Below are 134731 nucleotides of genomic sequence, written 5' to 3' on the forward strand. Positions count from 1 at the left end.
ACTGTTTCCTCCTCCAAAACGCAACTAATCATTATGAAATTTTGGAAATTGCAAGAGGAAGAAATAATCTATGCCGCTATGTTTTGATTTTTTGGATATTTTTTGTCATATTTGTATACTGTGCCTTTTTTTACAGCCAATTCAATTTAGCCGTTTTTGCGATTTTCGAGGCGCTGTATCTTTCTTCAAAATAAAATAATCCAAAAAAGCAAAACATAGCGGCACAGATATTGATGATATTGATCTTATTTGAAAAAATCACTGCTCTAGGTTAAAAATCCAGGGAGGAATCAGTCGAGAGCGTTTGTATGGAAAAATCGCAACTAGGAATTCCTCTTAAGAGCCCTTAATCCTTGGAGCGTTCTCCGATTTCACGAAATAACGCTCGATAGATGGCGTTGGCGCTCGGTACGCGAGCGCCGGCAACGCGACGCGCGTTTCAATGCAGACTAGAATAATCTTGATAGTTTTCAATATAATTTCAAGCAACATTCATTTTAGTGTCATATGATATCATATGGGCACTCTTTATTTTATTGTATATGCACAGTAGTTTTTTTTTTATGTACACTACTACTAAGTGTACAGACTACAGAGTGTACTATAACCCTTGCTCTTTATTCTGTCTCTTTCACACCAATGGAAAATGAAGAAGTTAGTAAATGACTGCAGGTATAAATAAAGTATATTAGTGCGATAGAGAGACAGATAGTGTTTCGTTGTCGTATCGTAAACGATTGGCATGTTGGCCACACACTTGCTTAGTGCCTAGCCAAAATACCAATCGTTTGCGTATATTAGTGCGATAGAGAGAGAGTAGTGTTTCGTTGTCGTATCGTAAACGATTGGCATGTTGGCTACGCACCCATGATACCTAGCCAAGAAGCCAATCGATTGCGCATATTAGTGCGATAGAGAGACAGATAGTGTTTCCTTGTCGTATCGTAAACGTTTGGCATGTTGGCTACGCACCCATGCTGCCCAGCCAAGATGCCACTCGTTTGTGCATATTAGTACGAGAGAGAGACAGATAGTGTTTCGTTGTCGTATCGATTGGCATGGTGGCTACGCACCCATGCTGCCTAGTCAAGATGCCAATCGTTTGCGCACATTAGTGCTATAGAGTTTCAGTGTTATTTGAAATCACGTTAGGGTTTGTATTATTATTTTTGACCCGAATGAAGTCCATCCAGGTTCTTATGATGGAGTCAGGAGTTGGTCACCAGAACTCCTAATCTACTCATTATAATTCCATCGTGCTTGGGCTCAAAAGATTTGCCCTGACGAACACCATCGATCTAGATGAGGTCCAGGGTCTCATGACGGAGTCAGGTGTTGGTCACCAGAACTCCCCAGAACTCCTAATTTACTCATCATAACTCCATCGAGTTTGGGCTCAATAGATTTACCCTGATGAGCACCATCAATCTAGATGAAGTCCAGGGTCTCATGATGGAGTCAGGAGTAGGTCACTAGAACTCCTAATCTACTCATTATAATTCCATCGTATTTGAGCTCAATAGATTTGCCCTGACGAGTACCATCGATCTAAATGAAGTCCAGGGTCTCATGATGGAGTCACGAGTTGGTCACCAGAACTCCTAATCTACTCATTATAATTCCATCGTGTTTGGGCTCAAAAGATTTGCCCTGACGAGTACCATCGATTTAGATGAAGTCCAGGGTCTCATGATGGAGTCAGGAGTTGGTCACCATAATTCCTAATCTACTCATCATAACTCCATCGTGTTTGGGCTCAATAGATTTGCCCTCACGAGCACCATCAATCTAGATGATGTTCAGGGTCTCATGATGGAGTCAGGAGTTGGTCACTAGAACTCCTAATCTACTCATTATAATTCCATCGTGTTTGGGCTCAAAAGATTTGCCCTGACGAGTACCATCGATCTAGATGAAGTCCAGGGTCTCATGATGGAGTCAGGAGTTGGTCACCAGAACTCCTAATCTACTCATTATAATTCCATCGTGTTTGGGCTCAAAAGATTTGCCCTGACGAGTATCATCGATCTAGATGAAGTCCAGGGTCTCATGATGGAGTCAGGAGTTGGTCACCATAATTCCTAATCTACTCATCATAACTCTATCGTGTTTGGGCTCAATAGATTTGCCCTCACGAGCACCATCAATCTAGATGATGTTCAGGGTCTCATGATAGAGTCAGGAGTTGGTCCCTAGAACTCCTAATCTACTCATTATAATTCCATCGTGTTTGGGCTCAAAAGATTTGCCCTGACGAGTACCATCGATCTAGATGAAGTCCAGGGTCTCATGATGGAGTCAGGAGCAGGGACCGGACCCGCTTACCCTAACCCGTTCAAAAACCCGGGTTATTGTAAAGCTGTGTTCCAAAAACCGCTTCATTTCGGTAAGCTTTTGATTGGCTTACCGGTTAAGAAACTAACCCTTTTATTTGAATTAATTCAGGTTAGCGCTTACCGATATTAAAAACCCGGGAAAGGGTTACCGCTTCAAGCGCTGATTAAATACGAACAAGCTGTTTTAACTTTTACGTGAACTGCATATGGTCTATTAACGTAGCGCCCGACGCGAAACACGGCGGTTCCATTCCCTACGTGCACGTGCGAGTGCGCGGCGCGGCGCGGCGGCAGTCGGTATTTGTCAAAGGCTTTGTAATTTGCCGACCTAATATTGCTAATTCATACAAAAGTGTACGTTAAGTCAAGTAGCGCACAACGTAGATTTCAAAACACATGCTAAAGTTTAAGGCAAATTACCTAATATGGTAAGGCGTTGCATTGATTTTGGTATATTTTTGTTTAGTACCTATTACTCCTATTATAGTCACTTTCTTTATCGTTAGCTGTCTGTGCACATCTCCTGTGTCAGTGGAACTCATCAATGGCTTCTAATAATTTTATCGAGTTCGGGCTCATTTTAAAGGTCTTGACGAGTTCTTTACGATACACATGGTGGAGAGGGTCTGATGGTGGAATCGGAAGGTGTCGATGGAACTCATCGATAACTACTAATAATGCTATCGAGTTAGGGCTCATTTTAAATATCTTGACGAGTTCTTTACGATACACATGGGGGAGAGGGTCTGATGGTGGAATCGGAAGGTGTAGATGGAACTCATCGATAACTACTAGTAATGCTATCGAGTTTGGGCTCATTTTAAATATCTTGACGAGTTCTTTACGATACACATGGTGGCGAGGGTCTGATGGTGGAATCGGAAGGTGTCAGTGGAACTCATCGATAACTACTAGTAATGCTATCTAGTTTGGGCTCATTTTAAAGGTCTTGACGAGTTCTTTACGATACACATGGTGGCGAGGGTCTGATGGTGGAATCGGAAGGTGTTGATGGAACTCATCGATAACTACTAGTAATGCTATCGAGTTTGGGCTCATTTTAAATATCTTGACGAGTTCTTTACGATACACATAGTGGCGAGGGTCTGATGGTGGAATCGGAAGGTGTTGATGGAACTCATCGATAACTACAAGTAATGCTATCGAGTTTGGGCTCATTTTAAAGGTCTTCATGAGTTCTTTACGATACACATGGTGGCGAGGGTCTGATGGTGGAATCGGAAGGTGTTGATGGAACTCATCGATAACTACTAATAATGCTATTGAGTTAGGGCTCATTTAAAATGTCTTGAAGAGTTCTTTACCATGTGTATGGTGACGAAGGTCTGACAGTGAAATCGGAAGTTGTCAATGGAACTCATCGATGACTTCCCATAATGCTATCGAGTTTAAGCTCATTTTAAATGTCATGACGAGTTCTTTACGATACACATGGTTGAGGTTCATCATTTTTGAAAACCACATTCCCTAAAACCTATAAAACGACATCCATAACAACTTTTATGACAAGTTGCATGGCCGCCATCTTGGATTCCAAAATAGTCATGACTTTCGAAATCCGCACTCCCTAAAACCTATAAAACGACATCCATGACGACTTGTATGACAAATTGCATGGTCGCCATCTTGGATTCCAAAATAGTCATGATTTTCGAAATCCGCACTCCGTAAAACCTATACAACGACATCCATGACTATTTTTCTGACACATTTCATGGTCGGCATCATGAATTCCAAAATGATCATCTTTTTCAAAATCCGCACTCTCTAAAACCTATAAAACGACATCCATGATGACTTTTATTAAATAGTACGTGGCCGTCATCTTGGAATTCCAAAATAGTCATCATTTTCAAAACCCGCACTCCCTAAAACCTATAAAACGATATCCATGACGACTATTATGACAAAAAACAAGGCCGCCATCTTGGATTCCAAAAAAGTCATGATTTTCGAAATCCGCACTCCCTAAAACCTAAAAAACGACTTCCATGATGACTTTTATGATAAAATGTGTGGCCGCCACCTTTGATTTCAAAATGGTCATCATTTTCGAAATCCGCACTCCCTTAAATCTATTAAACGATATCTATGACGACTTTTATGACAAATTGCATGGCCTCCACCTTGGATTCGAAAATAGTCATCATTTTCGAAATCTGCACTCCCTAAAACCTATATAATGACATCCATGACGATTGTTATGACATTGTACATGGTCACCATTTTGGACTCCAAAATGGTAATCTTTTTCGAAATCTGCACTTCCTAAAACGTATAAAACTACATCCATGACAAATTTTATGACAAATTGCATGGCCGCCATCTTGGATTCCAAAATAGTCATGATTTTCGAAATCCGCATTCCCTAAAACCTATAAAACGACATCAATAAAGACTTTTATGACAAATTGCATGGCCGCCATCTTGGACTTCAAAATGGTCATCATTTTCGAAATCCGCACTCCATAAAACGTATAAAACGACATCCATGACGACTTTTATGACAAATTGCATGGCCGCCATCTTGGATTCCAAAATAGTCATGATTTTCGAAATCCGCACTCCCTAAAACCTATAAAACGACATCCATGACGATTTTTATGACGTAGTACATGGTCACCATCTTAGACTCCATCCATGACGACTTTTATGACAAATTGCATGGCCGCCATCTTGGATTCCAAAATAGTCATGATTTTCGAAATCTGCACTCCCTAAAACCTATATAACGACATCCATGACGATTTTTATGACATAGTACATGGTCACCATCTTGGACTCCAAAATGGTCATCTTTTTCTAAATCTGCACTCCCATAAACCTACAAACCGATTTACATGACGACTTTTATGACTTACTGCATGGCCGCCATCTTGGATTCCAAAATCGTCATCATTTTCGAAATCGGAACTCCCTAAAACCTAATAATAATGATGATTTTTATGACAAAGTGTGTGGCCGCCATCTTACTAAAACCGGATACAAATAAGCATCTATATAGTAAGTCAACATTAACGAAAAGTACTTTTACGTCGGTAGTTATAATATAACTATCGAATCAATTACGTAATGCCCATCTCTGCCGCGGTGCCGCAGCGGTGGAGGAAAGGCGCGGGAGAGGGGTAAGGCTTACCCTAAACCGAAAGGTTACCGGTTAGTACACGCAAAACACAAACCGAATCAGCTCCTGTAAGCGGTAACCACTTGTTACGATTAGGTTAATCTGAATAATACGGGTTAATCATTATTGTTGGGTAACCGGTTGAACGGGTTACCCAAACGATTAGCTTATCATATGAAGGGGTTACCCATTCGAACGGGTAAGCCAAATGAACGGGTTTTCCGGTCCCTGGTCAGGAGTAGGTCACCATAATTCCTAATCTACTCATCATAACTCCATCGTGTTTGGGCTCAATAGATTTGCCCTCACGAGCACCATCAATCTAGATGATGTTCAGGGTCTCATGATGGAGTCAGGAGTTGGTCACTAGAACTCCTAATCTACTCATTATAATTCCATCGTGTTTGGGCTCAAAAGATTTGCCCTGACGAGTACCATCGATCTAGATGAAGTCCAGGGTCTCATGATGGAGTCAGGAGTAGGTCACCATAATTCCTAATCTACTCATCATAACTCCATCGTGTTTGGGCTCAATAGATTTGCCCTCACGAGCACCATCAATCTAGATGATGTTCAGGGTCTCATGATGGAGTCAGGAGTTGGTCACTAGAACTCCTAATCTACTCATTATAATTCCATCGTGTTTGGGCTCAAAAGATTTGCCCTGACGAGTACCATCGATCTAGATGAAGTCCAGGGTCTCATGATGGAGTTAGGAGTTGGTCACCAGAACTCGTAATCTATTTATCATAACTCCAACGTGTTTGGGCTCAATAGATTTACTCCGACAAGCACCATCAAATTACCATTATGGTGAATAGATTAGGAGTTCTGGTGACCAACTACTGAGTCCATCATGAGACCCTCGACTTAATCTAGATCGATGGTACTCGTCAGGGCAAATCTTTTGAGCCCAAACACGATGGAGTTATGATGAATAGACTAGGAGTTCTGGTGATCAACTCCTGAGTCCATCATGAGACCCTGGACCTGATCTAGATTGATGATGCTCGTCAGGGCAACTCTATTGAGCCCAAACACGATGGAGTTATGATGAGTAGATTAGGAGTTCTGGTGACCAACTCCTGACTCCATCATGAGACCCTGGACCTCATCTAGATCGATGGTGCTCGTCAGGGCAAATCTTTTGAGCCCAAACACGTTGGAATTATAATGAGTAGATTAGGAGTTCTAGTGACCAACTCCTGACTCCATCATGAGACCCTGGACTTTATCTAGATTGATGATACTCGTCAGGGCAAATCTATTGAGCCCAAACATGATGAGGTTATGATGAGTAGTTTAGGAGTTCTGGTGACCAACTCCTGACTCCATCATGAGACCCTGGACCTCATCTAGATCGATGTTGCTCATCAGGGCAAATCTTTTGAGCCCAAACACGTTGGAATTATAATGAGTAGATTAGGAGTTCTAGTGACCAACTCCTGACTCCATCATGAGACCCTGGACTTTATCTAGATTGATGATGCTCGTCAGGGCAAATCTATTGAGCCCGAACACGATGAGGTTATGATGAGTAGATTAGGAGTTCTGGTGACCAACTCCTGACTCCATCATGAGACCCTGGGCCTCATCTAGATCGATGGTGTTCATCAGGGCAAATCTATTGAGCCCAAACACGATGGAGTTATGATGAGTAGATTAGGAGTTCTGGTGACCAGCTCCTGAATCCATCATGAGACCCTGGACCTCATCTAGATTGATGGTGCTCGTCAGGGCAACTCTATTGAACCCAAACACGATGGAGTTATGATGAGTAGATTAGGAGTTCTGGTGACCAGCTCCTGATTCCATCATGAGACCCTGGACCTCATCTAGATTGAAGGTGCTCGTCAGGGCAACTCTATTGAGCCCAAACACGATGGAGTTATGATGAGTAGAGTAGGAGTTCTGGTGACCAACTCCTGACTCCATCATGAGATCCTGGACCTCATCTAGATCGATGGTGCTCATCAGGGCAAATCTTTTGAGCCCAAACACGTTGGAATTATAATGAGTAGATTAGGAGTTCTAGTGACCAACTCCTGACTCCATCATGAGACCCTGGACTTTATCTAGATTGATGATGCTCGTCAGGGCAAATCTATTGAGCCCGAACACGATGAGGTTATGATGAGTAGTTTAGGAGTTCTGGTGACCAACTCCTGACTCCATCATGAGACCCTGGGCCTCATCTAGATCGATGGTGTTCATCAGGGCAAATCTATTGAGCCCAAACACGATGGAGTTATGATGAGTAGATTAGGAGTTCTGGTGACCAGCTCCTGACTCCATCATGAGACCCTGGACCTCATCTAGATTGATGGTGCTCGTCAGGGCAACTCTATTGAACCCAAACACGATGGAGTTATGATGAGTAGATTAGGAGTTCTGGTGACCAGCTCCTGACTCCATCATGAGACCCTGGACCTCATCTAGATTGAAGGTGCTCGTCAGGGCAACTCTGTTGAGCCCAAACACGATGGAATTATAATGAGTAGATTAGGAGTTCTAGTGACCAACTCCTGACTCCATCATGAGACCCTGGACCTCATCTAGATCGATGGTGTTCGTCAGGGCAAATCTTTTGAGCCCAAACACGATGGGATTATAATTAGTAGATTAGGAGTTCTAGTGACCAACTCCTGACTCCATCATGAGAACTTGGACTTCATCCGGGTCAAAAATAATAATGCAAACCCTAACGTAATTTCAAGTGAAAATGAGTTTTTCAGAAAATCGCAGCCAAATAACACTAGACCTTACTCATAGTGTTGTGTTCCTGCCGGTGAGTAAGGTTGCCAGAGCTCAACGAGGGGCGGGAGGGGGTTAGGGTCGGCAACGCGCATGTAACTCCTCTGGAGTTGCAGGCGTACATATGCGGGCCGTATGCTTGTTTGCCACCGACTTAGTATTAAAAAAAAGTAACACTGAAAATCCATCAATAAGCGAGTCTGTTAGGCATACTGTAAAAAATGAACTTTTATTAAGATTTTCTAATCGCAGTATATAGCACTTCTCGGAACTCCGTAGCTGATTACGATCGCAACGAATGCCTGACAATCGAGCACAGGTCCGTCCTCTAAGCGCGCTCCGCGCGGACTGAGAGCGGGGCGTCGCTGCTGCGTGATTTATACGTTTTAAAAAAATATAAATTTACGGCAATGTAGGTCCCATAGTTACGATTTTTTTTTATAGGTTAACATAAAGTTACAGTTTGCTATAATATTATTTTTAAAGCAAAATATGCGTACAATTTGCGGAAAAAAAATATAATAAAACCCTGTTTTCGTCAAAAAAATGAAGAAAACTCGGAAGGTATTTTATCAGTTTTTTCAAATGAATCTTCGATTGTTCATCATTCCAGCCCCTCGTACGAGATATGTTGAATCAAATTGTAGTCATTCATGTACCAAATGATTCTTGTTTACAGCAAAATTGAGAACCGAAACGCCACATCTCACTGGAAAATTTGGAAAAGACTCCCAAAAAAACTCATTAAAAAAGAGGTTTAAAAGAGAAAATGAAAATTTGAACTGTTGGAGCCGCTAGTTTAGGAAACGATTATTTAAGTACGTTACCAGTTTTTGAATAAATACTAATAGTTACGTCGTAATCTTGAATGAAAAAGGAAGAATTTTACAAAATACGCTCGTCTGTAGGAATAAGGACTCTTAACGTCTCGTCGCCTAATTATAATCAATAGTTCTTTGCAAACTACCAATATGAACCTAAAACATTGTTTCAGTTTTCAGTTGGACTGTCAAAAACCCTCAAATTAATTGTCATAACAAAATTAATTCCATCAAAAATGCAGGACGTAAAAAAATCTTTTCTCGTACTAAGTGGGAGCGAAACTCCCTACTAATACTGCTAAAGTAACTCAGTCTGTCTGTCTGTTACCTCTTAACGCTTAAACCGCAACTGATTTAAATGAAATTTGGTATGGAGATGGTTTGAAGCCCGGGGAAGAACATAGGATAGTTTTTCAATAAATCATCATCATCATTTCACGCAGAAGTTGCGAACAGAATCTTGTGTCAAATAACCGCCAGTCGTCTTTGAAGGAAAGTCATCTGTGGCCCCGCCATACTTCACGCATCACTGAGGATGAGAGGCCATTTATAATGCAGTAAAGGAAATTGAAATATTTATTTGATGGTAAATCTCTCACATCTAAATTTACTTTGCATTCCGCGAATATGATTTTTTATCAGTGGTTCTTAAATAATTAACGTTTTTCGGAAACGTTAACTTATTTCGAGTAGGTATATTAGGTACGAGTGTTTTAGTACTTAAGTGGAAGATTAAGAAGAGGAAACCCGAAATTATTGAAGGTACAAGATGGATAGAAAGGGTTTTCCTCTGAATAACGTATACCTTTTTGTGACGCCCATTTAGGGTGTTACCACACCAATCGATCGATAATCGATCGATTGGTGTGAACAATGAACAGTCGACGTCAATCGATCGATTGGTCTAGGTACAGAAACTATTCCATTCTACCATTTTTCTTCGTCCAAATTGTACCAATTTTCGGCATTTTATTATGACTTTAGTAACGACTCGCACTTGACGAACATTATGACCTACGGATATTTTTTTCGATTATTTCCCCTTTTTTATTTTTAAGTTAAGAGGGGGCTAACGCAAAATTGTAGTTTCTATATTGATTTTTACACGTTTTAATCAAGAGCAAATACCATGAAAAATTTCACACAGAAACTAAACTACCTAACTATATTTCAAGGGCAGACTTCAACCAAAACCCTAAATGTAAAAGTTGACTCGATAGAATAAAAACACGAAAATGTGTCCAGTTTTCATTCATTTACAGTTGTATATCATTACCCTGCATGCCATAGCAGTATATTTTTTGTATAAAATACCTAATAATACAGCAGAGGGATCTGACGAGTTATGCGAGAAGCTAGAAGAGGAAGAGGAAAGTCACGAGCAAGCTATATGATATATTATATATACCACAACTAAAAAAAAAGCAAATGCCTTACACGGACCAAAATAACTTGGCCGAGGAACGCGAAAAGTGGCGTCTACTCCACCGACAAAAGCCAGGCTAAAAAATAGACTTATATTATGCCAGGCTTAAATTATTTATTTATCTATTTAAACTTTATTGCACAAAATATATACAATAATGTACAAATGGCGGACTTAATTATGATGATGATGAGCCGTATTTCGCGATGTAAATATCTATATAAGGGGGCGTCCATTAATCGCGTCATACGTTTTTGGCTTGTTTTAGACCCCCCCCCTCCTCCATGGTGATCTTTGGTGATATTTTCAGGACCCCCCCCCCCCATCCAATATGACGTGTATTTTTTTCGATAACTAAAGAACAGTTTTCTAACAAATGAATCTAAGTACACGTGAAGGATAATAAGGGCGGAAAACTATTATTTTTATTTTATTGACTATAATACAGTATAGCACAGATGAAAAAAAAAATACACGTGATACGTGTCCATACCCCCCCGTCCCCTGTGGTGATCATTGGTGATTTTTTGCTGACCCCCTCCCCCCCCTATACAATATGACGCGATTAATGGACGCCCCCTAAGCTAATTACTGAGCAACTTTTACTAGGAACCAATGGGAAAACATTGACATTTCATTAGCCACAATGTGTGAAGTAGCCAATTTTATTTTCGCGATTTTGGTTGATCTCTTAGTAGCATAGTTGGAAAATAGCCACTTTTTATTTAAATACTCGCAGACCAATAAGCAAAACTGATTATTTTCGTGACCCAGCACATTATATGAATAATTGCTCTATTAATTCTGAACCCAAAACTATGCCCAAACCGACCACAACTTGTAGCGGTAATATTTCATTCAGCGCTGTTTACTTACGAACTCCGGGCTTTATCTAGTTCGTGCCTTTGTGCTGACTTGCCTTGCCTTTGGGATATTTCGAGAATATTTCCCGTTTCTTATTTTGACAATACAGAGATAGATAGGATAGATAGATAATAGTTGAAAAATATTTTTCGTTTACGAAATATTTCATTGGCAAGTCAATTTAGATACAACAAACAAAAAAATGGTTATAAATATTTGTCTCATGTTTTGTTTCTCTTTTTATTATTATAAGAACACTTTTACTATTGAGTTTTAACTTGACATTTATTTATGGAACATAATTATTTAAATATTACAAATAATTAGATAGGTACTATTTCAAGCATTTAATTTTTTTTACGGTCTTCTCCACATTGATTTCGCACAGTTTGTTAAAAAAGTTTTTAATACACATCATGACATCACTATCACAATAAAGAGTGATTCAAGAAATGTAACCATAACAATAAAACAAAAAAACTTAAGTCCACGGGTAAGGGAAACCTTTGAAAGCTATTATTTTAACGTTAGACAAAACAAAATTCCTGTATATTCCCTCGAGTAGAGAATATTTCCATCTGGGAAAACTGCCGATAACGGCACCACACTACTCTCCACGAGTTCAGACGAACTTTAGGGTCGGGGTAATGGTATAATGAAAACAACCGACAACTTATTTACATCATCAATGCATTAATTCATAGACAAAATCAATAGGTAAATATCGCTCCATTAGGCACTATTACATACGCAGTATATGGTCGCTTAGATGATGAAAATTTCACTTACCTGAAGGCGACAAAACTGCAAAATAAATATATCACATTTTCGGCACTTCTTATATGTATTCACGTTGAGTAAAGCTATCTGCGCTCCACTATTGTTTTAGTTTTAGTTAACTTCACGCACAACCCCCTAAAGACAGATCTTTTACTACATTTTCTCTTTTGCATCTAGATCTATGGGACTTCTAGGTATTTTATAAATTGTCTCGTAATGCCTGAGGAAATTGACTTCTACATATGTACCCACTCTTCATGTTAGCAGGCAAAGACTCTAAACGTCACACTATACTCCAAAACCTTAACAAATGATGCTTTGCTGTCTTCAGGTATGTACTCCGTATACGAGTTCATCGTGCATACCGTAAGGCGCTAAACTATCTGTAATAACTGAGCTGATGAGAATTGACTAGATATCAGTGACGATATGATGTTCATAGCTTAATTTCTTCCAATTTGCCCCAGGTATATCCACTCTTAACTTTAACAGGCAGCGGTACTCTTAACTTCACACTATGCTCCATAACTTCTTTCAAAACCTTCATAAAGGAAGATTTGCTAGCTTCAGGTACTTCGTATATAAGTTCGTCATGCATTTGAAGTATTAGACGTGGTTTGTGTGTTTGGGAGGATATTTTGGTGTCGATGGCACACATGGCGGCTTTTGCTATGTCGGCTGCTGAGCCTTGGATAGTGGTGTTGATCGCTTGACGCTCCGCCGCACCTGGTCACAAGAGATTTTTATTGTATTTGAAAATTGTGTCGAATGGCACAGAAGACCTGTAAAGGCGAAGCTATATGGTTCCCGGCCAGTTTACATCACTACAGTATTTAGAATAAAATTACGATCATATACCTACTTGTTACAAATATTTTATAATATAGCATATCATTTAACTGTTGAATAGCAAAGACATTATTATTCTCACAACCGTCATAATACTTTTTATCTCAACTTGGTAACATAACCGCAGAAAATGAAACATCCGGAAATTGATGTATATTTATATTTACTGTATGTGCTTGAAAAATGTTGAATAATTCAGAGCGGGATGAATGTATAATTGTGTGTTGGCATGATGGGAAAATGCAATGTGCATACTAGAACTTTTGGCTTTGCCGTAGTCGGGAAATCCCGACTTACCCTATAGATGACTGAACAATGAATAAGACTTACTTCTCTTAGAAGCCACACCGCAGTTTATATCGGGCAGGTATCTCCTTCGCTTCATGAGCGTCTCTATGTACCCATTCCTCCTACAGTCTTCTATAACTCTCTGTGTATAGACCTTTATGGCAGGATAAGTTTTGTGGAAGGAGTCCATGAACACGGCCGCTTCCATCTCTCCTACGTCTAGCGTTTGAGCCAGTGTTTTGTTCCCCATGCCGTAGATGATACCGTAGCAGAGCTGCTTGGCTTTTTGACGAAGGTCGTCGTCCACCTGAATAAAAATACAGGTTAGGCAACGTTCAAGTACGAAAATGGTAAACGAATGAATTGAGTGGCAAACCACTTTTTTTTACCACCATTGCCAGTTCGTAAAGGTGACCAATTTGAATTTTATCTAAGGGCAAAGTAAGTTGATGCATGAGTTATTTCTTAATGCTGACAAGTAGTATTGATTTTTTAATTATGATTTTGAATGATAAAAATGTAATACCTAATGTTTATTTGGATTTGTAACGTTTTACGTTAGGTGAAAATTTTGTGTTTCACTCGATAGCAAAGTTTGTTTAACCCGTGTGCCTGGAAACCCTCGCAATATCAAGTTTTCATTAAATACAATATACATCAAAATATGTGAAGTTTTTCCATAGTATAAATATCAAAGGAAAAGAAAGTAAAATGGGGACTACGTTTATATGGAGAAGCGGTCACCCACTTTCCTCTTAATCTCATAATGTTCGGAACACGGTTCGGCGTAATAAAACGGCCAATCAGCAAAACAAAAGAATTTCAATAGCTTTTTAATTAATTGGATCTGTAAGAGCCTCCTTTGATGTTAACACAAAGCCTAACCGTGGTTTCCGTTGTTTGCTGGGAAGTGAAATACAGTGAGTTGGCAATTAACCACATTTTTAGGGTTCGTAACCAAAATAGCAATAACGGAGCTCATAACCGTCCAGGATCCGCGTCAGTTTACTCAGAAATAATCAGCGTTCTAAATAAAGGAGGACACTGGCCTATGAACCAATAAGAATAAGCGACATACTATCGGAAAGGTATTTTTATATACTCCATTTTTTTGTATAGCGAGACTTGTCAAATCACTGTATAAAAAAAAATATGATAAAAAAAAAAACATAAGAAACTTAAATATTGTGACACAAAATCATCGACAATAACAAAACCTTCATGATCTGCGACACAGGAACTTAGTATCGAACGTTTTTTAAGTATATAGTCACGTTTCAACTCACACTGCTTTTTGCGGAAATAACTTTTTTCACACAAAGTTTAGGACTACCTGCCATAGTAAAAGTTTTACAACTTAGAATAACCTCTCCAGTGACATACCGCTTGCCCTTATGGCTCAAATAAGCCAATTAGCCCACCCTCGTTTGATTGATTGAGTACGCGGTCATGTTAATTTGTAAATGTATAATATTTAATTTCCATATTTTCGCAACAGAGAACAAGGTCCGTATTCCTATTGACCACAAAAGCGCGCGCGACGCGCTGCTCTAGTTCTTAGGGGAACCAAAGAAGCCTCACACATAACACAATTATGCATAAGCAGAAAGCGCTTATACTGGTTATCTTGAGTGATCGACACTCTCGCAATGGGCAAGCGATTTTATAGTAAACACCCCTATAACGGACGTGGCACCAACACCAATAAGGGGACATATAAATTCTGTAAAATAATATTTCATATCAGTTTTTAAACACTGGCATTACCATAGACAAGAATCATAGTGCTGCTTAAGTGTGACGTTTCATTTATGTTTTTTTTTTAAATAAATGGCGTCATACTGCCCATAACTGAAGAAAAAAAAACTGTTTTTATATGTTAATTATATTGAAACCAATTGCAGTACCTTTCAATAAACACGTCGAAAACATAAAAGACGACTAGGACATTTAACTCATAACGTGCAAAGCGGTAGAAAGACAGGAATCGGTGAAATATCAACAATACTCTAAATTTTCTCTTCAATGTCTCATGATTGGTGCCGTTACTATAATGGCGCCAAACTTGTACAGTAATCTACTTGGCAAAGAACTTGCAAAAGGCGGGCTTTAAAACTACAAGACCCATTTAAAATGCAAAACCAGAGCCGCAAAAACTTTAAAACCTTAATCTATAGACGCACATTTGCATGGCAACGTTGAGATAACTTTTAGTTTTCTTACATTCAATGTTTACTTATTTCGATAAACAGCGTGTTTTGCACATCGGAATCAAACTGCTTTCACGTTCCGAGGGAGGAAAGTAGGAAACAGCTGGCTAAGTTATTTATGACTGATGGTTGTAATAAGGTTCACTTTGACAAATTGTGGTTTTTGCATTTTACTAAATCAGAAAGACGTGTGATCTACGAGTTTAATAAGCGACTGGTAGGACAGACATAATACAAAGGGAAGGCGGGAATATACTTAAACATGTATGCATAAGATTAAAATTGAACACAACAGTGACAAACGCTTAGATTAGTGTAAAAAAACAAAATACTTCTATACATTTCACTTGTGAACCTTCTGCCCGCGACTTCGTCTGGACGTCTGCGTGAAATGATGATGATGATGAAAACTATCCGATGTCCCCGGGCCACAAATTATCTCCATCCATACCAAATTTAATAAAAATCGGTTCAGCGGTTTAAGCGTGAAGAGGTAACAGACAGACAGATTTACTTTCGTATTTCTAATAAGTAGGGATAAACATGAGTGTTGTACTGTGAATGAATATTACAGAAACAATAGATTAAGAAGTATCCCTAATGCACCTAGATTCATACTACCATCATATAATAATGTCCACGGAACGAGAACTAATAATTTCATACTTACGAAAATAATAAATAGCTTTCCGAAACACATACAAGATTTATACCTATCCAACTCTAAATCAATTAAAAAAGTTACTTATTTTACGACTATATTTTATAAACATATATTTGCTTTGTTATATACATTAGTTTAACAAGTCCGAACCCTTGCTTTAATTAAGCCATTTATGACTTTAGCAGTAAGTAAACATGGAACTTTGCGAATTTTTGAAAATTAATTGGAAATTTAATAAATAAATAAAAAAACTTACGTATATCCTTTTGACGTCAAAAGGCACCGTACAAAATTATCTTATTTTAATTTGAACCTTTTTGTATTAGTAACTTGGGATGAATTTCGTTAAAGATAAAGATTTTATTATTCAAGTATGTAGGCATATTACAATGCGCTTATGAACGTCAAATTAAGCTACACCGGCTCTAACCCTACACCTCTGACCCGAGAAGATTTAAATCCCTCCTCAATTGGAGGAGGGTATCCCAATATGGACCGGCAAGAAACTCGGCGGGGGCTAGTTTGAAAAAGCAATAAAACAAAGAAATCTTCGTTATTTGGTCAATGAAACGTTCTAATTACGTTGCAACGAATATGTACATGTGTATGTGCATATGTAAATTACACTGAGCATTACGAGATTAAATGTGCGGAAATAACTTGCCCGTTTTCAGGCCTACCAATAGCAACATCCGCTTGTTATTTATGTTTTGCGGCAGTCATTTTACAGTACAAACATATTAGGTAATTAGGCTAATCTGGGGTCATTAGTCGACAACTAACGACTGTGCAGTTCGGCTACGTATTATTTTGGATAATTAAGAGATACCGACGTCAACAATTAACTAGTCTGAATGGGAGGTTTTAAGCAATACTTATTTGTTTTACAAGAGGGCAACGTTGTTGATAATTCTCTTCGTGCTAATATTGATACCTAAAATAAAATCATTAAATACTATTTCCAATTATTCCAAAATTGAAAACACTTAAGGGGTGTTCTTGTATTAGTATGTTTATATAAATATGATTATTGTGCATTAATAAAAAGCGTTGTCTAGGGTTCCAGAAACGAGTGTTACCTACCTACAAGGCGTTAAGTCAACGCCTTTAAATTATGTTACTCGTAGCAAACCTAGCGAGGAAATCGATTGAAATAAGGAAATTGTTTGTTAAGTGCTTGGACGGATTGATAGTTGGGCGTTATACTTACTAAAAGCTATGAGGTACGGATTACTTTTCTGTAAAGTGCTCAGTAGCTAGAAATTTAAAACATTAAATACAGAGATCGGGGTAAATACCCATGAATAAACCGACATTTTTGATAAAAGCTTTCTCGCACATTGTATCTACTTTTCTTTAAATATTCATAATTCCAATGGCCACCTTTGGTCTCTATCATCACATCAGATCAACTCGATGTCATCAGAATATTACATCGTCATTGTTCTTCCTTAAGTATAACTACTATATTTGAGCAAATTCAAACGTGAGAAAGTGGTTCGAGTTAGTTTCCATGACCCAAACTACATATTACATACCTAATTAACAGGGCAGGTTAAATAAAAGCTTTACCACTTAATATACCTAGTGCTTAGAGGTAGTACAGACAGAATCACAGGAAAGCACTAACCCACAAACAAAGCTGGCAAGGTCCCAAATTAGCCCGCGAACTTTCTTTATCAAGCAGATACATTCGGAGCACGACGCCGACGCAAGACGAACAAAAGGCTATTTCAGTGATGGCAAGCCTTAATTGTTTAAAGTGCCATTTCTTTTCAAACACATATACTAAGTAGTGGCAACGATGCCGCCATGCCTTAGGCCTACGCTCTATTAGATGGCGCCACCTTTTGATATTTAACAAATTTAACACATACCAGTGAAAGAATAAGGATCAAAGCCAAATGGCGTTCTAAAAGATTTAATCATTTTTTTAATGAGTAAATTTACTGTGACTACAAAATTTTCCTTGACAATCCACCTCTATTTATAAATTATCTTTGGCTGTAGGTAGACCTTTCGAACTTCCAGCTCCGCCATATTAAAACATCTAAATAAGAATCCATAAAAAAATCAAAACTGCTCAAATATCATGAGAACGGTTGAGAAATGCGACAAGTAGATGAGAGCAAACGTGCAGCCGGACAGACATACGTATGCATTCTTGCCAAAGCTGAAACTAAGACGCTTCAGTCGCGCTTCGCGCTTCAGAATCAGAACATTTATTTGATTTCACGTATAAATACATGCAAATACAATTATAAAATATACTCTAAAATACTTATTTACATGCTAAAACTGATTATTCTAAGGTTAGGTATGTATGGGAGTTATGCATTTTAAAATAAAGGGGTACGTACATGTCATTCAATAGGACTAAGTAAAAATAATAATAAATCATGATAATGTCAGGAGTAATTAATTCGCGAAATATTCATAATTATAATATAATAAGGTTCAAATTATGATAGACATAGGATTTCATAGCCTAGCCGAAGCTGGTTTAAGAATGAAAACTCTTAAGCTGTTTATAGTATAGTCGTTAGATTTGTAGCTGGCCCCCAACGGCTTATCCTTTGTCTATTGTTAACTAAAACGGCGCGTGCCACTACCTGCAAAAAAAGGGTCGTATAATTTGAATTGGCACCTGAGCGCGGGCTAGTCTAACGCTCAAAAAACCAGTGTAGGTGTGCTCTCCGATAACGCGCCTTTGTTACGCATATCGAGGACACATGGAGGAGGCTGGTTCGGTAGCGTTCGACTCGCCGGCACTCAGTAACCATATAGGGACCATACAAGAACTCGCAAATTATTTTTCCATTTGTTCATTTTGAATCTTATTTCAATTACCATAGGAGTTGTGATTAAATAACCGGTTAAAGTGACCGGGTCCTTTTTTTGCAGGTATAGTAGCATGCGCCGTTTTATTTAACAATAGACAAAGGATAAGCCGTTGGGGGCCAGCTACAAATCTAACGACTATACTATAAACAGCTTAAGAGTTTTCATTCTTAAACCAGCTTCGGCTAGGCTATGAAATCCTATGTCTATCATAATTTGAACCTTACATTAACTGACGATAGTAAAGTGCTCACGTGATTGCAAGTAAAATACACTGCCCGTTAATCGTAAACTTACTCATACAGTAAAACCAGCTTAACAAATATTCTATAGGGGCCACAAAAAAGTTTCAATTTGAACTTTATGATATATGTGGTTTTGTATGCACTAGAGGCTTAAGCGGGCAAGAGTATTAAGGATGACTCACGCCTCACGCTAGACCGGGCCGGGGCCGGGACGGAGCGTCCGATACGTCATTCTATTCATTCGTAAAATTCTAACTTAAACATGGGAAAAAGGATACAGTGGGTCATTTTAGTTGACAATACTTCCTCACTTCGTTCAGTCGGAAAAATACACTATACCTAGTATGGTATGAAGTAAAAATAAGCGGAGCGACGCGCTCGTTGAGCTATGAGAATATAGCCATGAACGAGTGAAAGAGGCGATTATGAGGGAGTTAGCACGGCTGTGCAATAGCGATATAAAGCTTCGTTCAAATAGCGGCTTGGAATAGGCTGCCTTCTAACTGTGTACCTTTCCCCTAATGCAAGAAACCTTTTTATCAGAATGTATAAGTTGATGACTTAAGCAGTGGAATCAGCACATAATACACACAAGAGTAGGCAAACTTTTTTTTATTTAAATTCAAAGTAACCCCGCTTTTAACCCCCGACGCAAAAAAGGTGTTATAAGTTTGACGCCAATGTCTGTGGCATAGTAGCTTTCAAACGTATGGACGTTTTTTTTTACTTGAAAGCGAGTTACCTTGCAGTGGTTCTTGGCTATGTTTGACAAAAATCTGTCCAGCAGTTTAAAGAGTATCAGCCCTTTTCGAAAATAGTGAAAAATTTCATAATAATTAAATAAATATTTGGGGAAAATCTTACACAGATCGACCTAAACAACGCTTCTACTATGGGTACTAGGGTACATAAAAAATACCCATGACTCAGAAACAAATATCTGCCCTTACTGGGATGCGAACCCGGGGCCATTGGCTTCATAGGCAGGGTCACTACACTCACTAGTCACTACCCACTAGGCCAGACGATAGTTATCATGTCTTTGTAGATACATGTTTGTGGGAAAACTTAAGAAGTCGGTTGTTTTACGTTAAAGATTATGAATACTTACTTGTTCTTCAGACACTAGTCCCCAGCTGGCCGCGACGGCTTTCAACAAGTTCACGCCGGACCTCATGATGCCGATGAGCACCTCATCCTGGCAGAAGTGCGTCAGAATCCTGAGCTCGAGCTGGCAGTAATATACTACTTGAATGACTCTTGCTTGTTCCTCGGGAATTTGTCCCCAACTGGCCGCGACGGCCTTGAACACGTCCACGCTGGACCTCATGATAGTCATGATGCCGATGAGCATCTCATCCTGGCAGTAGTGCGTCAGAATCCTGAGCTCGAGCTGGCAGTAATATACTACTTGAATGACTCTTACTTGTTCCTCGGGAACTTGTCCCCAGCTGGCCGCGACGGCCTTGAACACGTCCACGCCGGACCTCATGATGCCGATGAGCACCTCATCCTGGCAGTAGTGCGTCAGAATCCTGAGCTCGAGCTGGCAGTAGTCCGCCGACACCAACACGTGGCCAGGCGAGGCGCGGAATATGTTGCGGCAGTTGAATTCCACTACCTACAATTCAAAAACTAGTATTGTTTCTTTTCCTCTGTATGCCATTGTACATTACCCACAGAAAATCGTTTTGTATGCAATATATAACTTTTATGTGCTAATAAATATTTATTATCTTATCTTATGTTGTATTTTATTTCGTGACGAAACATTCGGCATGGACAGCGTTTAGGATACAGGGCCAGTATATATATACTACATGACTATTATTAAAAGTACCTCTTCGGTCGCCTCCTCAGAAAGGTATGACATCGGAATCGTGAAGGTCCTCGGCACACTCTGGAGGTTTGGTTCGTGCATGCTAATTCGCCCCGAGCAAGTATGCATGGTATAAGATGGAGTTATCCTGCGTAGATAATTTAATATTAAGAATATATAAGATCAGCGTATACACAAATAAACAAGCTTCTATATAGGAGGGGTCAGTTTCTCTGCAACTTAGTCATTATGCCACCTCTTTCACTTTTGCCTGTTATTACTATTAGCACATGTAATTAGCTTTATAATATGACTTCGGCTGCCAATTTTATTGCAGCTTCTTAGAGTTCTTAGTAGTGATTTTATACTTAGATGTGATTAACATTGTTTTTGCTAAAATTATAAGCCAGGTGACATTTAGCTAAATCCTACAGCCATCTCACCTGTTCCCATCGCTGTAAATGCAAGCTCGCTCCGTCAGAGGATACAAGGTCTTGGTAAGGATACTATTTAGCTTTCTCCAATAAATGACGATACTCGAAATGGAGCTGTTATGCGAACATAACACGCCCTTTTTCGTACTGACTTTACGCCCTCTGTATATACCTAGAACCTGCAAAAAAGTTATCCTTTAACAGTTGGTGATGTTTCTCTTAAGCAAAATCATCATCTTAAACATAAGCAATAAGATGTACTAAACAAGTAACTAGCCATTTAGCTAAGGGAGTACCTCTGCCAACAAACTGTCCTGCAGTTTGGCAGAAGAGTTGTTTTGTAAAATGGGTTATATTTATTCTGAATAAATGTTTTTTTTTACTGCTTCTGATATAATGGTACTATTTGATATTTGGACGCATGTTATTAATTATGTTGCCAGTTTTTTTTTTTGTGCATATTCCTTTTAGGAATTCATCTATTATGGACTTTATGATACGTGGCATTTCGCTTGCACTCATTTATACATTGATGCCGGAAGGACTCACGGTGACTAATATATTTTACATAAACGCATCGTGGAGCTTACCACCACAACACGGAACAAATGAACCATGAACTAAACAAAAGGCTAAAACTTATTCGACTCGGAGAACAACGGACTACGGAGCTCGATCATTTTAGTTGAGTTATGCAATGAAAACATAAGTCGTTTGTTTAGTTTCTAAAACAGCTGCAGTATATAGTACCTATGTAGTAGTTTTTCATATCAAATTTGGAATCGATCTGGCCCGTGGCAGGTACTCATGTTAGATCAAACCTAGGAGAGACCTGAGGATCATCAAACATTTAAACCGACTTTCACAAATGGGTACTCTCGATCTAGCCACCTTTCAGACCAAAAACTACTATTTGAAAGATAGACAAATACTTTTAAACATTTGCCACTATTCGGTTTACGTTAAAAGATAAACATACACATACATACGAGTACAATAGTACCTACTTTTGCGACATCCTTCGACGAGTTAAAGTTGAAATGATATCCGCATAATTTATAAGCTTTCTTCTGCAGGGTATCTTGCGAATTTTTCACATCTATTAAAAGCCGTGAGGCGAGCTCCTTATCCACAGTCACCCCATAATACTCGCAGCTCGCCAGGATCTTAGCGATTTGAATTTCGATGTCTGCGGAATAATCCCATGTGATGAGAAAATGCACCTATACGTAGACATGCAACTATTCATATACAGATTTGAAGTAAATAAAAGCTTAGACTAGGTAGTCGTTCTGTGAGCTGTAAAGCTCTCGAGCATAGCTTAAGCTGAAACTGAAAAAAGTATAGCTCCGCTGTATTGAAAAAACCAAAAACAAATTGACAAGAAATCTATTTACTGAATGAATGACCCTGCTCACAAAATTTCTTGGAAATCGGTTTAGAATTGCGATCTGTAGATGAGAACATCTGGACATACGAAAGCTTTTTTGCCCAAGCTGAAGCGGAGACCTTCGCTAACGCTCGGTCAATTAAGACGGAGAAATCACTCTTAGTTCGCAGTGATCTTCAACAAAATTGATCATATAGCCTCATGGCAGGTATTTAAGGTGGTTCGCTTTCCATACAAAAAAACAATTGCGTTTTATGAAGTCATTGTCATTACCATTACACACTATTACTACCTACATAAATATGTGCGCATCTATCTACTTTCGAATATTCGTTTGTGCTAAATTGATAGAAAAACTTTGTTTCATACAAAAATCACGCAAAAAACGTTAATTTAGTGTCACATTGATAAAAAATATAACGCGCAATTATGCGCGAAAGCGAACCAGTGTTAAAAAGTTAGCTACGATCTGTTTCAGGTATTTTGGCTGAGGCGCTGTTAACAGGCTTAAGGATGCAATAATAATTACATTTAATACGTGATTTTAACCATTCACAGCATCAACCACGTACCGACAACGACATAAAATTAGATTGGTGTCAATTTAGACCAATAACTGCTGTTTTACATTAGGGGCGAGGCTGGATGTCGTAAAAATATATATATCTAATTTATTTCATTGCGATTGATGGAAATGAAAGATTTGAAATATCACACAGTATTTAAAACACTACTTACTTATAATATTTTGTATATTATTATATAATTTTAGCAAATGTGAACTTTGAATGCAGGCGATCTTCCGCACGCACCACGCTTTGACACACAACTCCTCGGTCGCATCCAAATTTTTGAATTTCTTCACTCGGTTGCCAATCCTAAAGGATGTCGTTGAGAAATCTAGTTCACAGTATTTTTTCATCTATAAAATAAACGAAAAACTTACAAATTGGTTGAGTTTTTATCTTTAGAATAGAATAGAAATCTTTATTGCGAAACCATGGTACACAATAGTTGTTACATTAGAGTGTGAAAACACATCTTGATGTATGCAAAGGAAATAGCGTCAGACATCTGCGAAAAGATGCCAGATCTTCAGATAGATTCTAAACAATAATGTAAGAAAACGTAAATATATAAAGATAAATAGGTTCTTACCAAAAATACGATGCTTGGGATCTTTTCGTCACTGTCAATCAACCATTCGGCTAAATAAATATCCGTACACGAGCCTGCGATATCCGCGTCGAAAAACTGCTTCACATATTTATAAGTGGTTTTCAAACATAATATCTTCAAATTTAACTCGGTATTGACAAACCAACTACGTAATTTATTCCTCAAAAGCAAATAATCGCCATTCAAAGAGTTTACATCTATGAATATACAATTGTCTTCATCCGTACATATGGCGATAGATTTCACTATTGGTATTTCTGCTTGTTTGTCTTCTGTGTGTTTGATTGTTAGTTTAGGCTGATTTCTTACTATATTGCTGCCTATTGGTTCATTTGATGGTAAGGTTCTGTTATTAATGTCGAAAAATATAGCTGCATTTTCAACTTTTTCAATAATATGAAGGTTTAAGTTGATATCTTTCCCCTTCAAGACAGCGCACTTTAAACTAGTGTCTTTGATTTGTATACTAAACTTACTTAGACAAATGCAGGACTGATTTTGCTTATGTTCTATTGTCGATGTTTTTTCTAATTGATGGCCTAGTTTCATTTTCTTAGCAGACTGACGACTACAATTCTTCTTGTTAGCGTTATCTGCACTGCGTTTCAAAGGGCTAATGAAATGAGTTTTAATACAAGTGTCTTCAATATTTAGAGTATTTCCAATTACGTCATCGTTCAAATCGTAACATATTTTATCTTCTTCGTATATTAATTTTATATTTTCGTCATCTTCAACGTCTATTATAGTAGACTTAAACGCGTTTAACATTGATTCTGTATTTATTTGAACATCATTTGAAGTTTTATCTTGGAAATCTGTTTTTGGTGATTGATCCAATATATCGCAGCCTTCAATTAATTTTGTTGGTATTGTATCTAGTGGTAAACTCTCTTCAAAGAGATTTGAATTATCTCCATCAGAAAACATGCTATTATTTTTAGAGGTAGGTTTATTTGATGTTAATTCGGCATTTACTTTCTCTATTTTATCATCAGCCTCTCCAAAACTTATGTCTGGAGAAAACATTTTCTCAGACGTACGTAATTTTGTTATATTTTCAATTGGGATATCAGTAAAATTCATTGTATCCCAAATAATATCATCATCTTGATTTATTTTATAACTATGGACTAGATCACTAATTATTGGACTAGATTTGACTATAGTATTTTCATTTATCGCAAGATTTATTTTATTACTTAGTTCATTTTGCGTATTGATTGTAGAATTTATATTAGTCTTCGATGTATACATACTAGTGTGATTGTTTTTATTTAATGAGATATCCGATTTACTTTTAGCTGACATGTATAAATTGCCACTTGCTGGGCTATCAAGTATACAATCACTATCAATATTGTCATCTGTTTTCTTAGTCGAGGTATCTGTTTTGTATTTATTCATTTCATATGCTTTTACATTTTCTACAGTGGCCTTATTTTTATTAACATTCGTATGCATGCTTCTCTCTGAATCATTTGATTTATTTTTTTCTAATTCTTTATTTACAACTTGATCCATTGTCGAACTTTTATTATGTTCCGTATTGGTATTAGCGTTTTTATTTTCCCATTTAATTTCTCCACCTATGTCAAGTTCTAAAAACCTTCTAGCTTCTGAAATAAGGTTTTCAGCTGCTTCCATAGTCGTCATACCACAACAGCCAGTTATCCATATATTCTTCATTTTATTGCGTTTTCTTGTATCATCGCTGTCATCGCCTTCCCTTTCCTTTTCACTTTGAAACGGCAGAGCTTTATAAAGTGCATTTTCGATAACATTTGGTTCTGCTGTAGCGATGCTGGATATGGTTTCAAAACCAACATCGAAAAGACTCCTAGCTCGCATGCCGTTTAGAGAAGGTAACTTCATTAGCTCCAGTAACTCTGAGTGGATTCCAAAATGTAAACGATCTTGAAATTGTGAAATGAGCATTTCCATGTTTTTCCACCCAAGTTGATGACAAAATGCTGTTACCATTCCTAAAGTACAAAAATAAACGAAGTAGCGTATCTAAGGCGGACTAAACGCAATTTATTACAAGATTCACATAAATAAACAAAATAAATGTACATAAATTTTAATATTATCATTCTGTATGATACTTTCATATGTATCGAGACAAACCATTGTGGTTTAACGATACTTTTTGATCAAATATTCTGTAATTGTGATTTATCTGTAATAAAAAAAAAATACTCGTTCTTAAATCTCGACTACTAGGTACCTTCCAAACAAGTTTGAAGATGACAGTTGTGGTAATTTTTACTAGATACCAAATAACCCAACATTTTGAATACTGAAAGACCAGCAACACTCTTAATAGACCACCAGTGCACCTTATGTCTTTGCAAAAAGGTCGAATTGCCAGTTAACAGTGTGGCCAAAGATACACTTTATCATATTTCTTAAAGTTCATTAGGTACCTGCAAACGTAGCGGCCGATTGCTGTAGACTCTGCAAGAATCCTCGCGCGCATTGAAACTTGCTGGCGACTTCAGATAGCGGCACTTCATTTACCAAGTCTTGCAATGCTAGAGCCGTGTAAAACCTTTTAAACAAATAAAACTAAATTACACCTTTAATAGGTATAAATACGAGTCAGAAAGTACAAAGTAAAACCCTATCAACTTGAAGTCAAGTTTAAGTAAAAACTTTTATACTAGACGGTCGGACGGAGGCCAGCCTGATGCGCGTACTTAACTAATACGAAGGAGTGAAGACTCATCCACATGATCACTTTGCGAGGTCTAAGTCAGTACCGATCATATGATAATTGATGCCAGTAGTTAGCCTGCCCAACACATTTAACAATAAAGTTAATCAATATTGTTTAATATCAGAAATATTGCATAAAAAACAGCAAAATAAACCCAAAAATTGGTTAATAGAGATTACATATAACACATACAGAATCATACCTTTTATGAATATTTAATTTATTGTAGGCACTGTTGAATTTATTTGCTCCTCTCAAGCATCTAATTATAAAGCTTTCCTGCACTCCCACCAGCTCTCCAACTCTCTTCATGGCTTTTGTCAAAGTTTCCCAGAGTGTTAGCAAATGCAACCAATCTATATCTGCCCATTGGCTGCTGACACTGTATGGAGTCACCAAGTAAATCAGGTGCAAGTCAGTTTCCAAAACAAGACATTGGCGGGCCTTCTGCAGCTCACAGAATAAAGATAAGCCATCATTAGGCGCCATTGATGATGATAGACAAGCTTTCCCCAACGGTGTAGCTACATACTTAATGTCATCTCCTTCATTTTGAAGTCTTACCAGTTCAAACTTCTTTAATTCCTCTAAAGTGTTCTGTAAAAGTATGTTTTGAGAGGGTGTTATTTTCTGTTGAGTATAGAGCAAAGTACACTGTGAATATAAATCTAGTTCAGCTTTCGTACAAGCGACTTGACTCGCTATCATTTCTAATATGGCTCTCATGTATTTGTCCTCACTTTCAATACAACTTTCCACAGGGTCTAAAGCTCCCATCATTAATTCAAAACCAATTTTTTTCTCATTGTCAGTGCACACCAATATACTCTCTCCTTTAGTGTCTCTACCCATTCTACCAGCTCTTCCAATCATTTGTTTATATGTTAATATATTAATTGGCTGCCTTTGGAATACTGGTGTCCTTATAATAACTTTTCTAGCAGGCAAATTGACTCCAGAACTTAAAGTAGAAGTAGCCACCAAGACCCGTATCGCCCCAGACTTGAATGCTCCTTCTATGATGTCTCGCTCATCAAAAGTTAGTCCTGCATGGTGATATGCAACACCAAATGATATTGTATTCTTAAGTACTTGATCTAATCCTACAGGGCAATTTTTCAGCTGTTCTAATACTTCAGCAATGTTTTCAGTTTTTAATTGTTGTCTCAATATAACACCAATTTCATTCCCTGAGCACCCAAGTTTGAAGAAGGATGATGCAATATTTTGAGCCACGTTCTCACATCTGTTCTTAGTCATGCAAAAAATTAGGATAGAACATCCTTCCCTAATTGTTTCTAGGCAAATTTTCAGGACATTGTCTGATTCAGCAATTGAGGTAGAATTTTTTATAGTGCTTACAAAATTCCCCTGTTTATCATAATACTTATTATTGACTAGACAAAATTCGTCTAAAGGAATTGGTCTGAATTGAGTAACAAATAATTCTGCATCAAGCCAGGTCGCCAACACTTCGAGGTTGGGCAATGTAGCGGACATGCCAACAATTTGAATCTGCGCACCTTCCATCTTAGATGTAACATATTTGATTTTGGTCAGGAGAAGCTCTAATATATAACCTCTGTGAGGATCTCCTAACAAATGCAGTTCATCAACAATGACAGCCCCCAGGTCTGAAATGTTGCCATCATCTAGCAACCTGTTGATCAAACTATTTGCTTTCTCTATAGTACAAATAGCAACATGGACGGCTTGGAGCCCACCTGGAGGCGACTGTGAGCCCATGAAACCTTCCACTCTTATCCCAGAGCTGGATAATATGTCTTGCAGATAAAACATTTTTTCTCTCACTATGGATACAAATGGTAAAATAATGATTACCTTCTTTTGTCTCTCCAGAACAGTTTTGATGGTCAGTATCTCCGCTACGAGAGTCTTCCCCGCCGACGTTGGCGCTGAATACACGAGGTTACAACAATCCAAAAGAACTTTAGCGTTACCTAAACATGTTACTTGCCATTCGAACATCTCAGTGATACCTTTTTGCTCATATTTCTTAGCAATTTCTGCCGGTAAACCCCAATCCTTAAGATTTCTGTTCATTAGTTGCTTTTGCGAACATTGTGTTATCTTAGTTTCATTGTATATACTAGTATCGATGATAACCGAAGAATTGCGCACAGTATTGTTTACCTTCTTGTTAAAATTATCTCGTATATGCGTTGGCTTCTTTTCCTCCTCTGAAACATACTCTTTGACCACTTCTACGGTGTTCTGAATTTGGAACGAGAAATCAAAGCAATTGGCCAAGAACCCTACATTTTCTACAATTATTTGGGAATCTGCAAATTCTGTCTCGGCCATAGTATACTCACGCTTTCATTGACGTGAACACTTTTAAACCAATACATTTAGGTTTCACAACTATGTAGATCATTTTTGTTTAATTTCAATCGAAACAAATTATTTTTTCTCAGTTATGTTTTACTAAATCAAAAACAACGGACACGCTGTAGCTAAAAACAGCTGACATGAATTGACGTTGATACAGCTATGTTCCAAAACGTAATGTTGTTGATCTATTGGTCAAACCTTTAACAGACGGGCATACTAGGGCGGCTACCGGGAAAATCGAAATTCGTCAATTGCGGGCATTTTTCTCTGTCACTCTAATTACGTGTTAGTGAGAGTAAAAGAGAAAGATCCCCACAATTTGCGAATTTCGGTTTTCGCGGTAGGCCCCCAGATCGGAGCCTTTCACCGAAACAAGGCTTGTTGGATCATGATAAAAATGGATCGCCGTACGTCAGTTAAGTAGGCAGCTAAGCGAGAAAGAGATATTTGACCAGACCGACATACATCACGTCCTCCATCCATCCAGTCATCCACATGTACGCCCGTCTGTTATGGAGATTACTGTTTGCAATAGGGTTGTTTCCATCTACAAATCTTAGGGCAGAATTGTATCCCAATAAATTCTTTTGGATTATAAGAACATGTTAAACTACTTTTAGGGAACCTGTAATGACCATAATTTTGTAAATATTGAACTTAAAATATCTTTTGGCACACGTCACGTGACCAAACCCGAAACGTCATTGAAGATTCTGATGACGTCACAACTCTCGGATTGACACTGTTGACAGTTAGGCGATAAACAACAAATGACAAATGTCAGTTGACAGTTCGTATCTTCTACGTGTGTATGTAGTTATGTGTCAAACCGTAAACTGTGACGTCACACAATTATCAAAGAGCGTTTTGGACGCGAAAGCATCTGTTAAAATATATTTTGTTAATTTAACATATTTAAAGCCGTTTTTAGTATAAAAGTTGATTTTTAGGGCAACTTTTAGTTAATATAGAACGTAATACAAGCGTTTCAAAAAATTGGAAACAACCCTATTTGCGACCTGTGGACTGTGGATGTCATATGTCAATCATTGTTATGTGTATTAATTATTAGCAATGTACTTATTTTCCTTTTGTATTTCATGTTTGAGCTGATGCCCTAGTTGCCAATGCTCATAATAAATTAAAAAAAAAATGACATATGTCAAACATTGAGGTAATCAGGAGGCCTACCGCGAAAATCGAAGTTCGTCAATTGCGGGCATTTTTCTCTGTCACGCTAATTACGTCTTAGTAAAAGAGAAAGATTCCCGCAATTTGCGAATTTCGATTTTCCCGGTAGGCCCCCAGGTTAAGTTTGTTTTGTTTACGTTGCTTACGATTACATATGGTGTTTATATTATTTATGTTCCTGGTGAGTTCTTTTTTCCTACATTTTTCTACAGTCTCAAACTTAAGTTGATCTAGGCATCTGTCATTTCAGGACATGTTATAGCCTTATAATATTTTACTTTCGTTTTTATTTTTATTTCATTCCTTATACATAATATGTACAGTCAAGTGCAAAAATATGTATCGTAAGAATCGTCTCATAAATATGGTACTACTATATGTACACCCATATTTTTACACTTGACTGTACTTACGATCTGGCTATACTTGCTAAAGAAAACAGCTAACATAAGTAATTACAAATAATGTTATGAGTTATGATTAGTGTAAAATCTGCTCGTGCTGATTACACACAAACGGAGCTTGATGCCAAAATTTATTTTAATTATTAGATGTCTCACTAAAATACTGAATTAGTTTACAATAGTTTATTTATCTTTGAGTTTTTACAATTAAAACAATACAAATCCTTCCTTCAATCGCTTGAGTTTTTGCTCTCTCAGTCGTAATCTAACTGTCAATGTCACATTTTACCAAAACCGCGGCAAAACTATCTGTCACTTGTCAAACACTTAGACAGAATAAAACTAAAACATCGTTCGAGATATCCTTAATATCTAATATTCGGCCAACCTGATAATCTAGACGTTTGTCCTCAAACTCAATCTAGCAGGTACTGAACAGTATAAAACCTTGTTTTTCAATGAACCACACGAGTATACATAAGTTCATACATTAGTCTCTAATGTGCCATCATGAATTTGTTTAATTAACCTTATTTACGCAAAATTTTGTAACATTTCACCCTTCAATACACTGGTCTCTAATATGCGGCCGTGTATATCCCCTTTGTCAATCCAAAACATTAACAATATCCACCTGAGATGGCATTTCACTCCACACCACACCAGTCACTAATGCGGCTGTATGAACCTGATCACTCAGTCTAAAACATCAACAATATTCATCTGAGGTGACATTTTCCATTTCACTCCGCACCACTCTAGTCACTAGAGTAGCCGTGTGAACCTGGTCACTCAGTCTAAAACATCAACAATATTCATCTGAGGTGATATTTCCATTTCACTCCGCACCACACTAGTCACTAGTGCAGCCGTGTGAACCTGATCACTCAATCTAAAACATCAACAATATTCATCTGAGGTGACATTTCCATTTCACTCCGCACAACACTAGTCGCTAGTGCAGTCGTGTGAACCTGGTCACTCAGTCTAAAACATCAACAATATTCACCTAATGTGACATTTCATTCTAAACCACATTAGTCTCTACCGTAACCATGAGCCTGGTTACCCAGTCTACAACATTAACAATATTCACCTGGTGTGACATTTCACTCTAAACCTCATTAGTCTCTAGTGTAGCCGTGGACTTGGTCACTCAGTCTGCAACATTAACAATATTCACCTGCTGCGACATTTTATTCTAAACCACAGTAATCTCTAGTGTAGCCGTGACCCTGGTCACTCAGTCTACAACATTCACAATATTCACCTGGTGCGACATTTTATTCTAAACCACAGTAATCTCTAGTGTAGCCGTGACCCTGGTCACTCAGTCTACAACATTAACAATATTCACCTGGTGCGACATTTTATTCTAAACCACAGTAATCTCTAGTGTAGCTGTGACCCTGGTCACTCAGTCTACAACATTAACAATATTCACCTGGTGCGACATTTTATTCTAAGCCACAGTAATCTCTAGAGTAGCCGTGAACCTGGTCACTCAGCCTACAACATTAACGATATTCTCTTGATGTGACATTTAACTCCAAACCGCACCAGTCTTTAGTGACGGGTGAACCGGTTCACTCAGTCTATCCATATTTACCAACAAATAACAGCAAAAAGGCAACACTAAATCTTTTCATACTTGAATGTCTTTTGACAACAATAAACATGACGTTTTCATAAACTAAAATCATTTTCTTTGACTTTCATTTTCTTAACTAAGTACATCAAGTTTCTTAGGTTAGGTGGAATGGCCTTCTTTTCAGGCATACAATTATTATATTTTCACTAACTATTCTCACTATCGGTTACTTTGTTCAGATCAATCAACATATCATATTGTATCATCTAAAAGTCAAAAAATATTTTGAATAATCTGCTAAACCTGAATCATCAACATATCAATCATCATAATGCTATACTTTAAATATGCATGACTGTATACAATCTATAACCTGGACATTTTTGCATTTTCCTTGTGTCGGTCTTATGCCCTATTATTTTGTTAACTGCCCTATTTCCACCTGTAATTCTATAAATATCTGAATTTTGTGTACCTACTTTATACATTTATTTATTTCATTTTCAATACAAACTTACAGTGTACACCAAATCGCTTATATGAGAACAATTACATAAAAAAAAATCAAAGTATGTTACAGGTTTAAACATATCTATAAACATAGCTATATACATTCTACATATATTTCCATAAGTCATGAGGTTCAGTAAATAGGGCAAATGCAGCATCTGCTTCAATAGTGCAGTCATCAATACATCATTAAGTTACGGATCGACCTAATATATATATAACAGGAAACAGGTCTACCTTAGGCACATAATCTACCATATCACGACGTTGGCAATGCTCATCTCACAGTTATGGTCACGCCAGTAGTGATCTGACCATCTGCGACATCGAACATAGGACTGCGCTCGAGCAATCCCCACAATCGGTTATCAGTTCAGCCTTCTGAAGAAAAGCCCTCGCCCCCGAATGTCAGCAAGCAGCACCGCAGAACCTCTGCGCCTCGTGCGCCTTCCAAAACGCATCAGGGGTCTCGTGACGTTGCCGATTTATGCTCAGCGGCTCCAATTGCTCCGACGGCCGTGCACCGCTCCGGCGTCCAGTCTCGCACAGCCGTTTAGCGGTACAGACTCGTACCGCCATTCAGACGTGTAGCCTCGCGTTAGAAGTCCAGACTCGCACTGTCGCTCAGACGTGCAGACTCTTGCCAGTACATTCTGCAATCATAACTCAGGACAATATCTGTGTTCGGCATAACATAGCATGTTTCATTCAACATTTGAAATTACGGTTGAACTATCTTTGCTTACTAAATATTTTCTAATAATTTATCAAAATACTTTTTACTAAATGTTTGATCAAAACGAATTACTTAAATATGAACTGAGGAGGCCTGTGCCCAGCAGTGGGACATTATCTTGTAAAAATGATAATGGCTTCAATTTCATTGACATGCATCAAAATGCAAACTTACAAAACAAGACACAAAGTCTCATATTAAAAATAGGTTTTATATTAGTTAAATTATGTCAATAAATATGTGATCAAAATATTGACTTAAATTGTAGATCCAATACTGTATGAGCTATAGCAAGCTATCTTAGTCACAATAGTAATTACCGGCAATGTAACCCATCTCTCCATTGTAAAAATGATAATGGCTTCAATTTCATTGACTGCATTAAAATGCAAACTTACAAGACAAGTCACAAACTCTCATATTAAAAATAGGTCTTGTATTAATTAAATAATGTCAATAAACATATGATCAAAATTTTGACTTAAGTTGTAGATCCAATACTGTATGAGCTATAGCAAGCTATCTTAGTTACAATAGTAATTATCGGCAATGTAACCCATTTCTCCATTAAGTCATTGTACTAGAGTCGGCATCTCTAACAAAATGTTTCCACACCTCAATGAAGTGTCGGCACTTCATTAGGTTTAGTACGACTCCGACTACAGGCGTGATGCACGCATGAGACAAAATAAAAGTTTTTTTTTTTTTTTTTAAATAAACTGAAAGTGCCTTTGTGCGTTATGAAAATGCATTCTAATAATATCAAGAAACGTAATTAAAGCAATATAATAAAGATTCAATGCGAAAAGCTCTTGTTTTAAGCTCATTTAGATTATTTTCAAACATCACTTTAAAGTTTAAACACTCACGGTGGTACGCCATTTTCTGTGGCGCATAAATTACATCTCGCAGATGTAATACTTCTTACCTTATTCTTTGCAAAATAATAATTATATACCTACACAATAATGATATATTACTCTTTATCTCGTAATTTTTTTTTTTGTAGTTTCTTCTCTTCTCATATTTAAAGAGTATATTATGCTATAAGTGCGATTTGATCAAAATTGCTACGAGTACGATAGTCAAATAGAAAGTTCAAAGCTTTATGACTATTTTTATAAATCTTAATGTCGTCCGTATCACATACGTAAAACAATTTCAATACACTTGTAAGGAAATACAATACATTCTATCTAGATTCTTTACAATGCATATGTAGACAGAAAATGAACAGTTGTCATAACAGTTTCGCCTCTGGCTAGCTACACAGCTATCCTTATTCTTTAGCTTAGTGACAGATGTCAAACGCCGAAAATGGCGGACACAATTTGTTCTCGATAGCCTGTCTAGTATATTTATGTCAATGCATTTCTCACAAACAAAAAAAAGATTATGATTATGATCTTTTAATGTTAATTCTCCATACAGAATGTTATATACCAATAATTTATTTTATTTTATCTCTTGTAATTAAAAATATGTCTTGTACCACTTATTATTATAAATATTTTATTTATACACTAGCAGTTTTTGAAGCGGATGCATGTATATCACAGCACTTGTGTTTATCTAGTGCCAATAATTTATTACCATTTCATGACATTGTCAGATTTCAACAAATTTGCTTGCATGAAACTTTCAAATACTTCAACTTGTTGAAACAAGGAACATGTGTGGAGTATACTTAACTTTTGTTATAGCAGCAAATACAGCATCCCCTTAACTTTTGACATAATACCTGCAGTCATCTCTCACCGCAGATTGCTTTTACTGTAAAGAATCCCTTGCACCATCCAGTTCGGGGAGGACACCCATCACGCACTTGCAGTACCCATTTGTGAAGACATTTGGAGATTCTAACAACACACAACATGCAACATGTTACATCTCACTCCACATTATCACTCGTCATGTAGATAAATACAGTGGAATCCATTTATTAGTCAACCGCTTACTATGACATAATTATTGTGTGAAAGTTTGAATATAAAATTCCTTGTAACAAAATCGCATAAGATGACTTGGCTTAAAGTGACAATTCGCTTAGTATGACCTATTTATCCTATTTTTATCAAATCATGGCTGACACATTCACTGGTTTTTATGGCAGTCCCCACACTTTCTACGCGAGGATGCTTGGTGCATGCTTGGCGTCTAAGTTGTTTAGTTTTGATTCTAATTGACAAATTGATAATTGGTACAAAATTAATAAAAGTCATCTCTCATAAAGGAATGTGAGATTAATTAAGACAACATAAACAAGAACTAGGTTTTATATGACATCCACTTAGTATGACATATTTGTCACGATCGATTGATGTCATTATATGCAGATTCTACTGTAAAATTATTGCACTGTAAGTTAACTCTGTAATATGAATCTTGAAATATTATTCTTCTTGTAGCAAGGCATTCAGTAACATTCTTTGGTTGCACTCAAGTAATTAGTATGAGTAAGTAGGTCTTCATGACTAACTAAGACTTAGTCAATATCTCTTAATATCAACACAATTTGCATTCCACAACAAAATATTATTATGAATAATAATTCTATATGCATAGATATATAAATATGTGTCCTGATTGACTGATTCATTAACACAGAGCCGAAACAACCAAAACTAATAATTAATAAATGGCCACTTTTACAAGTATCATAACTAAGAATTAGACAACAGGCCTAATTCTTATTTACTCATCACTGAATTAACTACCTCTGATAATACAGTCAACATCAAGAATTCATGTGTAAAAGAATTTCATACTTTTTTTCTTTTTCACTGCACATGTTACTACAACCATACCATTTGGACAACACAGGCCTTTAGTGGCTATGCTGGCTTGATATATTTCATTTGAAACATGTTAACAAATATTAATTATTCAGTTAACATAACAATTTTGATCTGTCGGAAACATACCTCAAAGCGACTAATCTTTTGTATTAAGTAGTCAATTTTATATCTGGCAGTAATACTCACATGTCATTATTTAAACCAATACTTACTTGTAAATTATGTGAATGCCAATAAAACATTCTATAATTTGACCTTACCTCACTTTATCTTGTGATTATATATTTTTATACCTCCAAACCTTTTACACACGGCCATAGTGCATATTTGAGTGCAATAATTCTTCAACAATTAGGCCTTTGTGGGTATGCCAACCCCCATCTTGTTCACCCTGCAATTTCATCTTAGAATTCTAACATGAAGCTTTACTCAATATTAAATAACCAAACTTTCGTATCTTTCTTTGCACGTTTTAAGGTTAGCATATGAGCATTGTTGTTCACATGGGTATATGCCATTATAGCTATGATTTCATGCTGTAAAATGTTTTCATATATGTAATACTCAGGATTCAAGATTTGTTAGACACTATAGCACTCAGTTTGCTCTGTCAACATGAACTCTGAACATGATGGCCTGTCCCAGTTTTCCTTTTTTTTGTTCTTTGATATTTCTTCAATGTTCTATCCCACTTCTGATATTAGATGTCTCACTAAAATACTGAATTAGTTTACAATAGTTTATTTATCTTTGAGTTTTTACAATTAAAACAATACAAATCCTTCCTTCAATCGCTTGAGTTTTTGCTCTCTCAGTCGTAATCTAACTGTCAATGTCACATTTTACCAAAACCGCGGCAAAACTATCTGTCACTTGTCAAACACTTAGACAGAATAAAACTAAAACATCGTTCGAGATATCCTTAATATCTAATATAATTAAATGCTGGTACTTGCAAGAAAACCTACTTCTATAAAATATATACCTGCAAGTTTAGCATTGTTCTATACTGCTCAAAAGAAACTGCCGCTAAGTGTATTTACAAATATATTACAGTATTATTTACATGGAATTATTTTCAAATATCGACAATTTTTGGTCACGAAACAAATATAATTTGTGAGATTTTTCCTCGACTGATTTGTTGTAGATATCGTTACTACCGCCACAGATATGTGACAAACGATTTGCAAGACGCGGACATTTAATAGAACACAAGCGCGGACACAAAGGTGACAACCCTTTAATCTGTGACATATGTAACAAGCAGTTTACACAAAAAAAGCGGCCAAGTGCGAGTCGGACTCGCGCATGAAGGGTTCCGTACAATTTAAGACTTATTAAAAAAAATCTTCTTATTAGATCTTGTTCAACATTTTCCCACTTTGGACACACATTTTACCACTTTGGAAGTGTCTCTCGCGCAAACTATTCAGTTTAGAAAAAAATTATATTAGGAACCTAAATATCATTTTTGAAGACCTATTCATAGATACCCCACACGTATATGTTTAATGAAAATTTTTTTTTTTAAATTTTATGACGTATTAAAAAAAAACTACTTACTAGATGTCGCTCAAACCAATTTTCGGTGGAAGTTTGCATGGTAATGTATATTATATATTTTTTTTAGATTTTTCATTCTGTTATTTTAGAAGTTACAGGGGGGGGGACACACTTTTTTTCACTTTGGAAGGTTCTCTCGCGCAAACTATTCAGTTTAGAAAAAAATGATATTAGAAACCTTAATATCATTTTTGAAGACCTATCCATAGATACCCCACATGTATGGGTATGATGAAATATATATATTTTTTTAATTTCATGACGTATTAAAAAAAAACTACTTACTAGATCTCGTTCAAACCAATTTTCGGTGGAAGTTTACATGGCAATGTATATCATATATTTTTTTTAGATTTTTCATTCTGTTATTTTAGAAGTTACAGGGGGGGGGACACACTTTTTTTCACTTTGGAAGGTTCTCTCGCGCAAACTATTTAGTTTAGAAAAAAATGATATTAGAAACCTTAATATCATTTTTGAAGACCTATCCATAGATACCCCACACGTATGGGTATGATGAAAAAAAAATTTTTTTTTTAATTTCATGACGTATTAAAAAAAAACTACTTACTAGATCTCGTTCAAGCCAATTTTCGGTGGAAGTTTACATGGCAATGTATATCATATATTTTTTTTAGATTTTTCATTCTGTTATTTTAGAAGTTACGGGGGGGGGGACACACATTTTACCACTTTGGAAGTGTCTCTCGCGCAAACTATTCATTTTAGAAAAAAATGATATTAGAAACCTCAATATCATTTTTGAAGACCTATCCATAGATACCCCACACGTATGGGTTTGATGAAAAAAGATTTTTTGAGTTTCAGTTCTAAGTATGGGGAACCCCCAAAATTTATTGTTTTTTTTCTATTTTTGTGTGAAAATCTTAATGCGGTTCGTAGAATACATCCACTTACTAAGTTTGAACAGTACAGCTCTTATAGTTTCGGAAAAAAGTGGCTGTGACAGAATCGGACAGACAGACGGACATGACGAATCTATAAGGGTTCCGTTTTTTGCCATTTGGCTACGGAACCCTAAAAAGAGGCTTAACAAACGCGTACATACCGGCGTCATACCTTTTAGCTGTGACATGTGTGACAATCAATATGCAAGTAGCGTAGTTAATAATAACCCAAACGCATACACACCGGCGTCAAACCTTTTAGCTGTGACATGTGTAACAAACAATATGCACGAAAAAAGACTTTATATCACAAACGCGTACACACCGACATTAAACCTTTAAGCTGTGACACGTGTGACAAGCAATTTGCAAGAAGCGGTAGTTTATCAGAACACAAACGCATACACACTGGCGACAAACCTTTTATCTGTGACATATGTAACAAACATTAGGCACCAAAAAAAGGCTCAGGAACGCTTCGGCCCCAGTTTCATTTCGTCATCTCCATAAATCGTCCGCAGTGTTATGTCGTCACCCTACAATTCCTAATTCGTAACCTTCCTAACTCGTCCACTTTCTTATATCGTCAATACCCCATTTTGTCTAAATTCCTATTTTGACCATAGTGCCAACTCGTCCAATATCTGATATCGTCAATATACCATTTTTGTCTACGTTCCTATTTCGACCAAAGTGCCAACTCGTCCGCGTTCTTTTATCGACCTAGGATAAACGGTAAGGTAAAGTCTAAAGGCAGTGTTTCATTGGAAATCTTATAGGCAAGTGCGAGTCGGACACAGCCATGAAGGGTATCGTAGTATAAAAAAAATACTTACTGGATTTAACAGTATAAAATACGACATCTAACATGTTTTATTTTCACACTTTCATTTTGACTTTGAAAAAAATATTTGACTGACTTTGACGACTCCGTCGATTCTAAAACCATAGCGAGCATCCAAAAGTCCCAAGCCTAACTATTACTATGCTATGTAGTTGACGAGTTGGCACTGTGGTCTAAATAGGAATGTTGACGAGTAAGCACTATGGACGAATTAGGAGTGTTGACGAATCGGCACTGTAGTCTAATTAGGAATATAACCAAGTTACTACAGTGGCCCACGTAAGAAAGCGGGCGAGATAAGAAAGTGACGATATAGGAATGCTGGCGAATCGGAACAGTAGACCAAATGCGAATGAGAACTACTTAAGAAGTTGACGAAATGAAACTGAGGCCGAAGCGGTCCTGAGCCCAAAAAAAGGCTTAACTGGTCAAACGCGGACACACCGGCGTCAAACCGTTTAGCTGTATTTCAAGCATTTCATTAAAGTGAGAGCTATAATAAGGTAATCTATGTTTCCAACACCGAGTTAAGTTGCGCCTGTCTGTGACAGCTGTGACAGACTGTTCTCGGATGTTTGGATGGGTACGGAGCCGAAGGCATAACGTAGAGAACCCGGCAAGCACCGAACCGACGCTGTTAATAAAAGACCGTTGAACCGAACTATAATAAAAAGTACTTAGGATGTCGAACACGAAAGAAAAAGTTATATGGGATCGGACAAACGTTCTCTGCATTCGCGGTAGATGCCACAACCACACGGCCACCCGAGTCACGGCGGTTTGCGTTTGGGTCGAATTTTCTTGAGAATATGCAATCTCTTAAGAGGCTCACGGCGCTATATACAGTACGTACATATTTACTGATTCACTCGAAAACTCGAGTGTTACATAATGAATCTGAGAGCACCCGCCAGAAAGTATGCTTCTTACTTCCTAGCGGTGACACATTAATCATTGTTTTCTCGTATAAGTACGCGTAATACATTTTTTTAATTAGCGAAATATTTGGCTTTTATAGAATTTATCAATAACCGGGATCATAACGTACGAGTAATAAAGTACACCCGCCTTTCTGACTGTCAGAATGGCGGGTGTACTGTTTTTTGATGATAACTTTAAGTACCGTGATGTACAATTTTTTTAAAGGAGGTACTAAATAGTACAAATTAGGTACAAAAATATGGTATGCTTTTCATTTATTTTTAATTAGGTACACCCGCCATTCTGACTCTCACGGACAATTACGTACATTTTTTGATGCGAGTTTGAATTCCGTACGATACCGTGTCACCGCTAGAACGTATGACACGATTTTACAGAACTAACTATAATAAATAAATGTATCAATTGTTTATAATTGATATTTATTTGATATACCGTAAAAGAAAAGTAAACGTCTCGAGAATATTTTTTTGTGTTTTGCTCATTTATGTTGTTCAAAGTGTAGTATTGATAGCTTATTATGCAGTGAACTATCGTGGAAGTGGGCAGTTAATGAAAAACTAATCTTGAAACGCGTTTAACCATATTTTAATCAACATCCGGCAATCCATCGTGGCTTTTAGTAAAGTCCAGCTATCTCTTTACTAAAAGCAACTACCGAACAACGTCATGCTCTATGAGCACACTTAAAACTTATTTTAAAAGAAGAAAATATTTCTGATTTTTGAATACCACACACTTATGAAAGGTTAAAGAATACACAAGAGTCTGCTAAAACCATTTAATATCAAAGATCATGAGGGTAACTTGGTAGCGGTCGGCTCCTTGCCTTCGGTCAGCGCTCGCGACTCGTGGATGAATGCTGCGTATGTCACACCCTGAAACACATTACAATATTGAAATAAATTTATTATGTATTTGAAATAAATCGAAGTAAGGCCTACGTAACGATATAAAGAAGGTATACATTCACGTCTAAACATTTTTAACCCCCGACGCAAAACCAGGGTGTTATATATTTATCTGTTTGACTCCAATGTCTGTCTGTGGCATCGTAGATCGTAGCGCTCCAACGGATAGATGCGGTTTTTTACGTGAAAGCGAGTTTTTTTGCGGTTGTTCTTAGCTGTTTCATAGAAATCGATCCAGCAGTTTGAGGAACATCAGCTCTTTTCCAAAATGATGTATGGTGTTTATTAATTTAATAACATGAATAAAATATTATCGTCACTGTCACGAACACGCCAATCAACGATGGGTTAAAAACTTTCTGGAACACGGGCGACTTTTCTATGGCCATTATGAAAGTCGACGATTTGGGTACATTTTACTAAGACTTCACTGAAAAAAAATAATAGCCGAACTGGTTTTGTAACTTTACTAAATAACTAAACCGTAGTTTAGTTATTTAGTTATTAAGAAAATAAACTTTGCATAAATTTACAAAACTTATTTTGTAGTGTATAATAAATACCTGAACACTGATAGCCAAACACGGTTTTGTAACATATAACACATAGTTCGCAAGTCCCAATTTTTGTGTAAACAGTAACCAAAATGTTTGTTACAATTATGCAAACATTTCTTTCAGTGTTTCAACCCGGGATATGGTAATGTGTAAAAATAAACTACCTGTTGATGCGCTGCCCTCACAAACCCTTCATTCGCTGACACGGTGATAGCTTTTATTCGATGCCCGAAGTTGAATATGATTCGAGATCTCAGACGGATGTGTCCGCGCACTTTTAGTTTCTGTCTCGGAAGGTCGTCCTCTCCTGTAACAAGTGAATCAAAATGAAAGTCGTGGCATTGTTAAAAACTCGTTCTCTTAGATTACTACTAGTAGATTAGTAGTTTGCGCCAGCAAAAAAGCTTGCGTTTTATTGATTCGCTATTTGCAATTGTATTTTATAATTTTTGGTTATTTTTATTTTTTTGTGCTTGTAAAAATTTGACATGTAAAAGTGTCCTGTGGACTATTTGCTATAAATGTTCGATTTTTGAAACCAATATGTTATTTGTAACCTGCATAATCGTCAGGGTACACCGTGACCCTCTCCTTGAGCTCGGCGGTCCGTCGCCTCTCCATCTCGCCGCCGAGCGTCTCCACTATCTTCGCGAAGTCGTCCCAGGCGGTTCTGCAGCAGACCAGTCTCTTCCCTGATTAAGGTCATTAGGGCATTCTTAAAATAATTATAACAGAAATAGTTGACAAATTGTCTTATCGTCAAGTGACAACCAAAACTTACAAATTACTTCCACAAGTTTAGAGCTATAGTGATCCGTAGTAGTACCAAAATAAAGTTGATTTTTGTTTAATTATTTTTTGTAATAGTAAGTTTTGGTTGTCATCTGACGATATACCAAGAGAGAACAAGCCCTCCAGTGCACAAGGTCGTACACCAACCGTAGTCTTCAGTTTTCATATTTTATAATGATCCCCACATCGAAACTAACATAGAAGCATGTGGTATATGTCACTCAATTTTTCAAGCGCGCTCATCTAACGATTACTCCTAGCAGATTTTAGAATTTAAACAACGTGATTTGTGACTTTTCGCTGTCATTTCGGCATTGTTTCACAGTGAGAATTGTGTACGTAGTACTATTATCTATTCTGTATTAATAGTCATGTTCCTTTTAATTTTATGTAAACATAACTAAATAATAATGGCGCATATAGTTTGGCCCAGGACTGTCTCGTTTCAAACATAGACAGAGAGAATCATAGGTACGGTCTTTGTCTTACGCTAGTATCCTAGTCTAGGGGAAAAAAGGGGCGAGTACCTATAGTTTTCCTGGTAGTAGTATATCTTTAGTATATCTTTATTTGCTAGAATTATGGTTAACACAGATGTTACATCAAAATTTTATCCAGCACAATTCTGTCGACTTACGGCGTGCAAATTTTACTATAAATACTTAATGACTAACATGCATTTACTCTATATTTACATTTCAGCGATTAATTATTACTTAATAATGTTTATATTTATAATTTGTTAGTTACAAAAAAAAAATTAAAAACAAAATGAGTATGATAATATTAACAAATGTCCTACAGAATACATTACATTAATTAAATTATAATTAGGTACAAACATTTTATAATACAAACATTTGGTTGTTACTGACTGATAAGTTGTGTTTGCCCTACTATAATTTACACCTTAAAATAAATGTATTTCCGATAAAAATGAAAACATTAATTCCAACAAAGGAGAAGACTCACCCTGAAATATTTTCTCCAGGATAGGTTTGACAGGTCTCTCCGCTTCCCAAGCGCACTGTTGAGTCAGCACTTCCTGATAAATTACGATAAAAGCGTCAGAATTGAATACTTCAACGCATCACTTGCGTTTTTTCCGCTTTGTAGCAAAAAAAAAATATATTAAGGCAATAAATTAAAAAAAAAAGTTGTTACAAATTAAAAAACCTTTTTAATGTGATGCTCCCTCGGGTAGTAAAAATGTTTTTAAACCTATCCGCATAAGAAAATGTAACTTTCTGAACAGGGATTTACCTGTTGAAACCGATAGTGGCAATGGCCATTTGTCATGTTGCTAACATAAGCCATCATAGCAGTGACATCCAGGTTCAGAGTGGTAACCTCGGGGTGCTCCTCTATGCATTGAGACATTCCTTGCAGTGATTTTGGTTTACTGAAAAAAGTTGGATAAATGGGTGGATTGGGGATATATTGTCCCGCCCTTTAAAGGGGTATATGGGTGTTAAAAAATACGCAAAATGATCATTATGTGAAATATATTTGATATTAGGTGGGTCCACACAGAGCGAGCATACGGGGGAGACAATTTCCTCGCGCACAAAACGGCCGAGGCACATCTACACTGGCCATGGTGCGTATGCTCGCTGGCTCTGCCTTATAAAGGCTTATCCTTTTAAGACCCGGGGCAAATGTTTTTTTTATTTTTATAAGAATTCAAGACTTGAATTGAATTTGTACTTGTACAAGTACACGGATACTTAAATCAGTTTAAGTGTGAAGAGGTAAGACAGATAGTTACTTTTACTTTTATAAATTAAGTAGGGAATTACCTGTCTTCAAGCGTTTCTTCTTCTTCATCACTAGACTGAGACGGGCAGGAGTTGTCATACTCTTCAGCATGAGTTGAATCTGGCAAAATATCCCCTTTAACTATCACACCTATTGCTTTTAATTTTTTTGCTAAACTCTCTTCAATGCCACTGACAAATTCGAATATCACCTGTAAAGACATGTTTTATTATAATTATCATAATTATATAAGTGTTCAAAAAGAAAAAGAATGATATGCATGTTTTTTTTTTTTTTTTTGCTTAATAAGTAGTACATATGGTGCTATGAAGAGAAGAATAGTGAATGGGTGGAAAAGGCACTGGTCCCTGAAAGAAGTCTTCAAAGATAAACAACTCCACTCTAAGACAAAGGGTAAACTATTCAACACATGTGTTTTTCCTGTGCTAATGTATAGTAGCCAGACCTGGGCCCTGACAAAAGCTACTACATCCCATCTAGCATGCTGCCAGCGCGCCATGGAAACGAGCATGCTAGGTGTACGTAAGACTGACCGGCTACGAAACACCCTAATTAGGAATAGGACGAAAGTCCAAGACATTGCCACAAAAATTAGAAGACTCAAATGGAAGTGGACTGGCCATGTCATCCGAGGCACAGACAAATGGAGCAAGCGAGTCACCCAATGGTACCCAAGAGAGGGAGAGAGAGGGGCGAAGAGACCTCTAATTAGATGGGACGATGACATCGCGCAGATAGCTGGCCGTACCTGGAGCAGAGTAGTAATAGATCGGAGAGAGTGGAGAAGGTTGGAGGAGGCCTTTGCCAAAGGGCAAGCAGACAAAGAATACAAAAGATGGGAGATAATAGAGAGATAATGTGCAATTGTTCTTTGTTCTGTAAATAAAGGCTATTTTAGCGTACTAGTGCGGTAATTAGCACTTTATGTGCCTATGTCGAAATACACTTCAGAAATCCTATGCACTTGGATCGTAATGTGCTATTAAAACATTTTGTATAAACACTTTCTACTTATAAATGTGATGTGAATACGATACATTTTATCCTCAACAGGATAAAAAAGCGGCCAAGTGCGAGTCGGAGTCGCCCATGAAGGCCAATTTTCGGTGTAAGTTTGCATGGTAATGTATGTCATATATTTTTTTTAGTTTTATCATTCTCTTATTTTAGAAGTTACAGGGGAGGGGAGTGAGGGGGGACACATTTTACCACTTTGGAAGTGGCTCTCGTGCAAACTATTCAGATTAGAGAAAAATGATATTAGAAACCTCAATATCATTTTTGAAGACCTATCCATAGATACCCCACACATATGGGTTTGATGAAAAAAAAAAATTGAGTTTCAGTTCTAAGTATGGGGAACCCCCAACATTTATTGTTTTTTTCCTATTTTTGTGTGAAAATCTTAATGCGGTTCACAGAATACATCTACTTACCAAGTTTCAACAGTATAGTTTTTATAGTCTCGGAGAAAAGTGGCTGTGATACGGACGGACAGACAGACAGACATGACGAATCCATAAGGGTTCCGTTTTTTGCCATTTGGTTACGGAACCCTAGATTGCGATCAAGAGGTGAAATTGAAAAAACAAATGAAAATTAGATAAAGATTAAGAGTTCCATACAAGGTGTAACAAAAATAGTGGGAATCCATTTAAGGGCATCTTTGTTATCATGTTTTGATTAGGAAAAAGTAGAGGAAAAAATTTGAATGGAGAATTGGCCAACTTGGACAACCTGACCCCATAGAACAAAAAGTTTTTCTTCACATTAAAAGTTTTTTTCTACTTTTTCCTAATGAGAATATGATACTGAATATGTCCTTAAATGAATCCCCACTATTATTATTTTTTTATTACATAGTAATTCATACCTTCGGAGGCTGGTACATACAAGGGTACAACTGAGCACACTCCAAGTAGTCCTCTGCTTGGTCTAGAATGGACCGAGCCCCGTATGATGCATTTCCGGAACTCAGAGCAGAAAGGGATTTGGGATTTCTTGCAATTACTGAAATTATAGAGTGACCAATAAATTAAATAGTATTATGTTTCTAGGACTTCTAACAGCATGTAGTAACATAACCCTTGGATTAGTAGGCTCCTGACTCTATAACGTAATTTAAATTTGTAATTTGATTAATTGAAACAAAATCTAAATTCCAACAACTGAAAAATAATGTATGCCACTAGAACAGATAAAACTCTGTAGTTAAACAACATCATCTGCATGGTTTTTATTTTGTTCAAAAACAAGAGAAAAAAAATTATCCAGTGAATTTTTAATACTTTATGTAGTTTGTACTGTAAACATGTTGACTAGCTCAATTCTAAGTTCTAGAATAACAGGTAATAATTACCTTTGGTCCACGTTTTTCCTTGTCCACTGATTACATCAATAACTAGTTTGCTTTCATCATCAATATGAAATATTTTACACACTGCCACCACACCAGGTCTTAGGGCACAGTCCACCATTGCACCCAAATGTCGTAAGTTTGAGCAGGATAGCTGCTCCAGTTTCACTTTTCTAGTTTTTTGTAGCTAAAACAAAAAAATTTTACTAAGAATTCTTATCCACACATACAAAATTCTGGCTGATATTAATATACCTTCTTTAGAAACTCCATCTCTTGACGAATCTTTCTTTGTAATTTCATGACCCCATCGACATTTTGTATAGGTTGCAACAATAACACAAGTTCTTTGCCATATTCGATTTTTTCATCAACTAGAAGCAGAAGCTCTTCGATGGAATTAAGCTTTTCCATCTTATATGGTTACCCAATTATTGTCATAACGTAAGACTATATTTTATACAGACTTTATTCCATTTTTTATATGATTACAACAATAGTAAATAAATAATTAACAGGTAATTTCAAGATATAAAATAAAAATCACAACTCTTTACTCTTCTATTGCTTACGAAATGAAATGTCACAGTCACATATGTCTGACAGAGCTGTCACTGTTACTACTGTTAGGAGGTATGTGGTTAATTTCTATTTGAAATTGTGAAATTTACAGCTATGTATACACAATCAAAAAAATACTTATATACGGACTAGATATTGCAGACAAAATTGATACTTCATAATTACATCGTCTACATAATTACTTTTAAGTTCATAAAATTGTTTCTTTTTTTTTCTTTTACTGAGAAAAGTAATGCTAATCTTTTATCTTGGTAAATATTGTCTAGTGTACTAATAACGTAATATGAACCTAATAAGATAAATCTATTTATTGACAATAACAATATACATAATGGATATATACAGATGAATACTATAACTAGCTTATATCTAAAAGAGGCCCTTGAGGCATTGTACCAAGGATGCTGGCGGCATTTCCTCGTTGTATCGCAATACTGATACGTTGTGCGAGGAAGCCGCCAGCTCTTCGGTCACCAGTTACGTCAACCAGACGTTTCGCGATTTCTCCAAAAAACTTGTGCGCGCTGGGACCCCATGGACCTAGAGTTTCAACGCCAAAAGGTACAAAATGGTACTCTCTACCGAGGCTCTTATATTTATTACGTTTCAAAATTTCGGCGCTTTCCGCCGCTGCGCCCGCTTTTACATTAGTCCGTTGGAGGTGGGACGGTGCCAGTGTGTCTACGCAGGTAGCATCCCACACTAACATCCGTCCCAAGCTCCAAGGAACCAAGGACACCCCATCAGGCCTCTTGCCATCATCCCTGATAATGCCAGTTGGCTCAAGAAGAGCAGGCACATTGATGGTGGCAAGAGATCGACGGATTATGTCATTAAGCGACGCATGTCTTGAAAAACGACCTGCACTTTTTTGACAAGATAATCCGTGGTGTCCCAGTCGGTCCACGTCCGTGCCACAAGAGCATATATGTGGCGTACATACCGAAACCCCGAGTCGCAAACCAGTCGCCAGTCTTAGGGAGGTCGGATCCAAGAAAGTACCAGTATTAGGTGAAGGATGGGCATGTAGCCAGTAGCCGGCTTCCCGGGCTCCGACCGCCAAAAGTCTCGCGTGATCTGGACCCGTACAGTTGTTTAGAAGAGTATTGTAAGTTAAATCACAGTAAATATTATCCCAGCTCCTTTGTGATTTTGGGTTGTCTGGAAATTGTTTGCCCGGGCAAGCAATTTTAAAAGCATTTTTAGCATCCTCAAAGCCCGTAATCTCATAGTTTGTGGGCAAAGCCCTTAAGATATTTCCTATGAGACCAGACGTGCTATTAATGGATGCCAAAAAGGCTGGGGAAGCCACACTGGAAATTTTGCGAATTCCTAAACCTCCGAACCGAATAGGGAGGGACGCTTGAGACCAGGAAGGCTCACTCAGCTGAATGTTTAGAATCGTCTCTATACTAATTTTGATCAAATCGTCTATAGGCGACAATAAATTTTGATGTTTCCAAAAAGGACAAACTAATAAAGTTGTCAGATCCAGGCTATAATTGTTTAAAAAAAAAATCCACTTGTCAGCTGTCAGTGTCACAGAACTCACAGACTGGTCAGATGTCATGTCACTGACTCCACTTTTCTGTTTGATGTATTTTGTTTTCTTGCATTCTTAATTATAATTGCATTCGTCAACTCATCTACATCATAAATGGATTCTCCTGAAATGATATCGTCCAGTAATTCAAACACAGCTGAAGATTCGAACGACTTAGGGTAAGAACTCCAAACATAACACAAAGCTATTTATGAAACCTGCTCACAAATCACTTGGACTCGTATAAAGCTTATGTTGTTATATTTCAGACATGCCGATAGTATCAATAAGTTCTCGAGCGATCATATTTCGGAATTGCAGCAGCAAGTAATTGCCAATTTTCAAAAACCAAACTTACCCAATGTAAATGTTCCGGAGAGGATCATTATATGCCTCGACGTTTGCTACGATGACAACAACTCCCTGTACCGGCTGGGTGATGGCACTACCTTCTCTCCGATCAACATGATGAAGCGGATTCTGGATTTCTTTTTACATTCTAAGCATGCCATCAACAGACAAACGGAATTTGCACTTTTGATCATGAAGGACACTGAACCACTTTGGGTGCAAAATTTTACAAACAATTTAAAAGACATTTTTAATGCGATTGATTACATAAACGCTGAAGGATGTACATCTGAAACATTTGATTTTAAGAAGGTATTTCAAATTGTTAAACAAAAAGTGGAAATACCCGAGTATAAGCAAGAAGAGTGCATTTTACCACCACCATTTGTGGTTCGTATGCTAGTTTTATATGGGAGATCCTACTGCATACCACTCATACCTCAAGACGATCCATATTTCATATTCCTCAGAAAACAAATTTATTTCTACATAGACATATTGCTAGCACATGAAGAAAATTGCAGGGAGAACAAATGTGAAGAAATATATGATGCACTTCAAGATTTGGACAATGGTTATTCATATGTGTATGAGGTATCGAGGAATGCAACCAAGATCCATGACTGCATAGCCAAGCTTCTGGCACACCCACTCCAGAGACCCCTGCAACGGCTGGCCAACTACACTTTTGGAGTTAGGCAATAAACTATAAGAAAGATGATTTCATTGTTTCTTTTTATCACCTTGTATCATTCAAAGCAGAAAACATTGATATTAATTAAGTAGTTTTAAATACTTTTCCATTTTGTGAGTCTTAATAAACTTTTTGACCGCAACAGTCGGCTGTGGCTGTCATCACTAAATCTGGTATCTGGGTCCAGTGGTAACTACTGGGAATTTTTTTCCGACCTTTTACCACTGGTAACTACTGGTAAAAGCTGGGATTTTTTTTCCAGTAGTTACCACGAAAATTTTTTGGCAACGGCAATAATGGCTGCAGTTTTCAGCTTCGCCAATAGAATATGGACCAATGCAGGACTCTAAGTTCAATTTCGTTTAAATAATCGCAATCGACTGGCGTCAGTGGCACGGCATATTCCTTCGCCATCTGGCGTTCAAAAGGTTAAACCCATGCATTGTCTATACTTAGATATATTAACACATTCACTGCCGGGAACCCACCTGGTGGGCGCTCGTAACTTTGTTCAGATGCTGGGCGGGTTGTTTTGTATGCAGCTATAGACCACCGGTTTCTGGGGTAGTGCGCCGTTTTTTGTCTGGCAGTGAATGTGTTAAGGGATCTGTTTAGCATGAATTACTCATGGATTTACCAGAGGCCTATTTCATTTTAATCATTTAATCACAAAAGTTGATTCATTCAAATCCATTTGCATAATAGCACCTATACATTGGCCATACTTTGAGATTGGCTGTGTACGAAATTTATGGGGCATTTCACCAGTCAACCTGACTAAATTACGTAGGTTGTTTCTGGAATCTCAGCCATGTTCAAATGCGTTCTTGATTTCGTTGCATTGTGTGTGTTCTGTCCCTCAAGGGCGCCCGAGTGGGGCAATCCTATGGTATACTTCAAAGAGTAAAGCAAGTAGGTATGTACTACCTATACTTGCTTTTAGTCGGACTCGGACGTCCGACATTATTACCATAGTTAAGCAGAGTTTCATTGTAATTATCATTTTATTTGTTCTCTTGTCACGTACCTACTTTTCACAGATAGCAAGCACGTATTAATTTTGGATTGTATCAACGGAAATAACAGACAATTATTCTTTTGACATATTTATTTCAGCTCTTCCAAGGGATTACGATGGTATAAAAAAAAATCTAAGGCTATTACACAACGGTTTCAACTTCCACACATACTTGCAAGTAGATACACTACTATGCTCGCCATAAGCACTACAATTTTGTTAACCCCAGTAGTTAGCACTGCCAGTAGCCGAGCGTAGCCCACGCTCCTTTATGATGCAATCGGGAAAGCATTCCAAGCCACTCCCGCTGTCACTGTATAATAATTGTAAATGTAATTGGGGCATTCCACAAAAAGGCCTACGTCGGGGACGTGACGCGTATGGCAGCTACCTTAACCTGCAGAAATTTGTATTAAGTATATACCGTTGAATTCAACATCATGTCAAATATCGGCTTCTCAGCTTTATACCGTCACATACCCAACGCTTTTCTGGAATTTTCAACCATTGACTATTTCCTCATAGGAAGTTAGTTAACTACTGGGAATATCTTGTCTTGAAATGCCAACTTATTGTTTACATCCCATAAATGTTGTAATTATATTAAACCTGTTTCCGTATCTTAATTTCTTACTTGATGAAAGTATTAAATTCTAATTTCCAGCACAGCCTGTTTAATTCCCTTCCATACTTACCAGATATACATACACTAACAGCTGTAGAACTAACATGTTCATTAATGACAAGTATAGTATGTTTGATACTGAATGTGTCTGGGAAATGCCCAAACTATCAACTCTACGGTACAAACAAGACTTGAGCAGAGATGACAAAAGAATTACAAAAAGAATATGAAAAATATCTCAATCTAAAATATTTCTAGAAAGAGCATTCCATTATAAATATATCTGAAAGGCAACTTCAGATGTTACTTTTATCTACAATCAGAATATTCAGTGATACTCATTAAAATCAATCAAACGCGGCGGCAAATCAGTTTCAACAAGCAAACTGCAAAAACGATTACATTTTATTTAAAAACAAACTTATTAAGACATACATTTGAGTTAATGATATAAAAATAAAAGTAGCATGTAAATGATTCGTATAAAATAAACTACATATTTACATTTTTAGATTCTTACAGATTTCAAACAGTAAAACGAGATGTTAATAAGCTTGAAATCTCACGCTGCATACGAGTAACAAAACTGTTAAAACACAATCATTATGTACAAACGAAAGTCACTAATATCACTTCACTATATGCTAATTTTAAAGCAACTAATTTACAAACATACGTAGAATTTAAGGAAAGTATACAATAAATAAAGCTTGTTTCATAATCATCGTTATTTTTAATCGCAAACTATACCGAAACATTCTAGAGCTACAATATTTTACATCTGAGATCCTAGGATATAACGATACTATCGATGCCTAAGATTTGACACTGCTTGATTTACAAACAAATAAATAACTTCACTTATCAGTCTCACCACGTTTAATCTATGTACAATGTCGTAATGAACCTGCTGTCGGCGCCAACTAAACATAAAATAATATAAAAGATATAGGGACCGTGCACGTTGGAGGGCCTGCCATCTTGTGGCCTACATCGGTATTTAAACTTAATATTGACACTTCACGCCAAAGCTCAAAGCAGGGGGCCCACCGCGAAAACCCAAATTCGCAAATTGCAGGGTGTTCAAATTTTCACTGCTACACTCTAACTGTGTCTGTACATCATCGTAAAGCTCATACAATGCCTCAATCTTACCTATACGCAACTGCAATTGACTAGCCTCAGCTTGAGTTAATGACGATTCCTTCACTGTGCCTAGGTATGTAGTAAACAAGGTTAGTTGACCTTTGTAACTGCCTCTTTTGCGAATTAAATCCTTTTCATCAACCATTTTTGGGAAGCTGGTGTACGTAGACCTTGAATGTAAACAATTAATAGATGTAAGCACGATTATTGAAACAATTTAATAATTAAAATTACACTTTGTGTTCAGTTTAGTCAATAAGCTAAAATAGTCTAGTTCGTAAGATTTTACAATGAAATTATAATAAATAATTCGAAATCACGAATAAAATGTAAATAATTGATTGATTCGTGTAAAATATACTAAACTATTATCTTATTGTACCTATTAACAAAGACCATACATTCGCAGATTATCATTCATATAAAATTATTCAATTTAAAATACAATTTTTATTTAAAATCCCTAGTAATAATTCCTGTTTAAAATAATCCACAATACAAATAAATTAAAGATTATGACTAGTCTCGAGTGAATAGAATAAGCGTACCTACACGAATAGCGGTAAATTAACGGTCAGAAGTTGCGTTGACAAAAGCAAGTTATTTAAACGAAAATCAATTCAATTTATTGTGAGTTTCAAATAAATAAAATAATTAAGAATTGACTAGACGAATACCACATTTAAATAAATACAACGAACTAAATTACAAATTGATCTGACCTTAATAAATACCAATACACTTTAAACAATAAAATATTCACTAACCTGGTATTTCCACCATAAATCCTACCTAATTATACCTTAATAACGAGTGCTGGACCCTAACAACTCCTAACACACTCAACACTGCTGGATTCCGATGTCCTGGTGAATTTCTTCATCACAGCCTCGGCTGTCGTAATATCCTCAGTGATAAGTTGGTAATTTATAGGTATTTCCCTTCGGTCCTCCTATAAATGCTGGTTCCTTCAATTATACCCGGTTCGTGTGGACCATTCAATTATACCCGGACTGCAATAATAAAAATAATTGAAGGAACCAGCATTTATAGGAGGACCGAAGGGAAATACCTATAAATTACCAACTTATCACTGAGGATATTACGACAGCCGAGGCTGTGATGAAGAAATTCACCAGGACATCGGAATCCAGCAGTGTTGAGTGTGTTAGGAGTTGTTAGGGTCCAGCACTCGTTATTAAGGTATAATTAGGTAGGATTTATGGTGGAAATACCAGGTTAGTGAATATTTTATTGTTTAAAGTGTATTGGTATTTATTAAGGTCAGATCAATTTGTAATTTAGTTCGTTGTATTTATTTAAATGTGGTATTCGTCTAGTCAATTCTTAATTATTTTATTTATTTGAAACTCACAATAAATTGAATTGATTTTCGTTTAAATAACTTGCTTTTGTCAACGCAACTTCTGACCGTTAATTTACCGCTATTCGTGTAGGTACGCTTATTCTATTCACTCGAGACTAGTCATAATCTTTAATTTATTTGTATTGTGGATTATTTTAAACAGGAATTATTACTAGGGATTTTAAATAAAAATTGTATTTTAAATTGAATAATTTTATATGCATGACAATCGCGAGATCATAGCCAGGGCAGTTTTGGATAATGGCAGTGCGACTTGTTTTATGACTGAGAAGATATGTCGGCAGTTAAATTTACATACTAATCGAGTAAATAAATCGATTACAGGCATAAACAAATTAAAGTCTCACGTAGGTAAAATGTGCCAGGTGCCAATTAAATCGTTAGATAACACCTACTCGACTTATTTAAATTGCTCTGTTTTGCCATCTATAACTGACGAGATGCCATATCAACAGATGGATATATCGCGAATGAATATTCCGTCTAACATCTGTTTAGCTGACCCTAACTTTTATAAGCCATCCGAGGTTGATTTTTTAATTGGGGCTGATCTCTTTTGGAACTTGTTAGGGTCACATAAAATTGAATTAAGTGATAGGCAGACGATACTATTTGAGACTAAATTAGGGTATATAGTCGCAGGCCCAACAAACAGCGGTCAGGTATCGGCTCCTTCGCGTATTAATTGTTATTTTACAAATGTCACCTCTTGCGCTAGTAATGAATTGCTTGACGATGAGACTCGAACCCAACTCACGCGGTTCCAGCAGCCTGCGAAGGTCTGCACTAAGCAATCTCATCATTCCTCGAACAGGAAATCAAATAGAAAGCATTTCACTAAGTTTTTCACTAGACAAGAAGGTAAATATTCTCATACTTAGGTATATGTCAACTTAACGTTAAAGGGAAATCTTAGTGTTTCGGTATTTATATTTATCACTATAAGCTAGCTTAGCTATTATTTGTTACGGTCCTAAATATATGAACTTATTAGTGTACATTGGCTGATAGATTGAGACTTGTGAAGGTGTCAGATAGCCATGTTTTGTATGTTTCAATACTAAGTACACTTGGTTACTGCTAGCAGCAGACTTAACCAGTGATACCTATTTGTTAGGGTTACTCATTACTTAATTTGTTCTGTGCATCATTTATGAGTGCATACAATGAGTCTTGGTTACCTAAGCTGTAATTTGCAAGCTAACGCTGCAGCTAACGATTACATTACTTTTCATGTCAGCTCCGCGTGTCTGACATTAAGGAGGTTTTGGGAAGCTGAGGTAAAGTCGAGCACATTTTGTTTAAATGAGTGCTGGGTATTGTAAAAGTATGTTTCTCGTCAATGAACTCAACACTGTTTTGGTTGCCACTTCCCACCACTCACGTTTCGTCGCGCCCTGAAGATGCTGCTGCCACTCCCTCGTTGTCCGTCCTCTAACGTCGGTACCAACTCATGTCCTCAAGGAACGCAGATGTCTTTGGCCACTCACACCCCGTCAGGGTCGAGCAGATGCGACATCAAGCCAGTTAAACAAGAAGTTCTGGAATCTTCTACTAGAGGCTGGATGACACACACTCAACCGTTGCAAATTGACGCCGTGGTGCTCGTTGAGAAAAATATGAAATTATTTTGGACCTTCATCATGACATTCAAGTACACCACCGTAATTCATAAAATTAACCCACAATTGGAGTAGCGGTTCTTCGTTGCATCCTATTTGCTTCCTGGATCAAGCAGTTTGGGTTGAAAGACAAGCTTTCAACGCCCGGGGGCATGTTCGGGTCAAAATCAGATCCATGAAGCGCCTGCGCAAATACTATAGCAAAGCGCCACAGAGGTCAATCTCCTCTCGTATTTATTTAAGATATTGTCAAAATTTGCATGTCACTTTACTTATTCCTGTACCACAAGACAGATTACACGTCTCATATATTTTATTTTGAGTTTTTCTGCTATAAGCCCGTCAGACCCTTGAACATGGTCCTTCGAACCGGATACTTTTATTAATGCAGTGGTTAACAGTCCGCAAATATATCTTTCTCTTTTACTCTCACTAACACACAGATAAAAATGCCCGCAATGAACGAACTTTGATTTTCGCGGTTATAGCAAAGGTGCTGCTCTTTACAGTACACGCACACTCCCTTGTGCGTTGTAGATTCTGCCACCTTGTGGCATAAATCGGAAACTTAAACATGACATTTACACTTTGCACCAATAAAAAAGGGACCTCTGCGCTGCCCCCTACAGTTCTTGCACGCTCCCCATACCAATCATCTCGCTACTTTGACCGCGGGCACGGTTACAAGTGAGAGTATAGTAACAAAAGAGAAATGGAATGACAACGATCTTAAAGTACACAAACAAGCCAATGTTAATACAGGGACGAGTGAATAATACAGACAGGCAGTTTTCATTTATAAAGTTGCGTTATCATTGTTGATGGCGTGATATTAGGGTCTCGGTTTCATTCTGTAAAGTTTATTTCTTACGCTCTAAATAAATCTGTGAATAGCAAATTTATCTGTCTTCCTGCGACTGGAAACTCATGTTCTAAACGTCAGAATAAATAAATAAACGTCAGTTGCATGCCATGCCAAATAAATGTCTGAGAGCTCACTAAATACCGCCATCTAGTACAATGATGAACGCGACATTTCATGAATATTGAATCTTAATTATTTACTGCCTCTGGTCTATTTGAGGCATTCGATATCAAAATGTTTCTTATAGCAACCACCATAAAGTATATTTTGATATGGAAAGCTACTTATAGTATGATAAACGTCACCTAAGTAAGCGTAGCGACTGCCGTCAACCAAGTTTATACGCGGCGCTAGGTTACGAATACGCATTTTATACAATATAAGTATACAAATTAATAACCGATCTCAATCCTTGTTAGCATATACGATACAATCTTACTTTGTAAGGGCCTTGTTTACATGCCAATAAGGATATTATATTTTCTTATCTTTTAAGAATGACAGAATGTTATCAGGTAAATTAATGTACTCAAATTATCTGTCATTAAAGAAAGAAAATATACAAAGTTCCGAGATGTAAGCTAGCATCAATTAATATCATGAAATATGAGATTGACGTCGCAATTATAAATAAGTAATTTACATATACCCAAAGCTGTGATGATACACACAAGAAAGGCAATACGAACTATTGAGATATCAAAATGATCCTATTTTGTTATAATTTGCGCGTGAATTTCACTCGTATTTCTATCGTGAATGATAACAAAATGACATCATTTCGACATCGGAATATAAGTTCGAATTGGCCTCAAGGATTACATTCAAAAGCAATCAATAGCCAGGAAGACAGGACTAGATGATTCGATATTACCATAGATAAATTGAAAAGTAGACGTACGCAGTTGAGCAGTATAAAATACGTAAATACGTGATTTTGGTAGCGGAACTAGAAGGCGCTGCACGGCAAAGTTATCCGACTTTTCTTACCGGGTTGGTTTCTGACGTGTGATCTATAAGATAATTTATATATTCTTTGAATCATCGAAACTAGGTACGTAATCTTAACAATATAGATTCTCTTGAATCTGAAAATGGTTATAAGTTAGTATATAGAGTTTCAAACTGTAGCTGCCGAAAATTACAATGAGCCCTGCAGTCTACTAGTTCAACCGTCAAATCCACTCCTACAACCTAGTACTCACGGTAGCAGGCAGCAGGTATTTTTTGGAATGAGAAAGCAATATAGGTGGGTCTCTCTTTAGCTGATAACCATAGCTACCTCGCTTTTGAAGACCTATAGTCGGCGCAACGAAGAATTGATATTTGACAGTTACAAGTGAACACTATTATATACTGCTCAACTTCGAGCGTCTAAAATGTTTATTTAATCCATGATATTACATATTTTAAAATATTTAAACCTGTACATGTGTAAAACTCCGCCGCCTACCCACTGGGAGCCCCGTTTGTCAATTGTCTGCAATGGAATGTCGTTTGATATCAGTCTTATCGGCGATGTGTGACGGTTAAGGTGTGATCCCAATTCCGACTGCGAACCTGAGCAGTCCGCTGTACTCTAAATTTAACTGTGATAAATTGCTGTTCACCCCGTATGACCTGGACTGAAACTTACATATTGATATCTTCAACTTATCATTTATCACCTTTCTCATGTTCAAATACACAAAAAAAATATTGGGACTACGTCCCTGCCAAATTCTATGACTATTAGATAAAGAACACTCAAGCTATTGTCTAACAAATTCGGCTTATTAAGGAGGAAAGTGCAAAGTATAAACATATCTTTGACGTCGACTTTACATACAAATATGAAAATGTGCATAATCTTAACCTACCTATGGGCTCGGGTTCGAATCCCGGTAAGGGTAAATAGGTAATAGGTAAATTTATTTGTGTGATGAACACAGATATTATTGTACCTTATTCATGGGTGTTTCCTATGTATATATGTATTTATCTATATACGTATGTATGTCGTCGCCTAGTACCCATAGTATAAGCTTTGCTTGGTTTGGGGCTAGGTCGATCTGTGTAAGATTGTCCCCAAATATTTATTTATTTATCTAATTGATCCTAGAACTCCACTTTGCTTAGTTGATAATTGCTTGTTTCGTTCAAAGTGACACTCGCGACATTTTCCCATTCACTTCAAACTGGGCCTTATACCTATACCATTACGGTTCAATTTAGAGTGCTAGCGTGACATTGCCGCTTACAGTCGGAATTAGAATGATGCCTTTAAAGCAGGTTGAAGTTCGGAGGCTCCCGATACCGACCGCCCACTTAAGCTACATTAACAATAGACCGATAGCGATTATTCTAGATTTAGATATGACCTAGTATTTAAGTTAATTTAGGGATTGTAAAGCCGTGGTTTGGTGACGTTAACGCTCACGGCAGCAGTGCATTGCCAAAATTGACGCATTTTCATCTTAAGTTGTACCACCTATATTTAACCTTTGACTCAAAATTACAATCAAAATTCAATTCTAAATGAAAAACCTCAAGGTCGTTTTTTGGCTGGCTAATTTAGACTGTAAGTAATGCCACGATACGAACGCTTATCGTCAGTAGGCATGGTGACACATGCTGCATTTGATAATAAAATCTAGTAAAAAAGAGCAAACCTGCAATTTATCGCAATAATGTATGGAAATGATAAAAAATACAGGACCTGAAAGTTTCAAAATTTAAGGCTATTTTAACATCCAAAAAGTAATAAAAGTAAGGGTACCATTCGATTCCCTTACATTATATCAAAAAAAAGATTGTATAGCAACTATATACATAAACGCAACATTTCACCGACAAAATCGCAATTTGCTTGTTTTCCATATTTCAAGGTGGGATGATGCGTTTCGCGAGTCGACTGTCGGACTTTTGACTATCATTTCTGACTTTTGTATTGCTTTAATGCAATAGGTCCCATATAGACATTTGATTCTAAAAACAAAATTGATCGATTCATACCATTAATACAAATTTGACATCTAGCCTGTTCTGTATATGGAAGGTGGAGGTAAGGAATGGAATCTCCATGTACCAAAAAGTGTCATCAAAAAACCTTAAATAGGTGGCGCTACAATACCTAGATTACTTGAAAAAAAATCAAATCATAGACAGCGCACTTCACTCCGTCAATAACGCCCTAGGTTCTTAGCTACTCTAGCGCTACTCTGGAGAGATTTGGAACTATTATTTATAGCTGACAGCTGGACATTTTTGCAACAGTTCTACCATAAGAGATTTCACTCCTTTTAATTCCACACTCCATAGTTCTGTCACCACTAATCGCGTTAAATGTACTTACAATCAGTAAGTTGCATAATTTATTACAACAAATCCTTATTTATACGTGAAAGAGTTGTAATAAATGGCATAACACACTATTTGATGCTGTTTCTTAATTATTATCCGTTGACATAAAATAAAACTATACGCATATTTTTGTCATGTTTTTGTGGATGCGCACCGCAATTGTATGCATTTTGATCATCAGACAACAGCTTTACCAATACAAATAGCACACCGCGATGCCCAGTAACTTGTGTGTTAGTTTACTAGCTATTACACTATTATTTTACAAATAAAAATTAGACTGGCTTCTTATAGGTTACAAGACTTCTGAGTGCATAATCAGCATAGCAGCTAAGCGAGCTAAGGCTAAGCGTATGCTGGGACGCAGGCGGCGCAATTCCACGCAGCGCAGGGTAAACCACATTTTGTAAAGTATGGAATTTCCTTTAGCTATGCACGGTGCAGCGCAAGGACGTTCTATACTTTACAAAATTTGCGTTGCGTGGAGCTGCGTCGCCTGCTGAGCATACGCTTTTCCTAAGTGTCTATAATGATCTGAATATGCTTTTATATTAACCCCTTGAATGTATATCGTGCACGGCACGTCATCGTGAACCTTGTCGCAATGCACGAAAGTTGATATTGGACTGTAGCCGCGCGTCAGTTGACGTCTTTGGCGGTCAAAGGCTTAACGATTTCTAAAACGTACACAAATCTTTGGTGTTTTTATTTATTTATTTGAACGGGTATTCTTCAAAGTTAGCCCATTTGTAATCACGTCAGGATCTGGTAATGGGATACTGGAGAAATCGAGGGAATTCTTCAAATATTGTAGGGCTTGAAGCCATACCATAATTATTTGGAGTATTTGGACAGTTTTTTTTACAATACGGGCTCATTTAGACGGTGCACGAACTCGAATGCAATGTTAGTTACATTGCGGACTATTGAGGTTACATCCAATTCGCCGACCGATCAAATACCGCAATGTAATGAAACTCGCATGCGAGTTCTCGCACGGTCTAAAGGAGCCTTAAATCGTGTATTTACTCTCGAAAAGCACCTTTTGCTGAAGTGAAGTTACTGGTGAAAGGAAAAATGACAGTTTTGATTTTGTTAAGGAGGGCATAACAAGTTGTGTTAAGATCCTCGTCCGCTCAGCTACTTCTGACTGCACTTGGCTACGCGTGCGACTAGAATGGACTGGCCGGGCATGCGGCCTGCGTGTTGCTAACATACAGTTTACATAGTTATAAGGGCTATAGTAGGCACTATAAAACGCTATAAACCAGTATTATAGCCTTTCTGTGCTTTGTATAAGATCACTTAACTTTTTCTTTGTTTTTCAGAAAGCTGTTGAAATAGAGATATTTATAGTTCGTGTCATCCACAATGACGCGCAGATTTGTCAAATCTAACCTTTAATTACATGACAATACGAGTCAAGGCACACGTCGTCGTGAATAACACGATCTATAAGGATTTTGGAAGGCTTTCGGTGACCAACTCAGTGTAACAGCATCATTATTTTTTACAGTACAAATGGTGCTACTTTACCGCCCTAGTGCGGTAATTAGCAGTATAATATAGCAAGAAATATAGAACAAAATAGAAGAAAGTTATAATGTTTTTATTTATCGCCACTATTTACGAATATCCTTCTCTTTGCACTTGTATCGTAATGTACTATTATGTCAGGTCATGTTACTCGGTCAAAACTGTATATTTTTTTAAAGTTGTCAGCACCAGCATACCATCTGCTTTTGGCTGGTGGGAATAAAAGCTATCGCTACTTATCGATAAAGTTAACAGTAGTGTACAATAGAAAACCGCGCTCGTGTCAGGAATTTCTCGCCAACGGATTTGGCTAGATTAACCTGGGCTGGCTGGTTTAGAATAATTTCTAAGACACTATGCCACAGTTTTCTGATCAAAAAAGTAAAGTGATCATATCTCGCAAAATGAGAATTGTTAGTTACAAAAGGTCTTAGGGCTATTTTAACTAGAACTAGCTAAGCTAGTATCTATTGAAATCGCTGTCATAAACTAAATGTTTTATACCTAGGTCGCTAGAATAAAAGGTCGCGTTCGGGTCGCAGATTATTCGTTATTTATATTTTTGGTCACGATCTAATTAGGTGGGATGAATTTTAACCTCTCATTTGGATATACCGATTGGTTGTAAAGGTTTGTAATATTGGCTTGGGCTCTGCGGTAATGTAATTAGATTTTTTTTATTGAAAATTCGATACAATGTTTGATATAATTGTACCTCAACTTATTGCCAGAGAAATTGCGCTCAAACTCATCATGATTTAAATATAAATCACTGGAGATCGCAATTATACGTTCTCATAACTTACATTTTAATGGCACAGAAGAGATTTGTTTCATTTTAGATTTGATACAGTTTGTCTTAGAAAGTTCAAAGATGCGAGTATCCTTTGTGATGTAAACAAAGTTTAATAATTTATTAAATAATAATGAATAACAGTATTTTATACAATCGTGATATAATAGAGGGCTTTTCAGTCGAGTACCACGTTTAGGCCACGAAGCTTGCTGAGTGGCCTAATGAAGGTACGAGATTGATGAGCTTGATTATCACAATTGTATACAATAATTTTTCCACATACTATAAAACTTAAATAATTAAAAAAAATTCGGTAAGTATCTCAGTACTACAAAAGACATCAATGCGTGCATAATATATGAATATTACTCATGAATTAGTCGCGCGTTGGTGTTTTTTCCACTGGATCGCGGCGCCCGTGACTGGTCAATTTCATTATAGTTGACTACAGCGTTTGCTTATGAATATTATAGTCGAGTTGGGAGCCTATACATAAAAAGTACGTAATAACAGTTTGGTATACGAAATCATAATTCAACTATTACAGTCGACGAGTAGAAGAATAATATTAATGGGAAAGTGATAGAAAAGAAGGCAAGATTAGAAAATCGTTAGTTTCTTATTTCGCATTTAGATCCTGAAGACAACCTAGAACTTCGATAAATACTCTTTCAAATAAGAAATTTCGTATATATATATGTTAGTTTCCACTTTTTTGGTTATTTTGTTCAGTTATTGATGATCCTCAAAGATTTCAAAAGAGGTGGAAATCGAGTTATAACTTATGATATAAACGGCCCGTCAATATTCCAAGACCTTTCCAACCCGTCGCGTATACTGCCGAATGGGAGGTAGCGTACCAATGGTGGATGGTTAGAGTAGGACGTCAGTTCCGCAGAAGAGGTTCCTGAGGGCGCCGAGCAGGCCGGGGGCGGGGGCGGGGGCGGGGGCGGGGGCGCGGGGCGGCGCGGGTCACAGCACGCAGGCGGCGAACACCTGCAACGTACACATTACGTAAACTCACGAAAACCATCGGATAGAATTCTTTCGCAGCCATTATTCATGGCTGCAGATCATTCGGGTAGCGTAGAATTGAGAATTGACACGGATATTGAATACAACACGCTATCGTAGACGTTGGAGCATTTTCACATTGCCCAATCAGATATCGCATCCCCGCCCCGACGGGGTACGTACCGCTATGGCGCGTCAGGGCGGGAGGGACAGGACGGGGTACATACCGCTATGGCGCGTCAGGGCGGGAGGGATAGGACGGGGTACGTTACGTACCGCCATGGCGCGTCAGGGCGGCGGCGCGCGCTCGGGCGGCGGCGGCGCGCGCGCCGGCAGCGCGGGGGCCGCCGCTTCTGCGCTGGCGCCGCCCGCGCGGGCGCGCATCACCGCCGCGTACGTGCGGTACCGCTTCACCTGCAAAAGCAACTAAATGTTACATTCAACATATATTATAATTTCACTAAAGTCGCTTATAAATGGACCATTATAGGCCATATAGATAATAAATCAACTCGCCATACCTCATACTGCAAGTAGAGGTCCTTGTCCCTGTTGGCGGGCCCGTCGCGCGCGTGCCTGAGCGCTGCCAACTCTTCTTCTAAACGCGCCGCTCGCTCTTCATGTTCCGCTAGTTGCTCACGCTAAAACAAAATGACACACGTTAGCCTCGTGTGTACCTCGCCTTTGATACAAGGCAAAAGATCCGCCGCGTCGAGTATAATATGTCTGCCGTTCCGTGACCGATTGGTATCTGTATAGGAATTAGTGTTTTAAGACCATCTATGAGACTGGACGCCAGCAAAGTAGCGAGGAGACGAGCAGAATTTTAAGACCGTACAGCTCGCACGATTTTGGCTCCGGCCAGCGGCAGCACGGAGTACGCGGCGCACACGAAGAGAGAGTGAGAGAGGTATAAACATTACCATGAAGAGCCTGGTGTGCGAGCAGGGCAGCAGCGGGCGCTGGAACTTGCGCTGGGAGCCCACGGCGCCGGCCAGCGGCGGCGCGGAGTACGCGGCGCACCAAGAGAGAGTGAGAGAGGTGTACACATTACCATGGAGAGCCTGGTGTGCGAGCAGGGCAGCAGCGGGCGCTGGAACTTGCGCTGGGAGCCCACGGCGCCGGCCAGCGGCGGCGCGGAGTACGCGGCGCACCAAGAGAGAGTGAGAGAGGTGTACACATTACCATGGAGAGCCTGGTGTGCGAGCAGGGCAGCAGCGGGCGCTGGAACTTGCGCTGGGAGCCCACGGCGCCGGCCAGCGGCGGCGCGGAGCACGCGGCGCACCAAGAGAGAGTGAGAGAGGTGTACACATTACCATGGAGAGCCTGGTGTGCGAGCAGGGCAGCAGCGGGCGCTGGAACTTGCGCTGGGAGCCCACGGCGCCGGCCAGCGGCGGCGCGGAGTACGCGGCGCACCAAGAGAGAGTGAGAGAGGTGTACACATTACCATGGAGAGCCTGGTGTGCGAGCAGGGCAGCAGCGGGCGCTGGAACTTGCGCTGGGAGCCCACGGCACCGGCCAGCGGCGGCGCGGAGTACGCGGCGCACCAAGAGAGAGTGAGAGAGGTGTACACATTACCATGGAGAGCCTGGTGTGCGAGCAGGGCAGCAGCGGGCGCTGGAACTTGCGCTGGGAGCCCACGGCGCCGGCCAGCGGCGGCGCGGAGTACGCGGCGCACCAAGAGAGAGTGAGAGAGGTGTACACATTACCATGGAGAGCCTGGTGTGCGAGCAGGGCAGCAGCGGGCGCTGGAACTTGCGCTGGGAGCCCACGGCGCCGGCCAGCGGCGGCGCGGAGTACGCGGCGCACCAAGAGAGAGTGAGAGAGGTGTACACATTACCATGGAGAGCCTGGTGTGCGAGCAGGGCAGCAGCGGGCGCTGGAACTTGCGCTGGGAGCCCACGGCGCCGGCCAGCGGCGGCGCGGAGCACGCGGCGCACCAAGAGAGAGTGAGAGAGGTGTACACATTACCATGGAGAGCCTGGTGTGCGAGCAGGGCAGCAGCGGGCGCTGGAACTTGCGCTGGGAGCCCACGGCGCCGGCCAGCGGCGGCGCGGAGTACGCGGCGCACCAAGAGAGAGTGAGAGAGGTGTACACATTACCATGGAGAGCCTGGTGTGCGAGCAGGGCAGCAGCGGGCGCTGGAACTTGCGCTGGGAGCCCACGGCACCGGCCAGCGGCGGCGCGGAGTACGCGGCGCACCAAGAGAGAGTGAGAGAGGTGTACACATTACCATGGAGAGCCTGGTGTGCGAGCAGGGCAGCAGCGGGCGCTGGAACTTGCGCTGGGAGCCCACGGCGCCGGCCAGCGGCGGCGCGGAGTACGCGGCGCACCAAGAGAGAGTGAGAGAGGTGTACACATTACCATGGAGAGCCTGGTGTGCGAGCAGGGCAGCAGCGGGCGCTGGAACTTGCGCTGGGAGCCCACGGCGCCGGCCAGCGGCGGCGCGGAGTACGCGGCGCACCAAGAGAGAGTGAGAGAGGTGTACACATTACCATGGAGAGCCTGGTGTGCGAGCAGGGCAGCAGCGGGCGCTGGAACTTGCGCTGGGAGCCCACGGCGCCGGCCAGCGGCGGCGCGGAGTACGCGGCGCACCAAGAGAGAGTGAGAGAGGTGTACACATTACCATGGAGAGCCTGGTGTGCGAGCAGAGCAGCAGCGGGCGCTGGAACTTGCGCTGGGAGCCCACGGCGCCGGCCAGCGGCGGCGCGGAGTATGCGGCGCACCAAGAGAGAGTGAGAGAGGTGTACACATTACCATGGAGAGCCTGGTGTGCGAGCAGGGCAGCAGCGGGCGCTGGAACTTGCGCTGGGAGCCCACGGCGCCGGCCAGCGGCGGCGCGGAGTACGCGGCGCACCAAGAGAGAGTGAGAGAGGTGTACACATTACCATGGAGAGCCTGGTGTGCGAGCAGGGCAGCAGCGGGCGCTGGAACTTGCGCTGGGAGCCCACGGCGCCGGCCAGCGGCGGCGCGGAGTACGCGGCGCACCAAGAGAGAGTGAGAGAGGTGTACACATTACCATGGAGAGCCTGGTGTGCGAGCAGGGCAGCAGCGGGCGCTGGAACTTGCGCTGGGAGCCCACGGCGCCGGCCAGCGGCGGCGCGGAGTACGCGGCGCACCAAGAGAGAGTGAGAGAGGTGTACACATTACCATGGAGAGCCTGGTGTGCGAGCAGGGCAGCAGCGGGCGCTGGAACTTGCGCTGGGAGCCCACGGCGCCGGCCAGCGGCGGCGCGGAGTACGCGGCGCACACGAAATTGATCGTCTCCACCCACGAACACAGCTCCTTTGAGTCGCTGTGAACGACCAAAAAAAAAGTTAACATTTTTCTTTCTTCCTAAACCCAGTCCAAGCACCTTAAAAAGAACTAGAAGGTTTTGGTTTTTAATAAGAGGACGGGACATGCGGTAAAGTGAACAGGACGTAATGCGGAAACATGTTCATCGTCGCGCTTTCTTTGACGCGGGATATGAAAAACCGACGAAACGTAAATACTGCGCTACCTACTCTAATCCACAATAGATAAAGCCCGATAAAAAACTGAATAATGCAAAAAAAATGCCGGTAAATAAGAAAGAACAGCTAAAATATTTATGAAAGGACTAAAATGTTGAAATTTACCTTGTCTGGAAGAGATATTCGGCCTGGTCCGCCGTTTGCAATCTAAAAACGTGCTGCTTTTTCGTGTAGTCTGTCGCTTTCGTCGCTAGGGCGTGATGTATTCTGCAATAATATAATCATTTTATTTATAATTATGTGAACAGAATAATTATAGCTATAAATGGAATATTTTCATAAGAGAAATATAGATATTTGGGCATATGACGGACTATCGATTTTGCAAGACGTGATATCACTTTTCGATACCACTTGATAGAAAGGAACCTTGCTTGAACTTTTATTGTCTTATAAAAATGTATTATTGTGGGATGTTTTGTTAAATTATTACCCTACCGAATGGCATTGTGTAGATTATCAGACATCTGTCCGCGTCGGAACCCGTGTTCGTCTTTATGTAGGAACAGCACGAGATCTCGCAGCGTGCAGTAGAACATCTTCCAACCCCGTCGGCCGAACGGAGCTGAAAATAAAACAAAAATGTAGAGCGCGCTCATTGCATTGTCATTACTGAAGTACGTTTAGCATTGTCCAGTATTATACATTCATAGATGGTCAGGCATATCAAAGGGTCAATTGTATCAAATCGTCTGTCACGTCGGGAATGTCCAAAAACGCGTACGCGATTAGGCGCGAGTCTTTTCTGCGCCCACTGCCGCTGCCATGTGTCTCGCATACTCACTTTTCTTGCCATTAGGGTCGACGCAGCATTTCCTCATGACGTAGCCCTTCTTGTATTCGACGGCACGTGACTGATCGGGCACATCTAGGAACGGGTTGGCGCCGGCTCGAGTCGCTTCCGCGCCCGCTGCTGCCGTCGCTGCCGCCGCTGGCGTGTCTGTGTCGCTACGAACGAAATGCAAGTTTAGTTTTTTAACTTTATTTCATTGAAAATGCGAACGGATACGGATATGGTATGAGCGTAGTTTTTACCGAACTATCTACTTTTATTCTGAACATCATCGCTTCAATAACTAAAACGATCAAAATTATGGTGTTGATTCTTGGAGTTCAAAGTTAAGGACTTTTACTAAAGAAAATAGAATTACGTATATATTCACTTTTAAATAATTTCTGACTGGTCAGCCTTCCATGACAGTAGCTGGAAGCATAATTTTGTTTAAATTTAATAAAAATATGACAGGAATGCTTTCAGTTACTCACAGCGCCCACTGCAGCGGCTGTGTCCGGATGGCGTGGTAGAGGTGTTTGAGAGTGTCGCGCGGGAAGTTCTCGCCATCGTTGAGCTCGGCGAGGTTGTCGACGAACTCCGCGCAGGACATCCGCCGGAACGCGCCGCCGGATGCGAGACCGTGCAGGTCGGTATTGAGGAGCATTATTGCGCATGTTAAGGTGTGCACCGCGTCTGAAATCAGAGAAAGTATGACTCGGCATTAAAATAATAAACTATATTACCAAAACTCGCATAACTGAACTTAAGCTAGTAACAATAAAATATTAGAAAAGTACAACCACTACAAACTGAGCATTTAAACAGTTTCAGTGGTTAACAGTGATACTGCACCGAGAAGGTAATATTTAGAAACAATCCCACGAGGATTGACCCAGTCCCAAAATTGCTCCCCCTCATGGGCCACCAAATTTTAATCTACTATAAAAGTGAAATAACTCATATTGTCGTATGGGACACTCTTTAAATCCCGATTTAATGGTATTAACACCAATATACTGAAAATAGAATGTAACTTTTTTTGAATAAAAATTGGAAGGTTTTCGAAAGATGGAATTGAGGTTTTTGTTTTGAAAAAAAGGAAGAAAAAGATTTGAGCTGAAGAGCGAAGTCAAGTTTTGTTGATTGTTGGCCATTTTTGGTGTTGTTTGAAAAGGATTGGTATAATGCATTTGCTTGTAGTTTGTAAGCCCTTTCCACTAAAGGTGCTTTACCATGCATGTAAGTAGAACGCGGAACAACAGTTGACCTAACCTAGTTGAAGGGACAAAATAACAAAAAGTAGGTGATATACCTAAATAATAGAGGAGTTTGTCGACTGACCTTGCGAGTTGAACGAGCCTGGGTTACACTCGAGATACCGCCGCGAGAAGTGCACCAGAACGCGCTCGCGCTCCTGCGTCTCGCCGCTGAGCGCGAATCTCGCGAGAAATTCTCGCAGCGCCGCGTCGAGTGTCGCACCGGCGAAGTCGAAGTGCTTCACGTACTCCTCGGCCACAGCGCGAGAAAACTCGTTGCTGAAAGAGATAGCCGTGATAAATATTTATTCGTATATATATTCATTTACTGGTAATATTTAATCACCAGTCAAAATTACTTACAAAAACGTCTAACTGTAAGACAACTACTAGAGAATAATTCCCTATTTATTATTTGCCATACCTGGATTTTACAAGTCAGGGACAACTCCACATAAGCAAAGAAAGTGGTAGGGATCAATTTACTTTTTACTCAAATGCCTGGACACATCCGATTCTTTATTTAAATGACTTAAATCTCCCGAATCGACAAAGCTGTTCGGCAAACAGGATGTCGCCATCCTCGGTTATTATTATTACATACTTACTAAAAGGAGACTTTCGGTGTAATGCTTGAAAACCACGAGCTTCTTGAAGCCATAGAATTGATACAATCATCTTGCGAGGCGTTCAAGGGAGGGGTTGTCGCCATTATCGGCTATTAGTTATCTACTCACTTTTTACTCAAATGCCGGGACACATCTGACTTTTTAAATCCATCAAGGTGATATAGCCGTTTGGCGAGGCGCTCGGCGGAGGGGATGTCGACGGCCTTGGGGCTGTAGTGGAAGGAGTGCAGCGAGTCCACGTCCGAGCCCTCGTCCGAGCCCACGTCGGAGCCGCTACAGAGTTCCTGGAGACAAACAACAAATTAATACTGGAATATCAGGTGCTTTTAAATATAACTTTTAAGAAGTCCATCTTTATGAATATGTTGGCGGTATCATCAAATTCTTAATTGTTCGAGATACGTTAATACGGTTGCATACTTGACACTTGGCAACATGTAACTCAGCCGTAATGTCAAAATTTTAAATTAATGAATAGTCCCCGGTCTCTATTTAAAAATAGGGACTTATAAATCTAGCTGATCAGTTACACAAACCTGATACCCCTGATTCTCCGGTAAATGTCCATTCTCCTTTCCATTCGCGTAACTATTATTATTATTTACATTCTCCGCATTTCCTCCTTTATCCGGCCCTTTGACCTGTATTACTATTCTGTAGTCATTATTATCCCCATTCAGCGTCACATCGCTTCCATGATCGTTCGAGAACGAGTTAGACTTAGCCCTCTTATGGCAAGGTTCGGAGACTAGTATGGTTGAGTCGGAGTCCGAGGGGTCGGAGAGCTCCATCCGCGGGCACTCACGGCCGGTTTCGAATATGTCGTCTTGGTCTTGGTAGTCGGGGCTAGAGATGTTTGAGACGGCTTCGGAGAGACTCATGTCGCCTGAAATAAGTATGATTGGTTTAGATGTCAAAATTACATATTTAAGCGCATTGGTTGGTTGATTTTTAGGTCATTATTTTATAATATTTCAAGTCGATTGAATTTGATTGAGTTAGATTTTTAAAACTTCTTACTTCCGAAATTTCAAGGATACGAATCAATGTTCATACTCATTAGGTAAGGTTAAAAGTTCAATGGAAACTCGATCTCTGAAGGTGATTTTGAAGTTAACATTGGCAAATTGCGTGTTCTATGGATATCGATATATAAGGAAAATACATTAAATTAAAGACATAATTTCATCTACTACATTGTTGCTGGACTGTTATTATGATGTCATAAGAATGGCGGCTGCCTTTATGACGCGAACATATATCGTTTAATTATTAAACCTTTTTTTTTGCATATAGCGAGATTATATATTTTCAGGACATTTGACATGTGATAATTTTTTGTCACAGTTACGTTGGGATCTACGTAAAGTAGTATAATAATGTTGGGGACATTATGTGACGCTCACGAAGCGAAGACCATTAACGGGCTTGTAGTGTTACCATTGAGCGGGCGGTGGTTGATGTTGTGCGGCGCGTGCGCGGGCGCGGGCGCGCGGTGCGGCGGCGTGGCGCGCGACGACATGGCCGACGACGACGCCGACGTGGGCGACGCGGGCGACGACGACCTGCGGGGATATAATGACCCTTATCACCATTACAAAAGGCTGCTAGTTGCATGTAAATAACCGGCCAAGAGCATGTCGGGCCACGCTCAGTGTAGGGTTCCGTAGTTACTCTTCCGTCACAATAAGCTAAACTGGAGCTTAAAGTGTAGTAAATGGTACCTTTCACCCGAGTTTAACAAATAGGCAAATTTGCATAATCAGTACCTAATTAAAGTAAGTCTTTTTAATATGAAGGGAAAACGTTTTGCGATAACTCAAAAACAGCTAAACTGATCATGTCCGCTATAGTTTTCATTTAATGTCTTTCTTAAGCTCTACTTCCACGATTTTTTTCATATTTTTTGGACCTATGGTTCAAAAGTTAGAGGGGGGGGGGACACATATTTTTTTTTCTTTCGGAGCGATTATCTCCGAATATATTCACTTTATCAAAAAATGTTTCTTGAAAACCCCTATTAGTTTTGAAAGACCTTTCCAACGATACCCCACACTCTAGGGTTGAAGCGAAAAAAAAATTCACCCCCACTTTACGTGTAGGGGAGGTACCCTAAAAAAAATTAAATTTTTAGATTTTTATTGTACGACTTTGTCGGCTTTATTGATTTATATATCCATGCCAAATTTCAGCTTTCTAGCACTAACCACCACGGAGCAAAGCCTCGGACAGACAGACAGACAGACAGACAGACAGACAGACAGACAGACAGACAGACAGACAGACGGACATGGCGAAACTATAAGGGTTCCGTTTTATGCCATTTGGCTACGGAACCCTAAAAAGGGACCTTGCACCTTAACCCCCTTATTCATAAACGTCTACTAAAGTTAACACGCCGCTAATAATCGTTTGTCCCTTTCCATCATACCAATACGTCGGAAAGGGACAGGCGGCGGCGAGTTAACTTTATGAATAAGGGGGTAAATTTGTTAAATTCTTTGCCTTTTTTGTACTTTATTTCATATAGCTTGGGTGCGGAGGGGACTCTACAGAAACGACTGACAATCATCATTTCCATACAATTTCTAAAACATGAAAGAAATTATATGAAAAGGATAGACATTACATATCAAATAAACCATAGTTATCTACCAGACTATGGAAAGCCCAACAAGGTTTAACGACACAAGTTGTGTCAGGAAGGCGAAGTAAAATAAGTACGCCATTGATGGTGATTTGGTGAAATTTTTCGCGTGGAGCAAGAGAGAGATACCTCTGCGACATGCCGTCGGAGATGGAAGTGGAATTTGATGTGTGCCCCGAGCCGTTGCAGTGTGTCCGCTCTGATGCCGACGAAACAGGGGCGTTGTAGGTCCACACGATCCTGCTGTATCAACAAACAAAAAAAGTTTGATATCGACTGCTACAACTATTGTATGACCAGCAATATTAAACCTTATTAAAACGCTTGAAGTTTTATTTAGAACTGTAAACAAAGGTGTCGGTTATTGCCGACTGTGGCCGATAAATATGTGCCCTGTCCTGTCATGTACTGATGTAGTAATTGCAGACTCTGATGAGTGTTTTAAATAGCCAAATATTTAAATAAAAATAATCGTTCACAACGAGTGTAAAAGGATTAAAAGAAATCAAAATAACCTTTAATAAATCTTCTTTAATAAAGATTTGTATTCGCTTACTCAAGTCATCCACCAATTAATTTCTTCAAACTAAAAAAAAAACAAATACGGGTATGTAGTCATCACCTCCGATAATCTATACAATCAGCTTCCAAAAATGCTGTGCTTAATGTATCATAAAATTGCTTCCTGAATAAAAGTATATTTTTTTTCCAAGAAGTTTCACATCCGAAAGAGAGCCTTGTGCAAGTAATAATGATACCTGTCCCGGACGGGGTCCGACTCGGAGCGAGGCCCGGGGGTGGCTGAGTCGGGCCGCGCGTCGAGCAACGTGTTGAGTGATGACGTCACGTCTTCCTCCATGTCTACTGCTACCGCGCTCAGGGAAGACTCCTTCTGAAACAATGCGGTAATTAGATAACTAGGTAACGATGATTAACGATTAGTTTTGCGAACTTAGGACGCATTTCGGCAATCAGATTGGCTTGTTAGTTGGCGCGAAGTATCATTGGGAGTAAGTTTCTGATTTAGGCCCTAAGATGGTAGTGTGATGGCAGACCCTTCAAGACGCAAGGGAGAGTGGGTAAACTGTCAGATCTGCTTATTCGCGTAGTATGGATTTTTGGATTTATTTTCGATTTAAGCCGTAAGGTGGCATATTATCGGACACGCATGTTTTCTACATAAATCGGCAGGCTATGCAGCGTTACGAGGAGGTCCAAGAGTTTAAGCCGTAGGGTGGCATATTATCGGACACGCACGTTTTCTACATAAATCGGCAGGCTATGCAGCGTTACGTGGAGGTCCAAGAGTTTAAGCCGTAGGGTGGCATATTATCGGACACGCACGTTTTCTACATAAATCGGCAGGCTATGCAGCGTTACGTGGAGGTCCAAGAGTTTAAGCCGTAGGGTGGCATATTATCGGACACGCACGTTTTCTACATAAATCGGCAGGCTATGCAGCGTTACGTGGAGGTCCAAGAGTTTAAGCCGTAGGGTGGCATATTATCGGACACGCACGTTTTCTACATAAATCGGCAGGCTATGCAGCGTTACGTGGAGGTCCAAGAGTTTAAGCCGTAGGGTGGCATATTATCGGACACGCACGTTTTCTACATAAATCGGCAGGCTATGTAGCGTTACGTAGAGGTCCAAGAGTTTAAGCCGTAGGGTGGCATATTATCGGACACGCACGTTTTCTACATAAATCGGCAGGCTATGCAGCGTTACGTGGAGGTCCAAGAGTTTAAGCCGTAGGGTGGCATATTATCGGACACGCACGTTTTCTACATAAATCGGCAGGCTCTGCAGCGTTACGTGGAGGTCCAAGAGATTTGAGCAACGTGTATGAAGCCTCTCGCATATGATTGCATTTGTTTAACATTGACATCGCGCTTGACTCGCTGATCGCCGCTGACTCAGGCGATCTGCACATGCGAGTGGAATGTCGCTACACATGTGCATGACGCTCTCTCGGTTACACATGGGCAGCGTGCGAATCAGTGTGATAAGCCTAATAAAATTACCTCGAGGCTCGAAGTGTCAAGTTTGAAGTTTTCGATTTAGGCCACAAAGTGGTTACAGGAGGTTCCCCAACGTGCATTGGTCGCTACGGGTATGTTACAGGGAAGGAGTCGGTGTAGATGTTATACCTGGAGATGGTCCTCGGAGCGCGAGGTCCGCACGGCGAGCGGCGCGCGCGCCGGCAGCTCGGCGCCCGCCGTGCCGCTGGCCGGCGACGCGGGTTGGGAACTATATCTGAAATAAATTAAAATTTTACATTCATTGTGCAACAAAAAACTTAACTAGGTGGGTCATTTCTAATATTTCAAATTGTACAGACCCCTTTATTTTTTTATTATAATGCTTTTACTCAGAATTACGAGCTCTTCCAATCTAAATACGAGTAGACAAAACGGTGTAACAAAATTTCCATACATTTATGTCAAAGTCAATGAAAAAATAGTAATAATATGAAAATATATCAGTATATATTTTTTTCTCTTATTAGAATTGAAAGATCTCGTGGTTATGAGTAGAAATAACAATATTAAAATAGCCCAGGTTTACAAATCAGTATAAAATACTCGATCTCATACTAAATTATAAATTTCATGTCGAATGATGATCGCTATGACAGTTCATTTTTATATGGAGGTGCTGTCACGAAAAATGTTTGTAGACATTTTTTGCAAGAAATGGAACATCTCAGTAGTAAAAATACATATTTTTTCAATTATTTTTTAAATAAACCAACCAAAACGACGCGAGAGGTATCAATTGAGGCTCTATCGACATAACAAGTAAATGATGTGATTTAGACTTATAGAAAACACTCGAGGAAAATGACAGTTCGGGGCCAGGGTTACCATTATCTTTATCGCGCCCATAAACACATGCAAATGTGTAATTACGACACGTATTCCGAGAATAATTTCTACTTAAACGGCAAAACATGTTTGTATTTATTTCAAATTGCTTACTGACATAGCAGATGTATCTCAACGATCAAGGCGCTCAAAAACATCTGAACATATACGAGATATTTACCTAGTATTTTTGAGCCCCCATAATTGCATAAATTGTACAGCCGCAAGGTTAAACTTTTAAAAGTACGATTCACATTGGGGTGGTTCTTGCTTGAGTCAAAGCAATTTGAACCTTCTATACAGTAGTTACATTCAATATTTAAATGACAGCCTTAATTGTCGCTAAGGCTATCGCGGCAGCTGCCACTTTAATATCAAATATAGTTACTATAGACAGAAGGTTGGAATTATTTCATCTCTAATACGATGCGATCCACTCCGTCAATCTGACGTCATTCAATTTATTTCCTTACAATAAGATTTAACATCGGCCAGTTTGACATTATTAAGAACAACTTACAATTTGTTGGAGTGGTCTCCCAATAGACCGGTGTCGGGCGAGGAGTTGTGCCGCTGTGTGACCTCCCGCCCGCCTAACCGGCTTTCTATTGGTGATGCTGGCGTCGAATTGTACCTGTAACAATGTAATTTACGATTCTTTAGTCTTTATGAGGCCGTGGTTTCTGGTTGACGCTGTACGCTGCCATCAGTATCATGTGGTATGAGAAGACATTCCTATATCACGTGGTGTTGTTCGCAGTGTACAACGTCAATATCAACGCTTGACTGAACCACAGGAAAGATACATATACAGATATTAGGTAAGGTATGCTTATTTAATTTTTTCATACGAGTTGACACATTGAGGGCTGTCGTGTGAATAAGTAATCAAACTTCGACTGCTTGAGCATGAGATCCCCGGTCATCATGTAGGCCTGGAACTTGTTGATTCGCCCGAGACCGCCGGGCCACGCGTTCTTCGGTCAGAAAGTTGTTGCAACTCTTTCCCGACAAGCTTACCTATGGTAATGTGTCCGGTGCATAGGCACATGGTTGTTGTGGTGTGGATGCTCAACCCTCGACAGGTTGAGCATGAGGTCCCCCGTCATCATGTAGGCCTCGAACTTGGGTTGATTAGCCCGAGGCCGCCGGTCCACGCGGTCTTCTGTTAGGAGGGCTTCACAACTCTCGCCCGATTGCACGCCCGACCCGTTGCTTGAGGAGTTACTCGAGGAGTTGCTGTTGGAGGATTTGCTTGACTTGCTAGAGGGTGGTGAGTTTCTGGAAGTAACAATATTGATTGAATACAGGTATTATGTATACAAAGTGTAACATGAGGAAACCGAAAGATTTAAGCAGTGTATTCCTTGTCACATTTAGAGACTAAAATGTCATATATTTTTTTCTGGATTTCGCCTAGTTTCAGATATATTACCAATTAAAAAAACATCTTCTTATTGTAACTTAGTGGAAAACGCCTTTTTGATTGCTATGATGCCATTATGGGACATAGTCTAAATATCCTTATTGATAGATGTCAAAAAGTGACAAGTAACCTTTGCAAAAACAAGGTTATACAAAAAAAATTAAAAATTAATTTTAAGTTCCAGTTTTAGCATAACATTAACTTTTTATGTACAAATACATTAAAATAAATTTTTTTTTTGCGAAATTTACTTTTTTATACCACATCGGTTTCAAACAAGCATACTTAAACTCATAGATTTTTTTTTCCTTCTTTTGGCCTCAGAAGTGCGTGGTTAAAATCTTTCGGGTCCCTTGTGTTACACCGTGTATGTAACGAGCTGCTGACATGGGCGATATTTTCGTATGTTAGGATAGCTTAGAATCACACCAAAATGTATAGCCTCGTAAGGAAAGCCGCTCGATCTGTGTAGATGTATCTCGTCCGAGGCATTGCGGCCGCGCCTGATTTTGCCTCAAGTGGGGCACGTCACGTGTTTTCCCGTAAAGTGCTCCGAGAAGTTTTGACTGATGTTGAAACTAAGTTTGCATTTATTTTCAGCGTATGTAAGCAATATAGCTACCTAGTCGTAAGTACAAGCCCCTCAAAGTAACTTAAATAATTATGCCAGCGCAGTTTTTAATATGTGAAATGAATGCACGTTTAAAATGTAAGTAGCAAACAATGGAGTCGGTAGTTTCAGCTTATTTAGCAGTCTAGACGATAAATTACTTAGCACAACGTTTACGGCGAGTTCCACGAAATCATTCACATATTGATTGTCATTCGTTACGCTAATTTACAGCCGTTGCACAAGTCCAAAATTGCGTTTCAGGAGAATAATATATATGTATGGAAAAAAAGGTATCCTTGTAAATAGGTACAAGCATGTACCTGACATCTAAGAAGGTTGTATCTAGATAGGGGGGTTATGCTATCTTACCCAGTATATCGAGTCTTCTTATCAAGTATATCGTTAAAGATTTAAGGACTTAACGTTATTCTAAATTTTAGTTAACCTGCATGACCTGACTTCTAATTTTCATTTTCATTTTTTGCTCATTATTTATCAATGTTCTTTAAAGATATTGGTAGCTTATTAGATTATGCACTGGAATTTAATAACGTAGAAGTATGTCGCTAAAGAAGAATTAATCTAGAAACGTTTTTAACCATTCCTTAGTCAACACTCGGCAATCCATCGAGGCTGTGTGAAAAGTCCAGGTATCACTTTACTAAAAGCAACTACCGAAGAACGTCATGCTCACTTTTGATAGTCGTAAAATCATCATAAATTTGATGTAAGCCAAATTTTAAGGGAATGAATGAATGAAGCAGTTATAGCGGCATTAGTTAAAAACCAGTTCTTAGTTTTTTTGCATTGATTGATAATAAAATTAAACAATAAGTAAGTAATAAAATCGGCTAAATGAATCAAAAAACTGTTTACTTCACCTGATGCAACTGCATTGTCGAATCGCTAGACCATGAAAGCGAAACACATACTTGCGCAAGTATAATATTAGTTATTAGTCTACTTATGAAGTATGGATTGCCGGTTGGCAGTCACAAAACTGACAGTCAACGTCAAACGCTTTACGATTCGTCGCAAAACGGAAACGTAGACTTGGTAGGGAAACATATCTCAATTTCGAAATAAGTTTGCTCGACGTTTCATTTGTCGAATTTTCATTTGAGCGAACGAGTTTCTTTTTTTTCAAAACCCGTAAATTTTTTTCACCATTGGGTTAGGTTCGGGTAGATTGGTGACCCTAAAAATTCAACGGTTTTGAGAAATAAGTGTCGTGGAACACTTGGTTGCAACGAAGTATATTATTATTGATAAGGTAGTAAGTATATTATTGACTAACAAACATAAAAAAAAATCGACAAAATAATAATTATCGAAATTGCTCACAAAATTACACTTAGCTCGAACTTGAAACTCAAAATGAATTATGAAATTCAAGTGCAAATAAGTTTTTGGCAAAAATAGTCATTTTTGGTACAAGCTTTTGTCGTTGACTTTTCTTACCCCGGGCAACAAAAACTCATCGAGACAATTCTAAAAACCCCAAACACAACCTCCTGTCTCCATCATCATCATCAGCTTCATGTCATCATAAAATTGCAATGTCATCCGATTTACATATGTATGCAAAATTTCAGTTCAATCGGAAATCGGATAGTGGGTTAAATTTAGCTTTCAAGATTTGACCCACACTAATTAACAAACATACTAACAGGGCAAGATAAATAAAAGCTTGTAAAAAGCTGGTAATAATAAAAATACAAGAATGCGTCTAGAGCTCACTTATACCATACCATGGGTGAATACCTATCTGATCGCAACTTTATGCAGTAGACTGTATGTTTAGGAACTAAAGTATACCGTATACGGGAGTATACTTTAATTTAAGGTAGTTCTAATCGATTTGATTACTCGCTTACCTAAGGGAATAGAGCTGATTAGATAAATAATCGATAAAGTTGAATAAAGCGGCGTCCCAGTGAAGTTCAATCAAATCACCACAGTATCGAGTGATTTATTATTTACCTCCAATCGACGGTGTTTACCGAACATTATTTAGTGTGTTGACATTTTAACGTTCATTTCAATGGTTACGTTTTAACTAATGGAATGGTATTTGATGTTTCCCTGAAAAGTATATTTCATTTTCATGTAAGCCAAATCTGATATTTTACAGGCGCTAACACATAAATAGTTTTTATTTTACAAGGGGGCAAAGTTGTTTAACCGCTCGTGCTGTTGATATACGCGATAATATTGATACGCGAAACATTCCAAAATTGATGCACGAGCGTAACGAGTGGTTCGAGAAGTGGAATCTTGAGCGTCGCGAGGGTTTAAGACACGAGGGTTAAACAAACTTTGCCTCCGAGTGATACACAAAATACTTACTATGAAATTCCAAAAAAAAAAACAAATCTAATCCAAATTAACGTAATATTTTTTTTTATTCAAAATCATAATTTAAAAGTCAATTCTACCAGCTAACATAAGGAAACAACTCAAAATTTGCATCTTACTTTGCCCCACATGTGGATATAATGCAACTTTCTCATTAGTTTTTCAACAATCAAGAGGGCCTTTACCAGTTGGTGTGGTGAAAACAATATTTCCGTGCTACATTTAACTTTTTACAATACATTTCGAATAAAATATATTCAGTATATTCAGAAAAAATCTGTTAGTATTCGATATTCGCACTAGCACCTTGAATTCGACAACCTTAAAACATCGTCATATCATTACATTCGTAATATTCGTACGTCTATGAACGAGCTCGGCCAATAAGGTAATGGCCAGCTCGCGTGCGACCCGCGCTTTTGACCACCTTACATAACTCAATTACAGATGCCGATCAAGATTGGGCCAAATTGATACAAATAACCTTATACTCATTCGTAATAACAGGGTGCCAGAATGGTGTTGGAGTTTGAAATGAATGACGAGAGTGACATTTCTGACCTGAAAAAGAGGTTACAAGATGATATACTCACGTATGTGGCTTTACGTAACTGATTGTCAAAAGTTGATGTTTGATAAATCCAGTAGACTTAGCACGAGTGCACCTCTACAGTATCTTGCGCGCGAGATAAACTGCCCGTCACTTTCTAATTAATACATTTAAAAAAAGACGGGTTGTCTGTCTCGCACGCGAGAAACTGTCGCTGTGAAGCTAAGCCTAAATAAAATTGTAAAAATCCACTGTCTCGTGCTCGTCACAGGCTCCAACTGGCAACTGTAGATCACTAGCCCATCGCTATGCCAACTGAGTTACCGACACTTTTATCGAGGACAGCGAATATTTCCATCATATGCGGCATCCAGTTATATCTACCGTAAATTATAATAATATACGACGTATTATCTAAGCTTTATGGAATCGTTTGCAGACATGTCTGCTCAATACAAAATTAATTAAGCCTACAGTTATCACAAAACATATTATTATGACGCCGTGAAGGGCTATCGGCTTAACTGTCAATTCGGGGCACGATTTTTTCAGTCCTTACAACTCTTCGATTGAAAATCCATATCTTTGTGGTATTTGGTATGGCTGTAGTGGTAATTTGGTAAAATTGGTACAAAACCCAATTTTGGTCATATGGGGCAACTGTAACTTTACAGTCTAGTTCGCAGTGGTATGGTACTTGGATTATTTTAACTTGCTGAGTGAGTTGCCCCTTATAACCATATGCAACTGCGTAGGTACTAACCTATATTTTGAGATCAAATTATTCACTTCTGACTATTCAGGCCTTCTAAAAGCTTCTCAGAATTCTATGCCCACTTTGATTTCCAAAAAACGAAGTAATAAATTATATTATTGTACGCACTCACAGGATCCGTGCGAAGCGCAGGCTAAGTCACTACTACTAATATAATTTTGTATTTATTAGGTATAATTTACCTTATTAATTTTACCTTATGCCCGTAAGACGTCAACAGAACCCCATTATTGACGTAGCGTCAGGCTTCAATGAGCTGTTACGCCTGAATTGACGTTTTCCTGAGTGTATTAAATGCAGTAGACAGATACATAGAATAACCATATTTATACTCCGTTAACGCTGGGATGTTATTAATTAGTCGGTTACGTTACAATCGATGTGCTTAATAGCCGCGTCCGTAAATAGTAATATAAACATTAAACACCCGACAACTGACCCACTGACTGAGTCAGTTGTCGGGTGTCATACCGTCAACATCTCCTGAGGATGCCTCGTAGAGAGGCGAAACACGTGTCGAGTTTTGTACTTTTGGTGGTGGGTTGTTATATTTATTTGCGTATTTATTTTTGCGGTGGGAGGGTGGGAACATTAACTGCATGTAAAAATACGCAAGTAAGTATAACGGGTTAGCACTGATTGACTAACACGTTATTTTCTCGCGGATTAGCAAAGTAATATTACTTGTTTTAATCAACGGCAAGTGTTTTAAGATGAACCCAGAAGTAGACGTGTTACCTACTTTGTCACTTAATTCTTTATCGCATTTGACATTAATTAGCACTCACACGTCTTTCAGAATCAATACGAAACATCGGCTTGCTAGTGTCGGTGTTAACCCTAATAAAGGATTGGTTGCCATCTCCATGACACAACAGAATCAGGTGGTATACGTGAACAACCGCAAATGTTTTGCAAAGCGAACTCAGAAGTAAACGTGTTTCCTATTTTGTCTCTCCGTTACCGCATTTGACTCATTGGCACTACAAACGTCAGTGTGGATACGTCATCCGCGGGTCAATTAATATCGTACGAAATATCTGCTCGCAAGTGTTGGTATTAATCCTAATAAAATTAGGGTTGTGACGCTTGGTTGCCATGACAAGATACAATCAGAATGGTATATGGAAACAACCGTAAATGATTTGTAATGTGAACTTAGAGGTAAACATGCTACCTATTTTGTCACTTTCTTACCGCATTGACTCATTGGCACTCATTCTAAACGTCAATGTTGACAAGTTATTCACGGGTCAATTTACAGTACCACACGAAACGTTTGCTCGCGAGTGTCGGTGTTAACCCTAATAAAGTTAGGGTTGTCACGCTTGGTTGCGATCTCCATTACGAGATATAATCCGATATAATAGTAAACGCACGCGATACCTACTACTATAAGCGTCTAAACGTCTAAAAAGTGACAGTTGTAAAAGAGCTTGCTTTTTGCGTTTATACACGACTGACATTAATGTGTCGAGCATGTTGCATATATGACTACATAAGTGTAAGTACGCTTGTTTTTTTCATTTAATCGGAGATATTTCTTTTAGGACCCTTTCAACTTTCATATTACTGCATAAAATATGTGACTTGTAATAAGTACGGTGGAATGAGTTGACACGTCATATGCATTATCGTAACTGACCCGCGCCGAGTTAGTGCGAGTACCAGTAGATTACATTAGGGTTGCTACGGCGATTTATAGGACTGCTGACTATATGAGTAACGGCACGTGAGTCACCAAGTAAATTATTAGGTACTTATGGTTTAAGAAGACCTACGAAATATTATAGAGCAACGAAAGCCCTCTCGTTAGTGTGACATACTATCCTTGTTACTAGATCCGGGAACGTGGCAGCTGTTTAACCTCTCGTGTGCCGGGATTATTATTTTCTTCAAATAGTTTCCTCGTATGCGGATCCGCGTTCCGATGTTCGAGGGCTTAAAGGTGGAGGCCAGAGTAGAATATCAACAAAAGTGTTAAAAATTGTGTTAGGTACAGGTTCCGAGGTTAGCTTTCCGACTATTATACAGGGCGTCCCAAGACTATGGGACATCAAGGGAAAGTACCTAAATATCGTCGATAGGAAATTTTGCTGAAAGAAGACTACGTTATTTTTAAAAGTCAGTAATACTGCATTTAAAGATTTTCTAAGAATGACTTGCTTCATCTGGGAATCGAACTGACTTAATAATTTTCTTGAAATTTGACTCAAACATTTTAAGTTGTTCCTTTCTTTTAAAATACTATGTTACTTAAGAAGAATTATTATTTTTTGTCCATTCTTTCGATTGGCATCATAAAAAAGGGGGGATTTTTTTTCACATTTAAGTCGGTTCGATTCCCAGACGAAGCAAGTAATTCTTAGAAAATCTTTAAATGCAGAATTACTTACTTTCAAAAATAACATAAAGTCTTCTTTCAGCAAAATATCCTATCTACGATATTTAAGGTACTTTTCCTTGATGTCCCATAGTCTTGGGACGTCCTGTATATTCTATGCGACTAGCCTTGGACCGCAACAAATTATTTCGCGTAAAACTCGTTAATATCGCTCTAATTCAAACTCCACAACACGCATTTCACCCCTATTCCTATGTATTAATTGTACTCAAGTGTCTTGGCGCCCCTGAGCTGTTTATCAAGTTTAATAATGGAATTTAGAAGGATTCTCGTTTTCGTAAGCGTGTTCAACATGGCGCCTAATAAAAACGTCCGAAGCCATACAGGTACTAATATTTAACGGAAATTCTAAATTTTCTCTTAGGGAAACCATTTCAAGGAAACAGGATATTACATTTTCTAGCAAAGTGCAGTTCTCTATAAAAGGAAACGCCTTAGACATTTCTATGTTTCTCCCGTGATGAAAATAGAGTGTCACCCAGTTCAATCCAGGAATCTAGGTCGACATCATATACTGTATAAGTTATTGGTATTAGGCTTATTTTATAATATTTATGAATGCAACGTGCTGCGAATTACTGTGAAATTTATATCTGCAATTGTAGTTAATGTAATATATGATAATATATTACGTACAAATGGATTTATTTAAGGACAACATTTATTAAAATGGGTCAGCAGAGCTATCGCAATAATGGGACAAATGCAACGACTTAATTTAGAAATATGTACAAGACCTAGCAGTTCAGGAGAAGAGAACTAACGTAAGTGTAGTTTTCTATGTTGTACCTGAGATAATGTAAAGATATATGCAAAATATACATATCTTATACCTTTGAACGAGCAATTCTTGTATATATATATTTATATATTTCGGGGATCTCAGAAACGGCTCTAACGATTTCGATGTAATTTGCTATATGGGGGTTTTCGGGGGCAAAAAATCGATCTAGCTAGGTCTTATCTCTGGTAAAACGCGCATTTCTCTAAACAAGCAAAAATGGTTTAAGCATCTTGCTTTAGGCAGTTACCCTTTTAGTAACTTTTGGGTTTTTAAATTTATGGAAATTATAGCTCTCACTACTTATCTGTCACGACGCAATATCTACAAATACTCAATCATTAGTAAACGGAGGTTAATTTTATCGCTATAGACAAAACGTAAGCCTATCGCGGTGGGCTACGTGGCGCTTGCTTTGGTTAAAATAAACTATATTCCTTTTACCCTCATCATCATCATATCAGCCTTTTATCGCCGACTGCTGAGCATAGGCCTCTCTTCCAGTACGCCACTTGTCCCGATCCTGAACTAATCGCATCCAGAAGTGTCCCGCAATTTTCCGAATGTCGTCCACCCAACGAGCCAACGGCCGCCAGGGGCTTCTTTCATCCGAAAGCGGCCACCATTCCGTTAACACTTTAGTCCACCTAACCCTCCCCTGTCCTGTCCTGTCCTTTTACCTTGACCCTAATTAACCCTTTTCGGTCATAAAATGTAATGAAAAGACAGCTCTCAAGACTTATCTGTTATGATGCGACATCTATAAATATACAGTCATTACTAAACGAGGGATAACTTTATCGGTACAGATAAAACACAACCCTATCGCGGCACGAGGGCGCGCCACATGGTCCTAATGGCGTATCGCAGGAAATCAGCTGGCGTTCGGTTAGGGGAAGGGAATTATGGTAACTAATTCGTCTTCTACGAGTATGTTTGCTTGCTGTAATTGACAATAAGTGATCTTTATTGCAAAGACGTAAGGTTTACGCATGGTCTTTGTTGCTGTTAGCACGAATCAATCAGACAGATACTCACTAGGGGTGTCCCGTTTGTGATGACCGGTAGGGGCGAATTTTTATTTGTATTTCCGTATATCAATAATTTTATTTTGATTAAATGCGTTCCCAATAGCGACATATGACAATAAATTTGGTTATTTGACATGACACTATTCATACATATTGACACGAAATCGTCAAAGACGAATTATAAAATAAATACTTACAATCGTCTCTAGCCCTCAAGGGCCAGCCCCATGTGTCTGTTAACTCAATTTTTCCATAGATTCATAATAAACATAACATAAAAACAAACATGACTTTGTCAAGTTGCAATTTTAATCTAGTTATGTAACTGATGCTTGTTAACGAGGCGAGGTAGTTCTCGAAAGAAAACAGAGTTGACGTAACTCCAATAACATGAATCTTACTAATTTATTGATTGATATTTATGCATAGAGCATTTTTCTTATGTTAGTTAGATAGAGTCGTAAAATTTCAAGTACCTAGTCATAGAGATGCGACAATACTAAATTACTCTATTGCTCTATTCTTAATTACGACTGCGTTCAAACATAGTACCAATCTACTAAAGTATAAAGGCAAACAAACCGCAGCATTGCAAAATATTCGGATCTCGACTATCCCGACAGTGCATATTCAAGTAAAATTGGACCAGACAGCTCCATCCATTACTTATTTATAGCAAGCGAGACGAGCACTAAGACGAACCAGTGAATATAGGACTACGAGATTTTTAAACATGTGGCAAATGCGTCTCGAACGCGTCATTTGTGAATTGCACTGTACGCGCGCAGCGTTAGTAGGCTATAACTCGAGGGCCACGGAACGCACGCTCCGAGCGCGTACGCTTGACGCCCACTGCTGTAACCAAAACCAATGTATAGCGGTCGGCGTCAGCGTCGAGCGTTCACATTCGGAGCGTGGGTTTCGTTGCCGAGGGGTCGATGTTTGCGGGCTTAATTAGTGGAACTCGAACAATACGCGCGTTCTGAGTGCATCGGGTTAAAGTGCGCGGGCTTGAGGGTATATATGGGTGTCTTGCTTGTGAGTGGCGCTTAGATGGTATACACGGTTATCACACTGATGCGGAGCACGCCGTACCGGTTTATGAGCGAGACAGCGCTATGCACCGCTCAAGTGTGCATAGCATGCTCTTACACCGGAGCGACGTCCGGATACGAATTTAATGTGAAGACCGTCACAGAAACCGCACGCAAACTGGTTTTAAACTGGTGGTAAATTATACTCGTTTTCGAGAACGCACCTTTACAATATTATATAGGTACCATATTGGAGACCGCGCCGTTTTGTCGGACAGTCTGCGTATTAGAGTTGCTACTGTTGTTAGACTATTGAGCTTGGTCAGCAGTTGGAATAACGCTTGAGCATACCGCGGCTGAGACCCGCGGGAGAGGATAGTCTTTCAAATTACATAATGTAAACGCAACTGCAGACTAACTGCAGCGACCTACTGGCCCTTGTATAAATATGTAGGAGGCCGATTCAAACTTACACTTAACACCAAAACAATATCTAAATTATGTCATTTTGTTCTCATTCGCCCGTGCGTCTCGCTTGCGCTAATACACGTACGGCCAAGGCTGAGCGAAATGAACGCACGAATGATAACTAAATGATATCATTTAGATATCGGTTTTATGACAAATGCATGTTTGAATTGGCATATGTAGGTACAATTAAACATTTCTATAAAAAAAAAACTGTTTAGAGCTGTTAGGTATATAGTCATTAAGTCAGCTCATTTAGTTAGATAATGCAAGCACCTGGCGCTAGTGTTGTTATGCCGTCTGGTTTTAGCTCCAATATAATATAGATGCATTCTGTCTATCTGGTGGCGTCAGACACAATTAGTTATTACTCTCTCAGCGTCAGCGCTGGAATGACAGCGACTGGCATATTAAAATAAAATTTATACGTATTCTGTGAAATAATTGCTCGCTATTATGTGCTTGATCGAGAACAAAACAAAAACAACAACAAAAAAAATACGAATTCGCTTGGCGCTGACGGACGGCCCTCATTTGTTTTTCAGTGCGAATATCAGGGCTCAACGAATTCGCTTGGCGGGTCGTTTCGTGGCCCAGCCATTAACTATGTATAATACATATAAAAACTCACTTATCGTGATTCGTTCGCGGTCCACTCGTCCGCCGCTCGCCGGACGACAAGTACCGCCTCACGTTCGCTTTGATCTGTGGGTCTGCAACATTAATACACTCTCGCATTGTTCATATCTAATACTTAGGCCGCGGAGTGGGGCCTATTTCTCCAACGGTATTAGACTAATATTTTTACTCCATGAACTGTCAAATCGAGTGGGTTACCATAGCAACATTAGTATGTGTTAATATTAGACTAAAACCGTTCGAGAAATGGGCCCCTGGGCGCAAACGTCGCGCGGCGCGACTAGTGGCAAACAAGGCCTTGATTTGCCGCTTCCGTCCAGTCCGCGGCCTAAGGCTTTGGTTTCTGGTTGACGCTATAAGCTGCGTGTAGCGTCACACGATAGCAACCTGACGCTGTGCCTAGCGTCTGACCTCAACCAGAAGCCAAGGCAATGACATGAACACATGAATTTTACATGACATGCGTTGAACGCGCGTTAAACCAAGCATACAAACGCAACCAATGTGACTATTGACATTAATTTCCAAAGATTACAAATTTATCTATTGCATTTTGGCCTTATAGTTGTTGTCAACGCGAAGATACGTTCAAAGTTTGTCATGAGAACGTACTTAAATATCGACAAGAGGTTAGCACATAAGCAAAGTAAATCATATCAGGCAACAGCATCGGAAAATTACATTATTAAAGGGAACAAAGCCACTGTGAACGAGTGTTATACCGAGTCTGTAGGGTTACCAGACATTGGGGTTTTTCGAGATATTTTGGGGATTTAGATCTCCGGTAGAACTATTATAGTAATATCACAATATTGAACAAATATAGAAATTATTTTAGGTTTAATTATTGTTAAGGTTAAAATGTGGATGCTTTATTTAAGCCCGTTCCTCAGTTAGAGCATGCGAAAAATCGAATTCGCTGTTGAAAACAAGAAGATGCGTAAATCTCTATCATTCAGTTTCAGGAGCCCATTTATTAAACAGTATTACCCTCATATTATTAGTCTAAGAATATACAATATATGTATAGCCAATTGTAGTTTTCCATGACAGCGCACAAGTCTAATAACGTCCAGGAAATGGGATCTGGTGACGGCCTTGCGCGTGATTCGCACACGAAGAATGAAGCGTGTCTTTTGCGAAAGTGGCGCACGTTTACTACAGATTGCGCGCATAATAAATGCAACTCAAGCAAAGCGCGCAATCTACAGCAATCTGAACAAGCCGTTCACGTCGGGAAATTATGTGGTCCTAGTAGTTTTTAAGAGGTACATTGTCTGTATTTGTCATATTATCATCTGGTAACCCTACATGTTGGGATCCCGCGAGCCACGTAAACTAGTCCACATATCGCATTATTTGTTGCGGCTTACTACGGCCGCTGGGGAATACTGTAAGAGTTTTATAACCCAATGCCGGCTCGGATGCCTTACGAGAGACGAGTAGATAATAAAGACTGCTGGTACCGTAAAAACAAGGTAATTTCGTGTCTAAATACGTCTTTATTTTATCGTGACAAAGGCCGCCAATCTAAGCCTGCTGAATTGAGTTGATCGTGACTAACAGCTTTTTCGAAATCACTTAATCCTTTAGTGTAGGTATACGAAGCACTATAGCAGTCATTAATTCAACTTTATTGATTGCTATTAAAGATCTAATTTAAACAAGTCATTTATATAACATGCAGTAGTAAAGGGTTAAAACTGTAGTGCTGTAATTTTTACACAAATTGCGTCGTATAACATTGTTATAGACACGCTAATCGTTGCAATCCGTTCAAGATTAATAGTTTGTGCGGAAAGAGAAAAGTCATAGAATGTATTGGTTCCTATACATTCCACGACTCTTCTGTTTCCGCACAGACTCTACAGCGATTTGTGTTACGGAACACGTCTACCGCGGTATATACGGCAACCGAATAAGAGGTGCATCCACACCGTAGTTAACTTTTGTAGAGCATAGTGATACCAATGTTAGGCCGGGGTCGTTTTCACCCGCCGCCCGCGGCCGACAGCGGCCCGCCGCCCACGGCGTCTGAATGGTATGTTCGGGAATGCTCGGGAGTGGTCGTTTTCGCCCACCGCGTGCGGCGTCCCCCCGAACATACCATTCAGACGCCGTGGGCGGCGGGCCGCTGTCGGCCGCGGGCGGCGGGTGAAAACGACCCCGGCCTTACCGTGTTCGACAGTGGTGGAACACGGTAGCATTAGGTAACCTACCTAGTTACAGACTATAGCATAGTGTTGCTCCACAAACGTTAACTGTGGTGTGGATGCACCTTAAAATTGACGCGCCCTAAAAGTTCAGAAATCAATCGGTGAGTACTAGTAAATTTATTTAAAAAGTTTATTCGATAAGGTCTTTAGTGGATCCGTTTGAGTTCTAACTAATTCGGAGCAAAAGTGGGATGAAATTTAGCGTTTAGTGCAAAGAGTGTGCTGAGTCAAATGGTGTTGAGTTGAGAAACAAAGTTTATTGGTGCTCATCATTGTTGTAAATGACGTTACTTTAACGGGGTCCCAAATGTTCCAATGTAAAGTTTTGTATGTCATTACATAATGTCATGCATGTATTTATAAGACTGATCGAGGTATATGGATGGCATTATATTATAATACAAATTGAGATTAAAACACCATACCAAATATATGGGTCTTGAACCTTGTTTAAATTAACGCCATGCAACTCGAAATTGTTTCGGAAGATGAAACTTCGTTTGCAGTCTCTTTATTTACTCGTCTCTGGTCCATCGTATGTCATAGGTCACCCACCCCCACCAAGTAATACATTATTCTTGTTATTAACTCACCCTTTTTCAGTCTTAAAGTGACGGGATCCGACGATAGTCGCAAACATTTTAAAACTGCAACAATCAATAACAGGAGCATGCTAAGGCTGGTATTATGAAGTTAGATTAAATCAGCTGGTGTTAATGTTTGGCCCACTTTACTATTTCCTAAATTGGGAATTTTATACAAAGAAAATAACCTAAGTTGACAATCCTATGAGTGTCTGTAAAGACGTATTTTATTTTACCCCGATGGTATGTGACCGCGAAACATCGAAACTTGAAATATTCCTTGTTTGCTTCTCTATCGCTCTTGCATAGTGACAGAGAGCCAGATAACAAGTGCAAGTGTTATTGAAAACGTCATATTTCTATGAAATTATGACGTATAAATAACACTTGCACAGTCTGTGCTGTCAAAATCGTTGCAGAGTTATTCGTTATCTAACTCTAAACCCTCGGGGGTCTAAGATTGTCGCGCTTTAATCATCAGTGACGTGCGAGAGTGACACAACACGATAAATGATAAAAGGGCAACCATTATATTCGTAATGATTTTATTTAAGTGCGACGCCAAAGAAAATGGAATAAATTCGAGCGAACAATAGAGATAGTATCCTCGCATGTCAGGATCTTGATAAGATAAGAGAGAAGGAAATCAATTTCGCAAGAGGTCAGACTGTAAATGAGTTGTTAAAGTTAGGTTAGGACGTGCCTGGTTTGTCTTCGTTTATTAGTAGGCGAGTATTAGCCTCAGGTGAACTGCCGTAAGTGTGAGATCGAGAAAAATAAAACACAACTCTTAAGGAGCCCACTCAATAATGCGCCGGACGATACCAGCTATAATATAATGAAGAACTGACATTCTTCACAAAAGCTGTCAATCTCGAATAACTGACAGGCCGGTATCGTCCGGCGAACTGGCAATCAGTGGGCCCATTTACTATACAGCGTGTATTTTTATAAAAGAATTCAGCAATCAATGTATCACTACTTTGTACTCTACTTAAAACGTTGTAATTAATGAGTTAATGACGCGATGTACGAAATATAATGCTGCTCGAAAAACTACAAAAATTAATCATGCTCTGGCAGTTAGTACTAAACTTAAAAAATTGTTCAGAATCGTTTTATAGCACTAAAACCAACGTCTAGTTTAAGTTTGCAGTTATATCAAAAATACACACGTATAGGGGTCGTGAGTTGCACTAAGAGCTTTGTCTTGTAATGTCACCTGTAAATATTGCACACGAAGCGCGCAAAATATCTGACAGTGCTTTATTAATATTATTTAAGAAATGTTTGTGTGTGTACAAGAAAAGCAAGCAGAAAACAAAGAGTTCATTTTTATAATGTGCTTTTTTACATAAAATTTAGGTTTGTTGTAACCCTTAACTTCTCCCCAATATTCTTAACAGTAGACTTCCTAATTCCTCTATAGCCTCTTTATTGTCATCGTAAAATTGACCACCATACTTTTTCCCTTCTAAGACCCTTTCATGATACGCTCCTATTGACTCGATTTTATCGCTAGCGATAGCTATGTCATGTCTTGTCATGAATATTATACTGGTTCATCTACTTAAAGCCAACGATCGCCTACGTTTGGCAAGTGATGGTAATAACACGAGCCCTCTAAAATGTGAATGAGGCACTCGCGTGAGCCAGTTCCCGCCATGCGATCGTAACAACCAATCCACAGATAACGCTTACATTTGATCTTTTATTCACCAAGCTATTCGAGACAGATAATTACAGTTCACGTTTGGATCAATGATAACGAGAGTGAAAATAATATTAACGAACTAAAAATGACCATCGCGACCGACGTCGTGAAAGGGGGTGGTGTGCAATTTATTCGCATATATTTCGCGATTACGATATTTCTATCATACGAAATACACCTATGTATATGTATGCACATCTAAATTTTTTTTAATTTACATCCATAATTAAGGAGTTTAAGGATGACAGTAGAGTTAACCCAACCATAAAATTAACGCCCCTTCATCAATATTTTATTTTAAGCTCAAATCTAAATGTGTTAATAGGAGAGTGGGGGGGATGTGACGACTATAAGGTTGCTTTTACTCTACTTTGATCTAAGTTTGCTTTACTAACTTTTTAACTAACTTAACCATTTAAACCATATCAACCAACTACCCAGATTTAAAAATCGATGTTAGATACTAAAAACCAGTCGGTAAATCGGTTATTCTAGTGCAAATTCTTAGGACTTTTGTCACAGTGGCCGTTCATGAAACAATAAACATCGACAATTGAACGTACCATCACAATTGACCATTCGTAAGCCTTATGTCAAGGGCACAAGGTCTACCAACGGTCAAGAATGGACGGGTGAGTGCGTGGTCGCGAATTCCGTACCTTCTCGTGTGGTGAACCGGTTCACGTCAGTCCCATTGACCTTGAGCAATACGTCTCCAGCCTCCACCTGTAAATAAAACATTTGGATCTTACTACTGCGTCTTATTGTTAATCTCTACTAATTGGAAATTAATTCTGTCTGTCTGTCTGTTACTTCTACACGCTTAAACCGCTGAATATATTTAGATGAAATTTGCTATGGAGATAATTTGAGGCCCGGGGAAGGACTCTCTTTTTTTTTCGATGGGACACAGAACAATTAAATACCCAAAAATCCCAAAACGTTGATGCAGGCCAAAACTACGTCAGGTGCGCTGCGCGATAAGATAAAACGGATACGAAATACGACATTATTTTTAGGGTTTTTCTTTATAGTAAGTATCAATTTACCGATATAAGAAATAGATACTCTATTTGTAAATCGATTTAAAAAAGGTTGCATTTATTTAGACGCTAAAGTCGCCAAGTGTAGGTACATAGCTAACCAAAATAAAGGAGTTTTATATAGGCGATACGCCTTTCTATAAATAGGTGCCTGTATCCAGTGGGCGCGAACTGCGTTTAGCACATAATGGCGTTCCAGTGTCCGATGATCAATAATGGTCCATTAGCTGAGTTCGGAACATGACTACATGAGTGTAACAGCGTGAGGTCAGTGGCGATATTTGCAAGCACGGGACAAAGTGAAATCCATGTAGATATAACGAATTCTAGAAAGAGTAGACATATATGTAGCGGCTAATGATAGTAGACACACGGTAAGGAAGTTGCCTTCTGTAGCATTACCATGAGTTTATAATGACGTTACCTGCTAGCGACTGCGTAAATGATTTGTATGGAGAATAGTACAGCGCCGTCGGCGGTCACTCATAGAACTAAACATCGGCAGTATGAGTTCAACGCTAGCGATTACTTTTCGATAGGTATTTTACCTAGCTCGCTAGCAAGTGACGTTTGTAGCTGTTGCTTATAGAAATCGGTACCATGAGTCACATTTTTGACATACGCTATCGAGCAATCCGTCATCGACTGTAGTAATCTATTTCACTGGCATATTGGAGCGTTAAAACATATTAGAATTCGTGTTATAGTATATTTTATTATCATTATTTATGTAAATAATGTCAGCAAGGCATTATTTGGCTTGGGATATGTTAGCGAAGGCTAACGACGTGAACAAGGAAAAAATCAAGCCGATATGAGAAAAATATTAAGAAACCCACTTCAACACAAGTGAGATTAATTGTATTAATGAATAATTGAATATAGGCTTAGCACGGAAGCTTTTGAGGATATGTGCTATTTGTTAATAAATCATGCGAATTTGAAATACTCTTTAAGAGTGTCAATGGAATCAAAGTTAAGTATTCCATAAAAGTATCAGGTACTTATACATTTTATTTGACATTTATGAGTGTTATTTTGTAATTTACCAACAAAGTAACTCTTGCAGGTTTTGTGTGCATTACTATTTTATTCAGAAGGATTACTGGCAAGGCACACAATTTTTCCCACGAAGCAATGAGTGTTTATATTGAAGAAGTAACAACTGCTTTGAACCAGTCCAATATTGTGAATCGAGCTTACGTTAGCAAGTATTGTAAATGAGTAATTGACGACTCATGGTACCAGTTGTTTCGAAATCTACTCGAACCGCGTTTGCTCTCGAAACGCGCTAGTGAGTATAGTAACGTAAGGTATGTTTTCGATAGCAACTCATGGTAAAGGTACTGTGCCATGTCATTGGCAATATGAAAGGTACCTAGGGATTACTAGGGATCTCATATTACTGTCACTGTGAAAAGGTACAAGTACCACGGAAATGAAATTCCTTGGTAAGGTAGTACGGTCAAGTGGTCATAGCGCTTTTTCACGAAAGTACACACACGGTGGTTGCAGCATGTAGTTAATAACCCATTGGTTGCTTTTACTAATGCTTGTCCGGCTTGTGATGGAATCAGACGAGTGGATTTTACCTAGGTGATTGTACTTGGCGAAAATGACATGTGCCCATTTAATCTATATAGACACTATGCCTCGATAGCCTGATTACCCTGGGTGATCTAAATGGAAAACATATCCACGTTGATCACCGGAGATTAATTTATTTCTACATTTTTGGTATAGGTAATCAGCTGGACTAGGACTAGGGATTTAGCTGGGCATCAACTTATTAGATTATAACTCATAAGGCTACGAAGCTCTTTGTAACAATATAATGAGAATGAGTCGGGTTATATCACGTACCTCACATGGATTGTGTAAACATAGTTCTACTGTCACTGTCACGTCTATGTAACAGTTGTATATTGTGTTTAGCATAAGTATCTATTAAGGAGCGGATACTAGCTAAGGACTCCTACTTTCATACACACAACACAGGATGCCAATGCCATTGATATAAATGTGATGTTCTTGGCCAAAGAATTCTACATTACGGCATACTATTATTAACAAAAACAACTCCACCACAACCTACTCGTAGATCAAACGTAAATTCTTAATGCAGTCCTCGGTAGATTCTTATTTGGAAACACGCGTGTAAGCGGCTTTGCCAAAACATTTAAAATTCGATAACGTATAGTAATACGTATTTTAGAGTTCACCTACACAGATGAGCACTAAAACGCGTGCCAGTGCGAACGAGATCTAGCTGGTCAAGGAAATAATTCCATAATATTTGTTTACACACTACACATTGCACATCAGTCGATTACACTAATCTCTAACGTATCCTTGCTCATATCACTGTCAGTAAACGGCACTGTTTCACAAACACGATAATTGATTGATTTGTTTCCACTTTTGTAATTGGTCGTAAAAACGAAGGAAACAAGATATTGTAGTAAAGTATCCAAGTTAAAAGTTTACAATGAAATAGCTCTGGCAATGCCCCCAGATTTTATTACATCACAGCACACCAATATATTGTATCACGTAAACCATATCATTTCGGAGTTATTACACAGTCAGAATTGTCAAACGTTTGACTTGTAGTGTACCTACACCCATCTATTTTACGATTGCGTCAGTTATAAGCATGAGCCCTCTAAACACGACCGGACGCGGTCGGCGCGATCCGCGACTGACTCTTATCAGACGGTCTCCTAATGGATGAGCTTAGATGAATTAGATGAGAAGGGCGAAGCGGAAGCATGAATTAGTCGGCGGGCTTGTTATATCTAGTTGTGCTCTTGGCCGAGGGTCATGTTATTGATGTTTACTTTTTTCACACATGTGAGTGTCTAGTTCGTTGGTTAATCACACAGTTGTATTGTAATAATTAAAGTTACACACAGTATGGCCCAGAAGGTTTCTAGTTTAAAGGATTGAGCTTAGGAATGAATTCGATCAGAAAAGCGATCTAGTTGAAGTATTAGGTTACCGATGTCACTAGTACAACAATATTTAAATTCAATAACACAGAGCGGCAGACGCAACATGGGCCACTTTTGACAATAAATAACTCTATTTTCAGCTAAACCTATTTCAATAATATCAATTAGTTTTTTTTTTTATAAACAGTTAAGACTGTTTTGAATAAATTCGGTTCGGAAAAATAAATCTGGCACCAGATGTCTCTGGTTTTGCCGCCTAATTCGTAAATGACTAATCATAATAACAGAAATAGCGTACGGTTGATAACGACTTGATAGTAACAGTTGAACATAACTTATTTTATGCAAATTCCGTACGAATATGATGATGATGGTCGCACTAGTCTACGGGCAGCCTGATAATGAGTGTCTGTCTCTTTCAATTGCGCGGTGTTATAAGTGACATCCAGTGTATTACGTGGATAATAGCATCCATCATGTTTGCTGCATAAACTCGATAAGTCGATATTAACTTCACGAGCTCTCTTATCGACTCCCATACCAGTTTGTTAACTGTTAAAACTGGAAATGGAAATAAAACAACAATTGTCTCCCTGTGAACAATACGACAGTTTCGATCATTGTAGATAACAAGTACAATTAAAATCAATTTGCGACCCTAAATGACAACTAATTATACATAATATCGTGGAAAATGAAATCATCAGGTGTGATTTCATACTTTGTTTTGTAAGTAAAGGCGAGTTCACGTGTCGGGCTCAAGAAATTACATAAGTAAATTATGACATTCTGGCAATTTCATACATTATCCAAACGATAGGCCACTGTGCATGTTTTAGCTTAGCGCATTTTTTATAATCCACTATAATATTATGTGTTGTACAGTACCTAATAGTTTCAATACTAAATTAACTGCTTGTTCTTCCAGGTATTGTCTGTTGTGGATCATGACGGATACCCTAACCAGGGGAAACCCTTCTTAGATAAACAAACCATTATTATTCAAAATCCGACAATATTTATTATTAGGTATGTGTCTTTGGATACTATGGTTACAAATATCACGTAGCTAGATGACTTAATAAATTAAGCTGACAATATCGAATCCCAACTACAATGCGGAAGTAACACTGTAGGTATGTTACCTACCTCTTCAAGTCTTCGCGCTTCCACCGCAGAGCCGACTGAGATGTAAGGTGTGTAGTGTGTACGACCCTTAGCACTGAAGAGAACGAAGCAAGGAGGAGGAGTTTGACTCCCGGGGAAGAACATAAGATAGTTTTTTATCATGGAAATCATCATTCTACGCAGACAAAGTCGCGGGCAGGCCAGTATAATTATGAACTAGGCATCCAGACACCGCATCCCTAATAATTGCGGTAACATTCTTTGACTAGTTTCAGTACAGTACAGAACCCTAAAATTTCGTGTCATTAAAAGCCTTGTTAAGTTATTCCTGTTTATAGCCTAGAGTCTAGACCGAAGAAGCGAACCCAAGTAACCTGACAATCTACCCACGTCCGTCGTAGTAATTAAGATCGAGCTACAGGCACCCTAAAAATAAATCCTAGACGTCACTGCAAAAACCACGTTTAATTTAAACCTTAGAAATTCCTGGAGACCTATTCAATGTTAGTGACAGGTCGTCACGTGGTATAATTATGGTGGCGACGTCATGAGCTGTCACGCTGTCGTATCGAATAAGGCACCTAAATTAAGCAAGCTCCAACGCCTACCTATCCTTCGTAACATAACAAACTATTTATCGCAGAGTTCCAATGTCCACCTCCCGTCTCCATCATCAGATCAGCTCGATGGTACCATAATATTGCATTGTTACTCAACTTACATATAAGTATGAACATTTTCAGCTTCATTGTAAATCGAGAAATGGGTCAAATTTAACTTGCAAGATTTGATTACAGACGGACAGACCGACAGACAAAGGGACAGGTAAAGGGGAAACTAAATAAAATGACATAATTTTAACATCATAATGTACGTCTTTCGTATTACTTTGTCTAAGATAATGCTTTTCTCAGGACGTCACGTTGAAGTGCCTCTTTGTTTTGCGAATACCCCAATGGCACTGTGTAATGAGAAGCGGTTTCTAGAGTTCATGATAGATTCCCACTTAAACTGGAAAAGTCATGTAGATAAACTCTGCGCTAGATTGAGTGGTGCCGTTTTTGCACTGCGAAAACTAAAACCCCTTATATCTCGGGACGCCTTAAGATCCGTGTACTATGCGCATTTCCACTCATTAATATCTTACGGGACGATAATATGGGAAAACTCGACAGATGCAAGACGAGTTTTAGTTATTCAAAAACGCGCACTACGTATCCTGGCCGGAGTGAATGCTAGACATTCGTGTAGGGATCTGTTTGTAGAACATCGTATTATGACGCACTTTGCCTTATATATTTTTGAAATCATTATGTTCGTTAGAAACAATATATCAGATTTCAAACGCGTTCATGTTGAGGGTATAAATGTCCGTTCGACGGGTCGGCTGAGAACTGTTCCCCGCCGTATGGCCTTAGCTCAAAAAAATCCTTGTGTGATAGGACCTACATATTATGAACGACTTCCAGCCGATATAAGAAGTGAACTGTGTAATCAGACATTCAAACGCCGATTGAGAGATTTTTTGTTGGATAGACCGTTGTATTCTGTTAATGAATTCATGAACAATGTATAGATTTGGACGATCCTCTACAGGAGATACTATCTTGACATTATTTATTTTAAAATACTAGAATCCTGTAATTATTTAATTTTCGAATTGATATTTTATTGATTATGTTTTTGTATATCTGTTCTGACGATCATAATATGAATTCTTGCAGATTGACATGCCTTTATAATGTAATCTGTATTATGAAATAAATAAATCTAAATCTTTACTTTGTCATAAAGATCTGGTTTCTAGATATGATGTTAGGTATTATTTAGCTAAACGGGGACACTAGGAACTGTAGCAGTTTATTAGAAACTATAATTTACTGTCAATACTTATAGTTAAATTTTAATTTACAAATAAATCCATTTTGGGTCTCTAGAACTTGGTTTATTTTTCACATTGATTTTTTGGGTGAATTTTTTTATTATTTATACATCGTTGTATTTTAAATCACCAATGACATTAAAATAAATTTAATAAACTTTACTTGCCGCACAGTCAGAAACCAGCAACACGAGAAGAAACATAGTAAAGCTGCAATAAATCCATATAAATTCAATTCAAAAATATACATTTTATAGAAATGATGTTTCTATTGCGATGCAATTCATTCCGTTCCCTTTGCAAGTGAAACATCTCCGTCACAGGCAAGGAACTTTGTAGGTTGTCAATAAGCGCTACTAGCAAAAAAAATGCAATAAGAAATATCTGCAATAAAAACTAAATGACTACTAGAAAAAGTCCGTTAAGTAAAGGAGATACTAGGTCTAGAGATTTCTGTAGTACATTTATATTATTAAATGCACGACGAGTGCTACAGGCGAGTTGAGTTACCGGCAGCTATCCAGTGTAAGGTGACTTAGAGATTCGTAATATAGTATAAATAGTAGCGGATGAAACAACGCGCCAAATGTATCTGCCACCCTGGAATACTATATATTATATCTACAGTTCGCGTTCAAAAGTATCTATCACAGTCTCATTTAATTACGCGCTCTATCTCTTCTTCTCCCTATATTGGATTATGCCGATATTTGCTATCTTGATCTTACAGAGGACCAGCTAAATAAACTTGAGCGCCTTCAAAACGTCTGTATAAGATTCATATTTGGATTACGCAAATATGACCACGTCTCTGAATTTCGTACCCAGCTCAAGTGGCTCCCTATTCGTCATCGCCGTAACTCTCATATTCTTGTACTTCTTTATAACATTCTTTTCAACCCCTCTACCCCTTTATATCTTAAAAAGCGTTTCAACTATCTTTCCTCGGTCCGCTGTGCGGAGAAGCATCTCCTTGCTCCACCATCTTCATCATCAAAATGTTATAGCAACTCTTTTTCTTTTCGTGCTGTTCGGTTGTGGAATGCTTTGCCATTAGACATTAGACGTGCTAAATCCCTTCCCGTTTTCAAAAATCTTTTGAAGACTCATTACCTTTCGCTGCCTTAACTTGCCTTTATTTATGATTGTATAATATATAATGCATGTATGTATTTATGTTATTAGTATGTATTATATTGTTTGCGTCTTCATTTTGTTGAATTATATGTATATCGGCACTACCCGTTCAATTGTAAGTTCATAGTTTTCTGCTACCCAAAGGTTGTCCGGAAGAGATCGCTTCTTAGCGATAAGAACGCCTGTTGTTGGCTAACTTTTACGTGTTTTTTTCATATCCTGTCTATTTTTAACTGTATGGTGCACAATAAAGAATATTTACTTACTTACTTAATTAAGTTATTATTAGGGTATCAACGGATCAGATAATGCGTCAAAAGTATCTACTTACTACTTTTGACGCGTAATCTGATCCGTTACTTTTGATACTGACTGCGGTCTCAGTTTCGCCAGTATTCGCTAAACAGTGGGACTAACAACCGCTTTCAATCTATACCTCCGAGTCACAAAGCGACCCACGCCTAGACTTTCTTCCTACACACTTTGTGCAAGAAATAAGTTAAAGCTCAATAAGCACTGTACCTGAAATGTTATTCCTAAAGTTATACGAGCACCGCCAAACAGACCGATATAAAGCTGCAAAATTACAGCGGTAAAGGCGACTCGAGTCTTTAAGTCCTTATCTTTATAGGACTTTACTCGAAACTTGAGTACTGTAGAAATAGTACACCTTCGGTTGAAAGCAGAGTGCTTTCTAGATCATGTCGGGGTCAACACTTTAGGGGCAGCGGCAGATAAGTAAAAGTGTTACCATTCTGGATCTGCGCGTGCGCTAACTTATGTCTGGTTACCGACACGCGCTGATAATATTTTGCTGACCGGCACAGCCTCAAAATTATGTTTCCACGTTGGCAAAGTCCAAACATTATTTATTCGACTAGACCTAGTAACAAGCACTGTAGAAACTTTGTTTTCACACATCACCTGCAAATCCTACAATTCACATGTAGTTAAAAATAATCGTAAGGCATTTTCATTAGATTTAGAATCTTAATGCGGGCGAAGCGTTGGTAGCTTAGCGGTAGGGCGTGCGATTTTCAATTCCATGAGTACCAATGAGTTTTTCAGAACTTATGTTCGATATATATATCACTTGATATTTACCAGTCACTTTTCGATGAAGGAAAACATCGTGAGAAAACCGGAGTGATGCCAACCAAGACAAGTTTCCCCTCTCTATTGGAAGGTCAAATGGCAGTCGCTTTCGTACTAGCGCCTACGCGAATTCATGGGATTAGTTGCCAAGCGGACCCCAGGCTCCCATGAGCCGTGGCAATAGCCGGCATAAGCGCTAGGAAGGAGAAAAAGAAGGCTGATATGTGTAATCTTAGATTTAGATCTATGATGCATTGGATTGGTCGGCTAAGGCGCAGGGCTCTGTAAGCGTAATGAACAACTATTGCTCAGTGAAGTTTAACTCGGGCGGGTACAAAATAACGAAGTTTCCAGATGAAGAAGTGAACATTAAAGGTAGTTTTCCACCAAATTTTTTGCTAGTCACAATTTTTGTGTGAAAAATCTAAAGGGTATGATGAAGTTTTCTTCTTTGTCGTACCCTCATGGCTGAAAGACGCAACGGCCATGGAAACTGCACCAAAGCTCTCCAAGCCACGTGGTCTTGGGTTCGACGCATGCTAGCCCCTAAAAACCACGAGACGAGGGGCCTAATTCACCACGATTACAATTGTCACCTGACAGTGACAATTCGCTGCAAATTGCTGGTCCAACAAGTAAATATTGAGGTACCGTTGTTACTTATCGATCCAGAAATAAACACTTTTTTTTTTCATCAAACATCAATGAGTAGCTCATAATGATTTCGACAGCAGTTTTTTTAGTACTAAGTAAATATACTCAGAAAAATGCGCTCTGAATCTGAAAGCCGCAAGAAATGTTTGTTTTGTAGCTTTAACCTCGCATACTATTTGGTGAATACACGCCCTAATGCACTAACTGAGTGGTCGAAGGAAACCTAAAGAAAGCACTAACTTTACATTTATAACTTCGCCTTAGACTATAAAAAGTAGAGTGCCTTTTTTCCTTCCTTGTTTTTTTTTTTGCTGAAGGTTGTCAAATCGAATCTCAATTGTTTCGTGTAAAGCGAAATATAGGATTCGCATAGTTTAGTAGGTACTTTAATATATAGGTAATAGATATCTGATCAAATTACCTACTAAGTAATTGATGACAGGGTACGGTAAATTAAGTTTTTTAGAGTTTGGTTTTGGAGGCGGTAAGTTTACTTTTGGACTTATTTCGGCACATGAATCAATTTTCTGAACTTGTCCACGTTTCCTTCTATCATGTATTAAAAAATCAGTAAAAAGTTTTTGTTGCCGTCTAAACTTTGTGTACAGACATTGACTCCCTAACGACACAATTCTACCGAAACCTAATCTGATGCTGGGGAGCAACATAATCAGGCCGATAACTATATACACGTAACCATTATCATGCGACATGTAATAAAGAATGTGGTGTAGGTATGTAAAGAAAGTACAATACGGCAGTAGGTATGCCACCAGAAAATGGTTCCAATGTTACTTTTACAGGCCATTGGACAGCTAGACAACGTCAAGGGAAAACTATGTTAGTAAACGTTTGTAAATCAATCTGTAAGCAATCTGTTTGTGTTTAAACACAAAATACTGGTGTTTGTAAAAGCGGAAAATTACTAATATGTCAAAAAGTTACCAGGAACGCATAATGCTAGTGCGGCGTTATTTAAGGCCACTCGGATGATTGTGCCCGAGTTGCTTCGTGAAATCTACTTGGCAAGGACATTAAGATACTTCTGAGCTTCTGACCCTTCCGTTAAGGGGTCAACAAAAAATGTCTTCCTAACATTCAGTGCAGTAATTCGCTTTCGCAACGTAGTATAAATGGCTGTATGATCTAGAAAATTATACTCGTAGATTTGCTTTGATATACGGAAACACCGAACCGTCAGCATAAGTGGATTGAGCACACTCTTCCGTACACTACACGCATGGCTAGGAGAGCTAACGATTAATTGGAAAAAGGAAAGTGTCAGGGCGATAATCGATGGCATAGCGGTGATGCTTGCGCATCAATCGTCCACGCAGTTTACTGATACATTTTAAACTTTATTGCAAAGATATAAAGTCCAATGATGTCAGTTAAGAGTTTCTGTTACATTGTTGCTGGGATATTGCTCCGATCGTGAGTGCAAGTTCGCTCGGAACCAGTATAAACCTACTATATCTTATACCTTTAAACGAGCAATTGTTGTATATATATATATATATATATATATATATATATATATATATATTTCTGTGATCTCGGAAACGGCTCTAACGATTTCGCTGAAATTTGGTATATGGGGGTTTTTGTGGGTATACAATCTATCTAGATTAGTCTTATGTTTGGGAAAACGCGTGTTTTCGAATTTTCATGCGTTTTTCTTTCGACGCAGAATATGGTCGCTAATTTCGTATTGCCGGCCACTGTCCGTCTGGTCCAGCGGGTTAAGACGCGGACTGCTGAATTTTTTTTTTTATTGTTTTAGACAAGTTTAATTTAGTAAAAAAATGTAGTTAAGATTATCACCTATAGACCACCATATTACAATAAATAGTTATAACCGAGCAAAGCTCGGTCGCCCAGGTACTGGATACTTATGTGCCAAACAGAAAGTTTCAAAATTGTGAAATTTCCACATGGAAGAATTCGAGATACTTTAGATTGTTTTTTAGGGGGATCGAAATTTTCCATTTCCAAAATGAAGCTTTCCTTTAGTTCCTGTGAAATTTTCCTGAAATTTTAACTTTTTAGAAACATTCCGGAACTTGCACATCTAGAATCATCATGGATCTCAATTGGTATTAAAGGATCTCTAAGTTTATCTTATCTTTCTTCAAGCGCTTCTGCATTATTGAATGTTCGCCGACAGAATTGTTGTTTAATTCTTGTAGGTAAATCAAGCCTGCAGCAGAGCCAATACATACTTGCGTACTACCAACTGTCTGGATAAGTTTGAGAATCTTTGGCGCAAAAAGTCTTAATTTGCCTCTTTATCCTTGCTGGTACATAATGCGAAGTGGGCATGCGTTGGATTTCGGTAAGACTGAGACAACATTTCAAAAGTTTTAACATTTTACGGAGGTATGTGGGTCTGTCGCCACCATTGAAGAATCGAAAATCGCTACGCCTCCTGCATATTCGAGCGACATAGAGGAAGATAATGTTTTTCGATTTTCGATGTCGGCGGCAGGCCCTCTGCTGTCCAGCTGTTTCAAACCCATGCAGAATGACGGATGAGATGTACCACTCGATGAGTCTGGGCTGTAAACTGTAACCGCATACCACTTAATTCCTTCGTTCTTCCGTGTATTCGTCATTCGAATTTCGATTTTTGTTGGTTCTCAATTCGATGTTGTCGGGTCTGATTCACTTTACACTGGATAGCTTGAGCTAAGCTGTTCGTCTGCGCTCGTACAAGCATTAAGACTAATCACCAGTATACGGCTGGTGGACCTCGACGGACATAGGAAATGAAGCGTATACACTGGTACGTCCAGAACTAGCGAATGAGTCGCTAGAGAGTCGCTCGACAGAGCGCACGCACTGCATAGCATACAACGAAACGTAATGCACAATTGCAAGCACAATCGCAACGCGTTTGCCAGATCTGGACACACCTTATTGCAACTATGTTCGAATATGGCAATAAAAACTACTTATTCGCAATCTCTGATCGGATCTCAGATATCGTTTACGATAACAGATTGAGCGATTGACGGTTTAATGATTTCTTTAAGTAGTTAGGCAAACTTTGTTGCACAAAACAAGGAAATCTACAAATGACTAACTAAATAAAAAACCGGTACTAATACTAACATTATACATCTTGTTGTTGTCTATTTATTGCAAGCTTTTATTTAGTTTCGCCTGTCCCGTTGTCTGTCTGTAATCAAATCTTGCAAGTTAAATTTGACCCACTTTTCGGTTTCCAATTAAGCTGAAAATTTGCATACATATGTAAGTCGGGTGACAATGCAATATTATGGTACCATCGAGCTGATCTGATGATGGAGACAGGAGGTGGACATAGGAACTCTGTGATAAAACAACGCAACCTAATTGTGTTGGGGTTTTTAGAATTATTTCGATGAGTATTTGCCTGTGGAAAGAAAGGTACAGTCAGCGATAAAAGCTTGTACCAAAAATGAAATTTTTGCCAAAAACTTATAGCGACATTTTTTTTCTCGGCCGGTATTTACAGCAATCTCTCTCTCTTAAGGTGCCGTGGTTTAGAGAGCGGAGTTTTTAAAAAATCGTACCGCTTGTTTAGATAACAATACGGTTGCCAAAAATTTTATTAGCAGTCTTGAGGATTTTCTCTAGGGTCCTCAGCGATTCGAATACAGATTTTTTGTCTTTGATTAATCGGGAGCATAGGTCTAAAACGTACTTTAAAGTATTTTTTTTTACTTTAAATTATAAAAGCTAAAAAATATGAAAATTACTTCTCTGGCTGGAATTCAGCGATTACTTTTTTCTTTTTTTAAACTTACGACGAATTAGAATTCAAAAACAGGATAACCGCAGTTTCGAGCACGCACATCCATCTCACACTTACGCTCAGTGAGAGTGATAGAAGAATACGAACGTACGGGGCCTTAATTCTTACCATGAAAATTGAGAACGCTATGGTATATGGCATATAGCGGACACACACGCACACACACACACACTTAAAAACTTCATACTATACTAAAAGAATCATTTACAGTACATATGATGCGTGCGGGAATGAGCACTTTCCGTGCATATGTCGAAACTTTAAAGAGCCATATGTACTGTAAAATGTTGTACGATACACGTGCGAATAGGTAAATTCGCAACTCGTGTCGATTTAAAACACTCCCTTCGGTCGTGTTTTAATTTATCACCACTCGTTGCGAATTTCCTATTTTCTGAACTTGTATAGTAAATAACTATTCATTCCCCTATACTCTGCGATTGTTACATTGCATTGAACTGTTAACTATACTCGTAACTTTAGCCTAATTATAATTTAATTTATCACTTTCTGTACCTATATAATTAACGTGTATTGTATTGGTTTACATACCTTTAACTTGCTGCTGGAAGAGCGGGGTCTCTTGTCACAAGTATTTATTTATATAAGGAGCTCCCAACCCCTTCTCAATTTGTAACACAATGATTGTGACCAATAAACGATTTTTCATTTTCATATCGATTTAACCACCTTGAAGCGCTGGTGGCCTAGCGGTAAGAGCGTGCGACTTGCAATCCGGAGGTCGCGGGTTCAAACCCCGGCTCGTACCAATGAGTTTTTCGGAACTTATGTACGAAATATTATTTGGTATTTACCAGTCGCTTTTCGGTGAAGGAAAACATCGTGAGGAAACCGGACTAATCCCAACAAGGCCTAGTTTATCCTCTGGGTTGGAAGGTCTGATGTTGGAAGTCGCTTTCGTAAAAACTAGTGCCTACGCCAAATCTTGGGATTAGTTGTCAAGCGGACCCCAGGCTTCCATGAGCCGTGGCAAATGCCGGGACAACGCGAGGAAGAAGAAGAAGAAGAAGATTTAACCATCCACGGATGTGTCTTTCCGACCATGAGCCCAAAATCGCGCTTGAAACGTCGGAGGTATAGGTCTCGCTAATTAAGAAGAGGCGAATGGAACAAATGATGTATGAGCGGAATTACACAAAGAGGAAAAAGGAAAAAAAAGGAATATCAGAATTATTTGTAAATTATGCTGAAAGTTTATTAATGTTATTGCGTGCGCTGTCTCTTGTTATGTCGAGCTCTTTTTCATGATCTTCAAGTTTATTTTACTCGTATATACACCGTGTGCATTTCTGAGCTTAAATTAAGTTACTTTCTCAAAGACACCGGTATTCTAATTAATTATTTTTATCTAACAAGTCCCCTATAAACGTGTAAGTACACTTACTTGCTTTATTTAGGGTTTATTTACATATTGATTAGTATTTAGTATGAATTTATCCATTTGCTACTAAGCGCAAGTACTATCTCGGGCGATCGATGTACGAAAGGATATTGATATGTCAAAGTTTTCAATTGTTTGGTTAAGTTAAATAGCATAGCATACCCATGTTACAACAACGCAATATGCAAAATTTAATTACTTAAGACGAAAACAAGAGAGGTATGGGCATTGTGAATGTCATCTCGCTTTGTGTGGTAGGGCACAGCACAGCGGATGTCATTCCAGAATTAGAGCAGAGCCCAACTGGGGAAGTACCTCCACCTTATAGAAAACCGCAGCCAAATAACACTAGACCCTACTCATAGTGCTGTGTTCCTGCCGGTGAGTAAGGTTGCCAGAGCTCAACGAGGGGCGGGAGGGGGTTAGGTTAGGTTAGTACCCACAACACAAGCCTTCTTGAGCTTACTGTGGGACTTAGTCAATCTGTGTAAAAATGTCCTATAATATTTATTTTTGATTATTAAAACATTTTGTTTTATTAACTATGCCATTCAGTTTCCTTAAATTTATTTAGCCATATCTCAATGTTAACGGAGGTTAAAAAAAACACAGTGTATACGATGTGATTAAGTACCGTTTCATTTTAATAATTGAGAAATACTATCTACCGTAGATAGAAAGTTTATTGCCTAAACACACGACTGGTCTTGTTTTTACATAGACATACAGTTGTAGATCGCAAACTTAGCTTAGTTTGTGCTGTGGTTATTATCCAATTAGCATGCATAATCCGCTAGGTTTTTTTTTGGTTCACCATTTTGAGCAGGAAATTCCAGAAAACAGGTAAACAAATAAATAAAAACTGATACTGGACAGTATGTTATCGGTAGTCTGTAAATAAAAAAATACATAAAATTTACTTTTTTAATGCATAAAAATTTGCTCCAAAACTACTAGACCGATTGAGTTGAAATTTGGTACACAATTATACATATGAGTATGGTCCCAAAAACAGACGAGTAACGAAAATAAAGTAATTTTAAACTTGATTGACATTTTTGGGGAGGTAAAATAGAAAATTTTAAAAATAAATGTTTTGCAAACTATAATGTGTGGCATATAATACTAAATGAAAGGGCTTATTGTAAATTGTAAGGATTTTTCTTAAATAATTTTGAGGTAGATCCAACCCACAAAATTGATATTTATTTAAGATGGATCCTTTACACTAAACTAAGTCCAATTTAATTTCTTAAATTGAGTACCCCAAAAAAATAGTTATTTTTTATTAGTCGTCTCAAAGATTTAACTAAGTTACTTAGTACCCACCAAGCCAGCAAAGCCTAGCAAGTATATTTTGAGGGCTAATATTACTTGTAAGCATTCAGATTTCTCGATTTATTTACCAGATTTGTTTCACTGATAATGACTTGTTGAATAACCGAGAATGCTGAAATTTAACGTCGCATTTTATGTAAAACGCCATTCCTCAATGAATACACGATAAGAATGCAGGATGTGTTTAGGTTAGACAGATCCAAGGCCATTTTTGACGGATTGGGTGTCATTCCCCACCAAGCACAGTTTAAAAGCAAACGAGAGCGCCTACCGCGAACATAGACAATCGTTATCTGCCTCTCTATCGCTCTCGCATATTCGATTTTCCGGTGTTGGTGGAAGGCCCTTAAAACGCCTACCGCGAAAATCGGAATTTTGTTATTTGCATACAACTCGACTCGAATGTGGAAGAGCAATAGAGAGACTGATAATTAAATTACGGTATTTGATATTGTTTTAAATCTAGAGGTATTTTTTCAGTGGTTATCAAGAACTCTATTCGTCCTCGCTTCAACAATGTTCTTGAGTACATAGCCAATTCCCAACTACATCATATATAAATAGCTGTAAAATATGTGCTAACAGCGATCTTCGATTTTTTAATTTATATTTTTTTAAACGAAAATTATCGAGTTTATTTTGTTTGGCGAATGACCTGTCAATCGAATCGTTTTATGAAACGAAGGACAAATAAAAATAAAATCTTTCACAATACACAGATCGACCTAGCCCCAAACTAAGCAAACCTTGTACTGTGAGTATCTACTACGAGGGTTTCTGGTTTCTCGACCTTTTTTATTTCTCGAGGCACGGGAATTCTCGACCAGGATTTCTCGAGTTTCTCGAGTATCTCGAGAAATTTTAAAAGTTTAAAAAAACACCATGTGTTTTCATTTTTTTAACAATTAAGCTGCTTAAATTGTGCTATTTTGCTAATAAGAATATATCAGGATGATTTGATTTATCAATAATAATTTAGTTTTGTAATATTTGTGACTGCATGGCCCTATAATTCGTTTTTATAGCATTAGAAATAAGTTCAGCGATCTAGATGTGTCTTTAAATTGAAAAATATGTTGCAGCAAAAATGTAATAATTATAAATCAAAATCATATACGATCATTTACATTCGTTTGCTTTTATCAGTAATAGTTACTAATTTTTTAAAGCTGTTTCAATAAAAAGACACATCAAGATTGTTTACCTTTTTTCTAATGCTTAAAAACGAAGTATAGTAATGAACCTAAATCGAGATGAATTCTCTAGACATTTGAAGGTAAAGTTTCAAAACATGACAATCGGTAGAAGCCAGAACGATAATGGACGGATCAAGTAAGTTTTTTATTTGGTTGATTGACTAATACATTTTTAAGTACCTGAAAATGTATTTTTTTTTTACATTTATTTAACTGTCTAATGAAATACACTATAAACACAGTGTTTACTTTTTACTAACTACAAGAGATTTATTTCTCGAGTTCTCGAGGCATTGAGTTTTTTATTCCACCTCGACAAAGGACAAATTTCTCGAGATTTCTCGCCTCGAGAATTCTCGAGCAGAAACCCTAAGTACTACATACTTAGATAAGATAATATTCATAACTCAAACGAATATTCTTGATAAATTCAAAAATAAATGCCCTTACCGGGATTGGGACCTCCTGCTTTGTAAGCACGGTCACTACCGACTAAGCTAATTATGAGGCCGTTAATATACACATACGCTACGTTTATAACCAATTTCGAAAAAAAAAATATTATTAATAGTCGGAATAAAACAACTCAAACATTTTTCATGCAAACTTTTAAAATTACAGGTCTCAAAATTGACTTGTAAGAGTCAACTTTACTTCTCATTTATTGCGAGTTGTTTTCAGCACTCCTGCTACTTAATATTAAATAAGCAATTTCGTAAACGCAATGAAATCAACTTGTCTATAAAGTGGAAGCCCTTTCGGGTGCAAAAAGGCGTGCAGTGCAAAGTTAAATGAAGTTTGAGATTTCGTTTAGTCTATTACAAGAAATTGTTTTGGTCGTCGTTTAATGAAAAACTTTTTACTCAGACTAGTTTTATTTCTTACAATTGTTCTTACCCGACGAAGTACATATTTCGAAAATGTATTACAAGTTTAAGGGTCTGTTTCACGAAGTCTGAGTAATGTAGTGGGATAACTAATTAACAAATAAATTAACTGCCAGATAAAACTTCCTGCAAAACTTAGTACTTTATTTACCAGTTAAGCTTATTTGAAGATTGTGAAGCGCCAACGATGACTATTCGTCAGATAAGTGGCAAATAGGTTATTCAGGATTTTACTTTGTGAAACAGATCCTAGCTGTTTATTGCAAGGTATCGTCCAAATATATAAGATTATAAACGAAAAAAACGTACTTAAGTTTACTGGTCCATAATAATATTATAATGCAAAAGTAACTCTAATAAGTCTGTTTGTCTGTTACCTCGTCACCCTTTGACCGTTAAACCAATTCAGATGAAATTCGGTATGGAGATAGTCCGGTTCTGGGAAAGGACATACGGTAGTTTTTCTCAGAAACCATTTCTTAAGGGGGTGAAAAGGGGGGTGGAATTTACTATGGAACTGGAATATTAAAAGTGCTAATTCTACACAGACGAAGACGCGAGCATATGCTAGTTGTTTTATAAATGTCGTTATGATATGAATGTGATTTTGATTAGTTTTACACATAAGCAAGCAAGCAATAAAATGCAAGTCTCAGGCATTTGCCCAGCAAAGCCCGTCACAGACGGAGCGATAATATTTATTAAAAAATTAACGTATAATACCGACAGATATCTTATTATAGCATAGCTAAGCATCACGCACACGCCAACGATACCAACATATATATCGCTGTCTGTCTAGTACCTCATTGTGAGAGAGACGAAATATACCAAAATATATCGCAAGGTATCTAGATGCCTTGCTATAAGATATCGTAAGGTACTAAAATATATATTATAGCTTCGTCTATGTGGACTGTCAAATTGTACGTAAAATATATCGTAAGATGTTTTGCTATAAGATATATTTTGGTATATTATCGCTCCGTCTGTGACGTGTTAAGGGTGGAATCACATCTATCTATCATCAATTTAGATGTAAAATTATAATTATATGTACTTATATTTCTTTTTTGTGTAAATAACATTGTAAATCTTCATTCAGGAAAAGCCATACGATATATATATACATCTATCAGCATCGAACCGCATTTTATCAGCGAACGAAAAAAACAAAACGAACTAAACAGCTCCGCGGCACAAAGTTAACGCCCCGCCCGCTTCGGCACAATCTGTGTGGGGTCATTTTGCAGAGCTAGTTCGTCATCTATGTTTATTATCAATCGCTGCATTTTATATATGGAAAATTGCTACGCACGCATTGCGTATGCAATGCCTTCAGCTTTCCGATGCGTACGCATCTTCATACTAACGAGCGATTTCTCATATACAAATTGCGGATCGATTCTGACAGATGTAATTCCACACTTAAACCATTGAACTCATAATAAAAGGCTATAAAATATGAATATTATTCCTATTGCATCACCGGCCTTGGCATAATTTGACTACATTAATTAATCGTCTCAAGACGTCTGGCTACGTGCGTGCTATTTAGTCTCGGTGATAATGGACTTTAATATCAAGGGTGCAGGTGTGAAAATTAACTGATAAGGAAAGTATAAAGCGGCTATTGAAATTTGCGAATAGTACTTGATTGAAGGGCTATTGGTTAGTAACAGGGCACTGCTCATAATGTGCAAAGTAAGCTTTGTATAGTACAAACCTTTTCAAGTTAAAAGTGTATTCTGCAGCCATATTTTAATTTACTATTGTAAACTTATTTAGCCCATATATGTCCATAGCCTCCCGAGTCCTGACGACTGGGTTGCAAAATTTGCCAGCTTAATTTAAACTCTGTCAAATTGACAAAGAAACTATTTCTGAGCATAGGTATATGGGTTAGTAGCAATAATTTATGAATTGTCTATGAATGATCAGTTAACTTCAACCTTTCATATATATGTGGTGGTCAAAAATCGTGGGTGCAAACCTCGGTTGTGCTGTTTAGAGCAGAATAACCGTTCTCGATAAAAATGCAAAAAAATTATAAAAAATCGGTCTGGATCCTTATTAAACACTAACAAGAGGTTAATGTTATAGTACATTAATACTATAGAGGCCGGGAAATGAAGGGTTGCAGGCCAAGTAGATATAGGATAGAGATACACGGTCGGCAATCCCGTTTCTCGCCAAGATTTGTATAGTGCTTTTCTCTAACTTGCACTGAAAAAAAATGTAGTCAATTTGTTTTATTCGTAGGTTTATATATCCAAAGAAGCGCTGGTGGCCTAGCGGAAAGAGCGTGCGACTTACAATACGGATGTCGCGGGTTCAAACCCCGGCTCATACCAATGAGTTTTTTGGAACTTATGTACGAAATATCATTTGATATTCACCAGTCGCTTTTCGGTGAAGGAAAACACCGTGAGGAAACCGGACTAATCCCAATAAGGCCAAGTTTACCCTCTGGGTTGAAAGGTCAGATGGCAGTCGCTTTCGTAAAAACTAGTGCCTACGTCAATTCTCGGGATTAGTTGCCAAGCAGAGCCCAGGCTCCTATGAGCCGTGGCAAAATGCCGGAACAACGCGAGGAAGAAGAAGAAGTAGGTTTAACAGCCAAAAACAAATTACGAATCTAGTCATACCAAGATAAGTTGGCAGCAATTTTGACAGCCTAGACAGTGCAAATGTTATTTCAAACGTCAAACTTCTATGAAATTATGATGTTTACTTAACACTTGCACAGGCTGGGCTATCAAAATCGCTGCCAACTTAACTTGGTCTGACTCTACTATTATTTGATCGGTGAATGCCAAGACGTTGTGTCACAATTTGATGTTTAAAAACCAAAGGTTGCTTCAATGCCGGATTTAGAGGTCCGGAGGCCTCGGGCAATAAAGGAGTGGAGGCCCCCTGGCCCCAAATTATTTTCCTAATAAAATGGTAAATTTTCCGAAGTCTATTGTGGGGGCCCCTCTTTTGTGGAGGCCCCGGGGCTGTAGCCCCGGTTGCCCTCCCCTAAATCCGGCCCTGGGTTGCTTTACAGGTCTAGGTGTGCAAGGCTGTATGAAATTCGTTTACATATCATCTTCATTCATCCCGCCGGATACGTAGTAGTTCCGGACCTAATTTGAAGTAAGTCATCAACATTTCATTTCATTGCAAGTTTGAGAAAAATATTCCATCTTCCTATAGCCGATGGTCCATATTATTAAGAATTAAGCCAATCAGGTACCTAAATGTTAAGTCAATAATCAACTCAGTATCTTATTTCTTTAGGTTCTTACTGATAAACATAAGTATACCTAATTACAATCAATAAAATCCTGTGATCTTGGTTATGTTATGTAGGCTCACCATGTGTATAAACAGCGCGGCTTACGTGGGCGATGACTCGCGAATGCGACGCGGCGCGGCACTTCGGCCCAACGGCATTCGGAGATCGTAGGATACTTCCATAGGAATCAAAGGATTGAATTCACCCGCGCCGCGCCGCTTCGCGTTCGCGAGTTATTCGCTCAGGTAAGACACTGCCTAATAAGTAGAGATTACTTTCTAGAAACAACGCTGACTATTATATATTTTCTTTACAAGCTTTTATTTAACTTGCCCTGTTAGTATGCTATTTTGATAGTTTCCAATTTTGCAAACTAAATTTGACACAAAATTTGTATACATATGTAAGTCGAGTGACAATACAAAATTATGATAACATCGAGCTGATCTGATATAGAGACAGGAGGTGGCCACAGGAACTCTGTGATGAAACAATGTAACCTAATTGTGTTTTGGGTTTTTCGAATTGTCTCGATGAGTATTGGTTGCCCGTGGTAAGAAAAGTACAGTCAGCGACAAAAGCTTGTACTAAAAATGAAATTTTTGACATAAAGTTATTTTATGATACATGAGACAAACGAGCAGACGAATCGCCTGATGGTAAGCCATAACCGTCGCCCATGGGCACCTGTAACACCAGAGGGGCTGCAAGTGCGTTGCCGGCCTTTAAGATGGGAGTAAGTTTTTTTATTGAAGATTTGAATGTCGTTTCGGTCCCATAATATACCGGGTGCTTCATTCCACAGTTTAGCTGTACGATGCAGGAAGTTCACAGCGAAATGCTTTCGTATGTCCGTCCGGCTGTTCTCCTTAACAGATCGCATTTTTTCAACCGATTGTTGTGAAAATTTGTGAGCGATGTCCATAATTAATATTGTTTTTTTTTTGTCGATTCGGTATCGCAATTCTTCAAAATGGCGGAGCCAGGAATGCATACTGGCACTGACTCGTTTTATTTTTGATACTACGTCAGTGGCAAACAAGCATACGGCCCGCCTGATGGTAGGCAGTAGCCTCCGTAGCCTATGTACGCCTGCAACTCCAGAGGAGTTACATGCGCGTTGCCGACCCTAAACCCGCCCACCCCTCGTTGAGCTCTGGCAACCTTACTCACCAGCAGGAACACAACACTATGAGTAGGGTCTAGTGTTATTTGGCTGCTGTTTTCTATAAGGTGGAGGTACTTCCCCAGTTTGGCTATGCTCTAGATCTGGAACGACATCCACTGGCTGTGCCCTACCACACAAAGCGAGTAAACATTCACAATGCCCATACCACTCTTTTGGACGTAGTTTAAGAACGTACCCGGATCCACATTGTTGTAAATGTTTAAATTATAATAAAAACCTTGTAAATAAATGTATTATTATTCTTTTAAGTGTAAACAAATTGCTACTGGTGAATATTATAATGCAATTGACATAGTAAAGCAGGATTAATGTGTAACCCACAGCAGCTGACATTTAATGGCTTCATGGTAAACAAGAGGCTTTAAAAAAGGGCATTCAAGTGTGGTGAATAATAAAAGCACATGCGAGACAACTAAATAAAAAGGACTGTTAATATCTAACTGAAATTAATCTTATCATTACTGCAGTGTGTGACACTTTGACCTCTTAGGTGCTTGGCAGTTAGTACACTGCATCCGATTCGCAAGTCACTCCGACGTGCGAGCGGGATGTCGCTATAATACGCGCATAGCGTTGTCTCGCTCAAACATCGTAGCGACGTGCGAATCGGATGCAATGTGCCATACAGTGAGGGGAGTATGACGTACGTAAATGCAATGAGTATGCACTTTTGGCTCAGGCAATGTCCCTTAGCACGACTGATTGTTGTTGATTATAATAAGCAAATCTAATATCATTGCCACAAGATTAACTCTTAGCTACCCCTTGTGTTTTGCATTTCATCAAGATTGCAAGCGTTGACATATATCTAACGACGGGCCTTACGGGCACTAAGAATGGTGCTAGTTCAGCAGTCACTCACAAATTCGAGCCAATCGTGCAGTCTAATGCAACTAGTTGCAACGAATCGCGTGCGTGATGCGAACTCATCAACCAATCGCGTTGTGGCGTTAGACTGCACGATTGGCCCAAATTTGTGCGCGTGACCGCTGTACTGGCCCCATTCTTATTGCCCGCAAGGCCTGTCCTTAGATATACGTCAATGATTGCAAGTCTTTATATTAACTGGTCTTTAGCAGCATGCGTAGAATAACTGGGACACTATGTGGAACAAGGGTGCATAGCGAGATGTTAGATTAAATAATAGTTACAAGATCCAGACATACTTTTAACCAAATTATTCCGTTTTTATCACAAAATTGGAAACTTTTTAAAGAGTCGCAGGGTCACTGAGTCACACGAACCTAGCCGCCGCTATACAATCGAAGTTAAGCTCTCATTTTAAAGCGTCATTCGGAAATAACATGACATTTGATAATTTTGACATAAACATTCAAGTAGGTAACATAGATATATCTACCTGTCTGGTACTAACAATAAGTAATTTTTGTTGGTAGAAATTGTAATACCAAGAAATTTGAGTGAGTAAAAGTTTTACATTACATACAAAACCCTTTTCTTTTCAATATATCTCACAAGATACATAGTTTTTTTGTTTTATCAGGCTTGAACGAACTTTTTTATTTAAGTTTTTTAAGTTTTAGTCTAGAAAAGGGTTAATAAATTTAACCAACGAAAACTAGAAATAGAAATTTATTTGCTAGAAATGTGGTACTAGTACGTAAATGTTCATGCCAAGTTTCATGTTATTTCAGAAAGTCCGTTCAAGTGTGTAGCGGAGGCTAGTATTAGCCTTACCACGAGTTTGACACGGACATACTCGCTAACGTCTGCGTAACTTACTTTCTACACATTTCGCTCGTACGTAAGTAAGTTACGCACATGCTACTGTCATGTATATGTCAGTGTCAAACTCGTGGTAAGGCTAAAGGTAAAGGTAAGGCTTAAGACCACTTGACTGGCAAAGAAGGTATTAATTAACCTTCTGTAGCTTCTAGTCACAATACAGGACAAACTTTGTTCATTTTGCACAAGTAACCTCGAATTAGCTGATTGATATGCATGCATGAATCATGCTTTAAGTGTTTGCGACTGGAGCGCCCGCCTGGCGGCCATTGTACACATTAAATATTAGAAGCCATAAAAGTTCACATAATTAACACTATAGCCTTACTACTACTACTTAATACACACAAAAATTCACAATGTCACAAAAGTCTATTTTTCGTGGCTTTCCTCTGTGACATATGCGACAATGTGCGTGACATATAACTTGGCTGTTTTTTTAAATATTTTAGCAACGACTAAAACGTGACTTTTGCAATAAAAATATGTATTTTCCTTAAACAAAAATGTAGCCTATGACTCAAGAGCCCTGGCAAAATTGACTAAACTTGTAAACAAGTGCTAGTTCTTGTTTGTATTGAGTTTTTAATAGTTATTTTTTTATTTACCAGGGCACAAATATGTTGTTTAACCTCTCGTCATATTGATCTGCCACTGTCTTCATGTGAAATTGATGTGTAAGATACACAAATCATACTAAATAATTGAATTTACATGTGTTTTCAGGCGATTGAATTTACACGTGTTTTCAGGCGATGGCCAAGTCTCAATATATTTATATAAAACATTAAAGAATTTTAATTTTGATATGCGTCACTATAAGATGCTGTTAATTATTACGTAACAACTTAATGCTTCGAGTACGGAGATTCCAGACACAATTGATTTTCAATTGTTATGGACCACGATCGTGGCAAGCGTGCTCCACCGTAGACCGCATCATCGCTTACCATCAGGTGAGATCGTGGTCAAACGCTTGCCTATCGTTATAAAAAAAAAAAAAAAGCAAGGTACGCTCAATGCCAGGCCAAATCAACCAGGTCATGGACTATTTAACAAACATCTTTTTATAACAGGTGTCACACACAGTCCCCTATGCCGAGGATGCATGGAGACAGAAGAAACAGCCTCTCAGGTGGTGCTCGAATGCAGTGGCGTGGCCCCATACAGGGCAAAACATCTGGGATTCCCGAGAGACCTCCCCGAGGTCCTACTCAACATTGAAGGTTTGATGGGATTCCTCGAGGAGTTGGGCTGGCAAGACTAGCCAAACTCCCTTAAAGTTCCTCCCTTGTTTTAGTTTCGGCCGAAACCGAACCTTCGACCGAAACATGTTTAATGCCAAAACCTGCGAAATACGAAACTTCGGACGGACACTAGCGAAACCAAAGCATCAACCGAAACATAATTTTTATGCCGAAACCGAAACTTCAGTCGGACACTAATCAATAAAGACTATATTACAGTGCTTAAATTCACTTAAAGTGAATTTAAGCACTTGACCCCTGTAAGAAAATACTGTTCAGTTGACAACCTTCTCAATGCTTACAAGTCAAGGCGAGTTCCAAGGGCAACTATAGATATTCACTGTGCATTACTCACAACTCACAGATACTGTAATTACTGGAATACATGTATAAGTTATGTTTAAAGTGATAATATAAACAGAGGAAGCCATATTAGCAGTAGGTATATTTATTTATTAAAACTTGAATGCACAATATAAAAATAAGCACAAATGGCAGAATTAATGCCTGGCATTCTCTACCAGTCAACCATAGGGTAAACAGAAATTGTCGAACATGGGTGCAATGAGACAAATTATTTCCAATCTAAAAAAACGTGAGTGTACTATTTTAATATATTTAATAAGGTTTTAGCATATTATTTTACAAACAGTTTGTAGACTTAAAGTAATCTGACATGTAGCAATGAGTTTTTGAAACTTGAAAACAGAAAAAAAAGTTTCTGTTTATAACTATTATGACAAAATATAATTTGCACAGATTCACCCTACCAGTTACTGAAAATGAGCAAGGAATTCCAAGGGGAATTTATGAATGTAAAGATGCCTACAACCATGATCATACATGAATGTTACTATAGGTCAGTGAGTTTCTTGAGTCCATATATTAAAATATTAATCAAATAAAATGACGATCTTGGTCTGTTTCTACTTGAGTTTATTAAATACCTAAGCAAATGTAATCTACAGCACAAAATAGGTTGACGGTCGAGATACAGATGGCCGTCCACCATTTGGTGGCTCCTACTACAGGTCTACCATTTAACTGAGGTGTTTGGAATGTTATTATGGTCAGCTACAGAAAGCTGCAAGTAGCTGATTTGTATTATGTTAAGTAAGAAAAAAATTTAACATAAACTACTTTTTTACATCCAAAAAGTCAGTTATTGTATAGTATATTGTACGAGAAAACTAAATAGACAACTTCTTTACTAACTGCCTGAGACGACTAGTAAACTTATGATGCCACACCAGATTGAATCAGTGGGCCATTTTATTTAAAGGCACAGGATGGACCAAACTAATGTGAAAGTGAGTTTCCTTGGTTCTTGCTATGTTCGATAGAAATTGATCCAGCAGTTTGACGAGTAACGGCTCTTTTCCAAAATCATGTAAGGCATTTTTAGCATGCAACAGATTTTATATATTATTAATATTTATATATAATCCATTTCATATTGGCATATAGCCGGTTATTTAAATTTTTAATTCAATTTAATACAGTGTTAACTATAGTGACACTTAAGGGACCGGATAGTTTTTGACACTATAGAGAGTTTTCATTGTATAGAGTGAAATTAATACTACAGTAAAGCAACTATAGCCAACAAATGTCAACATTATAGGGAGTGAATTGTTTTATCGAGTGATGTTATATGGAGTTAACGCTGTAATTATTATTCTGTTGCAATTCAAGAGAATGCACAATATTGGGAGTAGTGTAAATCAAAAGGAGTGGCATTTGCCCAGCAGTGGGAAATAAGAACAGGTTAGGAAAAAACTTACAAGTAAATTAAAATTTGTAAAAGAACTGAAAAGTTGAAGTAAAGCATACCTAAACCTATAAGTACTCATTTTTGATTATTGTTGATTACACAGACCAATATAATTTACTCAAAATTTTGCAAACATGTTAACTAATAACAATTTTATAAACACTACATATTTTCAAAGAGAAATGCAAGTTATACGTAAACACAACTATGTATGCTTATGAGTATAAGTTGTTTGTGTGTGTAACATATGATTCATTGTATATGACTTATATGAGAGTTAACTTGTACAAACATAATCATTATTACATCTGAACTTTCGCAGTTTAATGAGCGTCTGGGGGGAGTAACTATGCACTGGAAAACATACACGATCAAAATCCAACGACGATAGGCAACATCTGTGTTATGTGTAAGTATTGAACAGTATACGACTAGAATATACAAAAAAACAAGTCTCTTACCTCGCCGCTACGAGCTGCAGGAGAGTTTTCTTCGATTTCGTATATAATGTGTGGCAAACCGGCTTCGCCGAGCAGTGAGAATCCAAATCCCAAATTATCACTACGGTTTAGGACCACTAGTCTTTCGTCAGCCATATTCAGTGCACAGCAGCATTGATTACCATGCACAGTAAAATATCACTATGAACACATATAACAAACCGATGCAGAATTGCAGGTAAGGATATTATAATTGATTAACGAAACGAAAAATCTTTATAAAATCATGAAGCACGATAAACGGCAGCGCACCCAACCAACCAACCAAAGCGAAGGAGACAGATAGTTTACAATATTTCATTCACTCTCAACTAAACATTCATCGTCGCAATTTTTTAACAAACAATGCGTTATTTGCTGGTGCTCGAACAGCTTGGAATAATTTTTAATTGTTGCCAGTAATTGTATCATTTCATCAAATTTATGAAGATCGTCAATGATCGCACCGGACCGCGACTTTGGTGCGGTCAAAATATCGTTATCTCGCTCTCACTTATAGGTGCGTTCTTAACTGCCGTACTGTTGCCTTACACACGATCGAAAATGCGGCGCACGGCTCCAAGTCGCATTAAGGTCGCGGTCCGATGCGGTCGTCTGTGGATACTATTATACCACCAAGATAACTCAACGGCATAGACATACAATATAACTTAGCGGTAATATCTATTAAATTATGACGTTTAATGTAACACTTCCACGCTCTGTGCTACAAAATCGTTGCAGAGTTATCTTGGTCTAACTCTAAAAGTTTTTGAAAATTAATTCCTCTTCTGAAATAATCTTGGATTTAAATCCAAAATTTATTTACGGCATTCATAATTTACATTCGATACAGATTTCTTCAACAAAAGTATCGAGTTGAGTGTAAAATGAAACCTTGTGCTTTGGGTGCTGTCAAATTAAAGCGATTCCTTCGATTAGTTTTTTTTTTTTTTTTTTTTTAATGGCTTCGCGCTCCTGGCGCATTCAGCCAGACGAGTAAAACGGGGAAACGGAATTAAGGATTACATTAAAACGGGTAGGACGGAATTTTGGAAAAGGATCAGGAAAAGGTTAATAATTCAAATAATTTAAAGTTTAATGTTGTGACGTGAAATAAAAGAATACAATGATTTAAATATATATGGAGATGAATCATTAATATACAGGAGTGTTGTAATAGATGTGGGAAACGGAACTTTTAAATCTGACAGCTGTCTTAATAATATAGAACGGTCATATAGGTTACAATTACCAGAAAAAAAGATATGATTAAGATCAGCGGGATCAGTTCCACAAATACATGCAGAACTGGCCACACGATTTTGTAGTTTCAGGTGTTCCGGTGTACATACATGGCCCAATCTCATACGAATCAACATACTAGTTGCAGGCTTTGGCAAAGAGATTTTAGCAAACCAAGGTTTGGCAGGAATTGTTGTTTGTATGCTACGATAATGTAACGCAGCGGCACCCGCACCAGATGCCCATAATTTTGTCCATTCCATTCTTAGATATAATTTAGGCAGTGCCAACAGGTCTTCAGCAACATTCCTAAACGGAAACATGTCCCCAGAACTAATGGCATCTCGAGCCAAGTCATCCACCCTTTCATTGCCTTTAATCCCTCTGTGTCCAGGGATCCAGGCAATGGAAACCGAATACCCTTTAAGACGACATTTTAACAGTTGGCTACGGATTTGATAAATAATTGGGTTATTAGATTTAGATTTGAAAGGAAATTTAGCTATTGCCTGAAGTGAACTTAGAGAATCTGAGAAAATAATAGTTTTTTTAAGATGCATTATAATGATGAATTCTATTGCTTTCAGAATTCCAAAGCACTCGCCACTGTACACAGAGGACTCTGGAGGCAACTTTATTTTTTGGTAAATATTAGACTGGGTGTGAAGTACACCAATGCCAACACACCCATTGTCAGACATCTTAGAAGCATCTGTGTATATATGATCAGCAGCTAGGCCATCTGTTCCAATGAATCCCAGGAATTGTTGATTTTGTTCAACATCATTCTTAGAAATGCCGATATTAAGGAGAACTGGAGGATCAAGTATTACAGATTCATATTCATACTGGAAAATGGGAAGTGTTGAAGAGCTAACAGTGGGAGCTGAAATAGATTTAAGTTTTTGAAAACTTTTAATCAAACATGGAGGACTCTTGTGCTTCCAGTAGTTAGAAGTAGTTATTTGAAGCAGGAGGTTAGACAAGATAACCCAGAGTTGATGATTAGAAAATTGGGAGCAGCGGAAAATAAACCTATCACAAAGATATTGGCGTCGTAAATGGAGTGGAGGCTCAGCACACTCAACTTGCATAGCATTGATAGGGCTTGAATTCATGGCACCGCATATCATTCTCAGGGCTTTTGATTGAATACGATCTAATTTTTGGAAGCCTGCTACAAATCCTGGCTCTAACAAAAATGTTCCATAATCTAGAATACTTCTTATCAAGGCATTATACATTAATTTTATGCAAAGAGGATGCGAACCCCACCAAACTCCTGAAACACACCTAAGGATATTAATATTTTTTTCACATTTAGAAACTATGTAATCACAATGTGGAAGACCTGTTAATTTATTATCTAAAATAACACCTAGGAACTTGGTTTTATCTTTAATGGGAATGGAGCAGTTATTAAATTGCACATTGATTGGAGGAGGAAACAGTTTTCTAGTAAACAAAACTACAACACTTTTAGGAACTGAGAGTTCCAGACCATTTGAATCTAACCATAACTTCAATAAACCCAAAGAACAAGTAATGGATCTACTGGCCTGTTCAATAGAAAGGTTTGGTGAATATAATAATAAATCATCAGCATATTGCAAAATTCTGACAGTGCCATTTAAGGATGACTCTAAATCGGATGTGTAGATATTATATAGCAATGGACTTAATACGGAACCTTGTGGAAGACCTCTCCAAACTAAACGGGAAATCCTATTGTTGTCATCTATAAGAAGGCTAATGGACCTTTCTGATAAAAGATTTATTATGAAATTGCTTAACATTATTGGTACAGCTAATCTATGAAGTTTTGCTTGTAATACTGAGACTAAAACATTATCATAAGCGGCACTTATATCAAGAAAAGCAGCTACTACAGACTCATTTCTAGAAAATGCTAATCTAATTTCTGCAACTAATATACCCAAACTATCATAGGTAGATCTACCTTTTCGGAATCCAAACTGACTATGAGAAAGTAATTGGTTTTTTTCTACAAAATATTCTAATCTGTTTTTAATCAAATGTTCTGCTACTTTAACAAATACTGAAGAAAGGGCAATTGGACGATAAGAAGAAACATCTGTTGCTTGTTTGTTGGGTTTTAATATAGGAATAACTATTTGAGATCTCCAAGAATCCGGGACTGTACCAGATTGGATGACAAAATTTATTATATTCAGATAATAAGAGAGAATACCATCACTAGCATTTGCTAAAAAGGAATATGGGACTCCATCATCCCCAGGTGAAGTATCTCTTAAACTACTTAGTATACCTTTTAACTCTTCTATTTTAAAAGGCCCATTAAATACAGTATAATAGGAAGAGTCAAATGAAAAGGCAGCAGGGTGGAAAACATGTTCTTCGGGGACTGATGCTGGTGCTAATTTGTCCATGAACTGATTAGCAAGGTTAGGAGGAAGTGTCTGTCTAGATGGCTCATTGAAAGCATGTCTGAATCTTTTAATATTATTCCATACTATGGATGGTTTCACGTTAGGACTAAGAGATGAACAAAATCGTCTCCAGCCTTCGAACTTTTTTTTGCGCAGTAATTTTTTAGTCTCACGAGCAACTTGTATATATATCTCGAAATTTTCATTTGTCATCGAATGACGATAACTTCTCTCTGCCTCCTTGCGGTTTCTGATTGCTTGAGAACAATCATCATCCCACCAAGGAGGAGAAGGTATTTTACCTGATACACTGTTTTTTACAGGGAAAATTTCATCAGCTGCTTCGGTAATCGTCTGGGCTAAGGCAACTGAGCAGCTAACTACATTACTAGCATCTATAGTGGGCAAACACAACAATTTCTCCTCTACGCGGCTTTTGAAAAGTTTCCAATCAACATTACTTAAATTATACTTAAGCCTAGGGCTAGGTTTTGGAGATGGAGGAATGGAAGATGGAAATGTAATAATAATAGGGTAGTGATCACTCCCATATGTTGAATCTAAGGTATGCCAAGAGAGAGAGGATGCAAGATCGACCGAACAAATAGATAAATCAATAGCGCTAATTGACTCTGTTGGCGCTGTTCGGCGGGTTGGAGAGCCAGTGTTTAAAACACAAAGGTTGTGTTCGTCTAAGATATGTATGAGACGATCTCCATTATAATTAGATGATGAACTACCCCAAAACTGGTGATGCGAGTTAAAGTCTCCTAAAATTAACACGGGCCTAGGGAGAGAAGAAATTATTTGTTCAAGCTCATCAAAAATGGATGATGATGGATGAGGTATATATACAGAAATGATACAGATGTTATTTACAATGGCAGCAACAATTGAAAAATCATCGCTATGGGATGGAAGATTATAAGGTGAAAATGAAATGGAATTCCTGACGAGTAGAGCTACACCGCCCCATCCGCCAGGACGGTCCTCTCTGAGGCATGAATATCCAGTAGCTCTAAGAAGAGCTCCAGGCTTTAGCCATGTCTCAGAGAGGGCAAAAACAAAAGGTTGAAATTTGTTTAATAAATGTATTAGATCTTGCTTTTTATTTATTATGCTTCTGCAATTCCACTGAATAATTGTGGCCATTATTTTTAATAGTTGTAACAAGTACATCAAGCATGGGGGCAACGTGGGACGGTAGTTTTACATTGGGCTGAGATAAATGATTAATTAGGGCTTGAATTTCGTCAGCTACTGATGTATTCTCTTTGCGAGAATCTTGCTGTAGTGCACAGCCATTTGGAGGAGATGGAATGGTATACTCATTAACTAGTGCATTATGAGCTGCTACATCATACCCTGTCATGGTCTTTCTTACTGGACGTGGCTTCAAAAAAGTTGTTTTTTTGTAACTATGGGACTGCATGGTTGTGCTCGGGGCTGAATTATGGACTCTGTGATGTAAATTTGGCTGGGACTGTAACTGTGGTTGTGGTTGTGTCAGAAGGACATCGGCGAATGATTTAGAAACTGCAGGATGTAGTTTGACAGCTTCACCGTAGGAAATACAATTATTGGCCATAGTTATTTTAATATCCTTCTGTCTCTTATGCTCCGGGCAAGCCCTGTTCGTGGCGAAATGAAAACCATTGCATAAGCAGCAAATGGCATCTTCTTCCTCCACTGAACAGGTATGACCGGAGTGCATTTGACCACACTTAAAACACTTTGGTTTTGATCTGCAATTAGTTTTGGTGTGTCCGAATTTAGTGCAATTATAACACTGAATTGTGGGGAAAATATACAATTCAACAGTCAGTGAGTTGTAGCACGAAAATACCCGTTTTGGTAAGACTTGGCCATCAAAAGTTAAAACAACTGTTTCAGAGGGTTGCCACGAAACAGAACCATTAACCGTAACTCTATGGTTTAAGCGCCGCACTTTAAGAACATTTCCGCACCCAATGGGCACGGAAATGTTTGACAAAATTTCTTCATCCGACCACTGTGCAGGAATGCCGCGAACCAAACCCATACGGGTCACAGAAAAAGACGGTATGTATGCAGTAAGATTCTCTAACTCGAGACATGGGTCAGTTACAAATAAATTTGCATCTAAATAATTTGAGAATGACATTGCTATGCGAGTTCTGCCAATGCGCTTAACACTTCCGTTAATAATGTTTCTGAAGGCCTTTTTGACGAGGAATTTCCCAAAAGATACCGGGTGCAGAGATGAGCTTGCGTCAGTCTGTTTGAGTTGGACGTGAACCATAAAGGGTGCAACATCTGAATTTGAAAATAAGTTCCTACCAACCTTGGTGCTAATAGCGCTATTGTTTATATTTAAATTGTCAGAGGGGATTATGGTAGGCTGCGTGCTAGAACTCGAAAGAGCTTGGGAGTTTTGTATGTTTTCCTGGCAATCGCACGAATATTCCCCGCCATTATTTTTCCTTCTTTTTTTATTGCAATTTTTGCATCTTTTTTGTACTTTATTTCTTTTAAGTTCACTCCTGCTACCCACAGAAGTGTCAGTATCCATTGCCGAATCAACGGTCACATTACATCCGACCTGGAGGTTTCCACCTCCAGGATCAGGAGGATCGTCGTCCCCCATAGAAAATTTACACGAAAAAACTTACCAACTATGAAGAAATCCACTAATTATATATACAAATAAAAGAATATATACAAAATATGTGAAAAATTATATACAAATTACCGATTTCCTGATATTACAATAAAAATAATGTACGAGAAACAAAAAACTAGACCGCCGCGTTTCACGTTTCCCGCGCTTTTTTTCCTTCGATTAGTTAGTAGGTTCGCCGTTCGGTCGACTCACTCAGTCAAGTCACTCAACTCAAGTCAGTCAGTCAGTTGTGCGACTCGTGCGCTTGTGGTTAAGCGTTAACTTTGGATTGACTAGTGAAAACTGTAGACAAGGTTAAAACTTTTTCTTATACTTTCTGTCTGTAAAAATGTATATCGTATCAAATTTTGTGAAAGTTACTGTACCAAACTATTTATCTGGATTACCTATACCAGATTCATTCGGCGGATGGTTCCGTTTAGGAGGTGAGACAAAGTGTTTTTTTTCCTTATTCGTAGAAGCAATTTATCTCATGACTAACGGTATATCAATAGTTGTGACAATTTATGCTTAACCTTGTAATTGTCCTAGTCCTATTTGCTAACCTTGATTGAACAAATAAGATTGTATATATAGAACACTGATCCATGTTAAACCAAACTTTTAAAACTTAAACTTCAAGCATGCTTTAAAAAGAACATCGTATTAATGTAATGTATAATGTAGCTGCCTTTACTAGGCAAAGGTTTTTTTTTACGTATTAATTGACTTTATGCTAGCCAGTAAAAATACTAATATTTCTGATAAGAATATCCTGAACAGCAATTGTTTTTCTTGAGAATATTGTATTAAAATAAGAAAGAGTGAATGTGCAAAGTTTAAGTTTATATGAAATTGAATAATGTTTTTATTCCAGTAAAAGATTGGCTTGCTTTGATTCCCCCTACAATTGTGATTGGGGGCATAAGTTATTACTCGTATCAAACTATAAAGCAAGCAAGGGCCATGGGACGAATCAACCCAATGATAAGGTTACATGAGAAGAAGGTTGTGGATTTTATTGAAATTGAGGACATTGGTGAAAAAATGTCCTTATGCAGATGCTGGAAGAGTAAAAAAGTAAGTTTATAATGTTTTTTATTTAAAAACAGAAACATTTCATTTTATTGCATAATGTTTATCAGTTATCATAAAACAAACCATATAGAAGAATCATATGAGTTGTGACCCAATTATATGAATCATCCAAATATTAATACATATTACATAACAAAACAATTATAATGTTTTATTGTGAGGAGATAGAATTACCTTCTAGAACTATATATTTTATGTACTTACCTAACGCAACCAAAATAATAATTCAATTATTTTTTTACAGTGGCCCCTCTGTGATGGTGCTCATGGCCCTCACAACCGAGCTACTGGAGACAACATTGGTCCTGTTGTTATCCGCAGAGTTAAACCAGAGGAATACAAGTAATTTTGTATTGATAAAAGCAAGGCTTGTATTGATACACAGCCTTTTAATGCAGGGTGATATTTAATGTGATTACTTAATATATTTGTGTTAAATGTATGTTACTTAGTAAAAATTTGTTACCATTTATTATCATTTTTATAGAGATAAGGTTATCCATATACAATTGCCTTTTATAAAAGCAAAGAATAAAAGTATTACTTGCCAATATTTAATTATATATAAAATAGTAAATGTGAAACATTTAAAAGTATTAGTCAAAGTAAGATTATGTGTGGAGGCTTGACCAATTTACTTAAATTTATTTATATAAGTTTTATGTGATATATTTTGGTGCAAATAATTACTATTACATTCCTTTACCGACTAATGTGAATTAAAGTAATGATATCTATCGTTTTAAGTTTTATTTACGCCTTAAGCCACTTGAAGCTATTATGGTATTTAGCATTGGCATGCATATGTATTGCATTGTTTATGATGACAATGAATGAACAAAAATTGTTTTTTTTTATTGTTGTGAAAATAGTCTCTGTAGTTAGTCTTATAATAGGGAATATATAAAGAACATTGACTAAGTAGCTTAGACAACTTATTATAATTACCATTGAATCGTAGTGTTATACTTTAGCAAACCCTCTTTGTCAGTAGAAAAAGGCGCAAAGTTCACATTTTGGACAGAAGATCAACCCTTGCATATTTTTTTCAAATTTGCCGCCTTTTTCTACTGACGGAAATGGCCGGTCAAACATGTACGTCAGTAGAAAAAGTGAAGAATTTCAAATTTTCTATGGAACGATAACACTTTGCCTACATTTTTTAAATTTGTTGCATTAAAATTACATTTTTTAGGGTTCCGGTCTAACTTTGGAACCCCTGGCCCCTGGTCATCTCGTCACTAGGAGCAAGACGTCATTTATGACGATTGACGTATGTCAGCATTGACAGTTGTGACGTCACTAGCAATTAGCATTATCATCCAAATCTTTATCTGTTTCCGACCCCTACATACACCTAAAAAATCGTTTGCGTAATAATTTACATTAAAAGTATCTCAATTTGATAGAAAATTAAAAGAATATAATACAACATGTATCTAGTGTCGAATTTGGTGAAAGTTACTATTCCTAACTACTTAGCAGGACTGCCGATTCCTGACTCGGTTGGTGGATGGTTTCGTCTCGGAGGTAAGTCTTCGTTATAATTGTATTTATACTATTTGGAAACGTTAATCCTGTCATCCACTTACATATTTTGCTTACAACTCGAATGTGCGATAACTTCAGATAAAATAAAATCATCGTGTTTTTAGTTCAGAAGATGACATACTTTCAAATCGTTTATATTTGAGTCCCAGATATAACAGTAATCACTGCACGCTATCTAGAAATTATTAATCCAGGCAATTATGATATTAACAAGACTAACAAATAGTAATAAAACACATTAACAAACTCATTTGTCACACTAAAAAATATATTTTTTTAATACTGTGTTTTAGTAGTTAATTAATTTATACAGCCGTTATGTAATCACTTATGTTCTCATTTTGTTACTAAGTAACGATACATTCATCACCACCATATTAAAGTTGTAAAGTAGGTCAGCTCTGTATTTCAAATTACAATCAGTTATTAAGTAATGTCATGTAACTTTGCTAATTAATGTGTAACAGATTAACACGTTGTAGGCGTGAACAGCAGTATGTGCTGTTGGAAAGTTTTCAAAATTGCGAAATTTCCACACAACACATATTTTTATATATGAATTTGGGAACCCAAATTTTCCATTTCCGAAATGAAAGTCTCCTTAGACATCTATCTTATCTCTTACTTGTTACTCTTTATTGACACACCTCCATGTCATGCGGCGTCAGCATGATATTTGACTGATTACTTTGTTATTTCCAGTGAAAGATTGGCTAGCCCTGGTCCCTCCAACGCTCGTAATCGGTGGCATCTCCTACTACTCGTACCAGACCATCAAGAAAGCGCAGGCCAGCGGCAATGGGCATGTGAACCACTGCGTGAGGAAGGACATTGACAAGGTTGTGGACTTCATTGATATTGAGGATATCACGGATAAGGCTGTGCTGTGCCGATGCTGGAAGACTAAAAATGTAAGGAAACAAATCATTTTATCTATACCTACTAATCCCATAAGGCCCAATGTGCATTACAATCTACACTCCGTTTTCAATCTAATTAAAACCTTTCATTTTCTGAATAAAGTAGCATTTCTTTTGTTTCATTGCTTTCTCAAACTAACAAAATTCATCCTAATCCTATACAACAAAATTAAAAATATGATAATTTTGTGTGGTGCCTCTTACATAGATAAAAAAAACTTTACTTCAGCCCTTCTTGCGTGTGTGTACAGTTAAAAAAAAAACGGTATCTATATAGGTGTCTCTTGATTGAATTTGTCAAGTGTAATTCGTGATATTCAGTTAGATTTATTTATGGGTGTGTAAATTGATATGCAGTCAAGGGCGTAGCCAGCCAGTGAACTAGGAGAGGGGGGCATGTTGATATTGCCGGAGGCCTAGGGGGGGGCGGCAGACGCAGTAGAGGGGCAGGCATTGTATGTAAAATTTGAGCTCCAGGAGGGTGCAGCTGCCTGTACCTGCCTACGAATGTAATGTCAAAGTTATGAGACATTATATGCTCTTTAATTATCTTACAAAACCTCGCTTAGCACCAATCTATTCACTACTATTCAGCTACTCACTATGGAATGGAGCTGTAATAAATTATTTAAAAAATATTAATATCGCCTACTTATCATACGCGAGTCAAAGGTTAGAAAAACCGGTATAAGTGAGCTCTCCTATTATGCGTGGGTTGTTACGGATCTTACGGTCACGTTACAATGGTGTTTCAAACGCCTGCGAGTAGATAACCGTTGGGAACTATTCGACAGAATCGTGACTTCCTTGACGTTCGAAAACAAAAAGTCGTATGTGACTGTAAACTTCCTATTATGATATGACTATTTGCCATTGTCCGTAGAATTTTAGTAGCGAAAGTTCTTTGACATGACTAAGATATCGAATATTCTAGATTACTTGAAATAAAATGAAGTTTAATAAAGTAAAGAATGCCAATCATACTGATATTTTTTATTATCAGATTTTATTATTAAATAATATTTTATGACTTAAGTGTAGGATATGATATGACTATTTGAAATGGTATCGGATTTACGGGAACACCCACTTGCCATTTCCATTCTACTCCGTGTTTTATATCTTATCATGACAATATAATCATAAGTAGACAGGAATGATCAAACTTGAAAGACAAGCAAATAATGAGTTTGCAAACCATACGTTTTATAACGTCTATTCGAACACGTCACTCACATATTCAAGAGGGGCTTTAAGAGGAATTCCTAGTTGTGATTTTTCCATACAAACGCTCTCGACTGTTTCCTCCCTGGATTTTTAACCTAGAGCAATGAATTTTTCAAATAAGATCAATATCATCAATATCTGTGCCGCTATGTTTTGCTTTTTTGGATTATTTTATTTTGAAGAAAATTACAGCGCCTCGAAAATCGCAAAAACGGCTCAATTGAATTGGCTGTAAAAAAAGGCACAGTATACAAATATGACAACAAATATCCAAAAAATCAAAACATAGCGGCATAGATTATTTCTTCCTCTTGCAATTTCTAAAATTTCATAATGATTGGTTGCGTTTTGGAGGAGGAAACAGTCGAGAGCGAAACCTCGATTTTTGAGTTTTTTGCGTGTGAATATCGGTCCGAGCTGCAGTTGTCCTTATCGCACGAATTGGAGGCGGAGACAGTTTCTAAATATACGTACACAGAAGGAATAGTGATGGACATAACATCCTTATTAGGGATTGCTGAACCGGTACTGTTTTAAAGAACCGGGATTTCCCGGTACTTTCGGAACTGGTCTAATTATTTCATTATTTTAAATAAAACGACAGCATTTTGCGATTTGACCACCTTTCGTATTATAATTTAATAATCACATTTTCTTTTACTACGTATAATCTCAATAAACAAGCCATTTTTTTTAGAAATATTGTATTTCACATTGCTCACACTTGTGCGTCACAAGTCACAAGTAAAAGATAACTACATTGATGTTTGCCACTAGATAGCAAATTCAATGAAATTACATTGACGAGGGGATTTATATACATATAAGTATCGCAGTCGTATTGTATAATCCGCCGTATTACATTACGGCTAGCCGATATCAAAATAAGGGCCATTTTGAAATGCGGCGGTTCAACGATTAAGGTATGTTGGGTAAATACCGGATGCGGGTGAAGAACGTAGGACATTCTTTTCTCCCTAATTTGGCTTTATTTTTTAATGTTGGTAACATTGTCTAAGACGCCATTTCATTGCGCCTCGACTGCCAATCCGATCTTTACCTATTTCAAAAACAGCAGTGATTGTCAAACTTTAAATTTTCTTCAATTTACTTACTGACCTACTTAATTATCACATTTATTGTTTTCTTGATCACACTTTCGTACCATTATTTTTATCCAGTACCACTACCAGCGCGACGGTAAATCAAAAGGAAGAGATTTTGGCAGTCTATTTTGTATGTTTGTATATTGTATGTGTATGTACACCTACTTACTGACAATGTAATTTTTTTAATTTCCGCAACCCAAAGGTTGCCTGGAAGAGATCGCTTTTTAGCGATAAGACCGCTTGTTGTTTACCTGTGCTTATGTTTCTGTTTTCTTTTGTATTGTTTTCTTTTATTGAGGTGTGCAATAAAGAGTATTTATATTGTATAGGGATGATGATACATGTTGAATTGTATAACAAAATCGAGTAAATTAGATAGCAAATGAGCAATTTTTCGCAATAAAGTACCTACACATACGGATGCATATGTAGATGTGCACGCATACATAGATAGCTAGTTTAGGATACAAAATAGAGATAGGGCTTCGAAATTAGTTTCCTTAAAATGCTTCAAGAGGGCTCTCTTTTCCTATATATTTACTTTACTCTTTACATGCGATCCTTACATTTTATAAAAAAAAGATTGTATATCAACTATATATATACATAATTGAAAAATTATACTAACAAAATCGCAAATTTACTTATTTTCCATACTTCAAGATGGGCTCTCAGTGAGCTCAACGAGGGGTAGGAGGGCGTTAGGGTCGGCAACGCGCATGTAACTCCTCTGAAGTTGCAGGCGTACATAGGCTACGGATACTGCTTACCATCAGGCGGGCCGTATGCTTGTTTGCCACCGACGTAGTATAAAAAAAAACCTTGACCTTTTTAAAGAACTACTTAGTCTTTTTGATTTCTAAGTTTGATTCTTATTTTTTTGGCGACCTTCATTAAAAATGACTGGACACGATTATTTTTTATTTTAATTTTTGTCCCTCCTACTTAAGTACTTAATATCTTCCAGTACATTCCTTTTAATAAACAATACATTTACACTTTCACTAAACCTGTATAGTTCACGAGATCTTAAATTGTCAAAACTTCGAAACCTATCTATTATTTTAGTGGTTTTTCTTACTTTATTACTTCGGGTAAACCTTACAATAAGAGGTTTCTTAGCACATTGTTTACTTATCAAATTGCCTTATGACATAGGTATCAAAGTTTGAGAGCCATAATTTTACCAATTTTTGTATTCAGGGTTAAGATCGGATACAAAAATACGAAAAAAAAAACTTTCGTTGACAACTTTTAAGTTTGTATTATTTAATGTTAATTATTGGTGGCTGTAATGTAATTTATATACATTGGAGAAGGGTAGACACCGGACCTATTTCTTTGTCATACCTTATTCTCTTTCCATTAGAAGCAACTTTTTTTCACCATCCGATGTTCTCCCTTGATGGCAAAACACTCGTTACTCTAAAAAAAAGTATGTCTTATCTTTACACACTACACAGGTACAAAACTGAAACCGTTCTATATTGAAGATAACCAAAATTCAGGCCGAATCTACGGTTATTCGCTCCGTACTTCAAGAATCTGTCACGTGCTGAGATCTCGAAAAAACATTTTCTCACGAGTTCTCTGAATTGGTCCCAAAATTGTCCGGCATTATCCCAACATACTTTACCCAGATTGTCATTGCGATACGTTCATCAATAAGGTGGCCCAAGTTTTGCCCCATCGTACTACAAGTTAAATAGATTGTAGTTTAACCATATATTACCTACTTACAAAAACGGATAGGTACAGTCAAGTGTAAAAATATGTACACATCTTACTCAAAAATATGTCCCATAGCATCTTATTCCAGTGTAATAAGAGCGTAGTACCATATTTATGAGACGATTCTTTCGATACATATTTTTGCACTTGACTGTACGACGACGACCGAAGCAGGGACATCATTCTTTTTTGCAGTTTTTACCTATATGGTAATTAATAGATACATAAAAATTAAAAACAATATTATGTGATAACAACAAAAACAACTTGCGTCCCGACGTTGACCAGGATAAATTCCGTCCGGCTCGCGGGCGATGTCGACGGAACGAACGGCGCGCAATGAGCGAGCACTCGAGTCTCGCGTCTGTGTGCGCGCACTCACACTTAGATACCTCCCGCTCCCGCTCCCGCCCACCGCAGCGCGACAGAAACATAGCTTCAAAAATTCGAGATTTGAAAAATTGCTCAGCTAGGAATTGCTCTTAAGCAAAAAATTTTACCTTTACCTGTGTGGGGCCTGTAACAGGAGCAAAAACTAACCTGTTGGCTGTACACCTCAAACTGACCAACATTTATTTAAAGCGTTTTAAAAATAACTTTTGTTTTGATTTTTAGTACACAAAGTTTATTTTACGACGCAATGTATTGCGCATTTTGCTACTTTTGAACCGTGACAAGCAACGTCAATTAGAATGATGATAGCGTCCATTGAAGATTAATTATTTATAATATTTAATTTGTATGAAAAATCGAACGGC

At 38.3% G+C, this 134731-nt stretch overlaps 6 protein-coding genes across 6 annotated transcripts in view; 3 read left to right on the forward strand and 3 right to left on the reverse strand.

The window, feature by feature from the left end:
* Positions 1-12019: 12019 nt before the first annotated feature.
* LOC133520771 (DNA polymerase theta) lies at positions 12020-29308 on the reverse strand. The gene is made up of 10 exons (XM_061855426.1): positions 26970-29308; positions 26475-26599; positions 24025-26030; positions 23605-23788; positions 22484-22665; positions 21486-21655; positions 21064-21190; positions 20650-20844; positions 13306-13570; positions 12020-12852 (listed from the first exon to the last, which is right to left on the reverse strand). The coding sequence occupies exons 1-10, from the start codon at positions 29090-29092 to the stop codon at positions 12563-12565; spliced, it is 5667 nt and encodes a 1888-aa protein (XP_061711410.1). The 5' UTR covers positions 29093-29308; the 3' UTR covers positions 12020-12562.
* A 12071-nt stretch (positions 29309-41379) lies between these two features.
* Positions 41380-47588, reverse strand: LOC133520772 (UPF0415 protein C7orf25 homolog). Its single transcript, XM_061855428.1, has 9 exons — positions 47263-47588; positions 47011-47194; positions 46525-46661; positions 44672-44841; positions 44136-44274; positions 43845-43917; positions 42638-42772; positions 42245-42387; positions 41380-41490 (listed from the first exon to the last, which is right to left on the reverse strand). Exons 1-9 carry the CDS (start codon positions 47419-47421, stop codon positions 41407-41409), a joined length of 1224 nt encoding a protein of 407 aa, XP_061711412.1. The 5' UTR covers positions 47422-47588; the 3' UTR covers positions 41380-41406.
* Positions 47589-49122: 1534 nt separating this feature from the next.
* On the forward strand, positions 49123-50204 carry LOC133520777 (BRISC and BRCA1-A complex member 1-like). Its single transcript, XM_061855435.1, has 2 exons — positions 49123-49311; positions 49402-50204. Exons 1-2 carry the CDS (start codon positions 49247-49249, stop codon positions 50186-50188), a joined length of 852 nt encoding a protein of 283 aa, XP_061711419.1. The 5' UTR covers positions 49123-49246; the 3' UTR covers positions 50189-50204.
* Positions 50205-60741: 10537 nt separating this feature from the next.
* Positions 60742-120889, reverse strand: LOC133520774 (PH and SEC7 domain-containing protein). The gene is made up of 21 exons (XM_061855432.1): positions 120023-120889; positions 92470-92536; positions 90106-90159; positions 87289-87370; positions 76238-76498; positions 75738-75851; positions 74501-74606; positions 73109-73242; positions 72480-72593; positions 71144-71268; positions 70240-70589; positions 69812-69987; positions 69160-69353; positions 68310-68511; positions 67828-67991; positions 67482-67608; positions 67149-67250; positions 66679-66823; positions 64050-64169; positions 63805-63942; positions 60742-63510 (listed from the first exon to the last, which is right to left on the reverse strand). Exons 1-20 carry the CDS (start codon positions 120155-120157, stop codon positions 63817-63819), a joined length of 2898 nt encoding a protein of 965 aa, XP_061711416.1. The 5' UTR covers positions 120158-120889; the 3' UTR covers positions 60742-63510; positions 63805-63816.
* A 5674-nt stretch (positions 120890-126563) lies between these two features.
* On the forward strand, positions 126564-128174 carry LOC133520778 (CDGSH iron-sulfur domain-containing protein 2 homolog). The gene is made up of 3 exons (XM_061855437.1): positions 126564-126783; positions 127215-127417; positions 127680-128174. The coding sequence occupies exons 1-3, from the start codon at positions 126687-126689 to the stop codon at positions 127779-127781; spliced, it is 402 nt and encodes a 133-aa protein (XP_061711421.1). The 5' UTR covers positions 126564-126686; the 3' UTR covers positions 127782-128174.
* A 464-nt stretch (positions 128175-128638) lies between these two features.
* Positions 128639-134731, forward strand: part of LOC133520779 (CDGSH iron-sulfur domain-containing protein 2 homolog) — a 12129-nt gene continuing 6036 nt past the window's right edge. The window contains exons 1-2 of the mRNA XM_061855438.1: positions 128639-128965; positions 129689-129897. Of these exons, the coding sequence (XP_061711422.1) occupies positions 128869-128965; positions 129689-129897 (306 nt within the window). The 5' untranslated portion in view covers positions 128639-128868. The remainder of the gene's footprint in view (positions 128966-129688; positions 129898-134731) is intronic.

This window comes from Cydia pomonella, chromosome 8, assembly GCF_033807575.1.
Source record: "Cydia pomonella isolate Wapato2018A chromosome 8, ilCydPomo1, whole genome shotgun sequence".
NCBI classification, from domain to species: Eukaryota; Metazoa; Arthropoda; class Insecta; order Lepidoptera; family Tortricidae; genus Cydia; species Cydia pomonella.

Excerpts from the sequence above, each read along its gene's own strand:
- LOC133520778 (XM_061855437.1), top strand. The coding sequence starts at position 126,687 with ATGTATATCGTATCAAATTTTGTGAAAGTTACTGTACCAAACTATTTA. Across the intron at positions 126,784-127,214 it reads CGGATGGTTCCGTTTAGGAG|TAAAAGATTGGCTTGCTTTG; the intron begins GTGAGACAAAGT and ends TTTTTATTCCAG. Across the intron at positions 127,418-127,679 it reads GATGCTGGAAGAGTAAAAAA|TGGCCCCTCTGTGATGGTGC; the intron begins GTAAGTTTATAA and ends ATTTTTTTACAG.
- LOC133520772 (XM_061855428.1), bottom strand. The coding sequence starts at position 47,421 with ATGGAAAAGCTTAATTCCATCGAAGAGCTTCTGCTTCTAGTTGATGAA. Across the intron at positions 47,195-47,262 it reads AGATGGAGTTTCTAAAGAAG|CTACAAAAAACTAGAAAAGT; the intron begins GTATATTAATAT and ends TTTTTGTTTTAG. Across the intron at positions 42,773-43,844 it reads CCTGGAGAAAATATTTCAGG|GGAAGAGACTGGTCTGCTGC; the intron begins GTGAGTCTTCTC and ends GACCTTAATCAG.
- LOC133520771 (XM_061855426.1), bottom strand. The coding sequence starts at position 29,092 with ATGGCCGAGACAGAATTTGCAGATTCCCAAATAATTGTAGAAAATGTA. Across the intron at positions 26,600-26,969 it reads AAATTAAATATTCATAAAAG|GTTTTACACGGCTCTAGCAT; the intron begins GTATGATTCTGT and ends TTTGTTTAAAAG. Across the intron at positions 20,845-21,063 it reads CTGAGGAGGCGACCGAAGAG|GTAGTGGAATTCAACTGCCG; the intron begins GTACTTTTAATA and ends TTTGAATTGTAG.
- LOC133520777 (XM_061855435.1), top strand. The coding sequence starts at position 49,247 with ATGGATTCTCCTGAAATGATATCGTCCAGTAATTCAAACACAGCTGAA. Across the intron at positions 49,312-49,401 it reads GAAGATTCGAACGACTTAGG|ACATGCCGATAGTATCAATA; the intron begins GTAAGAACTCCA and ends GTTATATTTCAG.
- LOC133520774 (XM_061855432.1), bottom strand. The coding sequence starts at position 120,157 with ATGGCTGACGAAAGACTAGTGGTCCTAAACCGTAGTGATAATTTGGGA. Across the intron at positions 68,512-69,159 it reads AGGCTCGTTCAACTCGCAAG|ACGCGGTGCACACCTTAACA; the intron begins GTCAGTCGACAA and ends CTCTGATTTCAG. Across the intron at positions 66,824-67,148 it reads GAATATCTCTTCCAGACAAG|CGACTCAAAGGAGCTGTGTT; the intron begins GTAAATTTCAAC and ends GGTCGTTCACAG.